General features: G+C 46.5%; 1 protein-coding gene and 2 non-coding genes across 4 annotated transcripts; 1 reads left to right on the top strand and 2 right to left on the bottom strand.

The window, feature by feature from the left end:
* Positions 1-15654: 15654 nt before the first annotated feature.
* Positions 15655-97412, bottom strand: sptlc1 (serine palmitoyltransferase, long chain base subunit 1). Of its 2 annotated transcripts, XM_038804724.1 has the most exons (15): positions 97267-97412; positions 73295-73402; positions 73112-73206; positions 71281-71374; positions 70868-70940; positions 64319-64451; positions 54434-54563; positions 54230-54319; positions 53933-54040; positions 36544-36639; positions 35903-35999; positions 34885-34939; positions 25507-25624; positions 24495-24568; positions 15655-17579 (listed from the first exon to the last, which is right to left on the bottom strand). In XM_038804724.1, the coding sequence occupies exons 1-15, from the start codon at positions 97318-97320 to the stop codon at positions 17486-17488; spliced, it is 1419 nt and encodes a 472-aa protein (XP_038660652.1). In that variant the 5' UTR covers positions 97321-97412; the 3' UTR covers positions 15655-17485. The 2 variants fall into 2 exon arrangements, with proteins under 2 accessions (XP_038660652.1, XP_038660653.1); XM_038804725.1 differs by lacking the exons at positions 15655-17579; positions 24495-24568 and adding an exon at positions 32593-32719.
* Positions 97413-98034: 622 nt separating this feature from the next.
* On the top strand, positions 98035-98141 carry LOC119970827. The gene has a single exon (XR_005461689.1). It is a non-coding gene; the product is annotated as a U6 spliceosomal RNA (small nuclear RNA).
* Positions 98142-105232: 7091 nt separating this feature from the next.
* On the bottom strand, positions 105233-105339 carry LOC119970826. The gene has a single exon (XR_005461688.1). It is a non-coding gene; the product is annotated as a U6 spliceosomal RNA (small nuclear RNA).
* Between the last annotated feature and the right edge of the window lie 16557 nt (positions 105340-121896).

Below are 121896 nucleotides of genomic sequence, written 5' to 3'. Positions count from 1 at the left end.
GCCCACCACAAAGTAAGAGATCCCCTGGGGGGAGTGTACTGCAGGGCACCACCTGAGCAGTTCAGGCATCGGAACCGCATTTTCAGCAACCCGCTGCACTCCTCAGTGACAGTACGGGTGGTAATGTCGGCCTCATTGTATCGGGTCTCCGCCTCAGCCTCAAGCTTCCACACTAGCGTCATCAGCCATATCCTCAGCGGGTAGCCCTTATCCCCCATGAGCCAACCTGTCATCCTGGGGTGGTCCTTGAAGATACTGGGGATCTCTGAATGCCCCAGGATGTAGCTGTTATGCATTATCCCTGGGTAGCAGGCACATACATGTATGATTTTGAGGTGGTGGTTGCAGACGATCAGAACATTGAGAATGAAACCTTTCCTGTTAATATGCCCGGTGCTCACAGGGCGTCATACGTGGTATCGATCACCCCATGGACCTCGTGCATCCATGAGATGATGGCAAATCCTTCAGCCTGGGCATCTTGATGGGCCTGGTCCAGGTCGGAGGTGATACAGTCACATACCCGGGCATACAGAGCATCCCTCACCTCCTGAATGCTGTGTGGACAATGCCACACAGGTCCCCACTTGAGGCCAGGAATGACCTGTTGGTATCAAGGTTTTTTAAAAATAAATGTTTTTTGAACAAAGTATATTTACCGTTATGTACACAAAATAGAATACATATTATATATATATACACGGAAGAGAAGGGAACACGCACAATAAACAAAACAAACAACAACAAAAAAGTTAGACTATAATAACTGGTAGGGGCTGATGTGCTTGCTCAACAACAGCAGCTCTGTACAATTGGCAATATTGTTTTTAGCACATAAGTAGGCATCTGTTTGTGGGTGGGGGGGAAACAATTACAGAACAATTACAGAGGGCAATACACGAATGGATCTGGTGTTGATGTTGTCGCTTGCTTCTCCTGGATGTTTTCACTGCCGCTGTCGTCTCGCAATCACCTCCGCTTCTGCCTTTCTTCCCGGCTTGCGCCCGGATTTTCCTTGTTCTCTGCTCCTGCAGATGCCAAGTTTGTTATTGTTTCCTGTGCCCTCCTTCCGGCTGTCATTCTCTTGCCTCCCCCCCCCCCACCTCACTGGTTCCCCACTATTGTTCCCTATCTCCTCCCTCTTCCACCCCCCCTCTGCAAACCCCCCCCCCCCCCCCCCCCCCCTTCTCCTGTGGTTCACCTTTCTTTTCTCTCAGGTTTAGCTGGTATCCCCCCCCCCCCCCGGTCTATCCCTCCCTCCCCCGCCTTGGCTACTTTCCCCTGATTCTTGGCTACCTGGCTATTCTTCTGCTTGTTCGTTGGCCACAAACAGGTCCCGGAACAATTGGGTGAATGGCTCCCATGTTCTGTGGAAGCAGTCGTCTGACCCTCGGATGGCGAATTTGATTTTCTCCATTTGGAGAGATTCTGAGAGGTCGGACAGCCAGTCTGCAGGTTTGGGTGGTGCTGCTGACCGCCAGCCGAACAGGATTCTACGGCGGGCGATCAGGGAGGCAAACGCAAGGGCGTCCACCCTCGTCCCCAGGAATAGATCTGGCTGGTCTGATACCATGAAGACCGCCATTTTCGGGCATGGCTCCACCCTCATCACCACCACTTTGGACATGGCCTCGAAGAAGGCTGTCCAGTACCCCGCAAGTCTGGGGCAAGACCAGAACATGTGGGCGTGGTTGGCTGGGCCTCCTTGGCACCTTTCAAATCTAACCTTCACCTCTGGGAAGAACCTATTCATATGAGTTCTTGTTAAGTGGGCTCTATGTACCACTTAGAGTTGCGTCAAGCTGAGCCTTGCACACGTGGAGGTGGAGTTGACCCTATGCAGTGCTTCGCTCCAGAGTCCCCATCCTATTCCAATCCCCAGGTCTTCCTCCCATTTCTTTCCTGTTGCGTCCAGTACGGTGTCAGCCCTTTCTACCAGTCGGTCATACATGTCGCTACAGTTTCCTTTATCTAGTATGATTGTGTCCAGTAATTCTTCCAATAATGTCTATCATGGCAGTTGGGGATATGTCCTTGTCTCCTTTCGTAGGAAGTTTTTGAATTGCAGGTACCTTAGCTCGTTCCCCCTGGCCAGCTGGAATTTCTCTGTCAGTTCGATCCTGCCTTCCGTGTATAGGTCCCTGACTGTCAGTGTCCCCCCCGTCCTGCCTCCACCTTTTGAAGGTGGCGTCAGTCAGTGCTGGTGTGAACCTATGGTTGTTGCAGATGGGAGCTTTGTCAGACATTTTGGTCAGGCCAAATTGCTGCCGCAGTTGGTTCCAGGATTGGAGGGTAGCTATCACCACTGGGCTGCTGGAGTGTTTTTTGGGTGGAGATGGGAGTGCTGCCGTTGCGAGGGCCCAGAGGGAGGTCCCCATGTGCGAGGCCTCTTCCGCGCGCACCCACTCGGCTTCTGGCTCCTGGATCCATCCCCTTACTCGCTCAGCCATCGCCGCCCAGTGGTAGAATGGTAGGTTTGGGAGGGCTAACCCCCCCCTGAATTTTGTTTTTTGTAGGACCTTCTTTGGGATCCTAGCATTCTTCCGCCCGCATACAAACGCCATGATTAATTTGTCTAGTGCTTTGAAAAAAGCCTTGGGGATGTAGATCGGGATGGATCTAAGTAGAAAGAGGTACCTGGGCAGCACGTTCATTTTGATCGTCTGTACTCTCCCTGCGAGTGAGAGTGGGAGTGTGTTCCATCTTTGCAGGTCCTTTTTTACTTCCTCTGTCAGACTGGTGAGGTTCCATTTGTGGATCTCTTTCCAGTCATGGGCTATTTGGATCCCCAGGTAGCGGAATTTGTGTCGGGCTTGTTTAAACAGCAGTCTCGTTAGTACTGCTGCTGCTCCCCCCCTCCCCCTCCCTCCCCCCCCCCCCCCCCTCCCTCCCCCCTCCCCCCTTGTGGTGTACCGGGAAGATCTTGCTTTTGCTCATGTTGAGTTTGTAGCCCGAGAAGGCGCCAAACTCTTTCAGGAGCGCGATGATTCCGTCCATGCTACTTTGTGGGTCCGAGATGTAGAGGAGCAGGTCATCTGCATAGAGTGAGACTCTGTGCTCTCTGCCTCCCCTTCGGATCCCCCTCCAGCTTTTTGCTGCTCTGAGAGCAATTGCTAATTGTTCGATCGCTCGGGCAAATAGCAGTGGGGACATTGGGCATCCTTGTCTGGTGCCCCTGTGCAGCTGGAAGTATTGGGGGTTGGTGTTGTTGGTCCGTACGCTCGCCATGGGAGCGATGTATAGGCATTTTACCCAGGAGGTGAACCCTGTTCCAAGCCCGAACCGCTCCAGTACCTCTATGAATTATTTCCATTCGACTCTGTCAAAGGCCTTTTCGGCATCTAGGGAGACGATCAACTCTGGTACTCTCTCCCTGGATGGGGTCATTATCACGTTTAGCAGGCACCTGATGTTCGAGGTTAACTGCCTACCTTTGACAAAACCTGTCTGGTCCTCTGCGACCATTTCTGGTACGCAGTCTTCTAGCCATTTGGGTAGGATTTTGGCCAGTATTTTGGCATCTGCGTTCAGCAGTGAGTTGGGTCTGTATGACCCACATTCCATTGGGTCTTTATCTTTCTTAGGTATCAGCGAGATTGAGGCCTGTGCTAGCGTAGGTGGCAGTGTGCGATGGTATCAAGGTTGAGAGCTGCGGTGAACTTCGCGGCCACTGGGAGAAGGTGTCTTCCCCCTCCTCAGGTGCCATGTCCTCAGAATGCCGCACTGTCTCTCTGTACTGAGATGGAGTCTTCTGTGGCATATGGTGTCCGTCAGCTCATGGAATGACAAACAACGCCAGTAAACCTTGGGCCATCACTGGGCCCCCTTCTGGCTCCTTCCTCAACCAGATGGGCGACCGGGTCTTCAGGATGTGCGGTGGTCCCCTGCACATAGAGGGGGAGGGGGATATAACCTGCATTGTCGCTGTTGCCTTCTACGGCATCTGCCCGCCTCAGCTGCCACAATCACAGCCAGGGCAGCCTCCATGGGATCCACACCAGCACACATAGTTTTAGCTGGAAGGAATTGAAGAATGGAGAGACCGATAATCCATTAGGACTTCCATCCCACGTTCCTCAAATCCCCCTACCCTCTGCACCCTTGTCACGACTATCCCGCCTTTTCTTAGAGTGTCATCCAGCGAGTCAGTTGCGCTGGCAAAGCTTGCTCTGCGCACACAACCCTGACCACATCAGGAGGCCCTAGACTCCAAACCTCTGTAGGGAGGCCGTGCTCAGTTGCCACCTGTGGTGTTCTTTGCGATTCTTGTTCTCAGGATGGATGTTGTAGTGTTCACAAAGACCACAGAAGCTAAATCCATTAACAAAGCTAACATTTATTCACACTACTTATTAAAGCTCGACCAAATATGAAGTTGCCCACTTGTATAGAGAAACAAAATGGCAGAGTATTATTTAAGTGATGATAGATTGGGAAATGTTGGCGTATGTTGGGACCTGGTTATTCCTGTATGCCAGTCGCTGAAAGCAAACATGCAGGTACAGTAAGCAGTTAGGAAGACACATAGTATGTTGGCCTTCATTGCATGAGGACATGAGTAGAGGTGCAAGGATGTCTTACTGCAACAGGTCCTTGTTGAGACCACACCTCGAGTATTGTGGGAAGTTTTGGTCTCCTAGTGTAAGAAAATATATACTTTGATTGAGGGAGTGCAGCGTACGTTCACCAGACTGATTCCTGGGATGGCAGATTTGTCAAATGAGCAGAGATTGGGTCAACTGGGCCTGTATTCACTGGAATTTAGAAGAATGAAAGGGGTCTAAAATTCTGACAGGGCTGGGCAGACTGGATGCAGGAATGTTGCTTCCTCTGGGTGGAGGGTCCAGAACTAGGGATTACAGCCTCAGCGTACAGCGTACAGGGTAGGCTGAGATGAGAAGAAACTTCAGAGGGTGGTGAACCTGGAGAATTCACTACCATATAATGCTGTGAGGCCAAGTCACTGAATATATTTAAGAAGGAAATAGATAGATTTTTAGACTCTAAAGGCATCAAGGGGTATGGGGAGAGTGCAGGAGTATTTTTTTGATTTGTTCATGAGATGTGAGTGTCGCTGGGTGGGCCAACATTCATTGCCCATCCTGAGGGTACAGAGGCAACCACACTGCTATGGGTCTGGAGTCACATGTAGGCCAGAACGGGTAAGGCTGGCAGATTTCCTTAGGGTCTCTAAAAAACCCCAAAAAGGGGCGGCATGGTGGTACATTGGTTAGCACGGCTGCCTCACAGCTCCAGGGTCCCGGGTTCAATTCTAGCCTTGGTGGCTGTCTGTGCGGAGTTTGCACTTTCTCCGAGCAGGGAGGCAGGACCCCAAGATAGGTTGAGGGGGCAGAGACATTCTGGTGTGTTACAGTCGGCAAAGGCAGTAGCCAAAGCCGCACTGGGAGGCCTGATCTCTGAATGAAACTGCATGGAAACAACTTTATAAGAACGGCGCAGGTTGGAACAAACTGCAGAGATGGGCAGTGATAGAATGCCATCAGGAAAAGAGGATGAGAGTACCATGAACTTTGATTGAGGAGCTGAGGGCTCCATATCAAGGTTTATAGCAGAACAACAGCCTAGAATGTTGCAGTAAAAGCAAAGATAAGAATCGCTTTGGCAAATGATAGAATGTGATTGATAGACAGTTTAACAACAGCAGAGGCAGGAGCATTAGGAGCAAACAATGCCTTAGGAGCTGGATTTGATTTGATTTGATTTATCACATGCACTGAAGTACAGTGAAAAGTATTTTTCTGTGGCCGAGGGAACGTACATAGTACATACATAGTAGACAAAGAGAATAATCAACAGAGAACATTGACAAATGATACATCGACAGTGATTGGTTACAGTGCGGAACGAGGGGTCAAGCAAAGCAAATACATGAGCAAGAGCAGCATAGGATGTTGTGATTAGTGTTCTTACAGGGAATAGATCAGGCTGAGGGGGGAGTGGTTGAGGAGTCTTGTAGCTGTGGGGAAGAAGCTATTCCTATGTTTGGATGTGTGGGTCTTCAGACTTCTGTACTTTCTGACTGATGGAAGAGTCTGGAAGAAGGCAAAGCCTGGGTGGGAGGTGTCACTGATAATGCTGTCTGCCTTCCTGAGGCAACAGGAGGTTGAGAAAGAATCAATGTGAGGGTGGCAAGCTTGTGTGATGCGCTGGGCTGAGTTCACCACACTCTGCAGTTTCTTGCGATCTTGGACCAAGCAGTTGCCATACCAAGCTGTGATGCAGCTGGATAGGATGCTCTCTATCACACATCTGTAGAAGTTTGTGAGTGTCGATGCAGACATGCCAAATTTCTTTAGCTTCCGTAGGAAGTAGAGACGTTGTTGGGCTTTCTTGACTGTTGCATCAACGTGAGTGGACCAGGACAGACTGTTGGTGGTGGTGACCCCTAAGAACTTAAAACCATTGATGCAGATGGGAGTGTGTGTCGTGCTACGCTTCCTGAAGTTGATGATCAGTTCCTTGTTCTTTCCGACATTTAGAGAGAGGTTGTTTTCGGTACACCATGCAACCAAATTATTTATATCCCTCCTGTAGTCTGATTCATCGTTGTTTGAGATACGGCCCACCACGGATACAGAGAAAAATGTGATGAAGATTATGAGCACATCCTTGAGAGGTTTTCTAAAGAGGTTCAGAAAGGCAACAGTGAGTTGAAGAAAGTCCAGAATACGTTAGCCTACAGTGCACATCTGTGTGCCTTACAGCTGAGTAAATGGTGCAAAGAGTTAAGGGAACTGGTAGGTAAGATGCAGAATGGAACTGATTGCTTGCAAGAAAGCATGAGTATCCTGAATAATTAGTTACGTTGGAAATAAGAGGCACATGATGGCTGAGTGGAAATAACTACTGCTGTTAGACCAAAGATATGATGTGGAGATGCCGGCATTGGACTGGGGTGAGCACAGTAAGAAGTCTTACAACACCAGATTAAAGTCCAACATGTTTCTTTCAAACACTAGCTTTCGGAGCACAGCTCCTTCCTCAGGTGAATGAAGAGATATGTTCCAGAAACATATACATAGACAAATTCAAAGATGCCAGACAATGCTTAGAATGCGAGCATTTGCAGGTAATTAAATCTTTACAGATCCAAAGATAGGGGTAACCCCAGGTTAAAGAGGTGTGAATTGTCTCAAGCCAGGACAGTTGGTAGGATTTTGCAAGCCCAGGCCAGATGGTGGGGGATGAATGTAATGCGACATGAATCCCAGGTCCCGGTTGAGGCCGCACTCACATGTGCAGAACTTGGCTATAAAACCAAAGATAGGAACAAGATATTGATTTACAGTCAAAAAATACCAGACCAGGTGAGGAGTTAGAGGATGTAGTGGATACTTTGAGGCAGTTAATTCAGCCTTCTAAAGCAGACCACTCCCCATGGTTAACTAAAACAACCCCAGGTACAAGTCGGTTAGCAGCGAGCAGTACTGGCTATCTCCAAAACCAGGACAGTTGAAAGCACTCCCCCTCTCCTCCACCTCTCCTGTGTGATAAGGGAATGCCAACATTTGAAGTTACCCATGACTTCTGATTCTTACTCCGAGTTAATTTGCCCAGTTGAAATTATACCGTACAGAATTCCCGATGCGGTGGAGAATCCAGTATTGGGTGGAAAACGGGATTGGTGCCAGGCGATGGGATCGAGGATTGCGCTCCCCGCCAGTGGGAGGATGCATTTGGGTCATTAAGACCCATTTGCATCCAATATCGAGTCGGGCACCATAATCTCTGGGGCCTCATGATTCTGGTCCTGACAAGTGTATATTTGACACTGTGGCCCTCACGGTGAGCCAAGGGAGTAACTCTTTAAGGGAGTTACAAAGTCCATCGGTGGTCCACCCTACCCTCCCCCCCCAAAAAAATGCAAGACCTGTTAAGTGCTATTAATTTCACAGCTGACCAGTTCAAAGTAACTCAACCATGAAGGGGGATGATCAGAAAACACATAATTCAGTTTGAAGTGGTCCAGGAGCTGTCAATCAAAGCTTGGTCATTATAAACATTGTGGTTTGTTCCACAGCTGACAACTTCAAAGTTAATCAACCATGAAAGCAGATGCATGGAACATTGCTGGCTGACAGCCTGGGGTCCCTGTATGGGGGGGGGGGGGTGTCTCTTCATTTATGGGGTCTCTCTGGTGTTCTTCATATTTGGGTCTGTGAGGGTCTCTTCATTTAGGGGGTCTCTGGTGGTGGAGTCAATGGGGGCGGTCAGGTCACCCCCATACTGGGGGGGGGGGGGGGGGGGGGGGAGGGTTGACCTAGAAAATCCTGTCAGGGAGGGGACTGAATTGCATTGCATGGGGGAGGGGGGCCCAGCCGCAGGACCTCTCTTTCGGGCCACCCGTTCAAAATGGCAGCCCGATAATGGGATTACATAGGTCATGGTTGAGTGGGAGTGCAAATTAGGTGCAATTCAGCTCCAGTGGGGGATCATAGGACTGTGCTGTGCCAAAACACTTCCAGACATCACCCTAACAAAGTCAGGCTCACATGAAAATGTATTTAATATAACTTAGCTTATTATGGAATCTTCCAAAATATGTCTCAATGACCAAGGTTTAAGTACACAAAAATTCATTCACTTACCAATGAGGTCACCTGTTAGGTGTTAACCAGAACTCCGAAAATGGATGCTGTAACTGTGTTACTATTCTAGTCAATGTTCCCAAATCACAAATTGAACACGAGAAAAAGATCAGAAGAAGCAAGTTTTATTGGTTAGCATGCATGATCAATGGTTTCTACTTTGATTTAAACAAAATTTATTTGCAATTGTGTTTGTTCATATTCTACTTAAATGTTATCAAAGCATAATTGCATGACACTTTGTTTCATAATAAAATAAATTAAGACGTTGCATTACCTCAAAACCCTTTGCTGCTTCTTGCTTTGCACTAATAAAAATCCTGCCGTGGGAGGCATGGGGGATTGAGTGAGGTTAGGAAGACCAGTGGAAAGAGGTCCTGTTTCTTTAAGCCGTGTTGGCTGAGCTTCATTATTGGATGGGGGGGATTGTTTATCTTGTTTTGTTCCCTTTGATACCTGGTGGTTAAAATTATAAATGCCTTAATAAAATATTTTCTAAAAAAACATCCTCATGAAGTAAAAAAAAATCTTTCTTTCACTTTCTGTGACTTCAAACTCACTTTATACAGTAAAGTACCCTTTTAATGGAATTAACAGCCTCATGACAACCTAAAGTTTATAAAGATATATATATCTTCCTTTCACTTTTATTTGCATTTTAAACATATTTATAAATGTTAAACACTAATAATATAAAACATTAACCTGCAAAACAAATGCCTCCTGCCTCTGTTCAATTATCCTAGACAGAAAAATAAAGGCGAAAATAAAAAGGTGTCCAACATTGGGGCATGCTGTCCAGATTAGCACTGTCCCTGCATTTTTCATTCAGCAGCTGCGAGGAGTTTTAACGGCACGAGCTTCCAGTGTGCATGCCTATATGCCTGCAATTCCGGTTGTCATGTCAGCTTGTGTGGAGGACCAGTGACTTAAGTTGCTAACCCAAGAGGAAGTTAAGGGCCATCATCTCTCATTCCACTAAACACAGGCATATTAGTCCGGTGAATTCAATCTTTACTAACAGGTCAATCGCTCACCCCAGGATCCAGTCTAGTGAGCCTTCATTATTTTAGAATGGCCTGAAGGTACATGGGCTTCCTCCTCCTCTTCTTCTTCATTTTTTCCTCCCCAACAGTTGGGGCACTGCCCATAACCTCATTATCATCATCATCAAGTTGGAGGGCCCGTTACTGTGCAATGTTGTGGAGCATAGAACTAATTTTGGAACCCTTGCTAGGGCATATGGAGACCTTCACCTGAGCAATCGAGGCATCTGCCAATGGCCTGCTCAATGTCACTCCTGGTGATGACGTGCTTGTTATTGTAACAGTAATAATAATCTTTATTAGTGTTACAAGTAGGCTTACATTAATACTGCAATGAAGCTACTGTGAAAACCCTGAGGGGCCACATACTGGTGCCTATTTGGGTACTTTGAGGGAGAATTCAGAATGTCCAACTCACCTAACAAACACGTCTTTTGGGACTTGTGGGAGGAAACCGGAGCACCCAGAGGAAACCCACACAGACACGGGAAGAACGTGCAGACTCCGCACAGACAGTGACCCAAGCGGGAATCGAACCTGGGACCTGTCATGATATGGAAACATGCAACCAATGAACACTCAGAATAGGACACAACCAATGGGCAGTCAGGACACTGAGAGGTGGCATCACCACAAGGGGGCATGCCATAAACACTATAAAAGGGATGAGGCACTCACACCCTGCCTCTTTTCACAGACATCTAGAGAGTTAGACAGGGTTGATCAGCAGCATCACACCCCAGCACGTGGCTTAGAGCAAGCTGGTACAGTTAGACTGAGTTACTACAGTTAGATTAGCAGAGAGTCAAACTCATTTGAGAACTGTGTTAATAGTTCAATAAACACGTTGAACTCATTTCAGAGTCTGGAGCATCCTTTAGTTAAGACTGTATCAAGTAGCAGCATAACACAACAGGACCCTGGTGCTGTGAAACAACAGCGCTAACCACTGTACTACTGTGCCACCCACCACGCCATCACTCTGCCACCAATTGTGGCTGCTGAAAGCTGATCATGATTTAGGGAATGGCCCTTGTCCGCTAGAAACCATCCTCTGGATCCGATATGGATCTGCGTGGTTGGTTGAAATTGTTTGGGGAATTGCAAATTCCTTAGAACGCAGATGTTGTGGCAGCTGCCGGGAATCTTGTACAGACTTTGGATCGGGTCCTGTCGTTCGCCAAGTTGGGGGGGGGGGTTAAGGTTTGGATATTTATGGGCAGATCTTGTTGATGGAGCAGTCTTCATTGGAAGAACTAAAGGAGAAAAAAATTGGGTGTGGTTTTTGAGGGAGGGGTGTGGCATGAGGCTATTCAACAGAGTCAACTTCACCTCCTCGTGTGCTAGGTTATGCTTGATCCAGTTCAAGGTGGTGCACAGGTGTACCTGACTAGGGCGCGAATGAATGGGTTATTTTCTGGGTTGGAGGATAGATGTGACGCTCTAGAGGGCCAGCGAATCATATGCGTGTTTTGGATTTGTCCCAAATCGGTATATTTCTGGGTCTCCTATTTTGATACTATTTCAGGGATTTTAAATATTCAGCTGGAGCCGTGCCCATTGGTGGCCACCTTTGGAGTGTTGGACCTATCGGTGCAGGTGGAGACAAAGGCAGATATCCTAGCTTTCACCTCTTTAATAGCCCAGAGGCGTATTCTGCTTAGCTGGAGGTCCCCAGTGCATCCTAGAGCCTTGACCTAGCTGGGTACCTGTAGAATTATAGAATCTTGAGATGATAAAGTATAGCATGAGGAGGTCGGAACTGGTTACCATCAGCTGTTGTGGGGTGGGGGGGGGGGGGGGGGGGGGGGGGGGGGGGGGGGGGGGGCGTTGAGGGAGGATTTGTGTTTTGTTAAGGTTTTGCTTTCTTTATGAATGGCTGGGGTGGATTGGCACTCGGGTGGGTGTAGTTTCTTTTTGGGTTCGCTGTATTGTTTTTAACTTTTTAATAATTAAAGTCTTTACTGAATATTTTTTTTACCCTCACAGAGAAGACATTCCTCCTGGTCTCTGTCTTAATTGGCCGACCCCTTACTCTTTGATTATGCCCTCTGGCCCTAGACTATCCCACAACAGGAAACACCCTCTGAGCATCTACCCTGTCAAGCCCCCCCCCCCCCCCCCCCAAGAAGCCTGTATGTCTTAATGCCATCTTTCAATTTTCTAAATTTTAGTGAGTACAGGCCCAACCTACTCAACCTCTCCTCATAAGAAAATCCCTCCAGGGATCAACCGAGTGAAACTGCCTCCAATGCCAGTATATCTTCCCTTGGATAAGGGGAGCAAAACTGTTCACGGTATTCCAGGTGTGGTCTAACTAGTGCTTTGCATAGTTTTAGCAGGACTTCCCTATTTTTATACTCCATTCCCTTTGAAGTGAAGGCCAACATTCCATTTGCCTTCCCAAGTACCTGCTACATTTGCATGCTAGATCTTTGTTATTTGCACATGAGCACCCCCAAAACCCGGTGCTGCAGTTTTCTCCAGTTGAACAATATTTTGCTCCTTTATTCTTCTTACCAAAGTGCATAACTTCACATTTTCCTACATTATATTCCATCTGCCATGTTTTTGCCCACTTGCCTAATCTGTCCAAATTCATCTGTCGACTCTGGTGTGTTATCCTCACCACTTGCCTTCCCACCTGCGTCATCTGCAAACTTGGCACTGGTGAATTCCCTTCCCTTGTCCAAGTCATTAATATATATTGTGAATAATTGTGGCCCCAGCACAGATCCCTGTGACACTTCACCAGTTACATGTTGCCATCCTGAAAATGCTCCGCTTAATTTAACTTTGTCTTCAATTAATTTGCCAATCTCCTATCCACGCTAATATACTACCCCCAACACCACAGGGCTCTTATTACATGGTTTTTTGTGCGATAACTTACTGAATGCCTTTTGGAAATCCAAGTATATTACATCTACTGGATCCCCTTATTCTACCTAGCTCATTACCACGTCAAAGAATTCTAATAAATTTGTTGAGGCATGATTTCCCCTTCATGACACCATGCTCACTCTACTTGATTATATTCTGCATTTCTAAAAGCTCTGCTATTATATTCTTTATAATGGACTCTAACATTTTCCCAATAACATGTTAGCTAACAGGCATATCGTTATTTGCTTTTTGTCTTCCTCCTTTTCTGAATAAAGGTGTTCCATTGGCAGTTTTCCAATCCTCTGGGACCTTTGCAGAATTTAAGGACTTTTGAAAGATTACTATCAGTGCATCCACTAATTTTGCAGCTACTTGCTTTCATATCTTGGGTTACAACCATAAGGTCCAAAGGACTTATTGGCTTTTAGCTCCATTAATTTCCATAATGATTGTGATTATATTTATTTTCTCCTCCCTTCTGTCTCGATTATTTATTTTTGGAATGTTACTAGCGTCCTCCACCATGAAAGCTGACGCAATGTATTTAACTCCTATATTTCCTGGTTACCCATTATTTCCCCAGTCTCATTCCCCAAGGGTCTATGTTCACTTTGGCCTCTCTCTTCCTTTTTTACATATTTAAAGAAACTCTTAGTCTCTTGTTATATTATTTGCTAGTTTACCGTCATAATTTACCTTCTCCCTCTTTATTATTTTTTGGTCATCTTCTGTTGGTTAAAACTTTCCCAACCCTCTGGCTTTACCACTAATCTTGCTACATTAATGCTACCCTTTATTTCCTTAGTTAACCATGGTTGACCCATCCCCTTAGAATCCTCCTTCCTCACTGGGATATATTTTTGTTGTGAATCATGAACTATTTTCAGAAACATCTGCCATTGCTGGTCAACCTCGTTTCCTGCTCAACTCCTTTCCCAGTCCACTCCAACTAACTCTGCCCTCATTCCTTTATAACTATCCTTATTTAAGTGCAGCACAGTTGTTTCTGACCCAAGTTTCTCACTCTCAAACTGAAAGCTAAATTCTAACACTGCTTCGTAGGGAATCTTTTACCGATATTGTTTATTCATTACACATGACCAAATCCAAATTAGCCTGATCCATAACATATTGTTTCAGCAAATTGTCCCCAATACACTCTAAGAATTCTTCCTCATGGTTACCTCTGCCAATTTGATTTTCCCAAATTCTGTGAAGGTTAATTAAAAACACTTGTTCTCACAATGGTGTTGACCATCCTTTATTGTCCCTGAAATGGTGGCGCAGGATTAATCATCTTGAACAGCTGCAATCCTTATGGCAATTGGCAATGCCAGTATATTGACCCACCAAGATGTAGACATTTTGATAGATCTTCTAGTGCTTGTATGTGACACAGAACTGATGCTATTATCATGACATTGCTCCTTTTGTCCTTCTCAATTCTGGAGATCACAGGGGAGATAAAATTATTGCACATCACATGCTGTTGTTGTCTTTCCGCAGGAACAATAATATAAATGTTTCATGGCAAGTAGTCATGTGTGACTTGCTGGATTCATTGTTGATCCTGTCTAACTAATCCAGTAAAGGTCACCAGTGGTGGCTTGAAAGCATTCAATGGTATAAAAGTTCAATGTTGATCTTACTTTTATCGTAACACGCCTGGCTTCTGTTCAGAGATCTTTACTCTACATGCAATAGCACAACCTAGCCAAATTGCACAAAGTCAAAGCTATCTACATGCAATGGTACAACCTAGCCATATTGCACAAAGTCAAAGCTATCAAAACTGGTTTAAGTAAACCAAGTTGGACACAGTTGACCAAAAAGAAATAATGAGGAATTTATTACAGCTCCAAATTTTAGTTTTGGGCTATATGCAAGGCCCATACAAGCGTTGTAAATTTCTATAGTCAATTTTAAACCGGTGTCGGGAAAAAAGGTAATTTTAAAGAATTTATATTTGTATTAATTAGAAATAAAGTATTGTTGTAAGTGGGTTTATTAGTTTCTGTGTAAGGAAGGGTAAACCTATAGTTAGATTCATGCTGAACAAAGGAGTTTGTATGTATGGGGGTTTTGGTTTCAATTCAAACTGCTTGAGAAGTTACTGCATGAAAAGTAAATAAAAGCTTGGAGAGGTAAAAATCATTGTTTAGCAACTAAGGGCACCTTTAGGATATGAATGTTTTTTTGAGTTTAGTTATAACTGAATTAATTGGCAGTTGGAGACAAGACGTTAGAGAGTGAACATCTCTCAGCTCAGCCAGAAGTTGGACAGGATAAAGGGCTGCAAAAAGGCAGACCTCCCCAAAAAAACAGATAAAGTCCAGACAATCAGGGAAGTGACCAGAAAAGCAGATAAAGTGTTCTGAGTTAAAGGGACAGCTGCAGTACCTAGATTTAAAGTGTTAAAGCAAATTGTTGATGGAAGCAGCTGAAGGAAAGCATTGTTTAAAATCAAGATTTGAAAGTGTCTCTAGTTTGAAAGTGGAATTTGAAATTACTCACACGGAAGCTAGAGTTCAGTGAGACAGGATGGCTCATAGTATAAGAATCATGTTGAGGAGAAACCCACAGATATTCACTAGGGTTCAGAGTGAAATGTGCCTGACCACAGCCAGCCTGTGTGTTTACAAGGACTGTGTTATGAGTGAAGGAGTACTGTATTATAATCAAACTTTTCATGTCTATTAATTTTTTTTCTTATTCTAAAAACAAATTAGTGGTCCTGTGATTAGGTTCCTCCATGTTTTGAAAAAAAAAACATGAGCTTTTGAGCCAAGGTTCCATTCTGTGAGCTTCCCATTCAGTTATAACACCAACTGGCATTGTAGCAAGAGCACAGGAAATGTTTGAGACAATATTTTTTTTAATGCAAAATATCCGTGTGCAAGTAACTGACTGCACAGTTAGGTGATTAAAGCACCAAGTCTGGACTGGTGAGCCAGTATACATAGGGGAGAATGCGAGATGAGATTTCAATATAATGTTAAAATTGTGAATTATGATGGTAACAATGGTATCCTGTATGATTAGATGGTCATGAAGAGTCCACTAATACAATTTACATTAGGATCAGGTTAAAAATAACAAGGCTCCAAACAACACTCAGTATAAAATTTTATTGTGGTACACATTTTTTTTAAATATACAAAACAAACTTTTACTCGTGATTTTTGGTTTTATTATGCAGCTGGCAAGTCAACTGCAAGATTATAATGATGCCTACATTTAACTGCAATGAAAATACCAGTCACAATTCCACATATTGTTACATATCTGACTATGTGCAATTTTCCAATGCACACGTACAGTGCAGTTATCAAGTAGAGGTATATAACAAATGCATCTGTAAACTGACAAGCCCCTTCCCTTGGAAAACAATCAAAGGTAGGAAAGACTTGAGGTTTGTAAGTCCTGGGTAAAGTAATGCACTGAATTTAACAGTAAAAAGCACGCAGAATACAAAAATAACCTACCCAATCACCAAGAGTGCAGAACACTTTTAAAGCAATCTCCTTTCCACCTTTCATGCAATTTTTAAATAAAATAACTTTTCAGCAATTGTTTTGCAGTTATACACATTCAAAAAAACTTGCACAATTTGTACATTTAGTGCTGCAAATTCTGTAAACCAGTATTAAAATGGACAGGAAACCAATTTCACCTGAAAACTAACAAAGCTCTAAACAAATCTGAACGGCACAAAAATGTCACACTTCTCTGGAATTCCTATGCTTGCCAATATAAAAGAATGCTGATGGTAATCTTCAGTCATGTCACATCAAATACAAATCTGTAAATTTACTGTTCAAATTGTTGCATGACAAGGTTATCACAGATTTTAAAAGTAACACAGCAGAACCCTGATGGAAGCACAACTAATTTGATGAGAATGTTATGCACACTATTTCATAAAAGGATTGGACTGGTATATTGCAAGGTTGAATGGGACCATGTATACACTTATTTGATCCCACTATATTTTATAATAATTTGGAAATCAAAAGGGTCTATAGAACTCATCTATAAATTATTTGGGGCTCAGAAATGTAGCCATATCCTCCTCTGGTGAAAGATGAAAAAACAAAGGTTGAACAGGGAGCATTAAGTGATTGCACACAACCATCAACCAGGTGCACTATGTTGTCCAAGCGCTCCCAATTTGTGTTTTGTTTCTAGTTCCAGCCACATTAAGCATGCTACTACCACATTTAAAATGAGTTGATCGCATAGACAATAAGCAATTTTTAAACCTAAAATTAAGTTGATTAGCAATAGTCCTTCAGCTACCTCCCTCTTAATATCAAACAGAATCAATAACTTAGGAAATAACACATCCACGTCAATGTCAATGAGGCTAACTGTTTTTCTAAATATATGGCAAACACAAAAAACAGCCAAATTCTCATACAGCAGATATGAAAAATAATTTTATAGTACAATTAGCAAAGTTGGTAATCTTAAATAGGCAATACATTTTAGCTCCTTATATAAAGTTAAACCTATACACCACATTCTCATTTAAATATGAATCAACCAACCAATTTCTTTAGGAACTTCCCTACAGCGCATTACTTTTAGGCACAAGGTTATTGTGAATGTTGCAAAAAATACATTTTATTATTACAAAATGAAGAGAAAATTCGAATAAGAAACTAGGATAGAAAGTTTTCTGGCTCTTAGCTGACCACACTTTGTAACAATCATTTTTTTTTTGCACTTACTTGTAAGACAAATGTACTTTAAGTTCATTAGTACAATTTCCATAATTTTAACAAAATATGTAAAAAACAGTTGAGTTCATTTATGGTAGTTGGTCATCCTTATTTTCAGCAGATAATGATCTGTTTTTGCACATTCTGCAAGTACAGTCCTTTAGGGCATGACATCCCCGTGTGTTTTCTGGTCCACAAAGATCATAAATATCAGGAAATCCTAGTGAAGGATGCACGCCGATGCTTCCTGGATTAATGCTGCTGCCCTATCCAACTCTTCCTCTGTTAATTCTACAGTAACCACCACTCGCACACTAAGAATCCAATGAAAAAGTGACGTTATTTCTACTATTATTACTACAGTAGGTCCACTTGTCTACAGAAGTAGATAGTTTAAACAATTGCAAATTATTTGTAACAAAAGTATCCCACGGGCTAAGCATTTTAGTCATGTAAAAAATGGCACTGTGTACTCCAGTTTCTTGCTTTATTTAAATGCTTGGGATACCAAATCTTAAAGAAACTTAGATCCACGAATATGATTTGAATCCAACAGCTAAACCATCAGTGGAGGAGCCTCAGCTTTTGCAATTGTCCAACAGATTCAACGTGCTTGCAAACTGTATGGATGAAAGTGGGGGCAGCAGAGAGGATGAGTGAACTCATCTAATCCAAGGTACACAAGGCAATTCAAGTGAGGGAGTAAATAGGAATGCAGTGTTATTGGGTATAGGTAGGAGGATAGACACAGCTTTATGCGGCTGGGAATGAGAGTTCAGACTGCTGCGTTGCTTGCCCAGTGCCAGCGGTCAGGACATCTACTCTGGGCTGAAGGGAAACTTGCAGTAGAAGTGGAAAGATCCAGTGGACATGCTCCACCTAGATACCAACAATACAGATAGGACTAGGAAAGAGGATCTGCTTAGGAAGTATGAGCAACTAGGGGCTAAATTAAAAGCAGAACCTCAAAGATAATAATTTCTGGATTATTACCTGAGCCATGAGCAAATTATCATAGGGTAAATAAGTTTAAAGAGTTGAATGTATGGCTCAAAGAGTGGTGTGTTTGAAAAAGGCATAGATTCATGGGACATTGGAACCAGTATTGGGGAAAGTGGAAGCTGCACAGTTGGGATGGTCTTCACCTGAACCATGCTGGGGCCAGTTTTCTATTAAATCATATAATCAGAGCAGTAAGAAAGGGCTATAAACTAAATAGTAGGGGAAAGGGATCAAGTATGGGAAGATGTGATCAATTAAAGAGAGAAAACAAGGCAAAAGAGAAAGATAGCAATAAGAGAAGTGATACTCAGAACATGGCAGGAAGGGATCGAGCATACAAACTTGAGGGCACTGACCAAAAAAGGCCAAAGATTGAAAAAATGGTAAAAGGACAAATTTGAAGGGTGTATGTGAATGCACATAGCATTTGTGACATAACAGATGAATTGATAGCTCAAGTAGAAATAAATATGCATCATCCAATAGCCATTACAGAGACAAGGTTTCATGATGACAAAGGCTGGGAACCGAATATTCAAGGGTACATGACATTTCTGAAAGACAGGAAGCGAGGAATAGGGAAGGGGTAGCACAAGGACAGAAGTACAAGATTACCTTAGTTCTAAAGATCAAGATGCAGAATAGTTTGGGTAGAAAGACAAAAGGTAGGAAGTCACTCACGGGAGTGGTTTATAGGCTCCTTCAACATAACCACACTGTAGGATGGAATACGCAGGAAGAAATAATGGGGGCTTGTGAGAAAGGTACAATGATAATTATGGATCTGGTAATGTGCAATGTGACAGAATTAATTAATTACAGGGAGATGTTAGGAAATTGGATCAAAGATGTAGTGGGCAATTTAGGGGTCAACAGCCAAAGGGTAAAACTGCTGGCATTGAGTCAGTGGTATATGCCCACACCTGGTCTCCGAAGGCCTCTTTTGCCCATAAATTGGAAGTTAGTTGCATTTTCATTGCATGGCCCTGTTCTTTTGTGTAAAAGGGAGTGCATAATCTAAAGTCCAGAGAGCGATGATGAGTTAAAGTCTGGACAGAACCATCTTTGAAGGGCTGGGCAGAGTTAAGAGAGATAAAAGAATCCTGTTTGAACAAGTGGGGGCAGAAGGATTTGAAAACCGATCGAGAGAGGCTGTGAAGAAACTGACAGAGACAGGCTTTCAAAAAGGTTCCGGAGACTCATTATTAGCAGGAATATGTTCTACATATTTTTGCCTTTCTGTGTAAATGGAGTGGAGAGGTGTATGTTCATTTTACATGCGGTTTAATAGGAAATCATGTATTAGGGTTAAGAGATACATGTTCTAGTTAGATTTGTAGCTTAAAAATTTAAATATTATTTTTATTTTGTTACAATAAAGTTTTGTTTGTAAAAATAGCCAAGCTCTATTTCTCATGCAATCATCCCTGGAGTGAATTGATCTTTCCGCAGAGTCTTTAAAAAAAACATACAAAAAATGTTGCCGTTCTGGTCCAGTGTCCTAGCCACTGTTGGTATCTGGTCTGGCGTCCATAACAAAATTGAGGGCTCGTTACCAGAATTCTTACATTTAATTCCTTGTTTGGCTTGGACAGTGAGTGTATTTGGAATGATTGCATTCTTTCCAGGTTTGAAATTTGAATAGGGAGTGGCTGGAGATGGATTTTTCAGTTGCAAATGATTTCCTGGGTGTAGAAGAAATTACTCGGGATGATTTACAAAGGAAGTCTAAAGAAAGCTCGAGTTTGGTGGAGAAACTGTGGTTAGCCTTGTCTAAAGGGGTGAAGGAGGCAGAGATTGTACAAGTCATAGATCAATATTTAAACTTTCTAGTGACATAGCCTAACCCATTAGAATTAGCTTGAAACCAATTACAAATGGAAGAACTGGAAATGCAGCAAAAACTGAAAAAATGGTGATGGAAATGAGGAAAGAAGAAAAAGACAGAGAGAGAAGAAAAAGTGAGGGCTTTACAAAGGGACATGGAAAGGGAAAAATTAGCAAAAGAGGGATTAGCAATGGCAGAATCCAAGGAAGAAGAAAGAGATTAGCAAAGGCAGAAGCAAAAGGAAAAGAGAGAATTTGAACTTTGGAAGTCAAAGTTAAAGTCTGTAGCTGAGGAAGGTCTACAGAAAGAAGAAATACTTCCTGGTCAAAAGCTTAGTAGGGAAATAATTATTTTGGAGGAATTTAAAGATTCACCTCCCGCAGTAGAGAGAACTCATGACAGCAAAGAGTTAAAATGGCTAGACAGGCCGCAGAAATGGCAGACAATTTTGAATTGGTTCATAAAGCAACATGTAGTGTTCAACATCAATTTCAATCTGCGACGGGTAGAAGCTGGGGAAATGAGAAATTCACAGGTGGTCAATGCAGAGGTGGTGTAGTTGATGTTAAAGAGAGTGTGCCTCAGAGCAAAAAGGGAAACCGGCGATAGTGGTTAGGAGACAAGAAAACGCAAGTGTTTTCATTGTAATAAAGTTGGACATGTGAAGTCGCAATGTTGGTAACTTAAGACAGACTTGGCAAAACAGGACAAGCCAGTGAGGTTTACTAAAGTGGGATTAAAAACCACTATCCCAGTGGAAGAGGTGTAACAGAGACTGGTGGATAAGCAGAACTCTTTAAGGGATTTATTTGTGAGGGAAACGTTTACTCATATGTACTATGTGGAGTAGGTAAAGAGATTACAATTTGAAAGAGGCGGAACAGTGTCACAGTGGTTAGCACTGCTATCTCATGGCGCCATAGACCCGGGTTCGATGCCGGCCCCAGGTCACTGTCCATGTGGAGTTTGCACATTCTCCCCGTGTCTTGGTGGGTTTCACCCCCACAACCCAAAAAGATGGATTGCCCATGCTAAATTGCCCCTTAATTGGAAAAAAAATGAACTGGATACTCTAAATATATATATAAAAACTTTTTAAAAATAAGAACATGCACAAGTCAATCGTTAAATGGTGAGAGATAAAGAGATATGTAGTTTGGAAGGAGTATTGTCAGAAAAGGTGAGAATATGTGACTTAAGTGATTGCAATGCCTCTCTTTGATGTGGTTGTGGTTTCAGCTCTTTGAGTCACTCACCCAGGAAGGGAGACGAATGAATCAAGGCTGCAGGTGTTTTATGGAAGCTGTCGATCTTAGCCCATGACTAGAAATGAATGAATAGCTTGCAGCTAATGTCTCTATGGGTTTAAGCGCAGTTCACAACTGTTCCCTTTCCAGGAATGGATATGTGGTGCCTCCAGCCAAGTGTAACTGTAATTTCTGTCACTGCTCCTGTCTGGACTGTGGGATTCCTTGGAGGGGCTCTCTATTACAGGGGTCCCATGGACAGGAGGGGGAAAGAGGAGAAAGTGAGCGGGAGGCTGGAGCTGTGGGGCGCGGGGGGGGGGGGGGGGCGCGCGGTGCTGGAACTAGACGGCAGAGAGAGAGAGAGAGAGAGAACGAACAAATATAGATTGTATTGCAAGCACTGTAGATGGAAGCAAAAATCACAAAGAGATTTTAAATACAGCACAAAAACGTGGCAAATAGAATTCAATGTGAGCTATCTAATTTGAACCAATGAAGGCTAATTTTGTATTTTCTAAATGGTGAAAAGCTAGAGGCAGTGGTGGTCCAAAGAGAATTGTCCATGTACAGAAAATATTCAGAAAGGCTAATGGAATGCTGAATTTCATCTCTGGTGGACGTCAGAGAAGTTATGCTATAACTATACAAAGCATTGGTTTGACTAAACCTGGAATATTGTATTCAGTTCTGGCAACCTCATTTTTGGGAGAATTCAAGACAAAGCAGAATGATACCTAGACCCAAGTGTTAAATTAATTTATATGAGGAGCGATTGCAAACCTGGGTTTGTATTCCCTGAAATCCAGAAAGTTAAGGGGTGATATGATCAAAGCTTTCAACATATTAAAGGGAAAGAGATGGGTAGATACAGGGTGGTATTCTCCTCCCCCCCGGCCGGGTGGGAGAATCGCCGGGGCGCCGTGCAAATCGCGCCACGCCGCCCCGACGGCCGCATGTGATTCTCCCACCCCCCAAACCAATGGCGCACGAATCGCGCCGGGCCGCTCGGAGAATCGCCGCAAATGCCGAGCGGTGATTCTCCGGCCCGGACGGGTCAAGCGCCCGGCGAAAAAAGTGACAGTCCCACCAGCGCCATTCTAACCTGCTCTCGGGTCAGCGGGACCTGGGGCTTCAAGGGCCAGGAGCGGCCTGTGGCGGGGGGGGGGGGGGGGTTCCAACCCCGGGGAGGTCCTCCGGAGTGGCCTGGCCCGCGATCGGGACCCACCAATCGGCGGGCTGGCCTCTCTGTCGGCGGGCCTCCTTTCTTCCGCGGGCAAACCTGTCTCGATGGGCCATTTTTGTGCGTGGCGGCATGGGGGAGGATGGCCACCGCGCATGCGCTAGTTGCCGCCGGCCCAACTGCACATGCGCTGGACCCAAGGCGCCGCGTCTTTTACGTGGCGCTGCGTCTCTGTGAGTAATACACTCCGGTTTTTACTCCAGCACCGGCACTTAGACTCCCATTGGGAGAATCCCGCTCACTATTTCTGATGATTGGGGAATCCAGGAGGGGGGAAACATGGACCACGAGGATGTACTCTTCAGGCTTTCAGGAATGAAGTTCAAAAATACTTCTGCACGCAAAGGGTGGTAGGAGAATACAACTCTTTTGAAAATGGCAACTGATGTTAGATTGTTTTGTTAATCTTAATTCTGTGACGAATACATTTTTGTTAATTAAAGATATTAAAGGATGTGGGGCAGAAGATTACAGATCAGCCATGGCATCACAGAATGGTGGAATAGGCTAGAGGGGCTAACTGGCATTTTACTGTACCTCAACTGTACCCAAGTCAGGAGTGAAGAGAAAAAGAGAAGATTGAGAAGGAAAAAGTTACTCCCCACTCTTTCTCTCCCCCCCCCCCCCCCCCCCCCCCCCCCCCCCCCAAAGCTCTCTGCCCACTCTCCTCCTCCCCAGCTCTAAATTAACAGAACTGTTGACACCGAAGGAGGTGCTAAATAACAACGGGTTTGATGGGATTGAATAGAGCCGTTTGTTTCTATATTGCTATGGATGAGGTGGGTAGATTGGAAGTACCATAGATGTTATTTAATTTTTCAAAATCCTTTACTGTAAATGAAACAAAACGAGCACAGGAATGGAAGAACTAAAATATGCAGGGTCTCAAGCTAATGGCAACCAATTCTAAGAAAAATAGGGATAATTTTTACAACAGCTTGGATTTTGTGGTGGCATTAGTTCGCTGAAACAGACAGCAATTTTTGGAGACCACACATGCACAGAGTAACATGGAAGTCGAGAAGTTGAAGCATTTTCGAGCATCTACGCCTCTCCACAGGCTTGCTGTTGAAATCGCCCTTCTACCATCCCAGATTGCCATCAACAGGGAAATCTAGAATTGATGAGAACTTCCAATCATTTGTGTCACCATTTCGAATGAGATGTAACTGGCTTTTTAATTGGCGTGCAAACTTCACAATTACTGCCAAGCACCTTCACGGTTGCTGAAAAGCATATTTTATATTTGCGGTATGTCAACTTTCTCCACGGTGATAAAAAATTATACAATTTTCAAATAATAAAAAAAGAGATTTCTTTATTTTAGTTTTGATCTTTAAACTCCCATTTAATTTTCTATCCGAAAGCCGTGCGTTAAACTTCTTAGTCAACCGTGCGTGAATACTTCAATGCGATTGTTTAGCTGCTTATTGACGTCACTGCTGCTGCACACCAAGGGATTCCCTTGATCTGGCGTCAGATTTAAACTCATAATAATAATCTTTATTAGTGTCACAAGTAGGCTAACATTAACATTGCTGTGAAGTTACTGTGAAAATCCCCTAGTAGCCACACTCCGGCACCTGATCAGGTACAGAGGGAGAATTCAGAATGCCCAAATTACCTAACAGCAACTCTTTCAGGACTTGTGGGAGGAAACTGGAGCACCCAGAGGAAACCCACGCAGACACTGGGAGAATATGCAGACTCCGCACAGACAGTGACCTAAGCCGGGAATCGAACCTGGGACCCTGACGCTGTGAAGCAACAGTGCTAACCACTCTGCTATCATGCCTCCCATTTACACCACAGACAACGGAGATCACTGGATTTCTGGGCAGCTTTCTTACATCACTTCCGACCACAAAATCTAGCCATTATAATTATTACATAAAATATGATCAACATTTACCTTGGTGGAGGCAAAATCTTTTCTTCCTTGTCCAAGTAGCGTGCTTGAGTTAATGCGATCCCTCGATTCATGCACTATTAAACGTAACATCATGATCAAAATAGTGTAAGCTTAAGAAAGCATGACATTTAGTGTAAATATAAACGGTTTCAGTCCTCATACTTATCGGAGTTATTTAGATTTAGATTTAGAACAGTACAGCACAGAACAGGCCCTTCGGCCCTCGATGTTGTGCCGAGCGATGATCACCCTACTCAAACTCACATATCCACCCTATACCCGCAACCCAACAACTTCCCCCTTAACCTTACTTTTTAGGACACTACGGGCAATTTAGCATGGCCAATCCACCTAACCCGCACATCTTTGGACTGTGGGAGGAAACCGGAGCACCCGGAGGAAACCCACGCACACACGGGGAGGACGTGCAGACTCCGCACAGACAGTGACCCAGCCGGGAACCGAACCTGGGACCCCGGAGCTGTGAAGCATTGATGCTAACCACTATGCTACCGTGCTGCCCTATGTTACAAGTAGTATCTTATTAAAGTTTACCATACATCTATTACTAACGTTTTGTGGCAAATCACATGCAAATTTACAAAATAATTCTGTCAATCATTCATTCTGAATAGGATGCATACAATTTTCAAAAGGAATTTAATCTTTAATAATTATTAGCTACCGTTCTGTCCATCTGACCTCAAGTACCACCTTGCAATTATACCTATATGTGTGACATATATAATGTGCAAGTTAAACATCACAATCCCAAACATTATACTGAGATCAACCATCACTACTAAACTGTGACCAACAAATTGACTATTTTGGGAAGGGGTAAAAGTAGAAAACTTATTTCAAGTTCATTATAAGTGGTACAAAATAAATATATATCACATCATTCTGCACAATCCTATTTACAATAGTCAACTGAGATGACTAAGAGTCGCATCCAGTGCATGACCATTCAAAACATTTGCACATGCTGCTTTTTCCAAACAAAACTTACATAATCAACAATTTCTTGAAGTAACTTAACATCATTCTCTCGTGATCCTCTGCTCTTTGCCAGCTGCAGATGAATGGCTGGAGAAAATGATTCTCCCACAACTTTCAGGCCGGGGATCCTACAATGTTAAAACAAAAATCAAAAGAAACTTCAGCATAATTCTATTATATAGTCCTCTAAAGTTATGAAAGATGCAGTGTCATAATATTAGTTATTCAACTTAACCTTAAACAGTGCACGATAGTCAGCTTGGCTCAGTTGGTAAAATTCTCATAACTGAGTTGGAAGGGTTTAAGCCTCATAAATCAACAACCAAATTTCTAATTGAGGCTGATACTCTCGAACAGAACCAATGTTAGCCTGTTCAGGCGAACATTCACGTTCATGACATTGGGCGAGATCTCCTGGTGCCATAGCTCCTGGTGAATAGCCTTCCCTTAACCAATGTCATAGTTTCACTTTTTAAAGGTAGTGATTACTACCAGTGCCACATGCTAGTCAGAGTAGAAATGACAGGATATATAGGATGAATATGTGGCTTAAGAGATGGTGTCAGGGGGAGAGTTTCAGATTCCTGGGGCAATGGGACTGGTTCTGGGGGAGGTCGGACCTGGACAAACTGGACAGGTTACACCTGGGCAGGACTGGAATTGATGTCCTATGGGGGTTATTTGCTAGAGCGGTTGGGGAGTGTTTGGAAAAACTGATGGGATTGAAGGCGGATAAATCAATCTGCAACCCAGAGTGCTTAAGGAGGTGGGTCTGGAAATAGTGGATGCATTGGTGTCATCTTCCGGGATTCTATAGATTCTGGAACTGTCCCTACAGATTGGAGGGTACCTCATGTCACTCCGATATTGAAAAAGGGAGGTAGAGTGAAAGCAGGGAATTATAGACCAGTGGGCCCAACATCGGTAGTGGGGAAAATGCTTGAATCCATTATCAAGGACTTTATAGCAGAACATTTAGAAAGCAGTGGCAGGATAAGTCAGAGTCAGCATGGATTTATGAAAGGAAAATCATGAAGACTTCCAGTTGCGGTGATGCGGAGCTACGCCGCACGTTCGGTAGCTCCCGCCATTTTCGGTCTTTTGGGCTCTTTTAAGGACCTGCAGTGGTACTGGTTGGACTTTTCCCCGTGTGGGAACACTTCCTCTAAGATTCTCCGCCAGTGGATGGCCTGGACCAGGAGCGGAGCGGTCAAAAAATTGGCTTTGGAGCAGAGAAAGGTGCGAGGCAGGAAAGGCAAGATGGCGGTGGGCGGGGAATCAGCACCGTGGCAGCAGTGGGCGCGGGAGCAGCAGGAGCTGCTTCATCGCTCCTTCTGGGAGCTGAAGGCAGAGATCCTGGAACCGCTTAAGGCCTCCCTGGACGAGCTCATGGCGACCCAGACAGCTCAAAGTGCGGAGATCCGAGAGCTTCGGCAAAAGGCCTCGGAGAGCGAGGATGAACTCCTGGGCCTGGCAGTGAAGGTGGAGTCACACAAGGCGCTCCCCAAGAAGGGTTCAGCGAGGATGGAGGAGATGGAGAACAGCGCCCGATGGAAGAACCTGCGGATTCTAGGCCTCCCAGAGGGGCTGGAAGGTTCGGATTTGGGGGCCTATGTGACTATGATGCTGAACTCGCTAATGGGCGCGGGGTCGTTCCAGGGACCCTTGGAGGGTGCCCATCAGGTGCTGCTGAGGAAACCCAAGCCAATTAGCCGCCTCGGGCAATGCTGGTCCGTTTTCACCGCTTCGTCGACCGTGAGTGTGTGCTGAAATGGGCGAAGAAGGAGAGGAGTAGCAAGTGGGAGAATGTGGAGGTCAGGATCTACCTGGACTGGAGTGCGGAGGTGTCAAAGAGAAGGGCTGGTTTTAATCGGACGAAATCAGTGCTCCACAAGAAGGGGGTCAAGTTTGGCCTGTTACAGCCGGCACGCCTCTGGGTCACTTATAAGGACCGGCAGCTCTACTTTGACTCTCCGGAGGAGGAATGTTATCTGTTTACTTGGGCGTTTTGTCACGTCTGTTTTTTTTTCCCACTGGTTGAGAGTTTGGGAGTGGTTCGCGGTCCTGTCGGGTCATGTGCCTGTCTTTTCCCGCGTGTTGGGTCGGGGGGGGGGGGCGGGGCTCGGGATGGAATCGTGGGCTTCTCTCCTGTGGTGGAGGAGCAGTGGGCGGGGCCGGCACTGCCCGGGGGGGGGGGGGGGGGGGGGGGGTGGTTGTGTTGCACTGGGGAGGGTGTTGTGAGGCGGGAGCAGCCGGAGTTAGCAGGAGTCAGTTGACTTACGGAAGTACAATGGAAGGGGTTTCGCAGCTAGGGGGGCCCTAGCTTGGGGGGGGGGGTGGTTACCGGGTTGCTGCTGCAATGGCCGGGAAGGAGCTGGAGGATGTAGAGGGGGTCGGGATGGGGATCTGTCGCCGTGGGGAACGGGCTCAGCGGGGGGCGCGGGCACGTGGCGGACTGAGGGAGGGTAATGGCTAGTCGAAGGCGGAGGGGGGCAGGTAGCCCCCTGATCCAGCTGATAACCTGGAATGTGAGGGGACTGAATGGACCGGTCAAACCGGCCCGCGTGTTTGCGCACCTGAAGGGGCTGAAGGCGGATGTGGCCATGCTTCAGGAGACGCACCTGAAGGTGGCGGATCAGGTTAGATTGAGGAAGGGATGGGTAGGCCAAGTGTTTCATTCGGGGCTGGATGCAAAAAATCGGGGGGTGGCGATCCTGGTGGGGAAGAGGGTGTCGTTTGAGGCGTCGAATGTGGTGGCAGACAGTGGCGGGAGGTACGTGATGGTAAGCGGCAAGCTGTAGGGGAAGCGGGTGGCGCTGGTCAATGTATACTCCCCGAATTGGGACGATGCGGGTTTCATGCATGTTGGGCCAGATTCCAGATTTGGAGGCAGGGGACCTGATAATTGGGGGGGGGGGGGGGGGGGGGGGGGGGGGGGGTGGGGGTGGATTTCAACACAGTGCTGGATCTGCCACTGGATCAATCCAGTTCCAGGACGGGTAGGAGTCCAGCGGCGGCTAAGGTGTTGAGGGGGTTTATGGACCAGATGGGAGGGGTGGATCCATGGAGGTTTGCGAGGCCGAGGGCCAGGGAATTTTCATACTTCTCCCATGTGCATGAGGCCTATTCCCGGATTGATTTTTTCATTGAGTAGGGCGCTGATTGCGAGGGTGGAGGATGATGAGTATTCGGCAATAGCCATTTCTGACCACGGCCCGCACTGGGTGGAGCTCGAGCTGGGGGAGGAGAGAGACCAGCGCCCGCTTTGGCGCTTGGAGGTGGGGCTGCTGGCGGACGAGGGCGGGTGGGTTCGAGGATGTATCGAGAGGTACCCGGGGGCCAATGACAATGGGGAGGTCCGAGTGGGGACGGTCTGGGAGGCGCTGAAGGCGGTGGTTAGGGGGGGAGCTGATCTCCATTCGAGCCCACAGGGAGAGGAGAGAGCAGAGAGAGAGGGAGAGACTGGTGGGGGAGATGGTGAGGGTGGACAGGAGATACGCGGAGGCTCTGGAGGAGGGATTGCTTAGGGAGCGGCGTAGTCTCCAGGCTGAGTTCAACTTGCTAACCACCAGAAAGGCGGAAGCTCAGTGGAGGAAGGCACAGGGAGCGGTGTATGAATATGGGGAGAAGGCGAGCAGGATGCTGGTGCACCGGCTCCGTAAGCGGGATGCGGCCAGGGAGATTGGTGGAGTTAAGGATAGGGGAGGATATGTGGTGCGCAGGGGGTTAGACATTAATGGGGTCTTCAGGGACTTATGAGGAACTGCATGGATCGGAACCCCCAGCGGAGGAGGGGGGGGATGGGGCGCTTTTTGGACCGGCTGAGATTCCCGAGGGTGGAGGAGGGACAGGTGGAGGGACTAGGGCGCCGGTTGAGCTGGTCAAAGGGATAGGGAGCATGCAGTCGGGGAAGGCGCTGGGGCCGGATGGGTTCCCGGTCGAATTCTATAAGATGTATGCAGACCTGTTGGGCCCCATGTTGGTTAGGACCTACAACGGCCAAGGGAATGGGGGGCACTGCCTCCGACGATGTCTCAGGCGCTGATTTCCTTTGATCCTTAAGCGGGACAAGGATCCCCTGCAGTGTGGGTCATACAGGCCGATCTCACTCTTAAATGTAGACGTCAAGCTGTTGGCGAAGATTTTAGCCACGAGGATAGAGGACTGTGTGCCACAGGTTATCCACGAGGATCAAACGGGTTTCGTGAAGGGGAGGCAGCTGAACACTAACATACGGAGGCTCTTGAATGTTATAACGATGCCGGCGGTAGAAGGGGAGGCGGAGATAGTGGTGGCTTTGGACGCGGAGAAGGCCTTTGATCGGGTTGAGTGGGGGTACTTGCGGGAGGTGCTGGAAAGGTTCAGGTTTGGGGAGGGGTTTGTCAGATGGGTGAGTCTGTTATATGAGGCCCCAATGGCGAGCTTGGCCACGAATAGGAGGAGGTCGGGGTATTTTCGGTTATACCAAGGGACGAGGCAGGGGTGTCCCTTGTCCCCCCTGCTTTTTGCGCTGGCAATTGAACGCCTGGCCATGGCGCTGAGGGAGTCGAGGAACTAGAGGGGGCTGGTGCGGGGTGGGGAGGAGCACCGAGTGTCGCTCTATGCGGATGACCTATTGTTGTATGTGGCGGACCCGGTGGGGGGAATGCCGGAGGTGATGAGGATTCTCCGGGAATTTGGGGATTTCTCGGGGTACAAGCTCAACTTGGGGAAGAGCGAGCTGTTCGTTGTATACCCGGGGGACCAGGAGGGGGGGGATTGGTAGGCTCCCACTAAAAAGGGCGGAGAGGAACTTCAGGTACTTGGGGGTCCAGGTGGCCATGAGCTGGGGGGCCTTGCATACGCTTAACCTCAAAAGGCTGGTGGAGCAGATGGAGGAGTTCAAGAGATGGGACATGTTGCCGCTGTCTCTGGCGGGTAGGGTGCAATCAGTCAAGATGACGGTGCTCCCGAGATTTCTGTTTCTGTTCCAGTGCTTCCCCATCCTTATCCCGAAGGCCTTTTTCAGGCGGGTTAACAGGAGCATTACGGGGTTTGTGTGGGCGCACGGGACCCCGAGGGTGAGAAGGGTGTTCTTGGAGCGGGGCAGGGATAGAGGGGGCTGGCGCTGCCCAACCTCTGTGGGTATTATTGGGCTGCCAACGCAGCGATGGTGCCTAAGTGGGTAATGGACGGGGAAGGGGCAGCATGGAAGAGGATGGAGATGGCGTCCTGTGTGGGCACGAGCCTGGAGGCGCTGGTAACGGCACCGCTGTCGCTCCCTCCAACGAGGTATACCACGAGCCCGGTGGTGGCGGCTACCCTCAAACTTTGGGGGCAATGGAGACGGCACGGGGGGAGGTGGGGGCCTCTATGGGGTCCCCGATTTGTCCCGGGGAGAATTGATGGTGGGTTCCTGAGTTGGCACATGGCAGGTGTTAGGAGGTTGAGGGACCTGTTTGTAGACGGGAAGTTTGCGAGCCTGGGTGAGCTGGAAGGGAAGTTCGGGCTCCCTACGGGGAACACCTTCAGGTACATGCAGGTAAGGGCATTTGTCAGGCGACAGGTGGCGGAGTTCCCTCTGTTGCTGCCGCGTGGGGTCCAGGACAGGGTGCTCTCGGGGGTGTGGGTTGGAGAGGGGAGGATCTCGGCAACGTACCAAGTGATGCAGGAGGTAGACGAGGCCTCGGTGGAGGAGCTGAAGGGTAAATGGGAGGAGGAGCTGGGTGAGGAGGTGATGTGGGCGGACGCCCTAGGAAGGGTGAACTCCTCTTCTTGTGCGAGGCTTAGCCTCATACAGTTTAAGGTGCTGCATAGGGCTCACATTTTTTTTTTTTTTTTTTTATAAATTTAGATTACCCAATTATTTTTTCCAATTAAGGGGCAATTTAGCATGGCCAATCCACCTACTCTGCACATTTTTGGGTTGTGGGGGCGAAACCCACGCAGACACGGGGAGAATGTGCAAACTCCACACGGACAGTGACCCAGAGCCGGGATCGAACCTGGGACCTCAGCGCCGTGAGGCGGTTGTGCTAACCACTAGGCCACCGTGCTGCCCCCGCATAGGGCTCACATGACCGGGACAAGGATGAGCCGGTTTTTTGCGAGCGAGGACAGGTGTATTAGGTGCTCAGGGAGCCCAGCAAACCATACCCATATGTTCTGGGCATGCCCAGCGCTGGGGGAATTTTGCAAGGACGTAGCAAGGACGGTGTCGAGGGTGGTAGGATCCAGGGTCAAACCGGGCTGGAGGCTCGCAATATTTGGGGTTGCAGAGGAGCCGTGAGTGCAGGAGGCGAAAGAGGCTGGCATTCTGGCCTTTGCGTCCCTAGTAGCCCGGCGGAGGATTCTTCTTCAGTGGAAGGATGAGAGGCCCCCAAGTGTGGAGGTCTGGGTCAACGATATGGCGGGGTTTATTAAATTGGAGAGGGTGAAATTTGCCCTAAGGGGATCAGTGCAGGGGTTCTTCAGGAGGTGGCAACCATTCCTGGATTTCCTGGCAGAACGGTAGAAATAAGGCCGCAGCAGCAAACCGGGGGGGGGGGGTTCTTTCTGTTCTTAGTATTTTCTGTTATTGATATTTTGTGAAAATTTGAATAAAAATTATTTTTTTTTAAAGGAAGGGAACATCATGCTTCACAAATTTGTTGGAATTCTTTTGAAGAGGTAGCCAGTACAGTCGACAAGGAGGAGCCAGTCGATGTGGTATATTTGGACTTTCAGAAGGTGTTTGACAAAGTCCCGCATAAGAGATTATTGTGCAAAACTAAAACGCATAGAATTGGGGGAAATGTATTGAGGTGGATAGAAAACTGGTTGGCAGAGAGGAAACAAAGAGTAGGGATTAATGGGTCCCTTTCAAATTGGCAAGCAGTAACCAGTGGGGTGCCACAGGGATCGGTGCTGGGACCCCAGCTATTCACAATATATATTAATGATTTGGGTGAGGGAACAAACTGTAACATCTCAAAGTTTGCAGTATTTACAATACAAAAAAAACTCAATATTTATTGAAGGAAACAACATTCTTGTTTCAAGTTGTGGAGTAAAGCAATATTTAAAAATAAACATGATTCAACAAATATTTGCTGAAGGCAAATATATGTTAGCGTACCAATCCCAGCTGATGTTACTATTGAACAAATTAGATCCCAGGGTGGAACCCAGCTCTGTAGATTCCTAACTTATTTTTCTGGATACGTGGATGATGGCTGAACAGAGTCTCTGAGGCTGTTGATAAACTTTTAACAAAAGAGTAAGACATTAAACAAGATGAAATGAAAATCGCTTATTGTCACGAGTAGGTTTCAATGAAGTTACTGTGAAAAGCCCCTAGTCGCCACATTTCGGCGCCTATTCGGGGAGGCTGATACGGGAATCGACCCGTGCTGCTGGCCTGCTTGGTCTGCTTTAAAAGCCAGCGATTTAGCCCTGTGAGCTAAACCAGATCCTCTAAATGAACTATTTTACACTATCACTTCATCCCAATAATACTAATCTTTACACAAGTAGGCTTGCATTAACACTGCAATGAAGTTACTGTGAAAAGCCCTTAGTCGCCATATTCCGGCGCCTGTTTGGGCACACAGAGGAAGAATTCAGAATGTCCAAAGCACGTCTTTCGGGACTCGAGAGGAAACTGGAGCACCCGGAGGAAACCCATTCAGACATAGGGATAACATGCAGACTCCACATAGACAGTTACCCAAGCCAGGAATCGAACCCAGGTCCCTGGCGATGTGAAGCAAGGGTGCTAACCACTGTGCTACCTTGCTATACGTTTACAGGCATATACAGCTTAGTAAGGATAACGCTAGTTACAAAATCCATCTTACATATGTTCTCAGTAAGTACACAGTCCACGTAAACCAATAGGTGAAATGTGGTCAGGCATGCCATACTCTGAAACCAAGTGACAGATGCCACCCAAAAAACTTCTACAGATTTTGCATCAGTTCTTCCCAGACACTTGTCACACAGTGAGCCAACTGGTCTCACTGGAACGTGTCTTCTACACAAGGTTTTCCAATCTCTACTCTCAAAGAAAACACCTTTGAATCTTCTCTCAAACTACGCTTTATTTGAGATATTCATCAAGGGTCCACCTCCTGTGTTTTAGACTTTCCTTCCGGTATTCCTCTGTTCTGGATCACCAAGTGCATTCAGGTTTCACCTTCAGTGATCATTCAGATCCCCAGCCGTGCAAACAGAACACCACTGCTTCACAGGCCATATTAAGGTGCCACCAACCTTTGGGTGACTTTGTATCTCTGGTTTTTGGCTATCCAATGTCTCCAGATCTGCACCACTGTCATGTGAGATTACCTTTAAGAAATTAGTGTTTAATAGAATAGCTGTAGTGGGTGTACCTTTAAGAAATGGGTGTTTATTACTGCAGTGATGTCAGAGTGTGGGTGGAGCTGGGCTGTGTGTCAGCTTTTACTTTCGCTTTGGGCTCACAGCTACAGGGTGTGTTTAGTTTCGTTTTGAGAGCTGGATAGCTGCAGACAAAGCAAACAGCTGTAAGGATCTCTCTCTGCAAGCTACAGACTGACTTCAGCTCATTTGGAGATTTCAAAGTGGTACATGTCTCAGTAGAGAAGTTAAACCTGATATTTTTCTGTAAAAGGGTTCTTTTTTTTTGTCTTATGGATGTTGCAAGGAAAGATTAAGAGTTACTTATAGGGTACTGTATTGTTTGGGGGATTTATTGGTGTTGATAGTTGTTAAGATATTTACTGTGGGTTTATAAAGTGCTAACTGGTTTCATAAATAAACATTGTTTTAATTTAAACGTACTGTAGATCTCTGTTACATCACATCTATAAAGGTAGGCCCGTGTGCTCCCCATAACCACAATCTATTAAAGGTTGTGGATCCAGGTGAACTCCATGATACACTTTGGGGTTCTCTAAACCCTGGCCCATAATACCATGCAGTCCTGTCTAAGTTGGAGCCTCTCTTTGCTCTTCACGCTCAACTTCATGGAACAGAACCTTTTTTCCAGATTCCTGTTCTTTGTTCCTGGAACTTTCTTCTGTCCCATACCCTGGTTTCTGGGACTCTTTGTTTGGGGCTTGCTTTCTGCTGTTCCAGTGGATTCTGTAGAAATTCTTACCCCTGGATTACCTTGTTCCAACTGAACTCAAACTATCAATGCGGGTCACTGGTTGCTGGGCAATAGCTTGTTTTTTTTATACCCAGTCTTTGCTTTAAAGTCGTAAAACCCTCATTAAAAGGCAGGTGACATCTAAACAAATCCACAGTCTTACAAGCACCCTTTAAAAATGAAACTAAAACTTAAAGCTGTAGGTTATGCCCAAGTCACATAAATACAAATATTTCCTGACAGTTAGCCAGTAGTTACAAAGTTCAATTGCAAAATACTTAACACACAAGTACTTACCCCTGCAATGCACAATGAATTCGTTGACATTTTTGTCTCAATATGCCGAAAATATCTGCAAAACAGTTAAAACATTTGTATTTTGTTATTTGTTAATATAAGTAACATACATTCTAGATTCCTACCTAATTATTAAATGCTTACATAAATTCACTCACTGACCAATTGTGCGGTAATAAATACTACTTTTTCTCCAAAACTTTGAAGACCCAAGTGTGGAAATCAACTCACTACCATTTTCTCAAGGGCAATTGGAGATGATCAATAAATGCAGGTCTCATCAGCAACACACACATCCTATGAAACATTTTAAAAATGAAGCATTCTGACTTTTCAATGAAGAATATCAATGTGTTTTCATGGCATCGGGAACGCAATTACTGTTGGCAACATAGCTAATGTCACTTAACTATGTTGGGTCCAGAGGTCCAGACTAACGCTTTGGGGACATGGGGTCAATTCCCACCGTGGCAGCTGGTAGAATTTGAATTCAATTAACAAAAAAAATCTGGAATTAAAAGCTGGTCTGGTAATAGTGACCATGAAACCATTGTCAATTGTCATGAAAACCCACGTGGTTCACTAATGTCCTTTCGGGAAGTAAATGTGCTGTCCTTACCCAGTTTGGCCGACATGTTACTCCAGGCCTATAGCAATATGGTTCACTCTTAACTGCCTTCTGAAGTGGCCCAGCAAGCCACTTAGTTTAAGGGCAAATTAGGGATAGGTAACAAAAGCTAGTCTTGCCAGCGATGCTCACATCCTCTGAAAGAATTAAAAAACAAAGCTTTGCCTTGCTTAAGTCAATCATTTGCGCATAAATGACTGTTAAATTTGACTTCATCCTTTCAGAAGAGCCAAGGTCAGCTTCCAGTTGCAGTTTCCCTTTGGGATCATAAATTAAATGGGATCGTGGATTTGGTTATGCCAATCTGTGATGTATTACTTTGGTGCCCAAACAAGCAAAGCCACATGAAAATAAATTGGCTCATATTAAATCAACGAGTAGTTTCAATACCTGGGTCATCCTCCATAATGTTGAGAGCCTCTATGGCAGCAGAAGCAAGCATTGGTGGTAAAGATGCTGAGAAACAATAACCTTGTCCTGAAAGTCGCTTAAGAGAAAAATATGAAAACTGCATTAATTGAAATACATCGTAAGGAAAGCTCATCTCTAGAATACAACAATAAGAATTTTAGCTTACTATTTTCAAATTAACTGATGACAATTACATTCAATCAAGGGACTCCAAATAAACAAAGGCAAGAATATGGGACTCGTCATGTAACATAGTCAGTTTGAGAAAGTGACAAATCTATAAGTCAATTCCTTCAATACAGGATCATTCCCAGAGCAGAATCTTTGGGGAATAAATAAGTAATTTTAAAAAATCTAGCAGGGACATGTTTCTATCTATAATGGTGAAGCAATTTAATAAAGCAATTTTAAAAGTTATTTTCCTTTGTTCCAAATTGTTCGCCCCACTGGGGACTTCCCCCCCCCCCCCCCCCCACAGGTACCAATTACGTTTGCTAATTAAACATGAGTATGTACATCAACAGTGATGCTGGTGGGCTATCTGATTGTGAGATTAGATCTGGGGGGTTGGAATAGAGTGAATTGACCATTTAATGTATAAACTTAAAAAGCAGACTTACCTGGTGATCAATAACAAACGATCTTCCACAGCAAAATCCTCCAATGGAGGCCAAGGCGTTCTCCATATTTGCACTTATAAGATCAATGTCATTAATCTGTATTATTTGAATTGAGAGGAAGAGGATTATCAAACTTTGTCTCAAGATGGAAGGATTTATGAAAAACAGTGTGAAGTCTCATCATAATTGATATTACACAATGGCATTGCCAGCAAAATGTCATATTTTGTTAGGTGGCCATGTTGTGATTCCCATGTGGAAAAACATGGGAGACGATCACTTAGGAAACCTGAAAATACAACATTCAAACCAACCTGCCACCTGCTTTATATACATATCATCTTACATTTGTTCAAAACATCAAAGAAGCATTACACACCTTCACCACACCTCCAATCCCCCAAAGTTTTTGTGTTGCTGGCAACCAGGATTTATTGGCTTTCCATTGAAAAGGTAATGCGTCTTCTCTGATTGTTTCATATTCCTGAATGAGGTGTTGGGGCCTCAACCGTTCAATGTATCGATGAACAATTTAGATGATAGGACAGAAAGCCATATATCCAAATTTGCCAATGACACAGATGGCAAAGTAAATAGTCTGGAAAGCGGGGTGCACAAGGTGCCAAATACCGTGGCAGGAAACGGCACCAACTCTCAGCTTTCCTTAACCAGCAGCACCGCCCCCTCTGCATAGGCGTCCATATCCACAGGTCACATGAATACACATGCCAACTCTGAAACCTGGCCATTGACCCAAATGTGATGGAGTTCCTAGACACAGCATCTTAATTGGCTGCATCCAGGGAAGTCTACCAGACAAGTGCACCAGTGTCTATGCATCCTCCTTTCCTGGGCCTTGACACTTGCAGTGTCCAGAGCATCCAAGCAGCTCGGATGAAGAGGATGAGGCGCTGGAACTGCCTTGGGCCAATGCTGCAATGATGCAAATGAGGTAGCATAGCCTCCACCTCTATCTGCATGGGTGCAGGTGGTCACAAATAACGATCCCCCAAACACACCACCACCCAAAGAAAAACACAAAACTCCATTTTTAGGAGGAACAAAGTTGAAAAAAAAACGCTGAAAAATAAGCTTGAATTTTCAATGATGTGGATTAAACTCCAATGATGGGAAAACATTTTAAGACAAGAATCTCTTTAATCATTTAAAAGTTATTTCATGTCTTTTCATACTGCATTGTAACAGTCTATAAAAGGCTGATTGTTAATACCACTTGTGCACATGTCAACCAAAGTACTGGAGAAGTGAGAAAGGAGAGGTAGAGTCTGTGAAACAAAACCTAAACAGGTTCCACAGAAGAGGGTAGAAAGATAAGCCACATTCTTCTCAAAGTTTGTTGTTCAATGTCAGAGTTCAGGTAGAATAGTCCTCAAGTCACAAGTGACTTGAATGGAGTCAGGACCCATAAATAGTCCCAGATTGCAATTATTTTCTAAATCCGGGAGAGGAGGAAATCTCAGGTTGAAGGCAACCTTCTTCTGACCTCCATTTTTGTATAAATTCTGCTGAGGCCAGATCGGTGTTGTGCCACCAAAGGTGAACGCAGGATCAGTCTTATTTAAAAACAACTCTTAGCTCTGCCCCAGTACCCTCCCACTTCCCTGGTGACCAGGACTTGGGAACTAGTTTCTCTTTCTTTAGCTCTGTTCTCAAGCAAAAAAGATTTGCATTAGTTAGCTGCTTGGCAGCTTCTAATGGTCATTTTTTATTAATTACTCATGTTTTAAATGATCAATTTATTGCATCACCTTTTTTTTTTGCTCAACAAGTTGTCAATGTCTCCTTCATATCTTTTTTGAAAATTCATATTTAATGCAGTGCCAAACCAGATTTCAGGCAGTTGCTGCTGGGTTTCTGTTAAGGGGAATGAGAGGCTCACAAGATTTCTAATTTACTTTTGAAGAGCAAGCAAGAGGTTATTTTTAATCCAGTAGATTGTAGCACGTCTGTTGACAACTGTGCAGAGACAAAAAGAGGTCAGTGACCCTTCCTTGGAACTGGTGTAGATTGTGGAACTGAAGCATTGAGTCAGTGTCTCTCTGCAGTGCCTGGCCTGCTGAGTATTTCCAACATTTTCTTTATAGTTCAGATTCCTGGCACCTGCAGTACTTTTCTCCTTGTGTGCGATGTGGGAGCTCAGGAACACATCCACTGTCCCTGGCTCTTTCACGTGCAAGAAGTGTGTTCAGTTGCAGCTCTTGTTAGACCGCTTGACGGCTCTGGAGCTGCGGATGGACTCACTTTGGAGCATCCGCGATGCTGAGGAGGTCGTGGATAGCACGTTTAGCGAGTTGGTCACACCGCAGGTGAAAGTTACTGAGGGAGATAGCAAATGGGTGACCAAAAGACAGAGCAAGAGTAGGAAGGCAGTGCAGGTGTCCCCTGCGGTCATCTCCCTGCAAAACAGATATACCGCTTTGGATACTGTTGAGGGAGATGGCTCACCAGGGGAAGGCAGCAGAGGCTAGGTTCATGGCACCGTGGCTGGCTCTGCTGCACAGCAGGGCAGGAAGAAAAATGGCAGGGCTATAGTGATAGGGGACTCGATTGTAAGGGGAATAGATAGGCGGTTCTGTGGACGCAATAGAGACTCCAGGATGGTATGTTGCCTCCCTGGTGCAAGTGTCAAGGATGTCTCAGAGCGGCTGCAGGACATTCTGGAGTGGGGGGGGGGGGGGGGGGGAAAAGAGGGTGAACAGCCAGCTGTCGTGGTGCACATAGGCACCAGCGATATAGGTAAAAAACGGGATGAGGTCCGACAAGCGGAATTCAGGGAGTTAGGAGTTAAACTAAAAAGTAGGACCTCAAAGGTAGTAATCTCAGGATTGCTACCAGTGCCACGAGCTAGTCAGAGTAGGAATGTCAGGATAGATAGGATGAATGCGTGGCTCGAGAGATGGTGCAAGAGGGAGGGATTCAAATTCCTGGGGCATTGGGACCGGTTCTGGGGGAGGTGGGACCAGTACAAACCGGACGGTCTGCACCTGGGCAGGACAGGAACCGATGTCCTGGGGGGGGTGTTTTCTAGAGCTGTTGGGGAGGGTTTAAACTAATGTGGCAGGGGGATGGGAACCGATGCAGGAAGTTGGAAGGTAGTAAAACAGGGACAGAAACAAAAGGAAGTAAGGGGAAAAGTGCAAAGCAGAGAAGACATAGTCAAAAATCTAAAAGGGCAACAGTACAAGGTACAGTGACTGAGGGGAGCTCAGTGAATAGGTCCAGTAATAACAAAAGGAATAAAACTGGAGATGTTAAGATTCAAAACAGAGGTAAAAAAACCAACATAAGTGTACTTTACCTGAATGCTCGTAGTATTCGGAATAAAGTAAATGAGTTGATGGCACAAATCATCGTAAATGACTATGATTTAGTGGCCATTACTGAAACATGGTTAAAGGATGGTCACGACTGGGAGTTAAATATCCGAGGGTATCAAACTATTCGGAAGGACAGAGTGGATGGTAAGGAAGGTGGTGTTGCTCTGTTATTTAAGGATGACATCCGGGCAATAGTAAGGGATGACATTGGTGCTATGGAGGATAAGGTTGAATCCATTTGGGTGGAAATCAGGAATAGTAAGGCGAAAAAGTCACTGATAGGAGTAGTCTATCTATCGGCCACCAAATAGTAACGTTATGGTGGGGCAGGCAATAAACAAAGAAATAACTGATGCATGTAGAAATGGTACAGCAGTTATCATGGGGGATTTTAATCTACATGTCGATTGGTTTAACCAGGTCGGTCAAGGCAACCTTGAGGAGGAGTTTATAGAATGTATCCGCGATAGTTTCCTAGAACAGTATGTAATGGAACCTACGAGGGAACAAGCGGTCCTAGATCTCGTCCTGTGTAATGAGACAGGATTGATTCATGATCTCATAGTTAGGGATCCTCTCGGAAGGAGCGATCACAATATGGTGGAATTTAAAATACAGATGGAGGGTGAGAAAGTAAAATCAAATACTAGTGTTTTGTGTTTAAACAAAGGAGATTACAAGGGGATGAGAGAAGAACTAGCTAAGGTAGACTGGGAGCTAAGACTTTATGGTGGAACAGTTGAGGAGCAGTGGAGAACCTTCCAAGCGATTTTTCACAGTGCTCAGCAAAGGTTTATACCAACAAAAAGGAAGGACGGTAGAAAGAGGGAAAATCGACCGTGGATATCTAAGGAAATAAGGGAGAGTATCAAATTGAAGGAAAAAGCATATAAAGTGGCAAAGATTGCTGGGAGATTAGAGGACTGGGAAATCTTTAGGGGGCAACAGAAAGTTACTAAAAAAGCTATAAAGAAGAGTAAGATAGAGTATGAGAGTAAACTTGCTCAGAATATAAAAACAGACAGTAAAAGTTTTTACAAATAAATAAAACAAAAAAGAGTGGCTAAGGTAAATATTGGTCCTTTAGAGGATGGTAAGAAGTCTTACAACACCAGGTTAAAGTCCAACAGGTTTGTTTCAAACACGAGCTTTCGGAGCACGGCTCCTTCTTCAGGTGGCCGTGGTCCATTTGGGTGGAAATCAGGAATAGTAAGGCGAAAAAGTCACTGACAACTGGCGCCCAATTACCATCGGTCCTATGCTGCTTCGCCTCTTTACAAAAATCATAGCGAAACGCCTCAGTGAGACAGTTTGGATTAACCCTAGGCAGAAGGGTTTCCTGGCAGCCACTCCCGGATGCAATGAGAACATTGCAATCCTCGAGAACATCATCTTTTGAATAGACTACTCCTATCAGTGACTTTTTCGCCTTACTATTCCTGATTTCCACCCAAATGGATTCAACCTTATCCTCCATAGCACCAATGTCATCCCTTACTATTGCCCGGATGTCATTCAAGGAGCCGTGCTCCGAAAGCTCGTGTTTGAAACAAACCTGTTGGACTTTAACCTGGTGTTGCAAGACTTCTTACTGTGCTCACCCCAGTCCAACGCCGGCATCTCCACATCATGGCTTTAGAGGATGAGAAGGGAGTTTTAATAATGGGAAATGAGGAAATGGCTGAGGAACTGAACAGGTTTTTTGGGTCGGTCTTCACAGTGGAAGACACAAATAACATGCCAGCGACTGATAGAAATAAGGCTATGACAGGTGAGGACCTCGAGGGGATTGTTATCACTAAGGAGGTAGTGATGGGCAAGCTAATGGGGCTAAAGGTAGACAAGTCTCCTGGCCCTGATGGAATGCATCCCAGAGTGCTAAAAGAGATGGCTAGGGAAATTGCAGATGCACTAGTGATAATTTACCGAAATTCACTAGACTCTGGGGTGGTCCCGGTGGATTGGAAATTAGCAAACGTGACACCACTGTTTAAAAAAGGAGGTAGGCAGAAAGCAGGAAATTATAGGCCAGTGAGCTTAACTTCGGTAGTAGGGAAGATGCTGGAATCTATCATCAAGGAAGAAATAGCGAGGCATCTGGATAGAAATTGTCCCATTGGGCAGACACAGCATGGGTTCATAAAGGGCAGGTCATGCCTAACTAATTTAGTGGAATTTTTTGAGGACATTACTAGTGCAGTAGATAATGGGGAGCCGATGGATGTGGTATATCTGGATTTCAAGAAAGCCTTTGACAAGGTGCCACACAAAAGGTTGCTGCATAAGATAAAGATGCATGGCATTAAGGGTAAAGTAGTAGCATGGATAGAGGATTGGTTAATTAATAGAAAGCAAAGAGTGGGGATTAATGGGTGGTTCTCTGGTTGGCAATCAGTAGCTAGTGATCCGTGTTGGGCCCACAATTGTTCACAATTTACATAGATGATTTGGAGTTGGGGACCAAGGGCAATGTGTCCAAGTTTGCAGATGACACTAAGATGAGTGGTAAAGCGAAAAGTGCAGAGGATACTGGAAGTCTGCAGAGAGATTTGGATAGGTTAAGTGAATGGGCTAGGGTCTGGCAGATGGAATACAATGTTGACAAATGTGAGGTTATCCATTTTGGTAGGAATAACAGCAAACGGGATTATTATTTAAACGATAAAATATTAAAGCATGCCGCTGTGCAGAGAGACTTGGGTGTGCTAGTGCATGAGTCACAGAAGGTTGGTTTACAGGTGCAACAGGTGATTAAGAAGGCAAATGGAATTTTGTCCTTCATTGCTAGAGGGATGGAGTTTAAGACTAGGGAGGTTATGTTGCAATTGTATAAGGTGTTAGTGAGGCCACACCTGGAGTATTGTGTTCAGTTTTGGTCTCCTTACTTGAGAAAGGACGTACTGGCACTGGAGGGTGTGCAGAGGAGATTCACTAGGTTAATCCCAGAGCTGAAGGGGTTGGATTATGAGGAGAGGTTGAGTAGACTGGGACTGTACTCATTGGAATTTAGAAGGATGAGGGGGGATCTTATAGAAACATTTAAAATTATGAAGGGAATAGATAGGATAGATGCGGGCAGGTTGTTTCCACTGGCGGGTGAAAGCAGAACTAGGGGACATAGCCTCAAAATAAGGAGAAATAGATTTAGGACTGAGCTTAGGAGGAACTTCTTCACCCAAAGGGTTGTGAATCTATGGAATTCCTTGCCCAGTGAGCAGTTGAGGCTCCTTCATTAAATGTTTTTAAGATAAAGATATATCTTTTTTTGAAGAATAAAGGAATAAAGGGTTATGGTGTTCGGTCGGGAAAGTGGAGCTGAGTCCACAAAAGATCAGCCATGATCTCATTGAATGGCGGAGCAGGCTCGAGGGGCCAGATGGCCTACTCCTGCTCCTAGTTCTTATGATCTTATGACTGATGCCACTTACTGGAAGGTTTTGCCATTTTTAATCTTGGGGAGTGGAACCAGAAGTCATGCACCAACTGAAAATGTCACTGTAGTTCAAGATATTCTGATTTGTACACAGGATTGCTGTTTGCTGTGTTTAGAGGTTCAAGTATTTTGGATGTTGCATAGAGGCAGGTTCAAAGAAGCAGAGCTGATTGCATTTTATAGTTACGCTATGTGTAATTATCTGACAAAACTGAGGTCATAAAAAGCATATCATACCTGTGCTTTCGATGGGCTTTACAAAGAGGCATAGAGTACAAAAGCCAAGAGGTTTTGCTGAGCCTATCTAAAATGTGTGACCCCACTGTGACTATGGTTCTCACTTCTAGGCACCCAATGTGTAGGGCGTTCAAAAGAGATTTAATAGAAAGACAGATTAGAGAAATTGGGGTTATTCCCTTTCGCGTTTGACAGGATTTTAAAAAAATTCAAGTTTTCAGGTTTTTACAATTATCACATCAAACCAAAGAAGAGAAACAAAGCCATAAGTATCAACGTGGAACAGCTACAGCCACATAATAGAAGTCATTGCAAGCATAGGAAGAATAAGATAGGACGAGTCGGGGGCAATATCCCCAATGTGTTCCTTCCACAAATACGTTCCCTCTGCACCAAGGCAGGATACAGTCAACCACACATAGTTACATCACACCCACCCATAGCTTAAAAATAAAGAATCAAAATCCCCGAGTGCTCCAGAGCGAAGGGAGGATTACATTGACACCCACACAGCAACCTGACTCCCTTCACATCCCAAGGGAGAATAGACAATCATCATATTGCAACAAGACTACAACGAGAGGACCACAAGTCCAAGGAAATCTCAGGCCTCAGCCCCAGGGTCTCCCATAGAAAATTAAGAAAAGAACAAAAAGGAAGGAGCAAGGACCAGAGCTACCAAATCCCATCCACCGGGTCCCAGTCCAAGGGAGGAACAGCCGACCAGACAATCAAGTAGTGACACATTCCCTTGGGAACACCAATATAGCCATGAGGCCAGAGGTTAGGAAGGATATCATCAGACCCAACTAGAAAGGGGGAACCTTGTCTGAGAGAGATGGGGGTGTCAGTGCACTCCTCAAAATGAGGGGCACCCTGGGAAGGAGGGTAAGCCCACTTCCACCCAGCACCAGGAAACCCACTCTGACAACTAGGACCACTCAGGGAAATGGTAGAGCTACCAGAAAACCACTTCTCAAACGGGCCTGCTCATTTAACCATAGCACAGAGATCTGCCATTGTAGCATCACCACAAAGTAGCTTGGGAGTAAACCAAGTACAAAGTGAGGAACACCTCGGAGGTGTCTCGGAGGAAGAAAAAGGATAAAAAGAGCAAGGACTATTAGAACTAATCACTCAGACAATAGAACTATCTGAGCTACCGCCCAAAGGCATTCCAAAATGGATGTGAACCTGCCAACCAAACCACAGGGGATCTCACTCCTACCGTGGGAGAAAAAAAAAGGGTAGTTGTTAGGTACAACGCTCACCTGGGTGTCAGCTCTAGCCACACCGGGCTCTCCCTATGCACACCCTGAGAGAGAGAGCACCCCCATTCCATGGGCACACCAGGATACTGACCACGGTGCCGTGTCTGGCCTAGCCCACCACTATCACAAAAAGAAACTCAGGAAAACATAACCCCAAGAACCTCCATGAACCTCCATGCAGCCCCGAACCTTACACCCCACTAACCCAGTCCTAATCAGGACAAAGCACTCCTCTCCACACCCTGTCCAACAAAAAAGGACATACAAATTGGCCCCAGCCAATGGGGAACACAGCACCAAGGAGGAACTGTCAAGGCATCAACATCATGGGCACCCTGGGAGGGAAATCTGATCCTCCCCCCACCACTCCCCTCAAATCCCAGAGGCCACCAACCATGCCAAGTCAGCACCAGAACCAATACAACACCCACCCAGATGGGAGAAGAGAAGGAGACGCTGCAGATGGGAGAAGAGGAGACATCCAGCAAGATCATGGAAAATATCATTATATAAAATGATACTCAAGGTCACCCTTGTCCTCAATGAAGCTCCAGCAGCAACAAAAATAGCGAGAGAGAGAGACTGACTTATCAGGAAAAGAGACTGATTCAACCCAAGGGAAGAGCCAAATATAACCCAGTCCTCGTCAGGATAACATGTAGTCTCGAAATGGATCATAGAATTGCTGCAGTGCAGAAAGAGGCCAATCGGCCCAAAGTCTGCACCGACCCTTGGAAAGAGTAGCCTACCTATTCCTGTAACCCCACCTAACCTTTTGGACACTAAGGGGCAATTTAGCAAGGCCACTCCACCTAACCTGCACATCTTTGCACTGTGGGAGGAAACCAAAGCACCCGGATGAAATCCACGCAGACATGGGGAAAAAGTGCACACTCCACACAGACAGTCACTCGAGGCTAGAATTGAACCCGGGTTCTCAGTGCTGTGAGGCAGCAGTGCTAACCACTCTGCCACATAAGTGCTCGGAATCCAAATGAAAGAAAAAAGTAGAAATCCCCCCCCCCCCCCCAAAAACCTTCCACTCCACTCATCTTCCTTCTAAGCACCGAGGGGGGACAAAGAGAGAAAAGACAGCAAAAAGTATACCCCTCCATTTACCACAACGATTCTCAAGACAGCATATGGCCCAAATACATTTGGGGTAAAGAATAAAGACTGCACAAATCCCATATTCAAAATCTGGCTTAACATATGAACTTGTTAAATCAGGATAATCAATGGTACAGGCCATCACACCCACATTATTCACTTCCTTGTAAACAGAAAAAAATTAAAACATCAAGCAGACAACATGAACATAATCAACAGGGAGCAAAGTCCAGGACAATAACAGATGTAGAAATGCAAGATAGTCCAGAGAATAAAGGCACGAAGAAAGCCAAAATCAAGATCAATGAACACTCTTCAGGATCTCTCAAGGATTCCAACGATTGAAGAACAAGACACCATTACTTCCACTATGCCGTCTCACCAGACCCCAGGCGATCAACAACCGAGGCTCCGGTCAGGGCTATGACTCGACCGATTCAGCCACCTATAACTCCATAAGACCGGCAACAGGAACAGGACAACACAGGACCAGTGCATGGAGCAGCACCCCAGCCTTGAAGACAAGATCAGATAGCTCCATCGAATTTAATTTGACCATTTAATTTTCCTAGCCTCTATATTGGGATTCCCGAACCATGGCGCCCAATTCTTTTTTTTTTTTTTTTTAAATAATTTTTATTGAAATTTTTCGATACAAACATTTACCCCTACTACATTTTAAATTATAACACAACAAATCCCCCCTGGAAAATCCTCCCCACGCCCTCCCCCGCGCGCACCCCCCCACCCCCCCCCCCCCCCCCCCCCCCCCCGCGCTACCAGTCTAGCAACCAAACCGTTTTCTCCCTTTCTGCCGATGGCCTCGGGCAGTCATTGCCCGCGACCCCCCGCTGACGTGCTCCCTTCGTTGCTATCCCCCCCCCTCCCTTCTCCCCCCCCTTTCTCCCCGGGTTGCTGCTGTTTCGGCCTCCAGTTCCTATCTCTGATCCAGAAAGTCAAGGAAGGGCTGCCACCGCCGGAAGAACCCCTGTACCGACCCTCTTAGGGCGAATTTGATTCTTTCCAATTGGATGAAGCTTGCCATGTCGTTTAACCAGGTGTTAACACTTGGTGGCCTTGTGTCCCTCCACTGAATCAAGATCCTTCTCCGAGCTACCAAGGACGCAAAGGCCAATATTCCGGCCTCCCCTGCCTCCTGTACTCCTGGCTCCACCCCAACCCCAAAAATCGCTAGCCCCCACCCTGGTTTGACCCTGGTTCCCACCACTCTCGATACCGTCCCCGCCACCCCCTCCCAGAACTCTTCCAGTGCCGGGCACATCCAGAACATATGTACATGGTTTGCAGGGCTTCCCGAACACCTAACACACCTGTCCTCACCCCCGAAGAACCGACTCATCCTAGTCCCCGTCATATGGGCTCTGTGCAGCACCTTAAATTGGATGAGGCCCAACCTTGCGCACGACGACGACGAATTGACCCTCTCTAAAGGCATCCGCCCATGTCCCATCTTCTATCTGCTCTCCCAGCTCCGCTTCCCACTTGTCTTTCAGCTCCTCTATCGATACCTCCTCCACCTCCTGCATTATTTTGTAGATGTCCGAGACCTTCCCTTCTCCGACCCAGACCCCTGACAGCACCCTATCACTCACCCCTCTATCGGGAAGCAAGGGAAATCCTTCCACCTGTCGTCTGGCAAATGCCTTCACCTGCAGGTATCTAAACGTGTTCCCCGGGGGGAGCTCAAATTTCTCCTCCAGCTCTCCCAGGCTCGCAAACCTCCCCTCTATGAACATGTCCCTCAGTTGCCTGATGCCCGCCCTGTGCCAGCTCTGGAATCCCCCGCCAGTGTTCCCCGGGACAAATCTGTGGTTCCCTCTCAGTGGCGCCGCCATCAGACCCCCCACTTCCCCCCTGTGTCGCCTCCACTGCCCCCAGATTTTAAGGGTGGCCACCACTACCGGACTCGTGGTATACCTTGTGGGGGGGAGCGGCCATGGTGCCGTTACTAGCGCCCCCAGGCTTGTATTGCCGCAGGACGCCCTCTCCATACGTTTCCAAGCTGCCCCCTCCCCCTCCATCACCCACTTGCGCACCATCGATGCGTTCGCCGCCCAGTAGTATCCGGAAAGATTGGGTAGCGCTAATCCTCCACTGTCCCTACTCCGTTCCAAGAAAATCCTTCTCACTCTAGGGGTGCCATGTGCCCACACATAGCCCATAATGCTGCTAGTTACCTTCTTGAAGAAGGCCCTGGGGAGAAAGATGGGCAAGCACTGGAACAGAAACAAGAACCTCGGGAGGACCGTCATTTTGACTGACTGCACCCTCCCTGCTAGCGACAGCGGTACCATGTCCCACCTCTTGAACTCCTCCTCCATCTGCTCCACCAGCCTTGAAAAGTTCAGCTTGTGGAGGGTCCCCCAGTTCCTTGCCACCTGCACCCCCAAGTACCTGAAGCTCTTTACTGCTCTCTTAAAGGGGAGCCGCCCAATTCCCTCCCCCTGATCTCCCGGGTGTATCACAAAGACCTCACTTTTACCCACATTTAATTTATATCCCGAAAAGTCCCCAAACTCCGCTAGTATTTCCATTACCTCCGGCATTCCCCCTTCCGGGTCCGCCACATATAACAACAGATCATCCGCATAGAGTGATACCCGATGTTCCTCCCCTCCCCTTGTCAGTCCTCTCCACCCCCCTGAACCCCTCAGTGCCATCGCCAACGGTTCGATCGCTAATGCAAATAGTAAGGGGGATAGGGGGCATCCCTGCCTGGTACCTCGATGGAGCCCAAAATACTCTGACCTCCTCCCGTTTGTAACCACACTCGCCATCGGGGCCGAATACAGCAGCTTCACCCACTTGATAAATCCCTCCCCAAACCCAAACCGTTCCAGCGTCTCCCACAGGTATTCCCACTCCACCCTATCGAATGCCTTCTCCGCATCCAGTGCTACCACTATCTCAGCCTCCCCCTCCACTGCTGGCATCATAATCACATTCAACAGTCTCCGGACATTTGTGTTAAGTTGTCGTCCCTTTACGAACCCCGTCTGGTCCTCATGGATTACCCCTGGCACACAATCCTCTATTCTGGTTGCCAGGACCTTTGCCAACAGTTTGGCATCTACATTCAAGAGGGAGATAGGCCTGTAGGACCCGCACTGTACAGGGTCTTTGTCCCGCTTCAGGATCAAGGAGATCAGGGCCTGTGACATTGTCGGGGGCAGAACCCCCCCCTCTCGCGCCTCATTGAAGGCTCGCACCAGCACTGGACCCACCAAGTCCACATACTTCTTATAAAATTCCACCGGGAACCCATCCGGCCCCGGCGCCTTCCCCGCCTGCATCTGGCCTATCCCTTTAACTAGCTCCTGCAGCTCTATCGGCGCCCCCAGCCCCTCCACCCGTTCCTCCTGGACCTTTGGGAACCTCAATCTATCGAGGAAGTTCTCCATTCCCCCCCTCCTCCTGGGCGGCTCAGACCGGTACAATTCCCTGTAGAAATCCCTGAAGACCCCGTTCACCTCTTGCCCCTTCTGCACTACGTTCCCTCCCTTCTCTCTCACTCCCCCAATCTCTCTGGCTGCATCTCGCTTGCGCAGCTGGTGTGCTAGCATCCTGCTCGCCTTTTCCCCGTACTCATAGACCGCGCCCTGTGCCCTTCTCCATTGCGTCTCCGCCTTCCTAGTGGTCAGTAGGTCAAACTGGGCCTGTAAACTGCGCCGCTCCCTCAACAGCCCCTCCTCTGGTGTCTCCGCATATCTCCTGTCCACTTCTATAAGTTCCCCCACCAGTCTCTCCCTCTCCTGCCTCTCCTTCCTTTCTCTGTGTGCCCTTATGGAGATCAGCTCTCCTCTGATCACTGCTTTCAGGGCCTCCCAGACTACCCCCACCTTCACCTCGCCCGTGTCGTTCGTGCCCAGATATCTCTCAATGCCCTTCCGGACCCTTCCGCACACCTCATCGTCCGCCAGCAGCCCCACATCCAGGCGCCACAACGGGCGCTGGTCCCGTGCTTCCCCCAGTTCTACCTCTACCCAGTGTGGTGCATGGTCCGAAATCGCAATGGCCGAGTACTCCGTGTCCTGCACTCTCGAAATCAGCCCCCTGCTCAGTACAAAAAAGTCTATTCTGGAGTACACCCTGTGGACGTGGGAGAAAAAAGAATACTCCCTCGCCCTTGGCCTGCCAAATCTCCAAGGGTCTACCCCCCCCATCTGCTCCATGAACCCCCTTAGCACCTCTGCCGCTGCCGGCCTCCTATTCGTCCTGGAACTCGATCTGTCCAGCCCAGGGTCGAGCACTGTATTGAAGTCCCCCCCCATGATCAGGCCCCCTGCCTCCAGACCCGGAATGAGGCCCAACAGGCGCCTCATAAAACCCGCGTCATCCCAATTCGGGGCATACACATTCACCAGCACCACATTCTCTCCCTGCAGCCTACCCTTCACCATCACGTACCTACCCTCCTTATCTGCTACCACCTGCGCCGCCATGAACGACACCCTCTTTCCCACCAAAATCGCCACCCCCCGGTTCTTTGCGTCCAAGCCTGAGTGGAACACCTGTCCCACCCACCCCCTTCTCAGGCGTACCTGGTCTACTACTCTCAAGTGAGTCTCCTGCAACATTGCCACATCCGCCTGCAGTCCCTTTAGGTGTGAAAAAACCCTTGATCTCTTGACCGGCCCATTCAGCCCCCTCACGTTCCAAGTAATCAACCGGGTCGCGGAGCGACCCGTCCCTTTCCCCTGTCTATTAGCCATGTCCTGTCCCCTGTTCGCCCCGGGTCGACCCTCCCCTTCTGACCCGTTCCCCATGGCGATGGCCCCCCCCCCCTCTCTCCTCCCGTTCTTCCCTTCCCGTCCTCGGCCTTTCCAGCAGCAACCCGGTATCCCCCCCTAACCCCCCCCCCCCCCCCCCCCCCCCCCCCCCCCCCCCCCCCCCCCCCCCCCCCTGGCTAGGACCCCTCCTAGCCGCGGTGTATCCACCATCGTACTCCCGAGAGTCAGCTGGTTTTCGCTGACCCGGCTGCCCCTGCCACACTCCGACTCCTCCTGATGTGGGGGGGGGAGGGGCCTCCCCCCCCCCCCCCCCCCCCTTGCCATCCCTCTCTGACCCCGCTTCAGGGCGGGAAAAGCCGCCATTGCTGGCCACACCCCACTCTTCTCTCCTCCCCCTTCCTCCGTCCCGCGCGCGGGAAACAGGGGAAAGCCCGCGCTTTCGCCCGGCCACACCCTACCCCGCCATCTTCAATTCCACCCCCGTCCCCATCCAAGCCCATAAAAAAGCCCCCTTAAAACGAGAGGAAGAAAAAAGAGAAAAAGAAAACACGCATAACCAACTTGCACCCCCCCCGTCCCGCCTCCCCAACTTAACAATATAACAATATAAATAACAAATCTCAAATAAATACATAAATACATAACTATGCCTGCATAACTAAATAACTACCCAATAATAACGTATTTAACCATCACCCTCCATCGAACAGAACAGTAACCATAACCCTTAAAGAACAGATCAAAAAACAGTAAAAAAGCCCCCCCTACAACAACAATAATTAAGGGAAGTTGGCAACGGGAAGAGACACACAAAAAGGAACAAAGAAACCCCCCATAACACAAGTTTCAAAGAAACCAAACGATCCATCAACTTTAACCAAGTTCCGACCTGGCCTAAGAAAGACATGGGCCACTTGATCAGTCAAGGGTACTCGGGCGGCCTCGACCGCCGGCGTTCCCAAGTTCTAGTTCAGGTCCAGCTTTTCCTCCCGAACAAAAGTCCATGCCTCCTCTGGGGTCTCAAAGTAATGGTGCTGGTCCTTGTAGGTGACCCACAAGCGCGCTGGCTGCAGCATTCCGAACTTGATCCTCTTTGCGTGCAGCACCGCCTTCGTCCGGTTAAACCGGGCCCGCCGCTTTGCCACCTCCGCACTCCAGTCCTGATATATCCGCACCGTCGAATTCTCCCATTTGCTGCTTTTCTCCCTCTTGGCCCACCTCAGCACTTTCTCCCGATCACAGAAACGCTGGAATCGCACCAGCACCGCCCTCGGGGGCTCGTTCGCCCTAGGCCGCCTAGCCATGACCCGATATGCTTCTTCCAGCTCCAGGGGCGATGGACCGGCCCCCTCTCCCATCAGGGAGCTCAGCATCTCCGCTACATATTTCGGGAGATCAGGCCCCTCCAGGCCTTCTGCTAGGCCCAGGATCCTCAAGTTCTTCCGCCTCATTCGAGTGTCCAGCTCCTCAAAGCGGCTCTGCCATTTCAGGTGGAGTGCCTCGTGCACCTCCACCTTTCCCACGAGGACCGTGGCCTCCTCCTCCCTTGCAGTCATCTCCTGCTGCAGCTCTCTTATCGACGCCTCTTGGGTCGCCTGGGCCCCCATCAGCCTTGTGGTCGTCGCGTTCATAGACTCTAAGAGTTCCACTTTCAGCTCCGTAAAACACCGGAGGAGAGCGGCCTGCTGCTCCTCCGCCCATTTTCTCCAATCTTCTAGTGCACCACCGGCCGCCATTTTGGTCCTCTTCCCCCGCTTTTTTCGGGGAGCTGCTGCCGCTTTTTTTGTCGCCCCACTCCGAGTACCGACCATAAAGTTGGTCTCACTCTCCTCAGGGAGCCTTCCCCCACCGGGATTCGTCTTTACAGTACCGTCGGGGCCCTCCAATCGGCCCTTAAACACCTTTGTCGCAGGAGCTGCCAAATGTGCGACTTAGCTGGTCATAGCCGCAACCGGAAGTCCTGGCGCCCAATTCTTGAACTCAGCTGGGAGCCTCTCCGCCACCTTGCCTCGGACTGGTCTCAGTAGCACGTCTCTTCTGTTCCCCCTCCCCGACTCCTTCAGGATGGAAGACAGGCCATGCAGCAGGAACTGTGCTGAGGCGGGCTCCCACCAGGGGGCAGTGTTCTCTCTATTGCAAGAGCTTCCTCATTTGCCTCCATACAAACACCCCGCAACACTTGGAATTGGGCCTTGGTGACCTGGACCTCAAAGAGCTGAGATTTCCAGCAAGAACAGAATCTTCATTGGCAGCCATATTTGTTGATACACACCGAACCATCAGGGTGGGAGCCGGTCAAAAACAACTGTGCCACAAAGACAGTGCCCCACCCAACTCCATCCAGGCACCACAACCAAGCGACGATTTAAACATTCAAACTCGGCTCTATCATGTAGAAGCACCAGCCAACAATTTTCGGGACATATGTAAACCCAGGTTGACTAGTCTCCTTTTGTGCCGCAATATTTTATTCTATAGGGGTAAAAGACAAGCTTCAATTACACAAAGCCCAGGTTCAACCACACCTGGAGTGCTTTGAGCAATTCTGGGCGCTGCACCTTAGGAAGGATATATTTGGCCTTGGAGAGAATGTTGTACGATTTAGTATAATGGCACGCCAAAGGTTAAGCTATGAGAACAAATTACATAAGCTAGGGTTGTATCTCACTGGTTACAAATCCAAGATCTAATTGAATGGAAGAATAGGCAGCAGAGACAAAGGCCTACACAGATATTCAGGGATATGTGGGTAGAGTTGGGGAGTGGGACTGATTGGATAGCTCTTTCAAAGAGTTACCACAAACAGACATTGGTCCAAATGGCACCCTTCTTTCCTGTAAGATTATATAATATATAAGACAGAGAAGGTAGTTTTTTTTTAAGCAAACCAATTAGATTTTTAGGATGACCATACTACTTCACAGCCATTTTAGCTAACACCTGGGGCTGGATTCTCGGCCCCACATTTCTGCCTCGACCCTCCGGCGGGATTCTCCGTTACGCCGGCCGGTCAATAGGGTTTCCCATTGTAGGGCAACCCCATGCCGTCGGGAAACCCTCGGGCGCTGGCAAAATCCCACCCCTGATCTTTATTTCCAGATTTTCTTTCTTTAAAAACGGAATTCAAATTCACAAATGGTCATAGTAGCAATCGAGTAGCATAGTCAGTGTTATTGTACTGATGCAGTAAGTGTTGTTTTGTAGACAAATAGATTTGCAGAATAAAATATGCAAGAAAGAAAAGCTTACATTCACCCCAAAATGCTCAGTTACACCTCGTCCATGCGCTCCCAGAACCCCAAAGGATAAGCTTTCTTCCAAGAATATCCGCACCTTGTATTTATATTTTAGTTTTACCTACAAAGAAAAAGGTATGCATAGTAAGAGGCATAAAAGGATCATTTTAGAACATTCAAAACTTATCAGAATATACTAATATTTTCAATTTCTGTCAGTGACTATATTTCCTCCCTCACATAAAAGCCATATTTTCTTTCAAATTAAGGAAATACGGGTAATTTATTTTTCTCCACCCCTTTCTCTTACCAGTTCTGGGAGTGGACATATGCATCCAGAATTCATGTACAATCCTTCCACTAAAAGGAAACGTCGGGTTACACGTGCTTTGCGAGGATTCTTGAAAAACAATTTGCAATGGATTTTTAAAATAACAGCAAAAAGATGGAAACCATTTTAAACAAAGTACTTTTGTTGCTCTATTTGATTCAAACAAGGTTAACTGCATCTTACTTTCTGGTCCTCAAGTTCCTGTTCTTTCAGTAGCCGTTCCAGGTCATCCATATCATTATGTTTAAAATATTTTATGCTGCTACGTGAAGCTTGCAGACCCTTTTGAATGGCAAAGCATGCAGCTTCATCTCTGTAAAATAATGTAAACCACCAAACACAGTCATCTTATGATGCAGCAGGTTTCACCACAAACATTCCTTACAAAGATGACAAAATCAGGCACAATTTTTTTCTGTCAACTTTATTTATTTTTCCATCTGGTAAGATCCTCAAAGAAAAGGTAGCCTGTGACAGTAAGGTATGGTAGTCATATGTCTGTGAGGACATGACAACAGAGTCTGATCCTTGTCCTCAGTAGATATTCACCTAAGTGCAGTTCCCAAAGGTGGTTGATTAGTAGCAGGATTTCCCACTCTCTTAATCAAGGGCACTAAACAATCTGTAGTTTCCGGTCATCTTTGCTGAAATCAGTTAATTGTGTACAATTAGAGGATTTAACCTGGCATCTTCTTGGTCCACGCTGTTGAACAAGTCCACAATAACCACTGAAGTTACTTTTGTGAGTTTTAATGGTTTATTCAAACAAGATGACCAAAGATGTCAGACAGAATTGATTTGGATAGATCGTCACCATAAGGAAGCAAGTTTGATGCCACCGAAGTGAAGTGTTCTGGATTAATGGTTTGCTTTGTCACGTCGATTCAGGTTTCTCATAACATTGAGACTCAAAGACAGATTAGCTCAAATGGTTATTGTGGCGAGGTATTCAGCAGTGTAAATTCTTCTGCACTGTAAATTCTATGAAATCAGTGTGGACCAAGAAGATGTCAGATTCAATTCTCAAATTGTACACAAGTAACTGATCTTGGCCAGGATGATGACAACGGACTGCACATTTTTCACTGCCCTTCGTTTATGTTTAGAGAATGAAATTAAGGGCTAATTGCCCTCCACAAACCTCTGTGGGAACTGCACATGATGAACAGCAGGTAAATTCTGGTGTCAACTCAGTGGAGATATCAACTAGTTTAGTTCCAACTTATGTTATATAAAGAAAGCTCATGCCGAGACTTCCGGTGGCGGCTATGAAGGAGTAAGTCGCACATTTGATGGCTCCCACTCGGGTCGGACTTTTGGACCTTTTCCCCCGATTTTCTACCGGACTTGAACCGTAAAACTGTAGACAGAGGCAAGTGTGTACTGAATTCCCACATCGGTGCATGGAGAGAAGGACTAGAAGTGCTCGTAAAGGCAGAAACAGAAAGACAGAGAAGGCTTGGGCTGAAGCTGCAGCGGGAGATGGCATGGCGGAGGACCGAACCTCTAGTTTGTCGACCCAGCAGTCAACGGAACAGCTGATGCAAGTTATTCAGGAACTAAGCAGTTTCTGCTAAGCAGAAACGTGACTGCTTGGACCCGATAAAAGATTCGATTGAGCGGCTGGAGCTTAGATTGGATGGCGAAGATCGGGCGATCCAGAAGGTGGAGAAGGCACTGGTTGAGCAGCAGGAACATCAAACTGCGGTGGAGTTGGAGGTGGGGATGCTGAGAGACCAGCAGAAGAAGCTCCTGGAGAAGGTGGAGGACCTAGAGCAGGGGTGGGCAAACTTCGGCCTGCCAAAGGTATTTCTGCGGCCCACCAATTTTTTTTTTTTAAGGTTAATGGGGGGGGGGGGGGGGGGGGGCTGTTGGGTTACTTACTGGTATAGGGTGGATACGTTGACTTGAGTAGGGTGATCATTGCTCGGCACAACGTCGAGGGCCGAAGGGCCTGTTCTGTGCTGTACTGTTCTATGTTCTATATGGAGGCGCCCAGAATCATAACCGGGTGAAGTAATTATTTTACTTAATATACTATGCGGCCCTTTGTGAATTGTGAATTTCTGAATGTGGCCCTTGCACGAAAAAGTTTGCCCACCCCTGACCTAGAGAATAGGTCCCGCCAGCAGAACTTGAGAATCATCGGGCTCCCGGAGGGGTCCGAAGGAGCGGACGCTGGGGCATACATTGCAGATATGTTTGAGAAGCTGCTGGGGGATGGGGCATTCCTCCGATCATTGGAGGTGGACAGGGCTCACAGAGCACTCGCGAGGAAGCCGCAAACGGGTTGATTAGGTTGATCCTTTTTAAGAAAAAGGTGAAGTTCGGACTGTTGTATCCGGCCCGTTTCTGGGTCACGTACAAGAACAGAACTTTTATTTTGAGTCGCCCGAGGACACGCTGGACCTCGTGAAGAGGAAAGGACTTGTGGTGGACTGAGAACTTTTGAACTTTGGTGCAACGTTCGTGTTTTTTTCTTTTTGTTTCTCTGTTCTTTAAAAAAACGTTTCTCGTTTTTTGTTCTGTGGAAGCTGTTTGTAATGCCTTCTGTATTGATTTGGGACCAGTGGCACAGCTGAGTGAGTTAAGGTTTTCATTTGCACTGGTGGTGGATGGAGGTGTGCTTGTTTAGATTTTGGTGTTTTTCTGTTGGGCAATTGTGTGGGGATTGTTTGATGTTGGAGTTTGTTTGTATGAGCCGGGGGGGGGGGGGGGGGGGGGGGGAGAACCGGTGCCAGGGATGGGGCCACCAAGCTAGCTAGGCGGGCTAGCTCACAGAAGGCAGTGGGAGGGTGTGCATATGTTTGGTTTATGAAAGGGGTTGGGTTACAGAATGTTGTTATTGGGGGGGGGGGGGGGGGGAAATGTTCTGGTTACGAGGGAGGGACTTGGGCCAAGGGACTGTAGCCACCTGGGTTGGCCACTTCCTCACACAAAATGGAAGAACGCAAAGGTTACAGGGAAAAATGGACAGTTGCAAAGAGACAAGCAGTTTGCAGAACCTCTCTGTGGATTCTGTCTGTGAAGAAACCAGACAGCACAGAAACTAACAAGCTGCGCATATTAATTGAGCGATTCCCGGTGATTCCCAGGCACAATGGACACAACAATAAGAAGAGATTGAAACATTCTATAGCAGGTCAGACATCCCGGCGCCAGTGGAGTCTGAAACAAAAGGACACAAATAAGGTGGAAAGAACCGCCCAGTGATCGTGGAACAGCCCCGTTATTGGGGAAATTCAAATCAATCGATTGGGAAGAGACCCAATCGATTGCAAGTTTATAGAGGGTCCGCCCAGATGGACGCGAAACCCAAAACAGTATAAAACAGAGACCTCGACCCCAGCTCTCTCTTAGCCAGGCGCTCTTAGCCAGCCTCTCTCAGCAGAACACCTTTGCAGCAGCTCTCCAGGAAATTGGACGCAAGAAGGAGAGGCCTGGCCAATTGCTACACCGACAAGTAAGTGTCATACAACGCACGCTACGAGACTAGACACTCCTGACTCCTTTAGTCCACACCAACTGGAAGCCTGCGGATCCAGGACAAAGCAAGAGGCCATTGTTCCCTGATCCGGCAGTTCCCTTATTTCAGATAAGTATTGGCCTAAGTAGTGGTAGGAACAGTTTAGTCTTAGTTTATATGCATGAGTAGCAAATAACTGTGTAATAATAAACGTGTCTTGTTTGAACTTACTAACTGGTGTATTGAGTCATTGATCTGAACTTGAACTTGAATCTTGTGGCGGTATCATAAGGATGCCTGGGGACTCTAGAGCTAAGGAATAAAACAGAGCCAATTGAGTGTAAAGCACTCACCCAGAACGAGCAACAGGACAGAGAGGTGGTGCTGGGGACGGGCCCAAAAAAAGGGGATGGCTGATCGGCGAAGGGGGGGGGGGGGCGCAATGAGCCCCCCAACTAGGCTGATCACCTGAGGGTTAAATGGGCCGGTCAAGAGGGCACGTGTGTTCGCGCATCTTAGGGAACTAAAGGCGGATGTGGTAACGTTGCAGGAGACGCAGGAGGGTAAAGGAGTTCTCCTTCGACTCACACGTGCATAAAGTGTACTCCCGGATCGATTTCTTCATTTTGAGCTGGGCCTTACTGGCAGGGGTGGTGGACATGGGGTACTCGGTGATCACAATCTCAGACCATGCTCCGCACTGGGTTGACCTGCAGGTTTGTAAAGACAGTAACCAGCGCCCGCACTGGAGGTTAGATGTGGGACTTTTGGCTGACGAAGGGGTGTGCGAGCGGCTGAGGAAATGTATTCAGAACTACCTGCAGGTCAACGACACAGGGGAAATCTCAGCAGCGATGGTCTGGGAAGCACTGAAGGCGGTGGTCAGAGGGGAGCTGATCTCAATACGGGCCCATATGGAGAAGGTGGACAGGGTAGAGACAGACCGACTGGTGAAGGAGATACTACAGATCGATAGGAGGTATCCGGAGACCCCAGAGGCAGGGCTGTTTAGGGAACGGCGGAGACTGCAGGCGGAGTTCAACTTGTTAACCACAGGCAGGGCGGTGGAGCAGCTGAGAAAGGCGAGGGGGGGCGATCTATGAGTATGGAGAGAAGGCCAGCGGAATGCTTGCACAGCAGCTAAGAAAGAGGGAGGTAGCGAGGGAGATAGGGAAAGTAAATGACGGAGATGGGAACCAGGTTGGAGATTCAGCAGGGGTGAATGAGGCGTTTAGAGATTTCTACAGTAGGCTGTATAGATCGGAACCCCCTACGGGGCTGGAGGGGATGAGGCACTTCTTGGTGGGGGGGGGGGGGCTAAATTTCCCAACGGTGGATGGGGAGCTGGTAGAAGGATTCGGGGCCCCAATCGGGTTGGAAGAGATAGTGGAGGGTCTGAAGGCCATGCAAGCGTGTAAAGCCCTGGGGTCGGACGGGTATCCAGTGGAGTTTTATAAAAAGTTCTCTGGGATATTGGGGCCGGTGTTGATGAGGATGTTCAATGAGACAAGAGAAAGAGGGGTGCTGCCCCAACGATGTCACAGGCCACAATTTCGCTGATTCTGAAGCGGGACAAGAACCCGGAGCTGTGTGGGTCCTACAGGCCGATATCCCTGTTGAACATGGGACGACAAACTGCTGACCAAATTCTGTCCTCCAGGATTGAGGATTGTGTTCCGGACGTTTTTGGGGAGGACCAGACGGGGTTTGTTAAGGGTAGGCAGTTGGTGGCCAATGTAAGAAGGTTGTTAAATGTGATCATGATGCCCCCGGAAGGTAGGGAAGTGGATGTAGTGATCGCAATGGATGCAGAAAAGGCTTTTGATCGGGAAGAATGGGATTATATCCGAGAGGCACTGGGACAATTCGGATTTGGGTGGGGCTTTATTGACTGGGTCAGGTTGCTGTATCAGGCTTCTGTGGCAAGTGTACGGACGAATAGGACAACATCGGACTATTTTAGGGGGACGAGACAGGGATGTATTGGACCCATTAGAGGGATGGAAGAAATCATGAGGATTCTCGGGGAATTTAGCCGGTTTTCGGGGTACAAGCTAAATTTGGGGAAAAGTGAGATGTTTGCGGTCCAGGGAAGGGGACAGGATAGGCGATTGGGGGAGATGCCGTTTAGATTAGTAGGGGGAAGCTTTAGGTACCTAGGCATTCAAGTGGCACGGGAATGGGACCGGCTGCATAAATTAAATCTGGCCCGGCTAGCAGACCAAATGAAGGATGATTTTCGGAGATGGGATGCGCTCCCGTTGTCATTATCTGGGAGGGTGCAGACGGTGAACATGACGATCCTCCCGAGATTCCTGTTCGTGTTTCAATGTCTCCCCATCTTTATTCCGCTGTCCTTTTTTAAACTGGTCAACAAAGTGATCTCTGGCTTTGTTTGAGCAGGCAGGACCCCGCGAGCAAGGAAGGTAATGCTTGAGCGGAGTCGGGACTGGGCAGGCCGGCGCTGCCAAATTTTAGTACCAGGAAGTGGATTGGGGGGGGGGCTTCATGCAAGGGCACTAGTTTTGGAGCGTAGGTAACTGCGCCTTGCCGTTCCCACCGGCACGATACTCCACCAGCCCCATGATGGTGGTGGCCCTGTGAGTCTGGGGGCAATGGAGGAGACACGTGGGAGCATCAGTCTGGTCCCCAATCTGTAACAATCACCGGTTTGCCCCAGAAAGTATGGATGTATGGAAAGTAAGTTCCGGATATGGTGGAGAGCAGGGATTGAGAGGATGGGGGTTTATCAAGGGGAGCTTTCCAAGTATGAGGGTGCTGGAGGAGAAGTTTGGGTTGGCGAGGGGAAACAAATTCAGGTATCTGCAGGTGCGGGACTTCCTACGTAAACAGGTGTCAACCTTCCCGCTCCTACTGCTAAGGGGGATTCAGGACAGGGTAGTTTCCAGAGGGTGGGTAGGAGAAGAGAGTGTCGCGGACATTAACAAGGAAATTATGGGGTCAGAGGAGACGCAGGCCGAGGAGCTGAAGCGCAAATGGGAGGAGGAGCTGGGAGGAGAGATAGAGGATGGTCTATGGGCTGACCCGTTGAGTAGAGTCAACGCGTCCGCAACATGTGCCAGGCTCAGTCTGCTACAGTTTAAGGTCGTTCACAAGGCTCACATGACAGTGGCCCGGATAAGCAGATTCTTTAGGGTGGAAGACAGGTGTGCAAAATGTGCAGAAGGACCAGCGAACCATGTCCACATGTTCTGGACATGCCAAAAGCTTAGGGGATTTTGGCAGGGGTTTGCAGATGTCATGACCACGGTGTTAAAAACAAGGGTGGTGCTGAGTCCAGAGGTGGAAATATTCTGGGTGTCGGAAGACCCGGGAATCCAGGAGGAGACAGAGGCAGACATTCTGGCCTTTGCTTCCCTGGTAGCCCGGAGACGGAAACTATTAGCTTGGAGGGACTCAAAGCCTCCAAAGTCAGAGACCTGGCTATCGGACATGGCTAGCCTTCTCGGTTTGGAGAAAATCAAGTTCGCCTTGAGAGGGTCACTGTTAGGGTTCGCCCGGAGGTGGCAACTGTTCGTCTACTTCTTCACGGAAAATTAATCGTCAGCAGAAAGGGGGGGGGGGGGGTTAGTTTAGCTTAGAGTAGGGGGTTAATTTTTTTTTTTTTTTTTAATTAAGGGGCAATTTAGCGTGGCCAATCCACCTACTCTGCACATTTTTGGGTTGTGGGGGCAAAACCCACGCAGACACGGGGAGAATGTGCAAACTCCACACGGACAGTGACCCAGAGCCGGGATCGAACCTGGGACCTCAGCGCCGTGAGGCGGTTGTGCTAACCACTAGGCCACCGCGCTGCCCGAGTAGGGGGTTAATAAAGGTGGGACCTGTCAGGGAGGGAGACGGGTTTTGCACTATGTTTATAGTTTCATGTACATTGTTTATTGTATTGTTGTTATAATACCAAAAAATTCCAGAATAAAATGTTTATTAAAAAAAAAGACAGCTCATGCTAGCCCAGCAAACCATGTCCGTACGTTTTGGGAATGCCCGAAGCTTCGAGGGTTTTGGCAAAGTTTCGCTAAGGCAATGTCCACGGTACTCACAACACGGGTGGTGCTGAGTCCGGAGGTGGCAATCTTTGGAGTGTCGGAAGAGCCGGGAGCAAAAGAGGCCGAAGTCTTGGCCTTTGCCTCCCTGGTAGCCCGGAGATGGATCTTGATGTGGAGGGACTGAATGTAGAGACCTAGGTTAGTGACATGGCTGGGTTTCTCAGTCTCGAGAAAATAAAGTTTGCCTTAAGAGGGTCAATGGTCGGGTTCACCTGGGAGGTGGCAGCCGTTTGTCGACTTTCTCAGGGAAAATTAAAATGACAGCAGAAGCAGAGTTCCAGGGGGGGAGGGGGGGGGGGGGGGGCACCAGATTGTTGTTTTATGGTTGGGGTGTGTGACGATTGTGATGGGGGTGGAAATGTTTATTGTACTATGTTTATGTCGCTGTTATTATTATAATAAAAACTTCAGGGATGGTTGGGAGGGGGTGTTGGTGCTGCCTAACCTCTGTGGTAATTATTGGGCCGCCAACGTGGCGATGATATGCAAGTGGGTAATGGAGGGGGAGGGGGCGGCATGGAAGGGGTTGGAGATGGCGTCCTGTGTGGGCACGAGCCTGGAGGCGCTGGTGACGGCGCCACTGCCGCTTCCTCCAACGAGGTATACCACGAGCCCGGTGGTGGCAGCTACCCTCAAAGTTTGGGGGCAATAGAGGCAGCACAGGGGGGAGGTGGGGGCTTCGGAATGGTCCCCGATACGGGGGAACCACCGGTTTGTCCCGGGGAGAATGGACAGAGGGTTTCTGAGCTGGCACAGGGCAGGTATTAGAAGGATGGGGGACCTGATTGTGGATGGGAAGTTCGCGAGCCTGGGTGAGCTGGAGGGGAGGTTCGGCCTCCCCCCGGGGAACACCTTCAGATACATGCAGGTAAGGGCGTTTATTAGGCGGCACGTGGTGGAGTTCCCACTGTTGCCACCACGAGGAGTTCAGGACAGGGTGCTTTTGCGGACGTGGGTTGGAGAAGGGAGGATCTCGGCAACGTATCAGGTGATGCAGGAGGAGGAGGAGGCCTCGGTGGAGGAGCTGAAAGGTAAGTGGGAGGAGGAGTTGGGTGAGGAGATCGACGAGGGGACCTGGGCGGATGCCCTGAGGAGGGTGAATTCCTTCTCCTCTTGCGCGAGGCTCAGCTTAATACAATTTAAGGTGCTGCATAGGACGCACATGACTGGGGCAAGGCTGAGCCGGTTCTTTGGGAGAATGGACAGGTGTGTCAGGTGCTCAGGGAGCCCAGCAAACCACACCCACATGTTCTGGGCGTGTCCTGAGCTGGAGGGCTTTTGGAGAGGCGTCACGGAGACTACGTCAAGGGTGGTTGGTTCCAGGGTTGAGCCGAGCTGGGAGCTCGCAATATTTGGGGTAGCAGTGGAGCCGGGGGTGCCGGAGACGAAAGAGGCCGGTATTCTGGCCTTTGCATCCCTGGTAGCCCTGTGTAGGATTCTTCTACAGTGGAAGGATGCGAGGCCCCCGGGTCAACAATATGGCTGGGTTTATTAAATTGGAGAAGGTCAAGTTTGCCTTAAGGGGGTTGGTGCAAGGGTTCTTTCGGCAGTGGCAACCGTTTCTAGACTTTATTTGCCCATCTCAAACAGACCTTGAGGGTTTGATAAAGGTAGTGTGCTGGACTGTGGTCAAGAGTTCCATAAGTTACACTTGCACTTTCATTTTTTCTTCTTGAATTTCCAGTCAGCCAAACATCCAAAAATGTACAACACATTCTACAGAGCATCTGGGGCATGTGTGAGCAGGGCAAGCAATAGGACAATCAGATGAAGATTTGTTCTTGAGGAACACAGAGTTTAAACTGGGAAGTATCACCTGAACAATCCAATGTCAAATCAGATGCAGAAAGTGAAAGGAAAAATTGAATTGACAGTGATCAAAGAGATCAAAAAAGGTGCATTTTTATTTTTTTTAAATCTCCAGCAATAAATAAAATCTGACGGAATGAAACCCCATGAGTATTATTTTTTCAGTACCAGAGATGCTTTGAACTCTGTTCATATCATTTCGTTAAAAAGTTAGTTGTTTTGGAATCGACAAGTCTTAATTTTGCCTGCCGAAATTTAGTATCTATTAGGCAAATACTGCAAAATTATGCTATTCCAGCTATATTTATGGTGTGTTTTGGAGATATTGATTTATTGCAGCTTTTGACAGAACAGAGCATTTGGGTCAGTAACCTCTTGATTTTTGCATGTAGAGTCTCTGGAAGCTACTATCTGAATTACATGTTGATATTAGTAAGCACTGCTAACCTCACCAATATTTATTGCGCACAATAGTTCTCAGCACTAAACAAACTTACCAGAAATATCAAAATATGTCACTGTTTGGGAATGGCAAAAACCACGAGAGACGATTTATGGATCAGAATGTCATTATATAACTCATCACAGAAGTTAGAGCTAAAATGTCAGCAATTTTACACTGTATTAACTATTATTCTGTTTTATTCATTTGTGCCAATTGAGGAAAGTAGCTTTATATACAATGCACAGATTAGAGTTTCATTAGGTAAGAAAAAGACTTACACAAACACCAGATCTCCTCTCTTTGAGTATGCTGGAATGGCACTGGCTATTGTAGCAAATCCATATGAGTAAATAATAGCTTCTTCTGTTCTCATAAACTTGGCAATTCTATCTTCTAGTTCCAAATGAACATCTGAATGAAAACAGAAGCATAAAAAAATATTATAAGCATGCAAAATGTCAACCCATGTCTTGATCTGAAGGTGATCCAAAGTCGGAGGTAAACAACAGTTATTGAGAAATCATAACCATTATATTGTAATAGCAAGCAACAATCTGGATATGCCGAAAGCAGACCAAGGAAGAAGTTGCAAAATTATTTTTTGACTTGTATCAAAGTGATTTGTTTTGTATTTATCCGCATAGCAGTGGCCTACTGCGGCAGATACTGACCTGGGCTTCATGAATGGCAGAAACATGATTTTGGATCGATTGGTATAGCCAAATGAGATGGAGTAACATTTATCCCAATGTATGTCACGTTTATCAGTTCAAATATTTTTTTAAAAGTAGCATAAAGCAAGATATGGCCAGGATCAAGCACTCATGTGAGGAAATTGAAGTATGTTGCATGTGATAGTTCAGTTTTGTCAGATTGCTCATTTTAAAATATTTCAAACATGAACTTTCTTGTCATTGCATCCAATGCAACAGTCAAGTTTTGCCAAGAGAGCTACTAGGGTAAGCTAACAGCATTAAAGAATCTGAGAAGGACTCAAAATTAGAAATATAAAGCACAGACAAACATTTAGTGAAATGAATGTCCAAAGAAATGAAATATGAACTCCATGGTACAACTGTAATGTCTGCGTTTTGGGAGTCCATAATGCTTACTTTCATTATCAATGCTGACTCCTGTTCTGTAACCTCCTATAGCCCTGAGGACTTTGTGTATCCCTGATTTTCATCACTTGAACACTAGTGGCCATGCCTTCAACTGTCAGGCAGTAAGCTGTGAAATTTCCTCCATGATCCTCTTTGTCTCTCTCTCTTAAAGACTCTCCTTTAATTCTACTTCTTTAACCAAACTTTTGGTCAGCTGCCCTAATATTTCCTTGTGTGGTTCGGTGTCAAATTTGTTGTAAATACTCTTTAAAAACACCTTGGGATGTTAAAGACACTCTATAAATCTGCAACCCAGTTCATTGGCATGGATTAGATATCCAATACCAAAAAAAGGAACAGTGACTTGCTGAACTGGGAAATACCAGCCAGGAAATGATTTTGAAGGTACGGGGCCAACCAAAAGGACAAAACATTGTCTAAAATAGCTTCATAGAAAATTAAAGTACCCAAATAAAGAGTGGGAAATCAGCAGTAGAGAATCTACCAGAGGGGATATGTTCTTAAGAGTTGGAGCTGGATTCCTTTCATACACCATTCACTGAACGACCAAAACATCAAACGCTGGGTCATGATTATAATCACAGGAAATGAGCCATATTTGGTAACTAAATTTAGAATTGGAGAGCATCGAGAAACCAATGGATGAAACCATCGTTTGATTTGAAGTGCTCATAAGGCTATGGAGAAAAAACCTCATTGGAAGAAAATCAAAGTTATTTTAGAGGAACTCTGAAAATGGAACATTTACAATAAAATTCAAGGAACAGTTGCAACGGTTGCAATCAAACTTTATACATGCAAAGATGGAATAAAAGAAAAACAAGCTGGAAACATTTTTTAAAAATACAAATAACCTGGCAAGGAGGAAGGTTAAAAGAGTTATAAAAAAACAAATAAAGGCAGATGTGTAAAAATTGTGAAGCATGAAGAGAACAAATGCTGAAGAGGCCACATTACAGTAAAATATTTTCCAAATATGCACATACAACTAAAAGAGTAAATTATGGTAGGAAATTCAAATCAGGGATGAGGAAATGCAGAGCTGAACAGAACTAATATAATGAGCTGCTGTGAACCCCTCAGCACCAGTCCCGTCAGCAAACTCATCAGCTAGCAGGGCAGCTCCATCCAAGAGTGAAGGAAAAATGCTTGCAGGAAAAAGATACAAAAGTATAAAAACCCTTTAAAACATAGTACTTCAAAACGGAGCTATATTATGTTCACAACAGTTAGAACAAATAAAGCAAAAACCCACATAAAATTATACCCCCTACCCAAGTCCAACTTGTTTGGGTATCAACCCAAACAATTACAGAAAAATGCAAACATGAACAAGGACCCCAAACAATTCCACATTTCAGCATGTCCATCCCCCAATATCCAAAAACCTCAATCACACTACGCCCAACCCTTGCTTCTTTACAAAGTAATCCGCCTCCTCCGGTGCATCAAAAAGGAATTTCTCTCAAAACTCACTCTTAGCCACACCAGGTACACCATCCCAAATCAGACTCCGCTTTAATACAGGCTGGCTTTGGCCTTGTTGAACGCTGCCAGCACCTTTGCCAGCTCCGCTCCCACATCCTGATAAAGACCGATGGTATGTCCTTCCCATTTGTAGTTAGAGGCTCCTTTGCCCAACTCAGGACCCGCTCTTTTCCTTGGAGGCTGTGAAATTTCACGGTTACTGCTTGCAGTGGTTCATTGGGACGGAACTTCTGTGGGAGTGTCCGGTGGGCTCGGTCCAGCTCAGAAGGGGACGCGGGTCCACCCTCCCCCCACCATCTTCACAAAATACTCTGTGGGAGTTGGGCCTTCCACCTCCTGTGGCAACACCACAATTCGGATATTTTGCCTCCTGGAATAATTCTCCAAATAATTCACTTTGGCCTTCAATGTTTTATTCGCACAGCCATCAGAGGCATCTCCACTTCCAGCGAGGTAATTTGGTCACTGTGCCTCGACAGTCCCACCTCCATGCCTTGTATCGTGTCACCATGCGCTTTTACTGTTTTGTTGGTCCTCTTCAACGCCAAACGAATGGGAGCCAAGGCTTCTTCCATCGAGTTGTGGAGGTGCCCTGACACAACCTGCAGCAAGGTAGCACACGTGGGCTAGCACTGTGGCTTCACAGTGCCAAGGTCCCAGGTTAGAGTCCCTACTGGGTCACTGTCTGTGTGGAGTCTGCACGTTCTCCCCGTGTCTGCATGGGTTTCCTCCAGGTGCTCCGGTTTCCTCCCACAGTCCAAAGACGTGCAGGTTAGGTGGATTGGCCATGCTAAATTGCCCTTAGTGTCCAAAAGGTTACGAGGGGTCATTGGGTTATGGGGATAGGGTGGAAGTGAGGGCTTAAGTGAGTCGGTGAAGACTCGATGGGCCGAATGGCCTCCTTTGCACTGTATGTTCTATGTAACGTGCCAGTGTTTGTCAAATTCTGCCATCAAGATGCTAGTTAGTAGAGTGGCTGGAGTCTCAGAGGCTGCCACAGCCAGTTTCTCCACCAACGAGCCCAAGAAGCCTTTCATTCAGTCGACAAACTTCTACCTTCAGGCTTTTTCCTCGCTGGGTTTTCTAGGTATTTCACTTATGTAGGCACCTTATTCCATTAAGCAAGCGGGTTTTTAAAATGAAAAAGCCCCCCTGAAACTAAACAAAAAACAGCCCCCCCCCTCATGTCTTCCCCATACGCAACGCCATTGGAAGCCCCTGTCCTCCTTTTCTACTATAAATGCTGAGGCAAAGTAATTATTCAAGATGCCTGCCATTTCCCATAGTCATTGACAATATCTCCACTTTCAGTCTTTAATGGGCCAATATTGTTCCTGATACCCGCTTTCCCCTTATGCAACTATAAAAGTTCTAATTAATTTTGATGTCCCTTGCAACTTTCCTTTCATAATCATTTTTAGTAGCTCTTATGAGCTGCTTTGTGGCTCTTTGCTGGTCTTTGTGTCTTTCCCATTTGTTAGGATCTGTGCTGATTTTTGAAGCCCTTTCTTTTAGTTTTATGCTGATCCCCATCTCTTTAGGGGTCCATGGCTGTCTTTTCCGTAAGTGGAACTTTTCCCTTTCAAGGGTATAAACTGGTTCTGTATTGCATTAAATGTTTCTTTAAACATCTTTAACTGTCCTTCAGTTGTTTCACCCATTAGCATATTTTCCCAGTTTACACAGATTTCACTGTCACTGAGAGTTGCAGAGTAAGGCATCCTGAAAATCATCCCTGCTGACATTAAAAAAATGCAATCTTCACTACCTACATCTTCCAGTAAGGACAGGAGCCCATGCTCTCGCCAAACATCTGCTCTACCTATTCAGCCTACCTCAAAGGAAAACCTGGACTCTTCAAGTTCCCAAGACATCATAGCTCCTAAGCAGAATCTCAGGTTTCAACCCCTTCGCTTCAGAAAGAAGGAATTCAAGCAATAGACCCCGCAACAATATCACAAAAAGATGAGATCTCAGATCAGTCGCGAAGCATATTTTTTCCTTTATTTGCATTTTATTATGTATATCTATACTTTAGTTGCTAACTTTATAACTTTAACTTAAGTATCTTTCAGCAAGAGTGGCACAGTGGTTCACATTGCTGCCTCACGGCGCCGAGGTCCCAGGTTCGATCCCGGTTCTGGGCCACTGTTCGTGTGGAGTTTGCACATTCTCCCCGAGTTTGCGTGGGTTTTGCCCCCACAATCCAAATATGTGCAGGCTAGGTGGATTGGCCACACCAAATTGCCCCTTAATTGGAAAACATTAATTGGGTACTCTAAATTTATTTTAAAAATGTATCTTTCAGCATAAGTATAACAAACTAACCTTTCTCTTGTTTAAGAATAACTGGCATACACACCTTTTACGTGCTCATGACACTAAGGAATACTAGCTCTGTAGTTTACTTAGTAGGCAACTAATACACTATTTCTAATTCAATGTTGATTTTAGCTTGCTTATTTCAGTAGAAGTCTTCAAACATAAAGTCTTGTGTAATTCTTTAATTTGGTCATTGGGAATTTAAATCTCTTTTTACAACTGAATGGCCTCTATGGGGTCATAATACTGAAGAAAATAGAGCAGATTGGGCCAATATAAATTATAAAAAGGGTTTGTGTTTATAAAACACAAAATTATAAAAAGGATTTCACAAAGAAAACGATTTACATTTATACAGCACCTTTCATGATCTTAGGACATCATAAAAAGTGTTTTACAACCAAATAAGTACTTTTGAACCATAGCCAGTGTTGTGATGTAGATTCAACACAAGTTCAACAATTTCAGACCATAATCACTGCCCCATTTTGTTTCCGTTTTCTTTGCAGGTTTTGTTTTTTTTCTTTTGTTTTTGCTTTTCATAGATATCATAGAATTTACAGTGCAGAAGGAGGCCATTCGGCCCATCGAGTCTGCACCGGCTCTTGGAAAGAGCACCCTACCCAAGGTCAACACCTCCACCCTATCCCCATAACCCAGTAACCCCACCCAACACTAAGGGCAATTCTGGACACTAAGGGCAATTTATCATGGCCAATCCACCTAACCTGCACATCTTTGGGTTGTGGGGGGAAACCGGAGCATCCGGAGGAAACCCACGCACACACGGGGAGGATGTGCAGACTCCGCACAGACAGTGACCCAAGCTGGAATCGAACCTGGGATCCTGGGGCTGTGAAGCCATTGTGCTATCCACAATGCTACAGTGCTGCCCTTTTGGACAGCAGTTGTCCATCATTCTGCTATTCACACCTCCTCTAGACACCTTTTGTTCCTTTATTTTCCATTATCATTCCCTTTAGGCCTGCATCACCAATTTGTTATTTAATATCTCCTGTATTTCGCCTGGTTACAGACCGCCCATTTTCTTCTTTTTACCCCACCCTCCCCACTTTCACTTGATTAAAATCTATTACATCTTTAACCTTTCCCAGTTTTGATGGGATATCAATCTGAAACTCTGTTCCCACTTAAGCAAACATCTTCACCGGACACTTTAGGAACTTTCAAGCGGTTATTGGATAGGTACATGGAGGACACCAGAATGACAGGGAGTGGGATAGTTTGATCCTGGTTTTAGACAAGGCTCGGCACAACATCGAGGGCCGAAGGGCCTGTTCTGTGCTGTACTATTCTATGTTCTATCTCCACAAATGCTGCCTGACCAGAGGACTGCCTGCATTTTAATGTTTGTAATCAGTAAGGTTCATAATCCAAGAATAAATGAATAGCCAATTTATACTGTAGAGCCGTTTCCAGTTGAAAACATCCTAGCCCTCTTGCTGCTAAATTTGTCTTTACACAATGATTAGATTTGGGAATAATGATAATTATCTTAATGTTTTAGTCAGTCAAGTCAGGATCTTTTCTGATACCAGGCAAAGATTAGTACGGAACAAAACCTAAACGCATTGCCTACATGAGCAAGAAAGACAAGTCAGCCTAATCTGTCGCCACACCCGCAATGACGGGTGAACCTGTGCCATTGCTTACAAAAGGGAAAACCCCTTTACAAAGAGGAGTCTCTGCTCATACCAGCACAGGCATTGCCATGTTATTCAGACCACCTCCATCTGTGAAGTTAATTAGAAATAAGAATTGGGATGTAATCACTAGTCCTAAAAGGGCTACTACACAGATTTTCAAAAAGATAAAATGTGATCAGTATCTTGAAATTAGAATGTGATTGATTTCAAGATCATTTTAACTTACCAAACGTTCCATAAAACCCTCTCGGTCCACATGTACCAACACCATACTTTTTCAGTGAAGCCAAAGCTACATTCTGTATGAAAAAACATACTTTTAAAAACCGTTGAATTAAATTTGAATTTAACACTTATCCAAGCTTAAATTATAGGATTCCACTTTGAAACTAAACCTTTGTATTATCAGAAAACTGTAATGAGAAACATAGCATGCAATCATCTTGCTGTAAACATTTTAGTTCCCATCTTGAATGCTTTACTAAAATTAACTGATCCCATTAAATTCCCATTATTATGGGAGCCAATTTGACACTGGTTTGCGTTAAGAATTACCACATTAAATTTTCTCCCCTTTTTATAATACACAAGTAAATGCTAAAGGATATGTTCCTTGGATCAATACAGCTTTAAACTCACCTTGACTTTTTCATTATCTAGCAAGCCAAGGAAATTAAAGGACGCAAAGTTTATACACTCTTTACCATTAACCACTATGTTGTGAGTTGGAGGACTGAAAATAATAAAAAAAAAATTAGAAACAATTCATTGAAATTCACAAAACACAGCTCAGTCATTTATAAATTTATAACAGGGTTTTGGTCTATTTGAAACCAAATTCCAATCCAAGAGGGGGTTCAAAATGCAAAATAGTTAATGCCAAACAATTCAGATGATCAAGTGCAAAACAGAGCGAAAGTCTTATAAAACAACACTGCAAACCAGTTCATAAAGCGGAAAAAGATATTTCAAACAGCAATTTTTAATTTTTTTTTTGTTTGCCTTTTGCTTCCCAATCTCTCCTGAAGGCAGCAATCCAAATTGGGGCCATGTTCTATAGGCACAAGAAGCCTTCAAATACCTCACTCAACTGGTCATCCTTTGTTGGAAGTGCAGCTGAAAGTCCAATTAAGTTACTGCAGTTAATTGCAGAAGTACCAAAGGAATTCTGAACCAACAAGGTTCTGTCGATAAATTGGGTTTTGGAGGACTCCCAGCCTAGGAGATTAAAGCCAACGTCAGTGTTTTTAATGCAATCCTGGCTGGGGTCAGCTGATGTCACAGGCAGGGTTTACCCTCGAGACTTTCCCAGTCTCTTTGGCTCAGCATAATGTCATTTAATACCTTTAGTCAGTGAATAATGAATAAATAAGTGTTTTAAAATTGTAACATTAAAAAGTATTTTCTACTGATGCAAATCATTTTGTTAAATCATTTTGTTAAAACAAATAAAGTTAAGACAACACCATTTGAAACAGGCCACATTTTTGAAATGTATAACACATGTACAATTAAAAGGTTGTCATAAGGTCAGAAGTAGAGATGTTCACTTACAATTGCATAATATTCAACACCATTCACGATTATCAGATACTGAAGCAGCCAATGTTCAAATGCAGCAAAACCTGGACAATATCCTAGCTTGGGCTGACAAGGAGCATTGGCACCACACAAGTGGCAGCAATGACTACATCCAACAAGAGAGAATCTAACCATCACCCCATGACATTCAATGGCATTATCATTACTGAATCCCCCCACTATCAACATCCTGAAGGTTACCATTGACCAGAAACTGAACTGCACCAGCCATATAAATACTATGACTACAAGAACAGGCAAGAGGTTAGGATTCCTGTAGTGGACAATTCACCTCCTGACTCTCCAAAGCCTGTACACCAACTACAAGGCACAAGTCAGGAGTGTGGTGAAATACTCTCCCCTTGCCTGGATGAATGCAGCTCCAACAACACTCAAGAAGCTTGACGCCATCTCCAGGAGAAAACAGCCCACTTGAGTGGCACCCCATCCACAAGCATTCATTTCTTCCACCATAGATGCACAGTAGCAACAGTGTGAACCATCTACAGGATGCACTGCAGGAACTCACCATGCCTCCTGAGACAGCGCATTCCAAATTATTGGCCATTACCATCTAGAAGCATAAAGGCAGCGGGTACTTGTGAACACCAGTATCTGGAAGATTCACCAGCACCCCAAAAGCCCCTCATCCTGGCTTGGAAAGATATCGCCGTTCCTTAATTACCGCTGGGTCAAAATCCTGGAATTTCCTCTCCAACAGTCTGCGGGTATTCCTATATCACTGACTGCCGTAGTGCAAGGCAGCAGCTTATCACCGCCTTCTCAAGGGCAATTAGGGATGGGCAATAAATGGTGGCCTTGCCAACAACACCCGCATCCCCTGAATGAATAAAAAAATTATAATATAGTCTCAAAGTTTATTACATACCCCGAGACAACATTATTGTTAAGGGCAGGATGGTCTTTTGATATTGGCGGGACAAGAGGCTCTGGCTGCCATTCCTCAATAAGTTCTTCTTTTTCCTGTTAAAAAAGTGCAACACAGAATAATTGTGAGCAGTTGTAATACAAAAAGTGCAACAGATTTTTTTTAATGATTTCACTTGATTACCTTTTCTGTCAGATCAGAACGTTCCTGAAGTTTGTAGGTTTTGGAGAAAAGTAGCCTCACTATCCACAAAATGAGAATACCTTCCAGAATTAGATGGTAAGCAGGGGCCTAATGTACATAAAAAATGGAATTAACGATACGTCACACTGATGTGGCATTATGCAAAAAGAGAATATATTTATTGCAACAAAAGTTATGGAATACAATTTAATATTCAGTGAAGATTTATATTACAAAAGCAGTACCATTTCTATCATGGCAGAGAAACAGCTATTTGCCCAAACAATCCATTCTGGGGTTTTTGTTCCACTTGAGCCACCTCCCCATCAATTCACATCCAAATCTACCATTGTAACCATCTATTCCCTTCTCCCTTTCATGCTTGTCTAGTTTCCCCTTAAATGCATCTATAACTATTCACTTTATCCACTCCTTGTGGTTGCAGATTCCACAATCTCATCACTCTTTGGGTTAAGTTCTTCCTGAATTCGCAAATGGCTATCTTACAAAGTGCATGAGATTGGAGAAAATGTATTGAGGTGGATAGAAAACTGGTTGGCTGAGAGGAAACAAAGAGGAGGAATTAATGGGTCCTTTTCAAATTGGCAGGCAGTAACTAGTGGGGTACCACAGGGCTCAGTGCTGGATCCCAGCTATTCACAATATATATGAATGATTTGGATGAGGGAACAAAATGTAACGTCTCAAAGTTTGCAGATGATACCAAATTGGGTGGGAGGGTGAACTGTGACGAGGATGCAGGGATCCTATAGAATCATTTGGACAGGTTGGGCGAGTGGGCAAATCAATGGCAGATGCAGTATAATTTAGTAAGTGCGAGGTTATTCACTTTGGAAGCAAAAACAGGAAGGCAGATTACTACCTGAATAGTTGTAAATTGGAAGAAGGGAGTGTGCAGCAGGACCTGGGTGTCTTTGTGCACCAGTCACTGAAGATAAGCATGCAGGTGTAGCAGGCGGTAAAGAAGGCTAATGGTATGTTGGCCTTCATTGCGAGAGGTTTCGAGTATAGAAGCAGGGATGTGTTACTGCAATTATACAGGGCCTAGGTGAGGCCACACCTGGAGTATTGTATGCAGTTTTGGTCTCCTTCTCTGAGGAAGGATGTTCTTGCTTTCGAGGGAGTGCAGTGAAGGTTTACCAGACTGATTCCAGGGATGGCGGGACTGTCAGATGAGGAGAGGTTGACTAGGTTGAGATTGTTCTCGGTGGAGTTCAGAAGAATGGGGGGGGGGGGATCTCATAGAGACTTGTAAAATTCTAACGGGACTAGACAAGGTAGATACAGGGAAGATATTACCAATGATGGGTGTGTCCAGAACCAGGGGTCACAGTCTGAAGATTCAGGGTAAACCATTTCGGACAGAGATATGGAGACATTTCTTCAGCCAAAGAGTGGTGAGCCTGTGGAATTCATTACCATAGGAAGCAGTTGATGCTAAAACATTGATGATATTCAAGAGGTGGCTAGATATAGCACTTGGAGAATGGGATCAAAGGCTATGGGGAGAAAGCAGGATTAGGCTATTGAGTTGGATGATCAGCCATGATCGTGATGAATGGCGGAGCAGACGCGAAAGGCCAAACGGCCTCCTCCTGCTCCTATGTATGTATCTATGTATTGCTGGCCTCCAGTTATGCTCTTTTCTACAAGAGAAAACATTGTCAATGCTCACTCTATTAAACCTTCCATAATTTTGAAGACCTCTGTTGGATCACCTTCTCTTTTCAAGAGAAAGGAAACCCAGCCTGTGAATCCTTTCCTCTATACATATCCACACATTTTGCCATCATCATTGTAAACCTCTCTGCACCCCTTCCAGTGCCTTTATATCCTTTGTAGATTATGGTGACCAGAACTGCACACAGTACTCAAAAAGTGAGTATAACTAAGGTTTGATCATTGCAAGCTACATAAAATATCTAAAGTGTCGATATACAATCTGAGGCCTGATAAATCTCCCAAGCAAGTACTTCACCACGAGTTAGAACAAATAGGATAACTGTTGTGGAATTCTGCACTGTATTCAGAAATACAAGTAATGAAGAGATTAAAACCAGCCTGGAAAGCAAAATAACCCCACCAATTGGTTGAGGCTCAAGTCACCCGGCTGACATTAAAATACACCGAGTACCACCATAAGATTTGATGCAAGTGTCATACACAAGCCCCAAAGCCCAGATGTTCAGTGCATTACTGCTCATTTCCTTTTGAAAACACATTGCAATCAGTGAATAGGTTAGTCAGAAATCAAGTAGGCGATGGGTAGGGCGGTGGCACAGTGGTTAGCAATGCTGCCTCAGGGCGCCGAGGTCCCAGGTTCGATCCCGGCTCTGGGTCACTGTCCGTGTGGAGTTTGCACTTCCTCCCCGTGTTTGCGTGGGTTTCGCCCCCACAACTCAATGATGTGCAGGGTAGGTGGATTGGCCACGCTAAATTGCCCCTTAATTGGAAAAAATTAATTGGGTACTCTAAATTTCTTTAAAAAAAGAAATCAAGCAGCCGCATAGACAAGAGAAATTATTTGGGCAGATGATAGGCTAACTATATACATTTCGACTTCTCAGTTCATTTTTAAAATGCGTCAATAAAATTAATTAGCACTGGCAAAGCATTTGGTTCAATAATATCTCAACTGTTATCTGGTAAATGCTTCTGGAAGAGTGGAAGGAATGATCAATATCAATGATAAATTTATTGAGACTACTTTGTCAGATCGATGGGGCTGGTTTAGCTCAGTGGGCTAAACAGCTGGCTTGCAAAGTAGAACAAGTCCAGCAGAGCAGGTTCATTTCCCATACCAGCCTCCCCGAATAGGTGCCAGAATGTGGTGACCAGGGGCTTTTCACAGTAACTTCTTTTGAAGCCTACTCATGACAATAAGCGAATTTCATTTCATTCCATAAAATTGTTAACAGCATTGTGACCATGGTACAAGAACCTTTCCGAATCTTTTCTGGAACAATTATTTATTTTGCTCAGTTCCACCTTCTTTTCTATTCTTGATTTCCACGGTTTACATCTTAAGAACAGATTTCTCCCAGGAGTCTAGGTCAATTTAAGGAAATCATATATACTTTCAGTTAAGAGCTATTCTGCTGGTTTAAATATTTTCATGTTCATTTACAGCATGTGGATGTCATTGGCTCAGCCAGCATTTATTGCCCATCCCAAGTTGTCCTTGCGATGGTGAGCTGCCTTCTTCAACGCTGCATTCCATGTGGTGGAGGTACACCAACAGTGCTGTTAGGAAGGGAGTTCCAAGATTTTGACCCAGCGACAGTGAAAGAACTGCAATAGATTTCGAACTTAGGACGGTATGCGGCTTGGAAGGGAACTTCCAAGTGGTGGTGTTCCCATTCATCTTCTGCCCTTGTCCTTCTAGGTGGTAGAGGCTGCAGGTTTGGAAGATGCTGCTGAAGGAGTCTTGATAAACTCCTGCAGTGCATTTCATAGATGGTACACACGGCTGCTACTATAGTGGTGGTGGAGGGAGTGAATGTTTGTTGAAGGGGTGCCAATCAAGCGGGCTTCTTTGCCCTGGATGATGTAGAGTTTCTGGAATGTTGTTGGAGCTGCTCTCATAATCAATAGTAATGTCAACACAAGGAAGGGAAGTAACGACTACAAATGAGGTGGGTTTGGTGGGGGTAGGGGAATACATGAGGCAACAGACAGAAGAAATTAGAGTTCTGGAGGGGCTGCAAGACTGGAGGTGGTGAGTGATAATGAAGAGCAAGGTCACAAAGGAAGCAGAATAAAAGGATGACAATTTGAAATTTGAGGCTTCAAGCAGTGAGTGTCCAGGTAGATCTGCAAGATCAGAGAGGATGGATGTCAGACCTGGTGTGGGATAGAATATGGACAACAGTGTTTTGGATAAGGTAAAATTTATAGAGAACGAGTGGCCTCGATGATCGCCCGAAGGAGGATCCTGTTGGGATGGAGATCAACCTCTCCACCCTGTGCCCTGGCGAGGGGGAGGGGGGGGAGACTTGCTGGAATTCTTGACTCTTGAGAAGATCAAATTTGAACTGAGGGGAAGGATGGAGGGGTTCTACAATTCATGGGCGTTATTCGTTATACACTTTCAAGAATATGATCACATTGAGCATTGGGGGGGGGGGGGGGGGGAGAAACTGAACTGTATGTGTTAATGGTGACTATGGGTGATTCCTGATTCCTGTTTGTTATTTGTTTCTGTTAACATGCTGGCTAATGTTTGGGGGTTTGGTGGAAGGATGGGATTGTTTTTATTGATAGGGGGATAACATTGCATTCGTTACTGATCTTTGTTTATTGCTGGATGTAAATTTGGGAGACAATGTGAAAAAGGAGAATAACATTTTTAAAAAAAAAATGTATTTATGAAGGGGAAATCAGCTTGACAAATCTACTGGAATTCTTTGAAGATATAAAAAGCAGAGTTGACAAGAGGGAGCCAGTGGATGCGGTATATTTGGACTTTCAGAAGGCTTTTGACAAAGTTCTGCACAAGACATCAGTGTGTAAAATTAAAGCACATGTGATTAAGGTAGTGTACAGAGATGGATAGAAAACTGGTTTGCAGACAGGAAACAGAGTAGGAATTAACAGGTCTTTTTCAAATTGGCAAGCAATGACTCGTGTGGTACCACAGGGATCGTTCCTGGGAACCCAGCTATTCACAATATATATTAATAATTTAGATGAGGGAACAAAATATAATGTCTAAATTTGCAGATGACACCAAGTTGTGAGAGGTTGGACGGTGAGGAGGTTGGACGGTGAGGAGGATGAACTGTGAGGAGGATGCAGAGATCCTTCAGTGTGATTTGGCCAAGTTGAGCAAGTGGGCAAATGAATGGTAGGTGCAGTACAATTTGGAGAAATGCAAGGTTATCCATTTTGGTAACAAAAACAAGAAAGCAAACGATTATCTAAATGGCCATAAATTAGGAGAGCGGAATGTGCAACGAGACCTCGGTGTCCTTGTACACCAGTCACTGAAGGTAAGCATGCGGTAAAGAAGGCAAATGGTGTTTTGGCCTTCATAGCGAGGATGATTCAAGTACAGGAGCAGGGAGGTCTTGCTGCAATTATAAAAGGCCTTGGTGAGAAACACCAAGGAGCAAAAAACTGTTCCTCCCACTGTCCAAAAACGTGCAGATTAGATTAAGGGGTTATTGAGATAGGGTGGGAGATTGGACTTGGGAGGGGTGCTCTTTCAGAGGGTCTGTGCAGGCTCAATGGGTCAAATGGCCTCCTTATTCACTGTACGGATTCTATGATTCTACACTGGGTTATGAAGCTGGTGAGGGAATCAAAAATATCTCTCCATTTTCTCATAGCCACAGAACATATGCACATGGTTTCTGGTCCTCACCCACAGTCCTCACACTCATCTGCCATCCCCTGGAAGAATCCACTGATGCTCACCTGAGTCATGCGCACCCTGCGTGCCACCTTAAACTGCATCAAACTCACCCTCGCACACGAGGGAGGTAAAAAAAATATATATTGCGGAATCATACCTCAGACACCACCATTACCATGTGTGGGAATCTTGTCCCACTGGCAGGACAGATCCAGCAGAGGTGGCAGCACACTGGTACACAGTCAGGAGGGAGTTGCCCTGGGAGTCCTCAACATTGACTCCAGAGACCATGAGGTGCCATGGCTTCAGGCCAAACCTCCCACCATCAGCTGATGAATCAGTCCTCCATGTTGAACACACCCTGTGCATCAATGTCCCCCCTTCCCAACTCCTCCTCCCATTTATCCTTAATCCTCAGCACCTGCACTCCCCACAGCTCCCCCAGCCATTCATATATATGTCTGCGATCCTACCTTCCCCTTCTATATCGGGGAGCAGAAACCATTCCAATGAAGTATATTTTGACAACTTGGGAGACCCTCTCCATACCTTCCGCGCAAAGTTCCTCACTTGCAACACCCCCAAATTAGTTTCCCGACCCGCCTCATTTACCGGAAACACCTTACTTTGTCCAACATTCAGCCTACAGCCTGAAAAGGCCCCGAACGTCTTTAATAAGCGCATAATTCTCCCTATACTCTCCAGCAGGTCTGATACGAACAGCAGCAGGTCATCTGCACACAACAACACCCAGTCTTCCCTTCCCCTTCTTGTAATTCCCTGCCAATCTGCTGAACCCCGTGGACCAGCACCAAGGGCTCTATCACCAATGACAGCGGACACCCCTGCTTCATTCCCACGTAACCCAAAGCTCCGTGAACTCATCTGGTTTGTCCATACACTTGCCACCGGGGACACGTATAGCAGACACACCCATGCCACTTCGGCTTGAACCCAAACCTTCCCAGAACCTCAAACAGGTACCGCCACTCCACCTGGCTGAAAGGCTTGTCCGCGTCCACAGGGACCACTACCTCCTCTACCCATCCCTTTGACGGGGTCATGATCACATTTAGTAACTAATGTTACTGGAAAGTTGCCTGTGTTATGGGACAGGGCTCAAACTCCAAAGTGTATTATGACGTTCACCTGACCTATAACTTTAATGTTGAATTTGGCTAGGATGAGCACAAGAGCCTTCACTTCAAGTGTGATTCATCAGACTTCCCAGGCACTTTTATCAAAACAAAGTTTATTATACGGTAGTAGTTAACACATAGGGAACAGTTATCAAGGTTTACTATAAATTACAAGCATGAAAAACACACAACAGCTACAGTAATCTGTGTATATAACTCTTAATGAATCCCCCTTAGTAGCTGTTCTAATTCAATATAAAATCTAATAAACCAAAACCTCTTTCAAGGGCCTGGCCTAGCACACTGTAATCTCACTTTAATGCGACTGGTCCTTTCCCCGAGATTCTGATCCAGTTCCCACCAGCACATTCCAAACTCCTTCTGGAAAGCAACTCTATCTTTAAAGTTACCACGGCAGTTTGCCACACCCAATGTGCTTTCAGTTCCCTGGAACAGCTTTAAAATGAAAACCTGGAAAAACTGCTTCTCTTCTGTTGTCCAAAGCAACAAACCGAATCTGAAACCCAAACACTAAAAACCCCTCTCACCTGACAGCCACAGCCCAGCTCCACCCACAAATGACATCACAGAAGCCATGCTACAAGTCATGTGGTCAAACCAAACCTTTCTTAAAGGGACACTCACATGACATCTGTCCTTCATGAAACCCGTTTGGTCCACTGCAACCACCCCCGGAACGCATCCTTCCATCCTCCCTGCCACTACCATAGCCAACACTTTCACATCTGTATTCAACAGAGGGTCCTTCCCCCTTCTTCGGAATTAGCATAATCATCGCCTGTGTTAGTGTCTCTGGCAGCTCCACTTCTCTAGCGCCTCGCTAAACATCCTCTAACTATTCTAGAACTCTGCTGGGTAAACCGCCCCAGGGTCTTCCCAAAATTTAACCGTTTTATGCTTTCCATCCCTCTCTCAACCCCAAGGGCTCCTCCAGCGCCTGCCTGTTCTCCTCATGCAAGCATGGGAATTCCAGCCCGTCTAAAAACCGCCCCATGTCCCCTTCCTCACCACCCGAATCTCATAGTACTCCCTGAAAGCCTCATTTTATCTTCCCCGGCTCCAACACTACCTCCCCTTTCCCTGTCCGCACTCCCAGGATTTCTCTAGACATGGCCTGCCTCCATAGATGATGGGCTAGCATGCGGCTCGCCTTCTCTCCATATTCATACTGCACATCCCCGCGCGCTCTGTAGCTGCCCAACAGCCTTCCCCGTCATCAGCCTTTCGAACGGCCCCTGTAACTTCTTTCTCTTCACAAATCCCCCCTTGGTGCGTGCCCACGAATATTCCCTGTCCACCCGACTATCTCAACCAATAACCGTCCAAACCCCTCCCTCCTTCTCCTATCTCTGTGCGAATGAGACAATCTCCCCCCCGAATCATAGCCTTTAATGCCTCCCATATTGTCCTTAATCACCACACCTTGTCACAGAACCTCTTGACCGCTAAAAGCCCCGAGTCTAACCTCCACCCTGGCCTCTTGTTCCTGCCTCGAGCTAAGTCGAACCTCCAGCCAATGCGGTGCACGGTCAGCAATCACGATTCCCGCATACACCGCCCAGCAACATCTCCTGACTCACCACAAAAGAAAAATCAATTCTGGAGTATACCTTGTACACGTGCGAGAAGAAGAAGTACTCTCTCTCCCCCGGGTTCCTAAACCTCCACGAACCCACCATTCCCATCCTTTCCATAAACCCTCCCAGCTTCTTCGCCATCCTCAACCTTACCATTGGCTTGGGGCTCAACCTGTCCACCCTCGGTTCTAGCACGGAATTAAAAATCCCCTCCCATAATCAACTAACGCTTGTCCAGGTCTGGAATCGCTTTCAGCATTCCCAAGCCTCCAGCGCTCCCAGCCTTCGCCAACCCCACATCGTCCCAATTCGGTACATAAATATTCAGTAGCACCACCTGCATCCTGTCCAACACCCAGCTCATCATCGCGTATCTCCCCCCTGAATACCGCATTTCCTTGGCACCTGCAAGCCCCATCATTTTGCTCAGCAGGATGGCGACTTTGAATCGAACCCAGAGTGAAATGCCCAACCCACCCATCCATTTCTCAGCATAACCTGATCCTTCAGCCGGAGGTGCGTCTTCTGCAGAAAGACCACCACCACCATCAAGCTCAAGTGCGCAAGACTGAAGACCTCTTCACCGACCCATTCACGGTTCCGCTTCTCCCTGGCTCACCACAGGATCCTCTCCTTCTCCAGAAACTTGTGGAGCCTCAAATTCACCACCGTGGCGACTCCCCGCTCTCGGCTTCTGCCTTAGGAACCTATATGCTCTACACCTCTTGGGTTTCGGTCAGCATCCCCTCTGCCACCAGCATACTGGAGATGTATCTCATAGCTTGTCTGAAGGTGTGGAAGGCACAAATGCTATGATACACAGGTTCTGCATTCTAGATCCATTCTCCTGTTCCTCTCTCTTTGCCCTTAGCGACTTGTAAAGGTCCCCCAGGAGTTTCATCTTCGCATCCAATGCCACCACCCCATCACTGTGGTCGGACATCACCCTCTCCATCTCCCGGATCTGTGACCCCTGTGCGTCCAAGCTCTTCTCGACTCGCTCCATCGAGCCTTTCAAGGGTGCTACCGCTCCTTTGATGGATCTTTGTGCATCTCCTTTCGTTGCCGGCGGAACTCCTCCTCTCTGAAGAATACCATCAACTGCTCCATCTGGGGTTTTCAAGCATGCAGCAACCCTTCTTCTTCCACCTCTTTCCAATTGTTGCTGCTCCACAGGTCTCTTCCAGTTCCCTGGTCAGGTCTTTAACCTTCTGCCGGGTCTGATAACTAGCAGTCATGCCACTCAGGAGGGATCTTTTCCTCCACACCTTCAGCTACATTTTCCTGTCAAACAAATTACCCCGTTTTCGAGTAAAAAGAGCTCAAATCAACACCTTGGAGCCAGAGCTGCCCTATGTGCGACCACTCACTCAATGACCACCTTTGAAAGTCTCACCAGGGGATCAACCCTGAGAGAGTGGCCACACTAGTGTCCTGGGATGTGGAGGTTAGGTTACAGGGTGCTCCTCCGGAGGGTCGGTGCAGACTCAATGGGCCGAATGGGCTCTCCCTGCACTGTCGGGATTCTTGGAAGAGTGCAGGAGGCCTTAGTAAAATGGGGCATCAACCTGGTGAAGCTACAACACAGGACTACTTGCACGCCAAAAAATATAAGCAGCAAGTGAGAGCTAAGCGACCCCACAACCAACTAATCAGATCTAAGATGAATAGTCGTGCAGAGAGTCATAGAAGTTTAAAGCTTGGAAAAAGGCCCTCCGGCCCAGCTTGTGGTAGAAATTAAACAATTCACTGGAGGAGTCGGTGTCCACAAATATCCCCATCAGTGAAAAAGCCAATTATCTTCAGCCAGAAGTGACGAGTGGAAGATCCATCTCGGTCTCCTCCAGAGGTCCTCAGCATCACAGATGCCAGTCTTCAGCCAATTCGATTCACCCCACGTGATGTCAAGAAACAGATATCAATGATATGTGATGATGACACATAGCTCCACCTCATTACCAACGCCCTTCACTCTTCCACTGTTGCTGACTCCCCTATTGCAGAATCAGATTGCTTATCTGGCATCCAGTACTAGATAAACAGACATTTCTTCCCATTAAATATTGAGAAGATTGCATTGCTGTCTCACGGCGCTGAGGTCCCAGATTCGATCCCGGCTCTGGGTCACTGTCCGTGTAGAGTTTGCACATTCTCCCAGTGTTTGTGTGGGTGGATTGGCCATGCTAAATTGCCCCTTAATTGGGAAAAATGAATTGGGTACTCTAAATTTATTTTTTCAAAATGAGAAGATTGAAGTTATTATTTACAGTCCTTGTTTGAAACTCTATTCCCTAGCTACCAACTCCAGCCCTCCCCTTAGCAACAGCCAAAGACTAAATTAATGTTTGCAACCTTATGTCAGACCACATGTTCACACCATCTCCCCCTCCAGCACATCATCTGACTTTGCCAGTCTCAGTTTGTCAACTAGTGAGACCATCATTTGTGTCTCCATTACCTCTACACCTGATATTCCAAAGCACTCTTGGTGTCTCCCACATTCTACCCCCTGTAAACTTCCCCTAAAGTTCTGCTGTCTATTTCGTCACTTGCTCCAAGTCCCAGTCCCACGCACCTATCCCCTGTGCATAACAGGCTGAATTAGCAATCTTTAATTTTAAAGTAATTCTCATCCACTTTCAAATCCCTCCTTGGCCTCACCTCTGTGTTTTTGCAATCTCTTCCAGCCTCTCAACTCTCAAGATATCTGCACTCCTCCAATTCTGGCTACGAGCACCCTCCCCCCCAACCCCACCCCTGCCCATCTTAAATTCATCCACCATTGATGGCCACGCCTTCAGCTGCCTGGGCCTCTCAAAAGATCTGGATTTCTCTCCATATCCCTCTCTACCTTGCTTTTTTCCCTTTAAGATTCTTCTTAAAACCAATTTGTTTGACAAAACTTTGTCACTTGGTTGAATATTTCATGTGACTCGTCATATTTTGTTTCAAAATGCTCCTGTGAAATTTCTTGGACATTTGTCAAGGATGCTATATAAATGCAAGTTGTAGATTTACAGGATAATGTAAATTTACATGATTTTACATGAATTATCTCACATAATTAAACCCTGCTGCCTCAATCCTGCAATTCCTGCCCTCCCCCTCCTTGAAGAACCGCACCATCCACAGGGCTGAAAACAAGCAACGCCAGTTGAAAACCCACACGGGAAAGATCTCAGATTGTTTCTTAAAAATTAGTTAAAAGTATGTCTCGGAATGCATTGAGAAAATAATCTTCAGTTTTGGGATTTTAGACTATGCCGGAACCCTTCATTTCACGCATACAAAATGAGATATTAATATTTTAAATTTGTGACTATATTTTCTGCTTGTCATTTGAGCGGGCAACTATTTCATATGCCTGCAGCCTCTTGTGCTCAACCGGAGGTCATTCTTAACGTGTGAGCTGAGAAGAGTGTCAACACTTACCCAACCACAAGAGAAAATGTACACATCTGTTCTTGCTGTTTACTGCGAGTCATTGGATAGCATTTAGAAGGAGGAATCAGCAAATGTTTCCTCTTCTCTAGCCCTTGGACACCAAAACCACAGAAAACATCCCTTCTCTCCATATAATATCAGGAAAACAAGTAATCAAATCCTGGTACTTCAGGGGAACTACAAACTTAAATCATAAGAAAATAAATGTTCCTTTTTCAATCGATTTCCATCAGGTACATCCAAATACAACGAGGGTTTGTAACAATTACACACTTGTAAACTATTAATTTAATACCAATTCACAATACAGCTGAATAAAATGCTATTTGTACTTTTAATATGTAAAGAAAGTTCAAAGTTGGGTCAGATTGTACTGCATGGTTGTGACACAACCATGGTTTTTTGTTTTAAATTGAAGGAAAATCCCTGCTTTTCCTCCCACTTCCCTGATCATACCATTGCAGTGTTAATGTAAGCCTACTTGTGACACTAATAAAGATTATTATCGTTCACAACAGTGACAGTCTCAATCTGGTAGAATACACACAATGGCTGCCTGTTGTTACGAGCCCGAGACACAAACCCCCGCCCTATGGAAGAAATCAATGCACAGAAGAATGTCATTTTTTACTGTAGCAAATCAAACCAAAATGAAAATAAATTCAACATGAATTAACAGGCAATTGTATTCAGTGGAAACTATAAATTAAAAAGATAGATCTATCAGATTTCTCAGGAGCCCTTCAGCAATCAAAGAGTCCAAAGATGTGCAGGTTAGGTGGATTGGCTATGCTAAATTGCCCTTAGTGTCCAAAATTGCCCTTAGTGTTGGGTGGGGTTACTGGGTTATGGGGATAGGGTGGAGGTGTTGACCTTGGGTAGGATGCACTTTCCAAGAGCCGGTGCAGACTCGATGGGCCGAATGGCCTCCTTCTGCGCTGTAAATTCTATGTAAATAACTCCATTTTTCCAAGGTAGAATTTCTATTCCTTTATTCATGGAGGAGTCAGGCACTAAGCCGCCTCTAAATTACATGACGAGGATCATCACAAAAATGTGCACTTCTGTACAACCTCCTTAGTTCTGTTCAAGGTAGTCTTGACAGTATATATTACCCTGAGTCACGTTCATCAGACTACTCACGAACACTCCAATCAGTTCTAGTAAAAACCAAAAGCAGCAGGAGTAACTGCAAAATTCAACATCCCTGCTGTGAAATCCAGTCTTTAGTTTTCTGTCTTTATTTTTAGCTATTTCTCACACACACACACACACACTGTTTCACAGCGTGTCTGAACTGCTCTTTGCCTGTTGAAAAACTGAACTTCAAGAACCCTGTTACTACGAGCAGGATTTTAACTTTTCAGCTTCCATTTCCGAGCAACCCAAGTCACAAGTCGATTTCTCAGTCAGGAATTTCAATTTACCCCCAGCACCTGGAAATTTGTTTTTTGTCTCAGTTAGGGACTCTCTCAAAACAAAAGCACAGGCTTTCAAACCACAAACAGTGCAGACAACAGCGTGCAAAGTACAACTTTCATCACTGTAAATAATTTGTCAACTTTTCATGGAAAGTGGCTAATGTCCGCTCAGCCTTGCACCAGTGGACCCTGGAAAAGACAAATGGCTCAGCAATACAGGACAACCTTAGACAGAAATATACATTACATGGGCCATTTGCTGCAACTTCAATAATAATGAATAGAAGTTGAAATAAATGGGTTTGTTCAAGAGCGGGAAACCTATTTCAGTTATAACGCAGGAACTAGTTTCAGTAATGCACTCATTGAATGATGGTTTACATTGTCGTTAGTCTTAAATGAACTTATATAGAATCAGTCTATTCTTCCCAAGCTGTAATGGTTATCACACTTCCATCATAACAAGTGCAGTGCAAATGGAATAATGGGCAGTGGGGACCAAGTTACAAAACTGAAATTTGATTAGATTTGAGCAGCCGAGAATAAATCACAACACACAAAGTCACAAATTACACCTGGTAGCTTAAGTTCTGAGGGGATAGGAGTCACAAGAAGTTGTGCATCATGAGCCACAGCAAGGGGAAAGGTTAGGTCACATATTGAAAGCTGTATTTTAGAAGTAGGTTAGAAGCTTTTGTTGCATTCTGATTTTATCTGTAAACTTGCCAAAATCAGAGTCAGAACCTCTATGATAGGAAGGGAAAGAAAAAAATCAATAAGGTAGTTTGTAGCAAACATTTGAAAATGAAAAATGGTTTGTACCCCTTGCTACATGGACTATTCAAAGGCCAGGAAGGTCAGCTCAGTTGTGACCCTGTCAGCAGCCTCGGAACGAACTGGACAGACAGAAGAAAGGAAAAACCCAATGCGTTTTGGCATGTTTTGAAGAGGTTCTACTGATTACAAGTCTGTAGGGCAATGACCTTTGGTGGCGGGAAATAAAAATGTATAGCAGTTCTAGGAAATTGCTGCTACTTTATTCGAAGGAGGATTGTATGAAAAATCATTCAAAAAATCATAAAAATGAGTCTTATGACTTAAGAGAAGCTGGCTGACATTCATAGACAACCATGTGGAAGAGCTGAGTTGCCGTTCTTGCTGGCTCCTGGAATGTGTTGAGATTGCGAAGATTGGTTTTTTTTTTCTCTTCTTCACCCAACCTGATCCTTTTATTAAAAAACCTCCACAACAGATTATCACAGACTTTTTAAGCACCAAAATTACATTTTAGTTTCATTTTTTTTCAGTATGTTTTATTTTTGGAGATAATGAAGATAGTTAAAAACTTTGAAATTATCAATAAATTCCACACTTCAGCTTAAAAAGAAATTAAAGATGGTTGAGTTCAAGACACCCCAACAAGTATGACCATTTTCCCAAATGTAATTTAGCTCTCCAGCCACTGGAGAACTTCCCTTTGACCCCACCTCCCCCAATAGCAAAAACATCTTGGGCAGGATTCTCCATTGCCCGATGCCGAAATCGGGAACGGCGATCGAGTGGAGAATAGCTCCCGATGCCAAAATCGCGGCAGGCACCGGTTTGATGCCGAGTCATGATGCTCCGCCCCCTCCAAATCAGCGTCATTGTGCCATGCGCCCCACATAGTTGCAACCACGTTTGCATCTCATTATCGAGCCCACCCATGATGCTCCGCCTCTGATGGGCCGAGTTTCCAGCGGCGCGGTCCACGTGTGCTCTCGACAGTCGTATGCCTGGTGTGGTGGCTGCGGAGAGTGAAAGGACGTACAGACAGTGTCCAGCACCGCCATACTTCACCGACAGTCGTGCCGCCAGCCGGCCGGCTTCTGCCAGGGCTGGGGGAAGTAGTGGGGTGTGGCCAGGGATGCGGTCTGCACAACCAGTGCCACCTTTTCAGGCGCGATGTGTGCGTGTGTGTGTGTGGGGGGGGGGGGTGCATAGTGTTCGTGTGACTGTAGCTTGCCAGCCCTGCGCATGTCCATCACGGACCCGGCGATACCTGGATCATTCTTCATGTGTTCTGCAGATGCTAGCCCCTCACCGGTAGCAGAATCGGTGCAGGTGTGACGCTGCTTTTTCTGATGGATCCTCCGTTGCCGTCAGCACTTAGCCTCAGAATTGAGAGTATCCAGTCCCTTGTTTCTTACATTCACATACCAGGTTCAATCATGGCGAAGCATAGTTTATGTTGCTACCTCCCTTTGGTTACCTAATTTCCTCCCAACATCTTCAAATAAGGGAGCTTTAATTGCAGAGCCTGATTCTGATCTGTTAGTGTTATGGGCAGGGCCAGGAGGAACTGAAACCCATGTAAAGAAATGAGTCTTCTCCACAGTTGAATGGCTTCAAATAAGAGAGGTCAAATATCAGAATCATTGCTGGATAATCTTCAGATAGTCACAAAGTTAGGTACTTAATGGCTCTCACAACAGGAGGTCCAATTTCTTTATCAGTGACTTGGATTTAGAATTCAGGCGGGGAGGCTTAAGATTTTACAGCCTCCAGCAAAGATGACACAGCGTTTTCCTGCAGCTTGTTTCTTGCTGTGTTCTCAGCAGACTACTCGGGGCTCTCTGATAATAAAAGGATTTTGGTGTCAGTCTTGGTTAAATAATTATTGTCCACCCAGAATAGCCAAGCTGAAAACTATTGCTACTCAGTGGAGGTAGATGATGGCTCTTCACATCTAGAGAATCCCTGCAGTGCAGAAGGAGGACATTCAGTTCATTGAATCAACACCAACCCTCCGAAAGAGCATCCTACCTAGGCCCATTCCTCAGTCCTATTCTTGTAATCCCATAAACTCATCTAAACTTTTGAACACAAAGGGACAATTTAGAATGCACCTAACCTGATCACCTTTGGACTGTTGGGGGAAATCAAGGTAAACACAGGGGAAATGTGCAAACTCTACACAGAGTCACCCGAGGTGGGAATTGAGCCCGGGTGCCTGGCGTTGCGAGGCAGCATTACTAACCGAGCAGTGCTAAAAATTGCAAGCTTAGGGCAGCACCGTGGTGCAGTGGATAGCACTGCTGCCTCACGGCACCAAGGTTCCAGGTTCGATCCCGGTTCTGGGTCACTGTCCGTGTGGAGTTTGCACATTATCCCAGTGTTGCATGGGTTTTGCCCCCACAACCCAAAGATGTGCAGACTTGCTGAATTGGCTATGCTAAATTGCTCCTTAATTGGAAAAAATTAATTGGGTACTCTAAATTTAAAAATTAAATACAAATTGCAAGCTTTGGTGACAGGCAGCGGGATTCTCCGTCCCCGCGCCGGGTTGGAGAATCGCTGGGGGCGGGGGCGCAAATTTCGCCATGCCACCCTGACGTCAGGGCACGATTCTCCGCAGAGCGGAGAATCGCTGCCATTGGGTCCAGCGTGGTTGGCGCTGCGCCGGTCGGTGGCGCTCTATCCCCCCCCCCCCCCCCCCCCGGATCCTCCGGCCCTGATGTGGCCGTGAAAAGAAACCCGAGTCCCGCCGGCGCCATTCTAACATGCTCTGAGCCGGCAGGACCCCGGCGTTGAAGGGTCCGGGGCAGGCACCTCCGATGTGGCCTGGCCCGCGATCAGGACCCACCGATCAGCGGGCCAGCCTCTCTGTCTCCCAGCCTCCTTTCTTCCGCGCCGGCGCCTGTACTCCTGCGCTATGTTGGGTCGGGGTCGGCATGGACAAGGGAGACACCGCGCACGTGCTAAAATCGCGCCGGTGGGAATGCGCATGCGTGGGTTCGCGCCGGACCCACTGCGCGTGTGCGCATCCCCCAGCGCCCACTCCACGGCCGCATCAGCAGCTGGCCCGCTGTAGGGCCAGAATTGCTGATCCTGGGGTGTGTTGACACCGTCGAGAAACGCGACGGTGTTTCCGACAGCATCAACACTTACCCTCAGGGTCAGAGAATCCTGCCCATAGAGTATGGAAGCCCATTGGTTGAGGGGTGATGTTTGCACATGTTCATTCAAGGGGAAACCCCACCCAGGACGATTCATTTGGGAACTTTCAAAGAGATTGATGTAGTCTGTGTTGAATGTGCAAAAGTCACCTGACCCGTGGTAGCCATCTTAGCCACCTGGTTAGTGTTCATTTAAAAAAAAAAGACAATTCCAGAAGCTTCCATGTGAGCACAATCTATGTTTAACATGATGACTCGTACATGCCTTCCAAGCATAACAGTAGCGAGCTGATCTGTTTCTGGCCTGCTGTTTAGCATAAAGTTAGTCCAATCTTAGGGGCAACACGGTGGCGCAGTGGTTAGCACTGCTGCCTCACGGCACCGAGGTCCCAGGTTCGATCCCGGCTCTGAGACACTGTCTGTGTGGAGTTTGCACATTCTCCCCGTGTCTGCGTGGGTTTCGCCCCCGTAACCCAAAAATGTGCAGGGTAGGTAGACTGGCCATGCTAAATTGCCCGTTAATTGGAAGAAATTAATTGGGTACTCTAAATTTATTTTTAAAAAGTCCAATCTTATTGTCTCAATCGTTTGATACTTCATTCCAAGATATAGCTAGTATTGATTGTAGTGATTTACAATTCTGCTACTAATAATGGCCAGCACTGTCCCATGGCTTTTTAGTTTTGGGCAGCTGAAAAGAAAGGCAATTGAACCGTACTATATGATGAACAATGTCCTCATTATGGAATTGAAACTTTCACTTCACAAGAACTGTGCTGTGGCTATTTGCATAAGTACGATCACGGTCAGGCTAGTTTGTGACAGACAAGTTGACAAGGGCCAAGTAAATCCTCAAAATCATTCCCTCACCAATGACATGGGTCTCATCTGGCAGTGGTATCCTTCAGCCAACACGACCAGTAGTGATACTACTGAACCAGTCTTGATGGGATCATCATTCTATGCCCTTGCTTCTTTCAAAAAGTGGTGTTCAATATAGATGCACACTGATTGCTCACCAGAAATGATAAAAGTTTCCTAGGCGTCGTTTGACCTGAAGTCTTCATGGGAGCTGGAATCAAGGAAGACTTCCAAGACCACTACTACCCATTGGCCCAACATATCTATCCTCGAGGACAAAGCCAGAGATGGTGCTTGATCATTCTTATATGCTGACAGACAGATATAATTCTCCAAGCACAACTATGTCCTGTGGTTGCTTGACCAACTGAATCCCCAGCCCTCAGAAGATAGTGAAGATGATTTTGCTGAGTAGACTGGGCTAACATTACCTGTCTTTTTTCTTGTACGATGGCTTTTTTTTTGTCATGCTCAACTTGGTCACAATTGTGCACAGCCACTCAGGAGGACTTTAAGGATCAACTGCAATTAGTGTAACACTAGATTTACATGCAAGTCAGCTTGTGGATGGCAGGTTTCCTTCCTGACATACAAGTGAACCAGTTGGAACTTTGTCAACACTCCAATAAGTTGCATGGTATTTATTTCCAGGCAAATCCCCTATTTGTCATTTATTGAAACGCATAACTTCCAAGTATATTTTGGTAACAACTAATTATAAATTGAGTAGGTATTTCATTACAATGTAGCAGGGAAATGCTTGTTCACGAGCTATTAGAAGCATCTGTGTGTGCATATTGCTCCTTGGGCTTATTCGGATCTATACTCGTGAAATGTATAAATAAAAAAGTTGTTCCCTTCTTAAAATCTGGTTGAATCATCTTTATTAAGCCAGTGGATGACTGCATCACATCTGATACCGAGGACAGGACTTCTGGTTCAAACGTTAATTGAACGTACCATGTTGCTTTTCCATGATCTTTCCCAATATTAAACCTTATGGATCAAGGCTGAAGCAAATACACGGAGTGAAAAAAAATGTACACAAATGAATGAACTGGACTGTTTGCAGAACTTATGATGTATGCTTAATTTTGATTACATTTTTTGATGTGAAGCAGCTGAAGAAATTTACTAGATTAATACAATTAAATTGGCTCAGTAATATGGAAAAGTAATATTAAGCAGAATTTGTAATTGTAAAATGTTAAATACAATGGGAGAAACCTTTGCCTCATAGACTGTAGTTATTCGAGAAGATGGTTTCACCATCACCTTTTCAAGAACTGGAGATGAGCAATAAATATTGGCCTGTCCAGCAATGTTTATAACCAAATGAATTAAAACAAACAAGATGGTTTGAATTTCTCCTTCCCTGAAAATATTAAATTCCAGAATACAATTCCACATGCACGAGTTGCTCCAGCAGCCATGGTTCATGGTCAAGCATTAAAAGAGAGCATATAAAATACACACACCTATCATTACCACAGTGAAACATGAGCCTGCTATTACACCATGGCAGTAAAAAAATTACAGCATTTGGATTGCTCAACACTTCCAGCTTTAATATTATTTGTCAGTCACAAAGAGTCTTAATTGCTGCGGTTGAGCACACAGACATGACTCAATCGTTCAACTTCACAGACATCACCCTATGTTCAACTGGACCACGGTTGATCTATACCTTAACTCCATTTATCCACCCTGGTCCTTTAAGCTGTAATAACTTGTTCACCGTGAGGTAGTCTCAGTTGGGGCCTACAGAGGGAGAAATCTGCTATTCTTACTGCGTCTGGACGACATGTGACTAGATTCACAGCAATGTGGTTGGGATTCAACTGTCCTCTGGATATTACCCAATTTAGAACAGAGAACATACAGTGCAGAAGGAGGCCATTCAGCCCATCGAGTCTGCACCGACCCACTTAAGCCCTCACTTCCATCCTAGCCCCGTAGCCCAATAACCCCTCTTCACCTTTTATGGGCACTAAGGGCAATTTAGTACGGCCAATCCACCTAACCTGCACATCTTTGGACTGTGGGAGATACTGGAGCACCTCCCGGAGGAAACCCATGCAGACACGGGGAGAAAGTGCAGACTCCGCACAGACAGTGACCCAGTGGGGAATCGATCCTGGGCCCCTGGTGCTGTGAAGTCACAATGCTACTCACTTGTGCTACCATGCTGTAAATTGTATCAAGCCACTGCAGAAAAAAAATACTGTGGGTGTACCTACATCACATGGCCTGCAGCAGTTCAAGAAGGTGGGTCACTATCTGTCTGGAGTCTGCATGCTCCCCTGCGGTTTCCACCAGGTACTCCGATTTCCTCTCCAAAGATGTGCAGGTTGGGTGGATTGACCAAGTTAAATTGTCCTTCAGTGTCCCAAAAGGGCTAGGTAGGGTTACTGGGTTAAGCGGATAGGGTGGGCTTAGGTAGGGTGCCCTTTCCAAGGGTGGGTGCAGATTCTGCACTGTAAATTCTATGAAATCTATGAAGGTGGTTCACTATCACATTATTCAGGGCAATTATGGATTGGCAATAAATGTAGGCCTGGCTAAAGACAATCAAATTCCAAAAATACATTTTTTTAAATTGACCTAGCCTTGAAAGCACATGGAGAGATGTCCACTGCCCATTACATGACAGCATATTTTCTAACATTCTCCAAATATTGAACCTCTAACTATAGACCAGCAAACCTAACATCGGTAGTGGGGAAAATTCTTGAATCCATTATCAAGGACTGCATAGCGGAATATTTAGAAAGCAGTGGGAGGATCAATTAGAGCCTGCAGTGATTTATGAAGGAGAAATCATGCTTGACAAATCTGTTTGAATTCTTTGAAGAGGTAACCAGTACAGTTGACAAGCGGGAGCCTGTCGATGTGGTATATTTGGACTTTCAAAAGGCGTTTGACAAAGTCCCGCATAATAGATTATTGTGCAAAATTAAAGCACATACGATTTTGAGGTGGGGGGGGGGGGGGGTGTGTGTGTGTGTATTAAGGTGGATAGAAAACTGGTTGGCAGAGAGGAAACAAAGAGCAGGAATTAATGGGTACTTTTCAAATTGGCAGGCAGTAACTAGTGGGGTGCCACAGGAATCAGTGCTGGGACACCAGCTATTCACAATAAAAATTAGTGATTTGGATGAGGGAACAAAATGTAACATCTCAAAGTTTGCAGATGATACCAAGTTGGGTGGGAGGGTGAACTGTGACAAGGATGCAGGGATCCTACAGCATGATCTGGGCAGGGTTGAGCGAGTGGACAAATCAATGGCAGATGCAGTACAATTTGGATAAGTGTGAGGTTATTCACTTTGGAAGCAAAAACAGGAAGGCAGATTACTATCTGAATGGTTGTAAATTGGGAGAGGGGAGTGTACAGCGAGACCTGGGTGTCCTTGTGCACCAGTCGCTGAAGGCAAGCATGCAGGTGCAGCAGGCAGTAAAGAAGGCTAATGGTATGTTGGCCTTCATTGCGAGAGGTTTTGAGTATCGAAGCAGGGATGTGTTGCTGCAATTATACAGGGCCTAGGTGAGGCCACACCTAGAATAGTGTGCGCAGTTTTGGTCTCCTTTTCTGAGGAAGGATGTTCTTGCTCTCGAGGGAGTGCAGCGAAGGTTTACCAGATGGTGGGACTGTCATATGAGGAGAGATTGACTAGGTTAGAATTGTTCTCGCTGGAGTTCCGAAGAATGAGGGGGGAATCTCATAGAGACTTATAAAATTCTAACAGTACTAGACAGGGTAGATGCAGGGAACATGTTAGCAATGATGGGTGTGTCCAGAACCAGGGATCACAGTCTGAGGATTCAGGGTAAACCATTTTGGACAGAGATGAGGAGACATTTGTTCACCCGTAGAGTTGTGAGCCTGTGGAATTCATTACCATAGGAAGTAGTTGATGTTAAAACATTGAATATATTCAAGAGGCGGCTAGATATAGCACTTGGGGAGAATGAGATCAAAGGCTATGGGGCGAAAGCAGGATTAGGCTATTGAGTTGGATGATAAGCCATGATCGTGATCAATGGCGGGGCAGGCTCGAAAGGCTCCTGCTCCTATCTTCTATGTATCTATGTATTTATCATTGTTGCGACATACATGTGATAAATATTTCAACTTAAGAATTCTTCTTTTCTTCCCTTTCTCCTGCTAGAAATGCTGCCATTTATTATTCATTGTTAATAAACCCACTGTGGTGGTGGTCAGCCTTCTTAGGCTATATTAGGGGTGTCGCGGTACCTAGGTGGATGCACCTTATACTGTAGTATGAGTGGCAGAACCTGCCTGCTGGTTCCGCCCAGCAGACGGAGCACAAGAGTCGGTGTTTCACCCACAGCAGTCATTCTGTACCGGAGCTGCTGGGGTAACTATTTGGTCATTAAAGCCTTCAATTGGACTACAATCCAATTGGACTACAAATAGGGGTTGGTTTAGCTCACTCAGCTAAATCGCTGGCTTTTAAAGCAGACCAAGCAGGCCAGCAGCACGGTTCGATTCCCGTACCAGCCTCCCTGGACAGGCGCCGGAATGTGGCGACTAGGGGCTTTTCACAGTAACTTCATTTGAAGCCTACTTGTGACAATAAGTGATTTTCATTTCATTTTCAATCTCGTTTCAGGAGTGATTGATCATGCATCAATTTAATGAACAAAATTGAAGAATGGCTGCTCTCCGCATAAAGCCAGAGTGTCTACAAGTCAACCCCCACGCGGCAAATGCAGCAGCAACTTTTAAACATTGGCTGGCATGTTTCAACAGGTACATCAGGACGGCCCCGACTACCCCCACAGAGGAACAGAAAATGCAAGTCCTCTACTCATGGGTGAGCCCAGAAATCTACACACTTATCGAAGACGCGGATGGTTTCGAGGACACAATGACTTTGTTAAAAGAGCACTACATCCGCACTGTGAATCAGGTATACGCTCGGCATCTTTTAGCTACCAGATGGCAGATTCCAGGAGAACCATTGGACAATTTTTACCGCGCATTGTTAGTGTTAGGTAGAAACTGTAACTGTCCACAAGTCTCAGCCAATGACCACACCAAACTCGTAATACGGGATGCTTTTGTTGCGGTCATGCTGTCCTCTAAATTCCGCCAGCGACTGCTGGAAAACGACACGCTCGGGCTTAAAGAGGCATGAAAACATGCGCACTCCCTCAATGTAGCCTCCCGTAACGCCCAGGCCTATGTTCCTGACCGCGCGGTAACCGCATGGACAGGGTGGACCCCACCTGCGACCAATTCCAAAGCACCCCTAAATTCCCCACAAGCTTGTGCAGTGCGGCAGCCAGGAAACCCCGGGGGGGGGGGGGGCGATGCTATTTTTGTGGGCAAAACAAACACCCCCGGCAACACTGCCCAGCCCGATCTGCAATCTGCAAGGGCTGCAGGAAGAAGGGGCACTTCGTGGCAGTATGCCAGGCCCGGTCGGCCACCGATGTCTCCACAGGCGAACCGGACCCGCTGCCTTAGCACACTGGGCTAAATAGCTGGCTTTTAAAGCAGACCAGGGCAGGCCAGCAGCACGGCTCAATTCCCGTACCAGCCTCCCCGAACAGGCACCGGAATGTGGTGACTAGTGGCTTTTCACAGTAACTTAATTTTGAAGCCTACTTGTGACAAAAAGCAATTTTCATTTCATTTCAAGTGAGTCTTCTTAGGCAATGTCAGACGGCAGTTGAGAATCAACCAATTTCTGTGGCTTGAGTGTGACTTTCAGGGCCAGGCCTGAGCAGCCGAGGGTGGCAGATTCCCATACCCGAAGGGACAGACAACCAGATGGGTATGGAGGACAAACCAATAGCTTCAAGGTCACCAATACTGAGGCTAAATCAAATCTAGAATTTGAAAGCGCTAATCAATTCCCAGCCCGGGGACACTCGTTTCACTTTACCAGATTGTGACATTATGGGCTTGCACCCGCCCCACGCACGATCCTTCCCAATTGGTAACCTGGCATTACAAACATTCCTGACGTGGGCAAACCTGAATTACTATTGGCAACTTCAACAAGACACAGCCCATTTCCAGAACTTGCTTCTGGTAATGCTGGTTCAACAGTTCATTACGAAACCAATTCACAACGTCCCTCAACTTTTTCATTTAACTTCCTTATTAATTGCCGCGCACAGACCGTAAACTTTAAAAGTTACTTCCACCTTTATCGTACCTCATAAAAAGCCTGGACCATCTCCACTAACACCCACTGCTGTCCTGTCGCCATCTTGCTACCTGATGCCGACTGACTGCATTAAAGATGGACTCAACAGCTGCGCGCACGCGTACAAACGGCCAGCTGCCACAGATCGCCGCCATCTTTGATATGGTCATCCAATCAGTTCCCAATCCAGATCACGTAGGATTGACCAACGGTCAATTATGTAAAGGAAAACTAAGAGAAGTAACACTTCCTCTCTTTGTCAAACAATATCTGTCACAAATAAAGAAAATTAGATGTTCATTTGGGGGATGTGTACTGACAAACCAAGGCATTTGCTTTTGTTCTAAAGATGTAACCTATAATTTCTATCAGATTTTACAGGACCCTCACCTCAACCTCCCTTCAAAATATGAGTTGTTTTAACACTAACAATTGTAAGTACACAAATTGGCTGAAGCACAAGCAGATGCTAATACCTGTGGCTTTCAGTTGTTAGAACTGCAGGCTGTGGGTATCAGCTTCCCATTGGTCCAGCGGCAGCACATTCTCATTTACATATGATCGGAACCAAAATTCACAGCACAAATAATAATTTAATTATGTTTAATCAGACTCAACATTAATGAACAATGGGCACAATAATTATATGTAGAATGCTATAATACCAAAGAGATGCTCAACAACTAGAAACTGGCAAAGACAAAACGAAAACTATCACGACTGTAATGTGTTCGGTTTATTGGTGCTTTATATAGCAGCCTGTTTCCTGTTTCAGTTGTGCTCGCTTCGGCAGCACATATACTAAAATTGGAACGATACAGAGAAGATTAGCATGGCCCCTGCGCAAGGATGACACGCAAATTCGTGAAGCGTTCCATATTTTGCATGATTATAAAGAGTCAATATTAATTTTATCAAGTTGACCAGCCACAATTCATATGTTCACATTTATGACGTTCTGACATTTCTATTTTCCATTTGAAGACTTGGCAACTTCTCATTTTTGTTTTGCTTACTGTGATGGATTCTCTCAACTTGTTGAGTAATAACCCAGCTCCAAGCACCCAACTAAGCAGACGGACCAGGTGGGTCAGCACATTATTAGTCAGGCGGCCTGACTTGAGGTAGGTGCTGGCTGACCAGTGGCACAGTGGTTCCTCCCACCGTTGGAGTCAGCCCTAGCACCCATTCTATCGCTAGAGGAGCTGGATTATCACACGGACCTGTTGAACACATCTGGCAATGCTACCACAGCAATATGCAAACATCATTCTCTCTTAGTACATTGGGGGGAATGCCACTAGAAAAATGAAAACAAATCCTTCTTCAAGACTCCAGGCCACTTCTTTGCCTTGCTGTGGCCCAGTGGAGGTTAGTGCCAGTCATCGGACTTGGTCTGTCCAGGGAAGAAAGGAGATGCGCGAAGCTCGGACATATTAGAGGGCACTGTGGGTGAACTTACACATTTTCATATAGTCATACAGTACAGAAGAGCCATAGAGACCGCACTGACAAAACTACACAATAAATTTACCCTAATCCCGCTTTCCAGCACTTGGCCATAGTCTTGAACATTATGACATTTCAATTGCTCATCCATGTACTTTTTAAAGGTTGTGAGGTTTTCCCCCTCTACTATCCTCCCAAGCAGTGCATTCCAGACTCTCACCACCTTCTGGGTAAAAACATTTTCCTCAAATCCCCTTTAAACTTTGCTATTAACTCTTCAACACACGGACAGCTATTTCCTATCTACCCTATCCATACCCCTCATAATCTTATACACCTCAATCTGGTACCCCCTCGGCCTTCTCTGCCGGAAGGAAAACAACCCAGCCTATCCAGGGTCTCTTCATAGCTCAAATGCTCCATCCCAGGCAATATCCTGCTGAAGCTCCGCTGTACTCTATCCAGGGCAACCACATCCTTCCTATGGTGAGACAACCAGAATTACACGCAATACTCCAGCTGCGGTCAACCCAAAGTTTTGTACAGCTCCAACATAACCTTATAATCTGTGCCACGACTGATAAAGGCAAGTGTCCCACATGCCTGCTTTTTTAAAAAATAAACACTGTATTGAGGTATTTTTTGGTATTATAACAACAACACAATAAACAATGTACATGAAACTATAAACATGGCGCAAAAGCCATCTCCCTCCCTGACAGGTTCCACCTTTATTAACCCCCTACTCTAAGCTAAACTAACCCCCCCCCCCCCCCCCCCCCCCCCCCGCCTCCCCTTCTGCTGACTATTAATTTTCCGCGAAGAAGTCGACGAACAGGTTGCCACCTCCGGGTGAACCCTAACAGTGACCCTCTCAAGGTGAACTTGATTTTCTCCAGAGAGAGAAAGCTAGCACTGTCCGATAGCCAAGTCTCCGACTTCGGGGACTTTGAGTCCCTCCAAGCTAATAGTATCCGTCTCCGGGCTACCGGGGAAGCAAAGGCCAGAACGTCTGCCTCTTTCTCCTCCTGGATTCCCAGGTCTTCCGATACCCCGAAAATTGCCACCTCTGGACTCAGCACCACCCTTGTTTTTAACACCGTGGGCATGACATCTGCAAACCCCTGCCAAAATCCCCTAAGCTTCGGACATGCCCAGAACATGTAGACATGTTCGCTGGTCCTCCCGCACATTTTGCACACCTGTTTTCCACTCCAAACAATCTGCCTCATCTGGGCCACTGTCATGCGAGCCCGGTGAAAGACCTTAAACTGTATCAGGCTGAGCCTGGCACATGTTGTGGATGCGTTGACTCTACTCAACGCATCCGCCCATAGACCATCCTCTATCTCTCCTCCCAGCTCCTCCACCCACTTGCGCTTCAGCTCCTTGGTCTGCATCTCCTCTGACCCCATAAGTTCATTGTTAATGTCCAAGACGCTCCCTTCTCCTACCCACCCTCTGGAAACTACCCTGTCCTGAATCCCCCTTAGCAGTAGGAGCGGGAAGGTTGACACCTGTTTACGTAGGAAGTCCCGCACCTGCAGATACCTGAATTTGTTTCCCCTCGCCAACCCAAACTCCTCCTCCAGTGCCCTCATACTCGGAAAGATCCCCTCTATAAACATATCCCCCATCCTCTCAATCCCTGCTCTCCGCCATATCCGGCCCCCCCCCCCCCCCCCCCCCCCCCCCCCATCCATACTTCCCGGGGCAAACCGGTGATTATTACAGATTGGGGACCATCTGTAATAATCACCGGTTTGCCCCGGGAAGTATGGATGCTCCCTCTGCTCCCACATGTCTCCTCCATTGCCCCCAGACTCTCAGGGCCGCTACCACCACGGGGCTGGTGAAGTACCGTGCCAGCGGGAACGGCAGAGGCGCAGTTACCAACGCCCCCAAACTGTGCCCTTGCATGAAGCCGCCTCCATGCACTCCCATGCCGACCCCTCCCCCACCACCCACTTCTTGATCATGGCTATATTCGCCGCCCAGTAATAATTACTAAAATTTGGCAGCGCCAGCCCGCCCTGTCCCCGAATCCGCTCAACCATAACCTTCCTTACCCGCGGGGTCTTGCCCGTCCAAACAAAGCCAGAGATCACTTTGTTGACCCGTTTAAAAAAGGACCACGGAATAAAGATGGGGAGACATTGAAACACGAACAGGAACCTTGGGCGGACCGTCATCTTCACCGTCTGCACCCTCCCAGCTAATGACCCCCGTATGCCTTCTTAACTGCCCTATTAACCTGTCCTATCACCTTCAGGGATCTGTGTACAAGCACCCCAAGATTCCTCTGTTCCTCTGAGCTTCCTAGTGTCCTGCCATTCATTTTGTACTCCCTTGTCTTGTTAATCCTTCCAAACTGCATTGCCTTGTACTTTTCATGGTTAAATTCCATCTGCCACTGATCTGCCGATTGGACCTACCTAAGACTTTCTCCTTCATTATTAACAACTATGTCAATCTTCGTGTCATCAGCAAATCTATTTATCATCCCCATCACATTCTCATCTATATCTTGTATATGTATCACAAACAATAAGTGACCCAACACTGATCCCTTTGGTACACCACTGGACACCAGCCTCCAGTCACACAAGCAGCTTTTACAACCATCCTCTGTGTCCTACCACCACACATTGTCTCCTACCACTAAGCCAGTTTTGGATTAAACTTACCAAGTTACCCTGGATCCCATGTTTTTTACCTTCTTTATCAGTCTCCCATTTGGGACCATATCAAAGACTTTGCTGAAATCCATATAAACTACATAAAATCCATATGAACTACATATAAACTACAATGCCAGCAAAATTAAAACTGGTCATTGACTTCAGGAAGCAAAGTGCTGTACACACCCAGTCAGCAGCAATGGGGCTGAGGTGGAGATGGTTAGCAGTTTCAAATTCCTAGGGGTACACGTCTCCAAAAATCTGTCCTGGTCCACCCACATCTATGCTACCACCAAGAAAGCACAACAGTGCCTACACTTCCTCAGGAAACTAAGGGAATTTGGCATGTCCACATTAACTCTTACCAACCTTTACAGATGCACCGCAGAAAGCATCCTATCTGGCTACATCACAGATTGGCATGGCAACTGCTCGGCCCAGGACCGCAAGAAACTTCAGAGAGTCGTGAACACCGCCCAGTCCATCACACGAACCTGCCTCCCATCCATTGATTCTATCTACACCTCCCACAGCCTGTGAAAAAGGGGAAGCATAATCAAAGATCCCTCCCACCCGGCTTACTCACTCTTCCAACTTCTTCCATCGGGCAGGAGATACTAAAGTCTGAGAACACGACACCGTACTGGATGCAACAAGAAGGAAATGGGAGGAGGACCTGAGGATCGAGATAGGGTGGGGATTCTGGAGCGAAGCACTGCATAGGGTCAACTCCACCTCCACCTGCGCAAGGCTCAGCCTGACGCAACTAAAAGTGATACATAGAGCCCACCTAACAAGAACCCGTATGAGTAGGTTCTTCCCAGAGGTGGAGGATAGATGTGAACGGTGCCAAGGAGGCCCGGCCAACCACGCCCACATGTTCTGGTCCTGCCCCAGACTTGTGGAGTACTGGACTGCCTTCTTCGAGGCAATGTCCAAAGTGGTGGGGGTGAGTGTGGAGCCATGCCCGAAAGTGGCAGTCTTCGGGGTTTCAGATCAGCCAGATCTATTCCTGGGGAGGAGGGCAGACGCCCTTGCCTTTTCCTCCCTGATCGCCCAACGTAGAATCCTGTTCAGCTGGCGGTCAGCAGCACCACCCAAAGCTGCAGACTGGCTGTCCGACCTCTCGGGATCCTCTCCAAATGGAGAAAATCAAATTCGCCATCCGAGGGAACATCCGATTGTTCCGGGACTTGTTTGCGGCCAACAAACAAGGAGAAGAATAGCCAGGTAGCCAGGAACCAGGGGAAAGCAGCCAAAGCAAGAGAGGGGGAGATAGAACGGGAGGGTGGGGGGGGGGGGGGGACAACTCATTCTAAGAGGAAGGAAAGGCGAACCACGGGGAGGGGGGAAGGAGGGAAGAGACAGGGAATAGAGGAGAGCCAGGGAGGCGGGGGGGGGGGGGGGGGGGGGGCAGGGAAACATTAACCAACCTGACATCCACAGGAACAGAGAAAAAGGAGAACACAGGCGGAGGACAGGAGGGCCGGATGAAGCGGCAACGTGCGCGAGAAGACAACAGCGGCGAAATCTGACCGGGAGAAGCGAGGGGCAACACCGGAACCAGACCCACTCGAGGACTGCCTCCGGGAGTGCCTCGCCCGCACAAACGGATGCCTACTTACGTATATATATATATATCATATCCTGTGTAAGTAACGGCAAAATATACTCTGTGCAAAAACCAATAAAAAACATTTTTTTTTTAAAAAGTCGGAGAACACGGACGAACAGACTCAAAAACAGCTTCTTCCCCGCTGTTACCAGGCTTCTAAACAATCCTCTTATAGACTGACCTCATTGACACTGCACCCCTGTATGCTTCACCCGATGCCAGTGTTTATGTAGTTACATTGTGTATCTTGTGTTGCCCTGTTATGTATTTTATTTCCTTTTCTTTTCACGTACTTAATGATCTGTTGAGCTGCTCACAGAAAAATACTTTTCACTGTACCTCGGTACACGTGATAATAAACAAAATCCAAATAACTATACACCCGATCACTTCCTCAAAAAACTCAATCAAATATGTTAGGCATGACCTTCCTCTGACAAAGCTATGCTTACTATCCCTCATTAAATCTTGTCGTGGAGATTCATTTTATCCTTTAGAATTTTCTCTAACGGATTCCCTGCCACTGATGTCAGACTCACAGGTCTGCATTTCCCTGGGTTATCACTACCATCCTTCTTGAAAAGTGGAACCACATTAGCTGTCCTCCAATCTGGCACTTTCCCTATGGCTAGAGAGGAATTAGAAATTTGGGACAGAGCCCCTTTAATTTCCTCCCTTGCTGCCTAGGATACAACTCATCTGCACCTGGGGATTTGTCCGCTTTTAAACCCGCCAAAATCTCCAATACCTCCTCGCTCTCTATGACAAAGTGTTCATCAACCTCATAGTCCCTCCCCCCGAATTCTGTAACATCCTTCTCCCAAACTCATTTAACACCCAAACAATGTCCTCTGGCTCCATGCACAGATTGCCCCTGTGGTGAATGTACATCATGTAATTCACACTGTATAGCATTGTGTCCTTGTGGGCTCTGTCTGTGAGCCGTTGCGTGGCTCTGCCCACAGGGGGAGATGAGGAGCTTGTACAGGGCTCCACCCTCGGCTCTGCCCATGGCCCCTCCCACTACCAGAGTCCACCCTCAGATCCACACCGCACGTCACCACCCAGCTACCCGAAGAGGCTGCAACCCCAGTGCTCCGCCGATCCCAAAAGACGACTCGACCACCGGACTGGGTGAACCTGTAGACCTGCCATCCCCGCTGGACTTGATTTTTTTACAGGAGGTGAATGTGGTGAATGTGCATCATGTAATTCACACTATATAGTATTGCGTTCACACTGTATAGCATTGTGTCCTTGTGGGCTCTGTCTGTGAGCCGTTGCGCGGCTCTGCCCACAGGGGGAGATGAGGAGCTTGTACAGGGCTCCACCCTCGGCTCTGCCCATGGCCCCTCCCACTACCGGAAGTATAAAGTGCAGCAGCCGTGTGAGCCTGCCCTCAGTTCTTCTGGTCGCAGGCAAGCTCAGTTGTAAGTCTATTAAAGCCACAGTTTACTTCCTATCGTGTCTCGAGTAAATTGATGGTCACATCACCCCCTTGGTCCTAACGGCCCCTACTCTTTCCCTTCTTATCCTCTTCCCCTTAATATACTTATAGATTATTTTGGTAGTCTCCCTAATCCTACCTGCCAGTGCTTTTCATGCCTTCTCTTTATTAAGTTCCTCCCTGCACTTTCTATAAACCACTAAAGTCTTCACTGATTTGCTCCCTTTGTACCTGTCGAAACTCCCTCTTTTCTTTCTTATCCAGTTCTGAATATTCTGAGGCATCCAGGGTTCTTCGTACTTGTTGCTCTTACATTTCACCCTAAAGGGAACATGTTGGGCCTGTACTCTCCCCCCCCCCCCCCCCCCCCCCACACTGCTCTGCTGTAGATTTCTCGACAAGAGGCTGTACCTAGTTACTTTGGGCAGATGCTGCCTTATTCTAATAAAATCTGCCTTCCCACCAACCCAAAATCATTTTTCACTCACTGTCTTTTTTCTTTTCAATAACAAACTTAAGTTTTACAATGTTGCGATCGCTATCACTAAAAGGCTCCCCTGCTGCCAACACCTCTCTGGTTTTATTCCTCAGAACAAGATCCAGCACTCCACCATACCTTGTATCTTCCACTTATTGACATAAAAGTTCCCCTGAATACATTTCAAGAAATCCGCCCCTCTAAACCTACATAACAGGGTAAACTGGATTAAGTGAGGAATTTTTTAAAAAAGTGCTAGTGAATGTAAAGTTAGCAGAGCAAATAGCATTCAATGTTGCAAAATATAAAATATGGAACGCTTCACGAATTTGCGTGTCATCCTTGCGCAGGGGCCATGCTAATCTTCTCTGTATCGTTCCAATTTTAGTATATGTGCTGCCGAAGCGAGCACAACTGAAACAGGAAACAGGCTGCTATATAAAGCACCAATAAACCGAACACCTTATAGTCGTGATAGTTTTCGTTTTGTCTTTGCCAATTTCTAGTTGTTGAGCATCTCTTTGGTATTATAGCATTCTACATATAATTATTGTGTCCATTGTTCATTAATGTTGAGTCTGATTAAACATAATTAAATTATTATTTGTGCTGTGAATTTTGGTTCCGATCATATGAGAATGTGCTGCCGCTGGACCAATGGGAAGCTGATTCCCACAGCCTGCAGTTCTAACAACTGAAAGCCACAGGTATTAGCATCTGCGTGTGCTTCAGCCAATTTGTGTACTTACAATTGTTAGTGTTAAAACAACTCATATTTTGAAGGGAGGTTGAGGTGAGGGTCCTGTAAAATCTGATAGAAATTATAGAAGGTTACATCTTTAGAACAAAAGCAAATGCCTCGGTTTGTCAGTACACATCCCCCAAATGAACATCTAATTTTCTTATTTGTAAAACCTCAGGAAGGAGCAGTGCTCTGAAAGCTAGTGATTCAAAACAAACCTGTTGGACTTTAATCTGGTGTTGTAAGACTTCTTTTTTAATATAAATTTAGAGTACCCAATTCATTTTTCCAATAAAGCGGCAATTTAGTGTGGTCAATCCACCTACCCTGCACATCTTTGGGTTGTGAGGGCGAAGCCCACACAAACACAGAGAAAATGTGCAAACTCCACACGGACAGTGACTCAGAGCCAGGATTGACTCCCTGCGCCACCGTGTTGCCCAAACATCTTGGACCACTGCTACACAAATATTGATGTGGAGAACTTCAAACAACCGCGCAACCTCAAACAAACCATTGTTTGCAGCAAATTACCCAGCCTTCAGAACAGCGACCACGACACCATACAACACAGCTAGGGCAATCTCTGCAAGACATGCCAGATCATCGACTTGGATACCACCATTACACGTGGTAACACCACCCACCAGGTACGCGGCACATACTTGTGCGACTCAACCGATGTAGTCTACCTCTTACGCTGCAGGAAAGGATGTCCCGAAGCGTGGTACATTGGCGAGACCATGCAGACACTGCAACAACGAATGAACGGGCATCGTGCGACAATCACCAGGCAGGAATGTTCCCTTCCAGTCGGGGAACACTTCAGCAGTCAAGGGCATTCAGCCTCTGATCTCCGGGCAAGCGTTCTCCAAGGCGGTCTTCAGGACACGCGACAACGCAGAATTGCCGAGCAAAAACTTATAGCTAAGTTCCGCACGCATGAGTGCGGCCTCAACAGGGATCTTGGATTCATGTCGCATTACATCCACCCCCCACCATCTGGCCTGGACTTGCAAAATCCTACCAACTGTTCTGGCTTGAGACAATTCACACCTCTTTAACCTGTGATTATCCCTCTCCCTAGATCTGTAATTATTTGATTACCTGCAAATGCTCGCATTCCAAGCATTGTCCAGCATCTCTGACTTTGTCTATATAAATGTTTCTGGAACATACCTCGCCATTCACCTGAGGAAGGAGCTGCGCTCCGAAAGCTCGTGTTTGAAACAAACCTGTTGGACTTTAACCTGGTGTTGTAAGACTTCTTACTGTGCACACAAATATTAAACATGCCTACCGCTCTATCGCCCGCCCACACTTTAGCAAATCTGACCACAAGGCTGTGCTCCTGCTCCCGGTTTATAAGCAAAAACTGAAGCGGGAGAATCCATCAAAGAAAGTCGTGCATTGTTGGTCTGAGGAATCGGATGATCCCCCACGAGACTGCTTAGAGTCAGTGGGCTGGTCAGTATTTAAAAACTCTGTGACCAGCCTGAACGAGTACGCCAGTAACTGACTTCATTAGCAAATATGTAGAAGATTGTGTGCCAAAGAAGCAAATCCTCGTGTTTCCCAACCTGAAACCCTGGATTAACAGGGATATCCACTGCTTGCTGAAGTCTAGGTCTGAGGCGTTCAAGTCAGGCGAACCTGACCTATACAAGAAAGCCAGATATGATCTAAAGAAATCCATCAAAGATGCCAAAAGACAGTACCGGACCAAGCTCGAGTCCCAGGCTAGCCACGTGGATCCCCGCCGTCTATGGCAAGGTCTGCAAGAAATAACGGGCTACAAGATGAAGGCATGTAAAATTGTCGACTCCAACGCACCCCTCCCTGATGAGCTTAACGCATTCTATGCCTGCTTTGAGCAAGAGGTCAGCGAGAGCGAGCCCCAGAAGCCGCGGATGAACTTGTATCTGAGATCACCACTGCAAACGTCAGAGCAGCCTTCTCGAACGTCAACCCACGGAAAGCCATTGCCGGGGTGGTGTACCCGGAGGAGCACTCAGATCTTGCGCGGATCAGCTGGCGGGGGTATTTGCAGACATCTTCAACCTCTCTTTACAGCAATCTGAGGCCCCTATCTGCTTCAAGAAGACGACCATCATCCCTGTACCAAGAAAAAGTCAGGCAGCGTGCCTTAATGACTATCGACCAGTGGCTCTGACATCCATCATCATGAAGTGCTTCGAAAGATTAGTCATGGCACAAATCAACTCCAGCCTCCCAGATTGCCTTGATCCACTACAGTTCGCTACCGCTGAAACAGGTCCACAGCAGACGCCATCTCCATGGCCCTGCACTGTATCCTGTAACGCCTAGATAACAAAGACACCTATGTCAGACTCCTATTTATCGACTACAGCTCAGCCTTCAACACCATAATTCCTATGAAACTCATCTCCAAACTCCGTGGCCTTGGCTTTGGCTGCTCCCTCTGCGACTGGATCCTGAACTTTCTAACCCACAGGCCATAATCAGTAAAGATAGACAACAACACCTCCGCCACGATCATCCTCAACACCGGTGCCCCTCAAGGCTGTGTCCTCAGGCCCCTACTATACTCCTTGTACACCTATGACTGTGTGGCCAAATTCCCCTCCAACTCGATTTTCAAATTTCCTAATGATTTCAAACAATGATGAGACAGAGTACAGGAATGAGATAGAGAATCTGGTGAACTGGTGCGACGACAATAATCTCCCCCTCAATGTCAACAAAACTAAGGAGATTGTCATCGACTTCAGGAAGCGTAGTGGAGTACATGCCCCTGTCTACATCAATGGGAATGAAGTAGAAAGGGGCGAGAGATTCATGTTTTTAGGTGTACAGACCTGTCCTGGTCCCCCCATGCCGATAGTAGTTAAGAAAGCCCACCAACGACTCTACTTTCTCAGAAGACTAAGGAAATTTGGCATGTAAGCTACAACCCTCACCAACTTCTATAGATGCACTGTAGAAAGCATTCTTTCTGGTTGTATCACAGCTTGGTATGGAGCCTGCTCTGCCCAAGACCGCAGGAAACTACAAAAGGTTGTGAGTGTAGCCCAGTCCATCACGCAAACCAGGCTCCCATCCATTGACTCTGTCTATAATTCCCGCTGCCTCAGAAAGGCAGCCAGCATAATTAAGGACCCCATACACCCCGGACATACTCTCTTCCACCTTCTTCCGTCAGGAAAAAGATACCAAAGTTTGAGGTCACGTACCAACCGACTCAAGAACAGCTTCTTCCCTACTGCCATCAGACTTTTGAATTGACCTACCTCCTATTAAGTTGATCTTTTCTCTACACCTTGCTATAACTGTAACATTATATTCTGCAGTCTCTCCTTCCTTCCTTAGGTACGGTATGCATTGTTTGTACAGCATGCAAGAAACAATACTTTTCACTGTATACTAATACATGTGACAATAATAAATCAAATCAAATCAAATCAAAGTAAGGCTTCTTACTGTGCTCACCCCAGTCCAACGCCGGCATCTCCACATAATTTCTTATTTGTGACAGATATTGTTTGACAAAGAGAGCAAATGTTACTTCTCTTAGATTTCCTTTACATAGCTGAGCGTTGGTGAATCCCGTTGGTGATCTGGGTTGGGAATTGATCGGGTGACCATATCAAAAATGGCGGCGCCCATGGCTGTACGCATGTGCACCGCTCTGTGTATTCCATCTTTGTTGCAGTCAGCAATGTTCCTTCCCAGAATCTTGACAGTGCAGAAAGAGGCCATTTGACCCATCGAGTTGCACTGGCTCCCATAGAGCATTTTACCTAGTCCTACGCCCCTTCCTTATCCCTGTAATTATGCACATTAGTTATTTTCAGAGAGCAATGCCCATTTGAATACCTCCATTTAACATGACTCCACCACCTTCTCAGGAAGTTAATTCCAGACTCCAGCCACCCACTGGGTGAAATTATTTCCCCTCACATCACTTTACTTTTTGTCCATTAGTTTGAATCTGTGCCCTCTAATTGTTTTATTTGTCTTCTTTTTACAGTTGACTGTTGTTGAGCACCATATGATCTGAGCAAGGCATAAGGTTCCTGGCGGTTTCATCACAGGACCTGCCCTTACACTCCAGCTACTGCCCCAGCCAACACATCCATCCTTGTGATGTACTGCCTTCCTATGCTACTGGAAAGCAAAAAAACTCATTATCCAATTGAATGATACTTGACTATTAGCCAAATAGCATTTTCTACACTTGATATCTGGTAAAGAGAAATTTTCAAAGAAAATGACAATAGAAACTGTCAACAATAGCGTTGCACACAGCACTGTCCTGGAGAATGGCTTCCAATTCCTGGAGACTCCAGGCCAATCCTGGAGTGTTGACAACCTTATTTAATTTGGTCAACAGTCAAAGATCAGCCACACAATGCTCCGGATGTGGTCTGACCAAAGTCCCTTACAATTATAGTAGATGTACTTATTCCTGTATTCCAATAACCCCTCAAGGTCATTTGCCTTCGTAATTGCTTGTTGTCCCAGCAAGCTAGCGTTCTGAGTTCCTTGCAGATAACTCAACGTGGTTTGTCACACTGTGAGCTAACTGTGAGCTTAACTTTCCTAATTACTTGCTGTACCTGCATGAGGATACCCAGATCCCCCTGAGTCTTAGCAATCTCTCACCATTTAGATAATAGCTTATTTTTTTATTCTTCCTGCCAAAATGGACAATTTCACATTTGCCCACATATTCTATTGGTCAGGTATTTTCCCACTCAACCTATCTATGTTCCTTTGTAACCTTCTTATGTCCTCTTCACAACTCACTTTTCTAACTATCTTTGTGTCATCAGCAAATTTAGCAACCATACCTTTGGTATCTTCATCCAAGTCATTTATACAAATTGTAAAACGTTAAGGCACTCCCTGTGGCACACCATTCATAACATCCTGCCAACCAGAAAAAGACCCTTTTTATGCCTGTTTTCTGTTGGCCAGCTAATGTTCTATCCAAGCCAATATGTTACCCTCTGGAGCATGAGCTTTTATTTTCCCTTTGATGTGACACCTTACATCAAATGCCTTCTGGAAATTTATAATAATAATCTATTATTGACACAAGTAGGCTTACATTTTTTTTTAAATTTAGAGTACCCAATTCTTTTTTTCCAATTAAGGGGCAATTTAGCACATCTTTGGTTTGTGGGGGCAAAATCCACACAAACACTGGAAGAATGTGCAAACTCTACACGGACAGTGACCCAGAGCCAGGATTGAACCTGAGACCTTGGTGCTCTGAGGCAGAAATACTAACCACTATGCCACCATGCTGCCCAACAAATAGGCTTACATTAACACTGTAATGAAGTTACTGTGAAAAGCCCCTAGTCAAGTTCAGTACATCCATCGGTTCCCCTTTATCCATAGCCCAGTTCTTCTTCAATGAGCTCCAATAAATTGGTAAAATATAATGTCCCTTTCATAAAAGCACGTTGACAATGCCTGATTGCCTTGATTTTTTCTCAGTGCCCAGCTAAATAATCTCTAATAATGAATTCTAACATTTTCCCTGTGACAGATGTTAGGCTAGCTGACCTGTAGCTTCCTGCTTTCTATATCTCTCCCTTTTTGAGATGTTACATGTGCCCTCTATAGTGAAGACCATTGCAAAGTACCCAATTGTTCTTCATCCGAAAGGCCTGTGTTATGACCAGTCCTACTAATACTGCCGTAGATGCATCTGCAACAGATAGATTGGTGAGGATTAGGTCAGTCATTGTTATCATTTGTGTTGCTTTTTCACTGCTGCAGACCCAGTCTGGCAGATATGTCCTTCAGAATCTTTTTTAAAAATTTAGAGTGCCCAATTCATTTTTTCCAATTAAGGGGCAATTTAGTATGTCCAATTCACCTAACCTGCACATCTTTGGGTTGTGGGGGTGAAACCCACGCAAACACAGGGAGAATGTGCAAACTCCACACGAACAGTGACCCAGAATCGAACCTGGGACCTCGGTGCCGTGAGACAGCAGTGTGTCCTTCAGAATCTGACCGGCTCACTGCTACCAAGGCATTCTTGTGACATGAACATTGAAACCCCCATCAATAGAACATTTTTGCTCCATTCTACCCTCAGTGTTTCTTCCAAGTGGGGTTTAATAGGGAGTGAAGATTCATTAGCTGAGTTGGGGAGGAGGAGTGGGGGACCACAAAGGAGGTTGCCTTGTCTGCATTTGACCTGATGCCATGAGAATTCATGGACAGTCAACATCGAGAACCTCAATGTCGCCCTCTTCTGACTCGGCTGCCACCTCTGCTGGGTCTGTTTTGCCAGTAGGTATTGCGATGAAAGAGTCTGGGATTTTGGCTGAAAGGTTTAAATCTGTGACTATGACTATGTCAGGCTGCTGTTTGACTAGGTTTTGGGACAGCTCTCCCATTTTGGCACATCTCCGATGCCAATGAGCAACCCTTTGCAGGGTCGACTGCACTGGGTGGGCTTTGCTTTTGTCGTGTCCAGTTCCTTGGTTGATACCAGGTAGTTCTTTTTTTCATTCTTTCACAGGACATGTCGCTGGCTAGGCCAGCATTTATTGCCCATCCCTAATTGACCTTGAGAAGGTGAGAAAGTTTGACCCAGCAACAGTGAAGGATTCGCGATATATTTCCAAATAAGATGGTGAGTGGCTTGGAGGGGGATTTGCAAGTGATGGTGTTCCCATGCATCTGCTGCCCTTGTCCTTCCACATGGTAGAGGTCGCCGGTTTGGAAGGTGCTGTCAAAACTTTATTCTTCTTAAACCTTTCCTAAGTGGTTTGATGCAACAAAGTGGCTTCCTTGGTCATCTCAGGGGTATCTAAGAGTAGGCCACTTTGCTGCGGATTTGAAGTCACATATATGACTAACCATGTACATACAGCAAATTCCCTTCCCTAAAGGACAATAATGAACCAGTTGGGTTTTTACAACCACCTAGTAGTTTCATAAGGTGGAATTTTCTACCTCACCTGCTGCTGGTATCATCCGGTCCTGCCAAAAGTCTTTTGGCTGGGACGCTGAATCTCCAGCAGGTCCTGTCAAAAAAGGGCTGGAAAATACCGGCGGGAGTCCCTATTACAGAAACTATTTTTCTATTCTGGATTTATTTAATTAAGAGAACTCAAATTCCCCAGCTGCTGTGGTAGGACTTGAACTCATGTCTTTGAATCTTTTGTCCGAGTCTCTGGATTAGTCATCCAATAACATACACATACATAAAATATTAAAGCTGTTGACCAAGCATTTAGTCGCAGAGGTCACTTTTAATGAGCATCTTAACAGAGGAAAGAGGTAGAGGGGTGGAGAGATATCAGGATGCAATTCCAAAACTACATCCTTGGCAGCACGGTAGCATAGTGGTTAGCACAATTGCTTCACAGGTCCAGGGTCCCATGTTTGATTCCCGGCTTGGGTCACTGTCTGTGCGGAGTCTGCACGTTCTACCCCTGTACGCGTGGGTTTCCTCCCACGGTCCAAAGATGTGCAGGTTAGGTGGATTGGCTATGCGAATTTGCCCTTAGTGTCCAAAATTGCTCTTACTATTAGGTGGGGTTACTGGGTTATGCGGATAGGTGGAGGTGTGGGCTTGGGTAGGGTGCTCTTTCCAAAAGGAGCTGCAGACTCGATGGGCCGAATGGCCTCCTTCTGCACTGTAAATTCTATGATTTCTATGAAGGTACAGCTAGTAGAACGATTAATGTCGGGGTCAGAGTTTGAGGGGTGAAGGTATCACAGAGGATGGTTTGGCTGGAGGAGAGATAGGAAGGGTTCCTTTTGGGCCCTCCCCACCTAATTACACTGTAGGAATACCTTCACATATGGACTTCAGTGGTTTGAGAAGAAAGCGCATCATCATCTTCTCAAGGGGAACTAGGAATGGACATTTCATGTTCATGCAGGCCTTTCCTGTGATGTCCGTATCCCAAGAATGAATAACAACAATTTCAGTTCCACAGACCACAGCAAAATTTAAAACATTCATTTTAAGTTGTGTTCAAACCAGTTGCAGTTTGTTTCAGCTTATTTGAAGCCAAAGGAATTGTGAGAGTAGCTCTTGAAAGTGATCTCACATTCAAAGCTGAATCTCGAACCCATGCTGATTTAGTTGTAGTTACACTTTAACATTTGGATTGCTGTGAAGCCAGAATTGTTTTGCAAGCAACACAAATGTGAAATTTAATGTTTGCGACTGGGGTCACACCTGCCTGAACTGACTGAATCCCTGCAGTACCTCTATTGGGGAAGGCCTGCCAATATTAATACGTGGCCAGCGTCAGGCTTTCCCCGGGATTCAGAATCCCTGCAGTGGAAATCCTGCCTCCAACGATAGATGAGTGTGGTGAATGTAATATGATAATTCACACTATGTCTTTGTAGGCGCAGTAGCCAGGGCCGGCCCAAGGTACCGGCAACTCGGGCAGTCGCCCGGGGCGCCATGTGCTAGGGGGCGCCAGAGATGCGGGTCCCGCGCATGCGCAGTTGGGACGGTGCCAACCAGCGCATGCGCGGTGGCCGCCCTCCCCAGGGCGGCCCCTTCCGCCCCCCATCCCTCCGCCCGCCCTCCGCCCGTCGCCCCCCCCCGGCCCCCTTGGCTCCGCCCCCCCTCGGCCAAGGGCCCCGCCCCCCCTCGGCCTCGGGCCCCGCCCCCCCTCGGCCTCAGGCCCGCCCCCCCCTCGACCCCCCCCTCGACCTCGGGCCCGTTCCCCCTCGGCCTCGGGCCCGCCCCCCCTCGGCCTCGGGCCCGCCCCCCCCTCGGCCTCGGGCCTGCCCCCCCCTCGGCCTCGGGCCCGCCCCACCCTCGGCCTCGGGCCCGCCCCCCCCCTCGGCCTCGGGCCCGCCCCCCCCGGCCCCCCCCCCCCCCGGCCCCCCCTCCCCCCCCCCCCGAAGGGCGCCGAAGTTCAGCTTGCCCGGGGCGCCAGCAACCCTAGGGCCGGCGCTGGCAGTAGCGTTATCCGACCACTAGGGGGAGTAGCTCTGGGAATGCTCAGGAGCTTGTACAGGGCTCCACCCTTGGCTCCGCCCATGACTCCTCCCCCTAGTGCTGCTGTATAAATACCCTTGCCTAGAGTCAGCCTGCAGTTTACTGAGAGTTCATCAACGGGTAACAGGTTGGCTCTGTAGTAAGTCAATCAAAGCCTATATTCATATCGGAAACACGTGTCTGGTGAATTGATGGTTCCATTAATTTAATCGACTTAAGAACAGTCAAGATCGATCATGGAATCAGCCCTCAAGCCTGGACGCCTGGAACTCGTCCTGCAGGATGCAGAGGCTAAAGAAATCTTCTCCCACTGGCTGCGGTGCTTCAAGGCCTACTAGGCAGAAGCGAGCACAGCCGAAACGACAGAGGAACAGAAGTTGAGTCTACTGCACGCGAGGGTGAGCCTCAGAATCTCTACACAACTAAACTCGTCCGGTTCATATACTGCAGCGCTAGCAGTACTCGATAAGATATATGTGAGGCCCATTAACGAAGTTTACGCACACCATGTGTTCACGACTCGCCGCCAGCGGCCTACAGAATCACTCGCCGAATTTCTAAGGGAACTCAATAATTTGTCCAATGACTGTAATTATCAAGCGGTTACCGCGGCTCAACAGAGAGAACTTTCTGTACGCGATGTTTTTGTAGTGGGCCTCAGGTCTAATTATGTGCGCCAACGACTGTGGAAAAGGGGGCCTAAGACTTAGAAACAACTGTGGAAGCTGCTACCACGATGGAGGTCTCCTTCCGCAGCCTTAACTCGTTCCCCGCGGACCCCGCAACCCAATCATGGCCCCCGACCAGAGACTCCCCCAGGCCTGTGCGACGCGGCCGCCCAGCCACTACGATGCTCCAGCCTGCCATTTCTGCGGCCAGAACCAGCACCCGCGGCAGCACTGCCCGGCCCGCAACGCGACCTGCAGCAGCTGCGGGCGGAAAGGCCATTACGCAAGAGTGTGCCTCGCAAAAAGGGCCCCAGCTTCCAACTCCCCAGCGGCACGAAGTAATCGCTCCCCACACCCGCAAGCCCGCGGGGCCCAAAACGCTGCGGCCTATGCCTCGACTCCGCCCCCTCCAGCCACGTGCGATCCATGGGGGCCGCCATCTTGGCAAACCTCCACCACGCGGCCAGCCACGTGCGACTTATGGGGGCCGCCATCTTGGACGCCATCTTTCTCGCTGCCCGCCACGTACGATCCACGGGCCCCACCTGCATCTCCGCGCTCGGACAACTCATCGGAAGAATACGACTATGAACTCAGAGGGCAGTCATCACGGGGCCACTCCAGCACAGCTGATCAAGCCGCCGACTACCCGCAACTCAGCGCAGTCACTCTGGACCAATCACGCCCAAAGCATCTGTGAAATTCGATGGCAGAGGTCCATATCAACGGGTACAAAACGCCATGCCTCTTCGACTCCGGGAGCAATGAGAGCTTCATACATCCAGACCTGGTAAGACGCTGTTCGCTCCCCGTTTTCCCCGTGCAGCAAACTATCTCGCTTGCTTCAGGCTCCCATTCCATCCAGATCCAGAGGCGCACCGCCGCGACACTCACAATCCGAGGCGCTAGCTACTCAAAATTCAAACTCTACGTTTTGCCCGAACTATGCGCGCCACTCTTATTAGGCCTAGACTTTCAATGTAACCTCAAGAGCCTCACCCTCAGCTTCGGCGGGCCCCTGCCCCCACTCACTATCTGCAGCCTCCCCTCCTCTCTTCGCCAATCTCACAAAGGACTGTAAACCCGTAGCCACTCGTAGCAGGCGGTATAGCCTGCAGGATAGGGTATTTATCAGAGCAGAGGTCCGAAGGCTTCTCAGTGAGGGGATTATAGAGGCCAGCAATAGTCCCTGGAGAGCTCAGGTGGTGGTCGTTAAGACCGGGGAAAAATTCCGCATGGTTGTCGACTATAGTCAGACCATAAATAGATTTACGCTCCTCGACGCGTATCCCCTCCCAGGATTGCAGACATGGTAAACCAGATCGCCCAGTTCCGGCTCTTTTCCACGGTGGATCTGAAGTCTGCATACCACCAGCTCCCAATCCGCCCGGAGGACCGCCACTACATGGCATTCGAGGCCGATGGCCGCCTCTTCCATTTCCCCCGGGTCCCTTTCGGTGTCACTAATGGGGTCTTGGTGTTCCAACGAGCAATGGACCGAATGGTGGACCAGTACGGGCTGTGGGCCACGTTTCCGTACTTAGACAATGTCACCATCTGCGGCTATGACCAGCAGGACCACGACGCCAACCTCCACCGTTTTCTCCAGACGGTATAGAAACTGAATCTCACGTATTACAAGGAGAAATGCGTTTTCCGCACAACCAGACTAGCCATCCTCGGCTATGTCGTGGAAAACGGAGTTCTGGGCCCAGACCTGGACCGTATGCGCCCCCTCTTAGAACTCACCCTCCCCCATTGCCCCAAAGCCCTCAAACGGTGCTTGGGTTTCTTTTCCTACTACGCCCAGTGGGTCCTTCAATATGCGGACAAAGCCCGCCCACTCTTTAGGGCCACACAATTTCCCCTGTCAGCCGAGGCACGCCAGGCCTTCGACGGCATCAAGGAGGACATCGCCAAAGCGGCCATGCAGGCGGTGGATGAATCCACTCCATTTCAAGTAGAGAGCGTCGCCTCAGAGGTAGCTCTAGCAGCCACACTAAATCAGGCAGGGAGACCAGTCGCATTTTCCTCCCGTACCCTCTCCGCTTCAGAACTCCGACACTCCTCAGTCGAGAAAGAAGCACAAGCCATTGTGGAGGCTATCCGTTACTGGAGGCACTACCTCGCAGGTAGGAGGTTCACCCTCATCACCGACCAAAGATCGGTTGCCTTCATGTTCGACAACTCGCAAAGGGGCAAAATTAAAAACGACAAAATTCTGAGGTGGAGGATCGAACTCTCAACCTACAATTACGACATTAAGTATTGACCCGGGAAGCTCAACGAGCCTCCGGATGCCCTATCCCGCGGGACATGCGTCAGCGCGCAGATTGACCGATTGAAAGTCATCCACAATGACCTCTGCCACCCGGGGGTCACCCGGCTCGCCCACTACATCAGGGCCCGAAACCTGCCTTTCTCCAACGAGGAGGTAAAAGCGGTCACCAGGGACTGCCCGATCTGTGCGGAGTGCAAACCGCACTTCCATAGACCAGACAGGGCCCACCTAGTCAAGGCTTCTAGGCCCTTTGAACGTCTCGCGATTGATTTCAAAGGGCCACTCCTCTCAACTAACAAGAACGTTTACTTTTTAAACGTCGTAGACGAGTTCTCCCGTTTCCCATTCGCTATCCCATGCCCCGACATGACCTCCCACACAGTCATTAGGGCCCTGCATATCATCTTCACCCTGTTTGGTTTCCCCAGCTATGTACACAGCGACCGGGGTTCATCCTTCATAAGCAATGGGCTGCGTCAGTACCTGCTCGACAAAGGCATTGCCTCGAGCAGGACTACCAGCTACAACCCCAGGGGGAACGGGCAGGTGGAGAGGGAGAACGCGACGGTCTGGAAGACCGTCCTGCTGACCCTCCGGTCTAGAAAGCTCCAAGTCTCCCAGTGACAGGAAGTCCTCCCAGACGCGCGTCACGCTATTAGGTCCCTTTTGTGCACAGCGACCAATCAGACACCTCACGAGAGGCTCTTCATTTTTTCCAGGGGCACTACCACGGGGGTCTCACTTCCAGCATGGCTGAGAACACCGGGCCCCGTACTTCTGAGGAAACATGTCAGGGCGCACAAAACCGACCCCCTTGTTGAAAAGGTGCGCTCCAACCCCCAGTACGCATTCGTCGAATTCCCTGACGGCCGTCAGGAGACGGTATCCCTCCGGGATCTGGCACCCGCCGGATCCAGCGCCCCCTCTACCTCCACAGAAGGACCTCTCACCCTACACCCCATGCTGCCGCCCCTCACACTCCCGAGCCTGCGAGCTCGCTCCACCAGTCCCGCGCACCCGCGCCGGCCAGCCCCCAGCGCCCCCAGTCCCCGGTCGAACCAGGAGAGTATGAAGCTCGGATACAACCCTCCCTGGAGACCGCCATCGTATCCCAGCACACAACACCCATCCAGCCACCGCAAGAGGCTGCAACCCCGGTGCTCCGCAGATCACAGCGGACAATTCGACCACCGGACAGACTGACGTTGTAAGCCACCACCCCCGCCGGACTTGATTTTTTTGCAGGGGGTGAATGTGGTGAATGTAACATGATAATTCACACTATGTCTTTGTAAGCGCAGTAGCGTTATCCGGCCACTAGGGGGAGTAGCTCTCGGAATGCTCAGGAGCTTGTCCAGGGCTCCACTCTTGGTTCCGCCCATGACTCCTCCCCCTAGTGCTGCTGTATAAATACCCTTGTCCAGAGTCAGCCTGCAGTTCACTGCGAGTTCATCAACGGGTAACAGGCTGGCTCTGTAGTAAGTCAATTAAAGCCTTGATTCATATCGGAAACACGTGTCTGGTGAATTGATGGTTCCATCAGACAGTCAATCAGAAGTCGGCAGCTCCCCATTGTCATCAGTACCACTGAGAGCTGCTGGCAGTGCCCCCAGGAAAGGGTTAGGATCAGAGAGGGACCCCCAGACCAAAAATGAACAATGGGAGAATGGGATCATAGGATGTTGGTTGCAGTAGCGGACTGGAGTTTGGAAGAAAGAGTAGTGGTTGTCTTTTAGCAACCCTGCCTGTCCTGATGGCGGGTTCCTTGATTAGGCACCGAGCGCATTTGAATGAGGCACCCCCTCCTCTTTTCCTATTTCCCCCTGCCAACTCCCCAGAAACCTGCAAGCAAACATGACAACATTTTCTCTTCAAGCTCCCACATGGGAACTTTCATGAGGCAGGATGAGGCCCTTAAGAGGGTATTAATTGTTCATTTAAGTGGCCTCAAATGTGGTGATGTGCCTGTGAATAATATTGCATACAATCAGCAATGCGACCTCCCACCAGCAGATGGTGTTAGACATCAGTCATGTGACATCCGGCTATCGTCAGAAGGTTGTAAGACGTACACCAGAAAAGTCACACATAAGGGTAGTTCCAGGAAAGTCTATGTAACTCAATCAGTAACTTAGTCTGTATAGCATTCTGATTGTTACCTTACCATCTGTTAACTAATAAATCATCATTCTAAGTAAACCATCAGCAGTTCTTTGTCAATCATTGCAAAGACAAGACAACAGAACACAACATCAATCAGCATCTGGGCAAGAAGGCTGCCCAAGGACCTTAATTAATTGATAACATAATCGAATCAGCATAGCGCTGATATAGTTGCATTATCAAGAAATAAGATGGTCGTTCTTCGATTTATATGTTATGCAGATTGCTGTTTTCTGTTCCAGTGAAGTAGCTCTGAAATAAAGCCTGATTCCTCAAAGAGATTTATGGATCTAAGAATTTCTCATCTTCTAATATATCTGTACATAACAATAACTTCAAAAATGAAAAACAAGACACAGCTCTGTCGGAAAAATGCCCGTGTAATTCTGATGAGGACAATAGCCATGATGCATTTTGTTTAAAAGGTTAGATTTGCAAATAAAGTCAAAGTCATTATACTGGTTTGTCTGTTTCATTTTTTCACTAATTGCTTCAAAGCTGCTGTGGTATTTGAATGGACTTCAACAACTTGTAATTTCAGCTAGTTTCTCTAGATTACTAAACAGTGATTGGGCACTTCAATTTGTTGTAAAACTGCCTTGGCATTGCTGATATTAATCATCTTCTGAAGTGACCTGTGCACCTCGTCAAAATCCTAACTGTAATTCGGAGACAATAAATGTGGTCTATTGCTTGTTGAGTGAACATCAAATCAGATTACTATCTGCAACTCAACTCCCAGATTACTTTGCAGACTAGGGGATAATTTTAACCTAACTCTCCCAGTGGGAAACTGACAATCAGACTAGCTGCGTGTTTGGCACGCTGCCCTATAGTAATCACTGCCAGTGGAATCAGGAATGCAATGAGGAGACGCTGATTAAAAGCTGACAAAAAAACTGCTGCCATTTCCAGCACCAGTAAAGTCAGACTCCTGGAAGTTCAAGATAGCAGATTAATAATAATGGGACATAAATTTGCCTTGGGCACCAGTGTAATATGGGCAAAAGCAAATCAGGAGCTCAATTTGCATCAGTCTAATTTTTGTCAGAATGGAATAGCAAATTGAATAGAGTGCAAAACAGAAGTTGGACTATTGTCCAATTTGTGCTGCTGCCCAAGACAAATGCATACCTCAATATATTTTGTGTAACAGATTTGCCTGAATGGCTGTTTTCAATTCATTATCAGTACCTATTAAACCCACGGCTGAAACGCATTCACATACTAGTACACCCTCAGTGCAATTTTCTGCCAGGAAATAATTAGAGATTAAAATTACTGACAGCCAAAGTTTAAGAGCCCATTATGATTAATGAAACTGCATGCCGAGAAAGCATTAAGGTTATTTAAAACATTTTTTACATGTATTCCAAAGCAGAAAAATTTGCCGATCCCAATCAGGCCAATTACAATATTTTCTGACGTATTCTGTCAATTCAAGTCCTGATCCCACTCAACGGTTGCCTTAGTCCCCTCTCACCCACAGCTTTCTGTTGCAAAAGAAGCTCTTTGTGTGATCAACTATGACTGAGTTTCAACATATTGGTATGCTCAGTTTTATAACCCTTTCATAACCTACCTAAAAATCTGTGATGAAAGATTGACTCTGCTATAAAAACATAGAAAGGTAAAAATTTAAAGGCACAAAGTGAGGCCATTCGTCCCATCGTTTCTGTGCTGGCAGAAAAGGAGAAAGACAGCCAATCCCATTTTCCAATTCATGGTCCTTAGTCCTTGTAGGTTATGGCATTTTAAGTGCGTATCCAAGAATTCTTTTCAATGTAATGAGCGTTTCTGATTTGATCACGTCTTCAGGCTATGAGTCCCAAACTCCTACAACCCTCTCGGTGAAATAAATTCTCCTCCACTCATCTCTAATCTTTGTACCGATTGTTTTAAATTTTTGGCCCCTGGTTATTGACCTCATTGCTGACAGAAATACATCCTTACCTCAATCATGTCCTTAGTATGTTTTAATACAAGTGGGTAGCATGTATATAGTTCATAGTATGGTGGCTGTAACCGATCATTTGGATTTTATGTTTTTATGTTCATGTTTCCTATGTTTTCTTATCTTTTCCTTTTATAAATATAAATGAAAGTCAATAAAAATACTTTTAAAAAACAAA

The sequence above is a fragment of the Scyliorhinus canicula genome, chromosome 8 (assembly GCF_902713615.1).
Source record: "Scyliorhinus canicula chromosome 8, sScyCan1.1, whole genome shotgun sequence".
In the NCBI taxonomy this organism is placed as follows: domain Eukaryota; kingdom Metazoa; phylum Chordata; class Chondrichthyes; order Carcharhiniformes; family Scyliorhinidae; genus Scyliorhinus; species Scyliorhinus canicula.
The sequence above is the reverse complement of the archived record's forward strand: the minus strand, read 5'-3'. Positions and strand labels throughout refer to the sequence as shown.

Bases quoted from the DNA above. Each gene is read 5' to 3' on its own strand.
- sptlc1 (XM_038804724.1), bottom strand. From the start codon at position 97,320: ATGGCGACAGGACAGCAGTGGGTGTTAGTGGAGATGGTCCAGGCTTTT. The intron at 73,207-73,294 runs GTAATCAAGTGA...CTTTTTTAACAG, and splicing joins GTTCTGATCTGACAGAAAAG to GAAAAAGAAGAACTTATTGA. The intron at 70,941-71,280 runs GTGAGTTTAAAG...TTTTTCATACAG, and splicing joins TAGATAATGAAAAAGTCAAG to AATGTAGCTTTGGCTTCACT.